Below are 144,179 nucleotides of genomic sequence, written 5' to 3'. Positions count from 1 at the left end.
TTTCTTAGTTCGGTAAGTATTTATGTTTTGGAAACTCTTGCGTTAGTATTCGGTTATGTTCAGTTATAAACGCTGAGGTTCTGGTAACACAGGGTCGTGTTCTGAGCTGCTGCACCGTTATTGCTGCCGTTCTGGTCATCGAGTATAGCACGGGTGTTGCCGAAGCCATCGCTGGGGCTGTCGCTACTTGATTCTGTAACACCCTAACTTTTAGCACGTCATGACCGTACCAAAAGTAAGGAGTTACTAACCCTTTTTTCTTATTTATTATTTAATATTGAGCCTTTGAATCGACACCGTATTATTGATTTCTTTTAAAACCGGAAGTAAATACTTTATCTTAAAAAAAACAAACAAGCATAGATTCATATACAAGACTTCTTACTTAAATGGCTTATAATGTAATATACATATAAAACATACAACTCCTATCCCTCTTATAAAAATTATAATAACAAAGACGAGGGAAGAAAAATCATCTAACTAAAATAATATCGTATAAACAAAACGTAGTAAAACTCTTCATAATGCTCCTTCATCCGATTCCTAAAAAGATAAAGTTGTAGGGGGGTGAAAACTTCGTCTTCGCAGGTTCTCAGTAGGGTCAAAGAATGCTGTGAGAGTAAAGAATTAAGTTGCAAATAATCGCTTTTAAACTTTAAATAATTACTTTTAAAACTCACTTTAAAGACTTTGATTAGTTCTCAACAAGTTAAATCATTCAAGAAAATCCCAGTCACCAGTAGCAACCAAAACCCGCAAAAAACATACTAACTAAAGCACATAAAGAGAGACAAACACAACACATGCACAATCACAAAAAAATACAATAAGTAAACAAAATAAAAATAAACAAATGTGCAAACAATATGATGCATGTCTAACCCTAGCGTAGGTAATGAGCTCATTTGTCGGTTTCGACCCGCACCCGACGCAATCCGACTCGCAGGCGCTGATTCTCCAGCTGAAGTATGCCGAACATGACCTCTGCAAGTACTTGCAGGCGCTGATTCTCCAGCTGAAGCATGTGCCCCTTTCTCCTGGAAGCCATTCCATACACACGGGCGTCTCCGCTCAATCATTCACATGTAAAGCCCATGGTTTAACATTTTCACATCAGCACCATAACCATTTATTTTCTATCACCCTCTCGTGACCTTTTAATCATTTCATAATCACACGTGCCGTGTTCTCTTTTCCCTTTCTTTCTTTTTCTTAACAAACCAAATTCATATCATAACTTAAAACAAAATCTCTTCTCAAAAGATTGAATTTAAAAGATTATACTTTTCTTAATAAATCGGATTAAAAATAAGACCCTTTCCGTAATAATTCAAAATAAAAAATATTAAAAATCAGATTGGCTTTTAAATAATGCCTTAAACAAAGTCTTGGAGTTTTATAAAAATTTCGGTAATATTTCTTCTAAAATTCGGACTATGCCACCCTTTGAAGGTCCCAACCAAATAATCTTTTAACCATTTCGAATATCAAATCCTTTTCAATAATCAAACCATTTTCAAATATTAAATAATTCTTAATAATCAAATCGTTTCCTTTGAAGCAAAGCCACGTTCTATTTCAATAAAACTCTGCTTCCTTTCAAATTCTTTGCTCTTGAACTAAACCAATAATTTCCCAAACTCTTTCCAGTTGTTTCAAATCCAAGTCACTCCTTAGTATAAATTTTATAAGTCAGACTTTGAATACAAAACTCTTTTCTCAATATAAGTAAATATGAAACCATATCTTTTTCAACATAGGATCATTTTCTTAAAATAGGTTTATAAATCGTACTTCCAATAAAAGAATACGGGTGGAACCCTCCTCAAAACTCGACTTCACTAGTCTTACGGGCTCCCTCACTTTTATTTTCTCGACAGTTTACCAGCTCTCTATCGGCACTTTTCAAACACAAAGTTCTCAGTAATTGACATATGATTCGAATCCTAGTAAAATCAATTATATAGTAACACCAAAATAATTACCATTCACTTTCTCAACCAAAAACTCAATCATAATCACAGCCAATCATCCACAGCAAGGAAATCCAAACTCAATAACATTATAATTACTAACATATTTGCAATTACTTACTATACTTTTGGGCATTCTTAAATTGAAAACGGTTAATTTTAATATAAAATTCCCTATCTTCGTACGGAACCAAAATAATAGAAGCTCCGAAGAAGCTTTCTGACTGAACTGTTGAAGAAGAAAACGTTAGAAATTGTTTGTGCGTTCAAGAACTCCAATTGGCCAAATTTAAAGGAAAGAGGAACTATGTCACTATCAACTTCTATCAAACAAAAATGATGTCAACATATAGAAGAGAAAAATACAAACACTTTTACCGAATTAGATTTTTTATTAAAGTTACAAATTATAAGAAATTGGAGTTGGAGGCTTGGAGGATTTTACGGTTTCTCTCTTCCTCATCCACGGTCTTTCTTTCTTTTTCCTTTCAGTCACTTCCTTCCCTGCTTCCCTGTTTCTTTAATTTCCTTTTGGTTCGGTGAAGAAAAGTAATAAAATGAAAGAAGGGTGATGATTAATGGATATAAGGAACATGTGTCAGATTATCTATATACATATATGTATACAAGCCACCTTGGCTTGCTTTCTCTGTTTCGTTAATATATATATATATATATATATATATATATATATATATATATATATATATATATATATAAAAGTATAATAATGGCCTTCGGCCACTTTCTTTTCCTTTTATTTTTTTTGAATAATAATAATAATAATAATAATAATAATAATAATAATCAATTTAATTTTTATTTTGTCTATCAAGATAATTTTTAATAAATAATTTAAATTAATAGAATAAGTTATAATTAAATTAAATTTCAATAATTATAAAATTTTATTTAATTATTTTTGTTAAAAAATAATTTTTTTAAAAACAAAATCTCAATATAATATAATAACTCATAAATAATTAATTATTTAATTTTAAAAATACGAGGTGTTATAGATTCAGTCGTTCCTTCTTAGTTTCGGTAAGCTTTTTTGTTTTGAAAGCCCTTTAGTTACTGTTCTGTTATCGTACGCTGAGGTTTGAGGCGCAAATTGTTATAAGATTGAGTTTTGGTTGTTGTATATCGTGATTAGAGTTGCTGTGGTTACTGAGAAAGTGGCTTGGAGCTGAGTCAGTGATTTCGGGTTGAGAGAGAAGGTTCCTATGACGTGTTTGGGTTATAGTTTTGCGCATTGAGGTAGGGGCTTTTCTAAAAGCTATTTTATATCTGGAATTGTTATAAATGGATACTATTGTGAGAATTATATATTTTTAGTGATTGTACCAGTCTTATGTATTGTTTGGCTACTTTTGATGAATATGATTATATGTTTTGATTGGATTATTGTTTGATTTTTATAAACGAATTGTTGCTGAACCGTTTCTTTAAAGTTTTGGAAATGAGTTTAATCAGTTGATAATGATTTGATCTTGAAACAGTTTCTTTGAGATATGAAAATGAGATGACTGTTGGATTTAGCTTGCTTTTGAACTGATTTTGGACTCTGGACCGTTGAAAGGGATTGTGGAATGGTTTAGTTGGGACCCGAATCGGGTGGCAAAGTCCAAATTTTAGGGGAGGTGCTGCCGAAATTTCTATAAAAATCCTAGACTTTGTTTGAAAAGTTATTTAGAAAGGTTTGGATTTAAGAAATTGTACTATTTGATTTATTAAGAAAATATTTATGTTTTCGAGCTTAATTTATTTAAGCAAACTATATGTCTTGAGTTCGATTTATTTAGAAATGAATTATTTTACCATTTGAACTTTGACTGAATAATTGCGTTTGTGGCATTTTGGAAGAAGTCAGAGAATTGATTTTAAGGAGGAACCTGAAAGTGGTTTTAATTTAAATGAATCGGTTCCGTTTCAAGTGAATTGACTTTGGATTGGGTTGGGACTTGTGACTTCATATGATCCGGTTTAATGATAAACTCTATTTTTATTTGCTTAAATCAAGGATTTATGATTCTAAGAATTTCAATGAATTTTTAAGAAATCGAGATAGGTTGTCCTTCCTTAAAGTCTTGAGACTCGGCTGAGAAATTTTATTATCGAATCCTATATTGGGATGAATGATTTTTGAATCCTTCAAAGGAGATTTTAATTTGACCTGGTTTTGGAAATTTGGGAAATATGATGCTGAAAGTGACTTTGCTTTGGAAAAGAGAAAGTTACATTTGAGGAAAAGTGGCTATGAGCCTGAAAAGATTTGTGAAATGGGGATTTTAAAGCCAAGGCTGGAAAGAATCGATTTTTGATTTTAAAGTAAATTGAATTGAGAAAAAGTGATTTATGGCTTGAATGATGATTTTATGAGTTTGATGATGTTGGATGGTGGAAGTGCTTTTATGTTATGAGCCGGAATGGCCGCATGTGATAATGAATTATGGCTGATTGTGAAATATGTTATGAGCCAGAATGGCTGTATATGATGATGAATTATGGTTGATTGTGGAATATGTTATGAGCTGGATGGCTGAGTATGAATATAAATGATTTTGAGTTGATAAAGTGATTGTTGCACTTTCAACTATCTGAGATACGAGTTTTCCTCGGTGAAAGCAGTGGCTAGCCACCACGTGCTCCAGGTTGAGACTCAATACTCTACTAACTCTATGTCGTAAGTGTGACCGGACACTGTGAAAGTTCCAGATGAGCTCGCCCCCGTGAATATACACCAGTGAGGGTGTTGGATGTGAATTATGATTATGATTGTGAATAACTCGAGTTGGGGATGCACGACAGAGGGACAGTCCAATGGTTAGCTACCAGGACTTGTCGGGTTGGCTTTATAACTGACAGATGATATCATCAGCCACTAGGACAGGCATTCATCATATGCATCTATGTGACATTGTTTGGGTGTGCATATTGTACTTGGTTTGCCTTTGTGATTAATTATGATTAACTGCTAGTTGTTCTACTTGCAATAACTGTTTGTTGGTGCTTGAACTTCCTATTTGTGTTTGCGACTGAGACTCTGTTGGAGTGTGGTGATTGGTTGTTGTTTGGGTTGTTTGGGCCTAGGGCCGTGGTTGATCATGAGGTGGGCCGAAGGCCATGTCTGGTTGATGTTACTGGTTTGAAAAAGTATAAAAAAACTAATTGGGCTCAGCTTAGATAAACCATTTGAAAGGCTTTTGAATTTTAAGAAATGAACAATTCCTCTTTCAGAAAAGATTTCAGATTTTCCTCTTATAATAAACCTTTGCTTTTGAAAAGATGCATAAGGCGGTTATTAATCATTGTAACGATTTTATCTCGCGTATCCTATTATCGTAATTCTGCAACCCTATAGTGAGAACCCTTTCGAGGATGATGTTCTCACTCCCCTACAGATCTTCTCTTTTCAGGTTACAGACGACAAAGTTCAGAAGATATTATTTATTTTCTGTCATACGATATCTTTGTATTGTTTTAGTATTTATGTTTCCCTCTCCTTACATCTTGCAAGTCTTGTAAGAGGGATAGAATTTTGATATGAGATGTTTGCAAATCAATATATATATATATATATATATATATATATATATATATATATATATATATATATATATATATATATATATATGAAGTTCCTGTGAGTATTGTACCTTATATTGTAAGTATGAATGTATGTTTATTAAAGATTCAGTTAAAGTTTTAAACAGACTCATATTTTAGTATTAAATAGTACAAGAGTCGTCATAATACCCGAGCTATCAGAGTGGCGCAGCCGAAAGCGTGACATTTTGATAGTTAGGGTGTTACATTATGGTATCAGAGCGGTCTTTCCTGTAGAGCCTGAGGAATGGACCGACTATGCTTCAATTGCATACTCTGAGTGCTTGTCATGTAATAGGTCTTGTTCGGATAACAAGAATTAGAGCTTTATGCACATGACGGTCTATTGATTAATGCCATTAGCCTTGCATTGCATAATTCCTGATATTAAGTTTGACCGGCTTAATACTAGTGAATTATGTATATAAAAGCACTAATGGGTTATCATAGATGATATACGAGTTTTGGGTAAAGCGAATTGCGGGTTTTGGGAACGTTGGAAACTAGTTCTCGAGGCTATTCAGTTATATGTCTTGAATTCTGTTCGAGTCGACTTGTTCTTTCATATCCTAACTTGAAGCTCTTGTTTGCCAATCTTCTTGAAAAGTAATTTGATTTTTGAAATCTATTCCTCTATTCTTATGAATTCCTGGTTGATATTAATTGCATATGCTTGTTTGAAATCCTTGTTGTATCTATCTTTCTCTGTTTGAATTCTTCTTCTTGATTCACGTATTCTTTGATATAGCTTTGAACTTGTCTTAATGCACTATGCCTTTTAACTCCTGATTCCGAGTCCATTCTTAGAAAAATTGTTAATTCAGTTGTTCTCTTATTTGACAGTGATTATAACCAATTTTGAAATTTCTATAAAATTGCTGTTGAATTGATATACACTTATCTATATATGAAACTTTGAAAATTCCTTATACAATTTAACAATTATTTATTTCTAATACCTCGCTTGTACTTTTTACTGGTTTACGGGGTTGCACTTTCTTTAAATACAATTTGACTTTCTAATAATTTTGCTACAGTTCCAATGCATATCTTTATGTGATTAAGTATTTAGGTATCTTTCAAAATTCTGGAGAGAAAAGATTTTTCGCTTTTATTCCGGTTGATTTTCGTTTGATAAACTTCACTTAATTTATTTTTATTTGAGTTTGGTTTAGCATGCTACATTGTTTATGCCCTTGTTATTTTTCGAAAATGTTGGACTCATAGCTTTCTTCTTATGAACGGACTCATTCTCTCTTAATCTTTTCATCTCCATGAATGTCATACTTGATTCTGTTTTAATTATTCTTCTACCTCTTGTGAGCACTACAATCAATCTCAGCTTCCCTTCTCTTGTGAATCTCATTCTTATGTGAGTCAGTTTGATTCGTTTCAAATTAGTGCATCGTTTATCCTCTCATTGTCTCTACCAAAGTTCTTAATCAAAGATTTATCCTTGAGAAATTACTAATGATTGAGTTGTCTTTTCTTATGACTTTTGTATTCTTTTGGATCAATTGAAAGCTTGTTTGATGTCTCATGCCTAGTGGATCTTGTTTGAATTACCTTGATTTAAGATCCTTTCTTGTATGGCTTGATTCCTTTTTAAGTACATCCTAAACTTCTTGAATGTCCTTCTGAGATGGTGATTTCAAGTATACTTTTGGAGTCTTGTTTTAACTTTTTAAAGAAGTTTTGAATTCTCTTTGAAGAAAATTCCAAACTAAAATTTTTCTGTTGCCTGATTGTAATTGAAATCATTGTTCAATTTTGACAAAGTTGATTTAAAGTTGGCATGCGCTATTTTAAATGAAGTTTTGAAGAGCTTCCTTGTTTAGTGGAAACATGTCTGTTTGTAACGCACCACTTAATTCCTTTACCAATTTATAAGCAAACTTTTACCTCGGATTTTATTTTCTAAATAGAGTTTAACTTTTTCTTTCGTCCTTGCTAAAATCCTTATACACGCTTGTTTGAATATGGACCTTGGGAATTTTTGAACATGCATTTGATTTCTCTTCCGAGTTTTATGAATTACTTTTGGTCAAGTTGTGCACCTAACTATCTTTCTCAAATATTTGAGGAAATATGTTAGCTCTTAGCCAAACCTATGTCCATTTTGTTTTAAATTTCTATATAATCTACTTCAACATGAAATTATATTAAAGTAAAGGCACGTTTATGCTTTTGTTACTCTCTTGAAGAATGTTTGTTGCTTAACTTTCTTTGAAACTGCTAAGTGATTCTTTCGCAAGCTTCCTATTCTTTTATGAACATTGTATTCGAAAGTATTCTTAATCGTGCTCTTGAGTTCTGTGAGCTTTGTCTTGGGTTTGAGACATTCTTTCTGTAACTCTCATACTTCTTCGACAGCTTGAATTTGTTTCAAACTAATGCGTTGACTTTCTTCTTATTGATTCTATTGAATTTCTTTGATCTAAGGGTTATCTTTGAAGTTATCAGTTGATTTATTTCTAGCAAATTTTATTGCTTGAGCATCCTTGTTTACCTAGAAATGGATGCATTCCCTCAAATCTACGAGTATTATCCTTGACAGTGTCTCTCCTTTCTAGAATCTTGTATCCTTCTGAGTAGACTCGAGAATTGTTTGATATCACGTGCAACCTGTAGACATAATAATGCAATATGTTAGTTCTTTAAGACGTGATATGTGTATATGGAAGGTGAAGTGGTAAGTGTGTAACGTTATGAGGAGTTGTGGTAGTTTCGCTCCTTGTGGAAGAGTTTGCGGGTGTTAGACTTGTGGCCGGTTGTGGAGTTGTTACGTGAATAAGGGAGTTGGAAAGTTGAAGCTTTGAGGTTGATACGAGATTAGTGTGCGGATGTTAAGCACGTTGATAAACCACTATTTTATGGTTTATCTCGTACTCAATCAAGTGGTTTTATCAAGTCCTTGCACACTTATACATACATATTGCATGGTTTTACAATTCCTTCCTAGTTTTGTTCTATGATTGAAAACTTGCTTCTTGAGCCTTTAAATTGTATATTCTTAACTTCCCTTTATACCATTCGATGCCATGATCTGTGCGTTAAGTGTTTTCAAGCTTTATAAGGCAGGAATGGCTTAGAGGATGGAGAGGAAGCTTGCAAAAATGGAAGGAGTACAAGAAATAAAGGAGATAACCAGCGAGAAGTGACGCGCACGCATGGCTCACGCATGCGCGTGAATTAAAGTTTGCATGGCGATGCGTGCACGTGACTAACGCGTACGCGTGACAAGGAAATTTTCCAGACGACGCGTACACGTGATGTGCGCTATCTGCATAAATCAAAGAAAACGCTGGAGGCGATTTTGGGCCAAATTTGGACCCAGTTTACGGCCCAAAAACACATACTAGAGCCAGGGGACAAGCAGAGACTCAACACACATTCTCATTCGGATAGTTTTTAGTTTTAGATTGGAATCTTAGAAAGAAATCACTCTTCCTCTAGATTTTTCTTCACATTCATAGTTCTAGTTTTGATGCTTTTGATGCTTTTGTTTTGGATATTGAGAAGAGTTATTACCTCTATTGAAGTTTTCATTATTCTAGTTGGTTTTCTTATTCCTTTACTCTTTTGATTACCTATTCACCCTGTTCAGATAGGTATGTTATGATTTTGGGATTTATTAATGCAAAGAACTATTTTTACCTTTAATTAATTTTCAGTTATTATTTTATTTAATTTATCATGTCTTCTTCTTATTCCTTTTTATCATTTATGAAAGTTACATTCATGTCAATGGAGTAGACTTCCAACTTGACTTGGGTGGTTGATTAACAGGAGACCCTTGAGTTGGAATACTCAAGTGATTAGTTCAATTGGAAGTTGTTGGGTAACTCTCTATTTACTAACGCTAATCCTTCCATAAGAAGAGGATTAGGACTTGCGAATAAGAGCTAGCTCAATCACTTGACTTTCCTTTATTTAGTTAGGATTAACTAAGTGAAAACAACAGCCTCTTGCTATTACACTTGAGAAAGTCTAACAAGGATAGAACTTCCGAATAATCTTTCCCCGGTCAAGGCTTTTTATTCTGATTATATAAAACCTCTTTTAATTTATATTGCTTTAATTTACGATTACTTAAATTCCTGTTCTTCAACTCTTAAAATTTCTCGAAAAACTCCTGATTAATAAAATAGCACTCTTTTGTCAACTCGTTGGGAGACGACCTGGGATTCCTACTCCAGTATTTTTATTCTAAATTTGTGACAACCCTTCTAAATTGATAAGTGGATTTTTGTTGGTTAGGAATTGTCCTTGCAACGCTGTTCTTATCATAAATTCTTAATTGGCTAATTTTCGCCCCATCAATTTTTGGCGCCGTTGCCGGGGAGTTGCAATAGCGTGCTAAATTATTAGTTGGTGTAAATATTTTTAATTTTTCAATTTTTGCATATTTTATTTTATTTTATTACCATGAGTTGTATGTTTTTTTCATTGAATAACGCGTTCGCTGCCTGATCCGAGCTTAGCCGCGTTTGATTCTGAAATTAAAAGAACTATTTCACGTATTAGGCGAGCTCGGTGTCGGTTAGCCTCTGAGGGTGGTGAAGTGGTTACTACCAATTCACCACTCTCTTCTGAAGGCGAATCTGAAATGCAATCTGAGGAAGAAACAATCTCCTTTTCTACTAATTCTGTTGATTTTACGTGCAAGTAATATGGCGGAGCCCAGAAGGATTACTCTCCAGGAAGCAGGCACTCCAGACTTTACACTACAACCGTATCAAGCGCGTCACCCAAATCTGGTTCCAGATTTTAAGCTGAAGACTGCGCTAATCAACCTAATACCCAAGTTTCATGGCTTACTTGCTCAGGAGTCTATCAAGCACCTTAGGGATCTTCAGACAGCCTGCTCAACTGTTAGGCGTCATGGTGCAAATGAGACTACTATTTTGCTGTCTGTCTTCCCGTTTTCTCTTGAGGGAAAGGTAAGGGAGTGGTTCTATACTCAACCTGAAGCAGTTGTTACCAATTGGGATCTACTCAGAAGGGAGTTCCTGGACAAATACTTCCCAGCTGAAGTTACAGATAGAATGAGGAAAGAGATTTCCTGTATTATCCAAGGCGAGTCAGAGACCCTTTACGAATACTGGAAACGCTTCAGGAATCTCCTAGACTCATGCCCCCACCACAAGATTGACCAGATAGTGTTGATCAGCTACTTCACCCAAGGCATGAAGCCTCAGGATAAGACTATATTAGATGCTGTAAGTAATGGCTCTATGAAGAAGTACAAGACGGCGACAGAAGCGTGGCAACTGATCACCGATCTAGCTGAATCTACCTGAAATGTCAGGCACAGGAACAACCATCCTAAGGCTGTTGTGGAAGTTTCCTCTAGCTGTGAGACTGCTGCTCTCACTCAGACTCTGAGGGAGATGACCAACATACTGAAGCAGCTACAGCTGAATCAACAACAACCTCAGCCTCCCCCACCACAACAGAGTCAACAGTTGGTTCCTCAAAGAGTATGCAGAATATGTGCCGATTATACTCATTACACTGATGAGTGTCCGCAGCTCCAACAAGAAGATAACACCTTGGCAGCAACTCACAATTTCTATGACCGCCCGATTCAAGGATACAATCAACAAGGCGGCAATTACAACCAAGGTGAAAACTACAATCAAGGTTGGCAAGACAACTCCAACCAGGGGTGGAGAGATAATTCTAACCAAGGATGGAGAGACAACTTCAACAAAGGAGGGATGGACAACAATGGAAATCAGAGGTGGAATAACAACAACAACAACAGACAGCAGAACCAAAACCAGCCTTACAGAGCACCTCACCAAAGGTAGTCCCAAGCAGCTCAGAACAACCAACAGCAAGCCCCTCAAATCACTTACCCCCCTTCTTCTTCTAATGATGAGATGCTTTGCACTATGACGAAGGACACCAAGACATTCAGAATTCAATTAACTCTTCCATAAATGGTCTTAACTCTACCATACAAGCTCTCATCTCCTGGATGGATTCACTAATTGCCTCCAACAATCAACCTTCAAGCTCCAGTGCAATTCCTTCTCAACCCTTACCCAACCCTAAAGGTGGCATCAATGCCATTACTTTGAGGTCCGGGACCACACTGCAAGAGAGGAACCATGAGGAGCCAAGCTCAAAGTAGAACATTCAAGTTGAAGATGTTGTTGAGGTAAAAGATGCTGAAGAGGAGGAAGAAGTACAAGACATGGTTGAAGAAGAAGCAGCTCAACCAGAGAATAGCGCACCAAAGGAAGCTGAAGCTACAAGAGACGCCATCCCTATCCCCTTTCCACACCTTGCTAGGAAGTCCAGAAAGCAGATGGAGCTCGACCCAAAAATGGTGGAGATCTCAAAAAAGGTTAAGGTAACCATTCCACTTTTTGATGCCATTATCCAGGTACCTAAATATGCGAAATTTCTAAAAGATTTATGCATGCATAAGGATAGAATATAGGATCTAGAGACTATTCCCTTAGGTAGCTCTATATTTGCTTTAATGGGTGCCATACCAGAAAAATGTGGGGATCCAGGGCCATGTATGGTTACGTATACCATTGGGGTGTAACATTTTCTGACTGCATGTGTGACTTAGGTGTATGTGTTAGCATTATGCCATTGTCTGTATATGATGCTTTGAGGCTCCCTCCCTTAAAAAGGTCGGTAGCTTGCTTTGTTTTGACAGATAAAAGCATAATCACAGTGGTTGGAATTGCTGAGGACGTGCTAGTGAGTATTAAGGGGCTCACATTTCCTATTAACTTGTATATTTTGGAGATGCCCCCTAATGACTCAGGAAGACCATCATCCATCCTGTTTGGAAGACCATTTCTGAAGACTTCAAAGTTCACGTTGGATGCATTCTCAGGAACTTACTCCTTTGAGATAGATGGCAGAACAGTGAGCTTCAACCTGGATAAAGTTATGAAGCACCCTCTGGAAGATCAATCCATCTTTCAGTGCGACATCATAGATGAAACTGTAGCTGCAGTTCACCAGAAGGAAGTAGAAGAGAGGCACATGGAGCAGGGTGCAAGTGTGGGGAAGCCCCCTAAACAAGATGAAGACACACTGCCACCTTCACTAACTCCAAAAGATCAAGTGCCTAGCCATGAGCATAAAATAGAGTTAAAGCCCCTTCCATCCCACCTCAAGTACGCTTACCTTGAGGATCATCAGAAGCTCCCAGTTATCATTGCAAGGGAACTCACTTCCCAGCAGGAGGAGCAGCTGCTTAGTGTGCTGAGAAGACATAAGAAAGCAATTGGGTGGAGCTTGGTGGATATAGTAGGCATCAGCCCTCAAGTTTGTAAGCACATGATAATTTTAGAAGAGGGAGCAAGGCTTGTCCGTCAACCTCAAAGGCAGTTGAATCCTACCATCTTAGAAGTTGTCAAGAAGGAAGTGACCAGATTGCTTGAAGCTGATATTATTTATCCCATCTTAGATAGCGAATGGGTCAGCCCAGTACAAGTGGTGCCCAAGAAATCAGGAGTCACAACAGTGAAGAATAAGCATGGAGAGCTCATAGCAACTAGAGTGCAGAATTCATGGAGAGTTTGTATTGATTACAGGCGCCTCAACCAGGCTACCCGCAAGGATCATTACCCCCTGCCATTCATTGATCATATGCTTGATCGCCTGTCAGGTAAATCACATTACTGCTTTTTAGATGGTTATACAGGCTATTTTCAAATTCATATAGCTCCTGAAGATAAGGAGAAGACTACTTTTACATGTCCCTTTAGAACGTATGCATACAAAAGGATTCCTTTTGGCTTGTGTAATGCACCGGCTACTTTTCAAAGGTGCATGATGAGTATTTTTTCTGATCTTATTGAGACCTGTATGGAAGTTTTCATGAATGATTTTAGCATATATGGTGATTCATTTAATCTTTGCTTGGATAGTTTAGCTAGAGTATTAGACAGGTGTGTTAGTTTAAACCTTGTATTGAATTTTGAAAAGTGTCATTTTATGGTTAAACAGGGTATTGTTCTAGGACATGTTGTTTCTAATACTGGTATTTCTGTAGATCCAGCAAAGGTAGATGTGATTTCTAATTTACCTTACCCCTCCTCCGTGAGGGAAGTCCGTTCGTTCCTTGGTCATGCAGGTTTCTACCGGAGATTTATCAAGGACTTCAGTAAGGTAGCATTGCCTTTATCCAGACTACTACAGAAGGATGTTGAGTTTGAGGTGAGTGAGGACTGCATGATTGTGTTTGATAAGCTGAAGATCACCTTGACTCAAGCTCCTATTGTGAGAGGACCAGACTGAAGCCAGCCTTTTGAGATTATGTGTGACGCCTCCAACCATGCAGTAGGAGCAGCGCTGGCTCAGCGCGAAGGTAAGGATCCTTTCGTAATTGCTTATGCTTCTAAGACTTTAGACGCTGCTCAGTCTAATTATACTACCACTGAAAAAGAACTTCTGGCTATTGTTTTTGCTCTGGATAAATTCTGAGCCTATTTACTTGGTACTAAGGTGGTAGTGTACTCAGACCATGCAGCTCTAAAGTATTTATTAGCTAAAAAAGAGTCCAAACCAAGGCTAATACGTTAAATATTGATGCTGTAAGAATTTGATTTAGAAATTAAGGATAGGAGTGGTTCCCAGAATTTAGTGGCAGACCACTTGAGTCGCCTTGAGCACATCAAGGATGACTCCACTCCTATTAATGATGCTTTTCCATTTGACAGCTTGCACGCAATATCTGAAGTAGTCCCTTGGTATGCTCCTATAGCTAATTATCTAGTTAGTCACACTTTCCCTCCTAATTTTACTAAGCATCAAAGGGAAAAGCTGAAAAGCGAGTCCAAATATTATATATGGGATGACCCATATTTATGGAGGTATGATGCTGACCAGATAATTAGAAGGTGTGTACCTCAATCAGAATTCCAGTCCATTTTAGAGGCCTGCCACTCTTCTGAGAGTGGAGGACATTTTGGCCCTCAAAGAACAGCTAGAAAAATTCTAGACTGTGGATTCTGGTGGCCCACTCTTTTTAAAGATGCTACTACCTTCTGTAAATCTTGTTCCCCATGCCAAAAGTTTGGAAATATATCCAAGAGGGATGAGATGCCCCAACAGCTTATGCTATTCTGTGAAATTTTTTATGTTTGGGGCCTTGACTTCATGGGTCCATTCCCAAACTCTAGTGGTTTCTTATATATACTGTTAGCTGTAGATTATGTTTCTAAATGGGTGGAAGCAATTTCTACCCGTACTGATGATGCTAACACTGTTGTCTCTTTTGTTAGAAACCATATTATTTGACACTTTGGGTCACCATGAGCAATCGTGAGTGATCAAGGCACTCACTTTTGTAACAGGAGATTAGTAGGTCTACTGAAGAAGCATGGGATTGTTCACAAAGTAGCAACAGCCTACCATCCCCAGACCAATGGGCAAGCCGAGGTGTCTAACAGAGAGATAAAGCGCATACTGGAGAAGATAGTCAAGCCTCATAGGAAGGACTAGAGCACCAGACTTGTAGATGCGCTTTGGGCATATAGGACAGCATACAAGACACCCATAGGAATGAGCCCCTTCCGCTTAGTGTACGGAAATGCTTGTCACCTCCCAGTGGAGGTGGAGCACAAGGCTTTTTGGGCTATAAGGGAATGCAACATGGGATTTGAGAAGGCTGGTGCTGAAAGGAAGCTGCAACTGGCAGAACTGGAGACCCTTCGACTCGAGGCATATGACAACTCCAGACTATATAAGGAGAAGGTGAAGGCTGTGCATGACAAGCATATCAAAAGAAGACATTTCAGACCTGGGGAGCTAGTTCTCCTTTACAACTCAAGGCTGAGACTCATGCTAGGAAAGCTGAGATCCAGATGGGAAGGCCCCTACAGAGTAGAGAAGGCAGAGCCATACGGAGTCTTCCATCTAAGTCATCCTTCAAGTTCCAAATTCATCAAGGTCAATGGACATCGCTTAAAGCTTTATCATGGTGAGAAGATGAAGGAAAATAAAGAGCTAGAGGTATTCCTCTTGGAGGACCCACCAACAAAAGCAGACTAAGCTTATGGACCGTCCAACATAAGGACGTAAAAGCAAAGTGCTAGATGGGAGACAACGCACCATGGTATAATCGTTTGTTCTCATTTTAAGTCTATTTTATTTTAATTTTCGCAGTAGTCATTCATAATTTCTGCATATTCATCTGCATACTACCTTTTGCATTCTGCATAAAAAAAAGCACACCACGCGCAAGCGTTGCTGACGCGTACGCATCATATGTGTGTGCGTAAAAAATAAAAATTGAACAGAAAGTTAGGTAGGAGTGGTGCTGGCGGCGTGCCTTCGGCACAAGCAAGTCCACGCGTACGCGTCACTTGCGTTTTAACCAGTCCACGCGTACGTGTCCCCTACGTGTACGCGTGACCCTGCAAATCGGCGTAAATGGGTGTATGGCCAGAGAATTATGATGGTGTGGGGCTGGAACTGTGCTGGGAGCACAAGCCCCGCCATGCGTACACGTCCCTCACACGTGCGCGTCGTTTTCCCACAATGGCCATCCACGCGTGCGCGTCCTTGACGCGCACGCGTCATATGCATTTTTTGCTCTCGTGCGTATCAAACAGAGAGTTGTGCATGCGCGGGGTTGCCTTCGTGCCAATTGCACAACCCATATCACGCGTACGCATCCCTGACGCTTACGCGTCGCTTGGAAATTGCGCGACCCACGCGTACGCGTGATGCACGCGTACGCGTCGCATGCGACGCACACTTAAACCACCTCAGCTCCTGATTCTAATTCTCCCTCTCCCCCAATCTTAACTCTTTTCAATCCTAATTATTTCTTCTTCTTTCTTTCTTTCTTACTTTCTACTACTTTCTTCTTTCCTTCTTCTTCATCTTCATTACCAGGTTTCTTTTCTTCTTCCCTTCTACTCTTCCATTCTTGCATTTATTTTTCTTTTTTCTTTATTTTTCTTTTAATTTCATTATGTATGGTTTCTTTTTCTTTCTTTTTTCATGCATTCTTATGTTGGTATTGGAGTTTTATTTGGGTATTACCTTACTATAATGAAGCTTGTGGATATTATTAGGAGTGATTTGACAATTGATATTTTAATTTGGCTCTCACACACATTTGGATTATATTATTTTCATTCCTACTTTAACTTGCTCACCAAGTGTTTGTGAAAGGCCTATGGTATCTTGAACTCTATTTTGTTTTACCCTTTACTTGAATGCTTCTTTTTCACAACATTTGTACTCCTCATGTATTTGGAATTATTATTCACAATTGTCATAATTACACATGCTCTTTAATTTGGCACATTTACTACTTGATGCTTGAGCTCTGCTTCTCATGCCTGTTTTTGCATGCCATGAACACTCCTGCATCTATTTATTATGAATTGTCCTCTTGATCTTCATTGATGTCTTACCTACATATTGTAACTACCATGTATTTAAGCTAACATCTTTCCTTTGGCATTCATTATCACTTGGACTTTTCTCCCTTCCGGTTCTTTAGTTATCTATCTTTAATATTCTTCCTTTTCTTTCTTCTTTAGACAGGGGTACTAAGAAAGGAAAAGAGAAAGCCACTGACAAGACACCAGCAAGGAGAGGAACCAAGAGAACTCTAGCAAAAGTACTTCCTTCTACCAGTGTAAAGCCACCAACAAAGCGGGTGAAGAGAATCATTAAGGTTGATGAATCAGAGAAAGCTTTTCCCACCCGAGACTCCACACAGTTTGCTAACCGTTATTGCGAACAGATGTTCCCCATCCTAGCCGAGAGGAACTACAACAATGAGCATCTGCTCATTGTCCATTGTCCCAACACATTTCGTTGATTTTGTGAAGCCCCGAATTAAGAGGAGACAGTGGGGATTTTTGAGGAGGCAGCCGCGAGAGGCCAACTTATCATGGGTAGTTGAATTCTACTCAAACTTTCACTCGCCTACTCTGCAGACTGTCTACGTTCGTCAGCATCAGGTTCCTGTCTCCGAAAATTCCATACAGAGAGCACTGGACCTTCCACCTAGTCTAGAGGGATGGGATGCATATCAAGCAGCATTTTGTAAGTGCCAGATGTATCAGTTCGACTGGGATATCATCCTTGGAGTTATAGCCCAACCTGGCAGCAAGTGGATCTACGGGCAGCATCGTTCAAAATCCAAGAGCATCTCAGCCCAGTCACTCACCCTGGAGGCTCGCGTGTGGGCACAAATTATGTCCCACCATGTCTTTCCGAGCACTCACGAGTCGACCTTCATAGCAGACATGGCTGTCCTCATCTAGTGCATCCTGACAGAGCAATCCCTCAACCTGCCCTGACACATCCGACAAGCAATGAGACATGTACAGATTGTGGGTAACCTGCCCTTCCCCGCTTTGGTCTCAGATTTGGTCTCTGCAGTAAGTGTGTCCTATCGGGCAGGAAACACGAAGGTCATGATCCCTAGAGTCGACCAGTATGTCCCGAATGGGAAGTACATCAAGCCACCAGTTTCCTCTGCTAGCCGGCCTGCAGGCCCATCTTTGGATACTCCTCCTTCTTTTACTCCTCCATCATCCACACTACAGGCACCGTCCATCCATCAGATGTTCCTTCAGATCCTTGAGAGGTTCGACCGGCAAGACCGGTGAATGAAGTAAATGCAGTGCCATAACAAGCGCAGATACAACTATCTGAAGGACCTCATAGTTGGTACACACCCACCTCTAGAACTAAAGGACACCCCAGACTCCCCTTCATCCAGTAGTACAGAGAGCCAAGGCGAACCAGACATTGGAGGCGATGCTTCCAGCCCTTCCTTGCTCCTTACTGATGGCACGGAGGACCGTGCCAAGCCTTAAGTGTGGGTAGGTCAGTCCTTGACTTCCGGAGGTAACTTCTCTCTCTTAACACCAACAGTTAATTTTTTTTCTTTTGTTAGATAGGATAGTTTGCATGATAATAATTGTTCGCATGCATGTTTTTCTTGGTTGAAGTAATGAATTTCTTTTTAAGACTCTATTTTATAATATTTCACTAATTTAAATTAAAACTTTTTTGTTAAACTTGTTGAAGATTGTAATTTGGAACATGAATTATAGCTAAGAACACACAACCTGTGAGATTTGAACTTAATTACATGGTTACACTACTTAACCATAATATTTTATTCTTATGTGTTTTCTTATCTATGATTGCAATCTTTATTTTGTTCCATTTTATATGTCCATTGTTTAGTATATTTACATGCTTGCATATGATTGAGGCCATTATTTGTTATTAGCTCACTTATCCCAAATAGCCTACCCTTTCAATCACCTTTGTTAGCCACCTTGAGCCTTTTAATCCCCATTTGTTCTATATTTTACAACATCACTAGCCTTAAGCGGAAAAACAATTAATTAACCCAAATGAATCTTTGGTTGGCTTAAGATAGAGATTGTGTATTAATTAAGTGTGGGGAACTATGAGAACTTGGGTTGATGAAAGTGTACAGTGTTCTATTGACAAAATATTGGGAATTTGGGTACCTACTCATGTGAGACCAGAAAAATCAAAAATCCATGTGCATTGATATGTTATGTTTACTTTTATAAAAAAAAAAAACAAAAATATTCAAATAAATAAGTAATTAAATAAGGGGATAAAATTACCCCAATGTTAGGTTTAATAAAAGATCAATGCATATGTGATAAAATTAAGAAATATTTGATACATGAGTATGTGATGCAAAAGTGGGAATTTCGGGTAGCTAGGCATGATCTTAGAATTACATAGAGTGTGTGTGTGTGTTAGGTGAAAGCTTAGGTTAATCAAAGATTCATATTATAGCTCACTTGGCCATACATATATCCTCACTCTTACCTTAGCCCCATTACAACCTTGAAAAGACCTCATGATGTTTGCAGTGGTATACTAAATATTTGTTGATTGGTTAGATGAAGAACAAAGTTTAGAAAGCATGATTAGAGAATAGTAGATTGAATTAACCCTAGACACTTGAGAGATTAGAGTGCATATACACTACCAGTGAGGGTTCAATGCTTGATTCTATGTTCCCTGCTTTCATGAGCTATCTTCTTACAAGTTTACTTGTCTTTTATTGTATGATTTGAATTAGTGGAATCTGGTTTATTTTTGTTCTGAAGAGCTTATTTACTTTTGACCAAGTAGACAGAATCATCTTATCATATAGTTGCATTCATAGGTTGCATCTCATGAGTCTTACTTTCCTCCATTCATTATGTATATAAATGGAAGGAGCATAAGAAATAAAGAAAATAACCAGCGAGAAGTGACGCGCACGCATGGCTCACGCGTCCGCGTGAATTGGAGTTTGCATGGCGACGCGTGCGCGTGACTGATGTGTACGCGTGACAAGGAAATTTGCAAGACGACACGTACGCGTCACTGACGCGTACGCGTGATGTGCGCTATCTGCAGAAATCACAGAAAATGCTGGGGGCGATTTTGGGCCAAGTTTGGACCTAGTTTTCGGCCCAGAGACACAGACTAGAGCCAGGGGACAAGCAGAGAGTCAACACACATTCTCATTCAGATAGTTTTTAGTTTTAGATTGGAATCTTAGAGAGAAATCACTCTTCCTCTAGGTTTTTCTTCACATTCGTAGTTCTAGTTTTTATGCTTTTGATGCTTTTGCTTTGGATATTGAGAAGAGTCATTACCTCCGTTGAAGTTTTCATTATTCTAGTTGTTTTTTTATTCCTTTACTCTTTTGATTACCTATTCACCCTGTTCAGATATGTATGTTATGATTTTGGGATTTATTAATGCAAAAAACTATTTTTACCTTTAATTAATTTTCAGTTATTATTTTATTTAATTTATCATGTCTTCTTCTTATTCCTTTTTATCATTTATGAAAGTTACATTCATGTCAATGGAGTAGACTCCCAACTTGACTTGGGGGGTTGATTAACAGGAGACCCTTGAGTTGGAATACTCAAGTGATTAGTTCAATTGGAAGTTGTTGGCTAACTCTCTATTTACTAACGCTAATCCTTCCATAAGGAGAGGATTAGGACTTGCGAATAAGAGTTAGCTCAATCACTTGACTTTTCTTTATTTAGTAAGGGTTAACTAAGTGAAAACAACAACTTCTTGTTATTACACTTGAGAAAGTCCAAGAAGGATAGAAATTTCGAATAATCTTCCCCCGGTCAAGACTTTTTATTCTGATTATATAAAACCTCTTTTAATTTATACTGCTTTAATTTACGATTACTTAAATTCCTTTTCTTCAACTCTTAAAATTTCTCGAAAAACTCCTGATTAATAAAATATCACTCTTTTGTCAACTCGTTGGGAGATGACCTGAGATTCCTACTCCCAGTATTTTTATTCTAAATTTGTGACAACCCTTCTAAATTGATAAGTGAATTTTTGTTGGTTAAGAACTGTACTTGCAACGCTGTTCTTATCATAAATTCTTAATTGGCTAATTTTTGCCCCATCAGTTTTTGGCGCCGTTGCCGGGGAGTTGCAATAGCGTGCTAAATTATTAGTTGGTGTAAATATTTTTAATTTTTCAATTTTTGCATATTTTATTTTATTTTATTACCATGAGCTGTATGTTTCTTTCATTGAATGACGCGTTCGCTACCTGATCCGAGCTTAACCGTGTTTGATCCTGAAATTGAAAGAACTATTTCACGTATTAGGCGAGCTTGGCATCGGTTAGCCTCTGAGGGTGGTGAAGTGGTTACTACCAATTCACCAGTCTCTTTTGAAGGCAAATCTGAAGCGCCATCTGAGGAAGAAACAAGCTCCTTTTCTACTGATTCTATTGATTTACGTGCAGGTAATATGGCGGAGCCCAGAAGGATTACTTTCCAAAAAGCAGGCACTCCATACTTTACACTGCAACCGTATCAAACGCGTCACCCAAATTTGGCCCCAGATTTTGAACTGAAGACTGCGCTAATCAACTTAATACCCAAGTTTCATGGCTTACCTGCTTAGGAGCCTATCAAGCACCTCAGGCATTTTCAGACAGCCTGCTCAACTGTTAGGCATCATGGTGCAGATGAGACTACTATTTTGCTGTCTGCCTTCCTATTTTCTCTTGAGCGTCTAAGGTCTTAGAAGCATAAGCAATTACGAAAGGATCCTTACCTTTGCGCTGAGCCAGCACCGCTCCTACTGCATGGTTGGAGAAGTCACACATAATCTCAAAAGGCTGGCTCCAGTCTGGTTCTCTCACAATCGGAGCTTGAGTCAAGGCAATCTTCAGCTTATCAAATGCAATCATGCAGTCCTCACTCAACTCAAATTCCAACCACTCCCTTGCCTTTCCCTCAAGAAAAAACAGAAAGGCAGACAGCAAAATAGTAGTCTCATCTACACCATGATGCCTAACAGTTGAGCAGGATGTCTGAAAATCCCTGAGGTGCTTGATAGGCTCCTGAGCAGGTAAGCCATGAAACTTGGGTATTAGGTTGATTAGCGCAGTCTTCAGTTCAAAATCTGGAGCTAGATTTGGGTGACGTGCTTGATACGGTTGCAGTGTAAAGTCTGGAGTGCCTGCTTCCAGGAGAGTAATCCTTTTGGGCTCTACCATATTACCTGCACGTAAATCAACAGAATCAGTAGAAAAGAAGCTTGTTTCTTCCTCAGATGGCACTTCAGATTCGCCTTCAGAAGAGACTGGTGAATTGGTAGTAACCACTTCACCACCCTCAGAGGCTAACCGACGTCGAGCTCGCCTAATACGTGAAATAGTTCTTTCAATTTCAGGATCAAACGCGGCTAAGCTCAGATCAGGTAGCGAACACGTCATTCAATGAAAGAAACATACAGCTCATGGTAATAAAATAAAATAAAATATGAAAAAATTGAAAAATTAAAAATATTTACACCAACTAATAATTTAGCATGCTATTGCAACTCCCCGACAACGGCACCAAAAATTGATGGGGCAGAAATTAGCCAATTAAGAATTTATGATAAGAACAGCGTTGCAAGTACGGTTTTTAACCAACAAAAATCAGCTTATCAATTTAGAAGAGTTGTCACAAATTTAGAATAAAAATACCAGGAGTAGAAATCCTAGGTCGTCTCCCAACGAGTTGACAAAAGAGTACTATTTTATTAATCAGGAGTTTTCCGAGAAATTTTAAGAGTTGAAGAACAGGAATTTAAGTAATCGTAAATTAAAGCAGTATAAATTAAAAGATGTTTTATATAATCAGAATAAAAAGCCTTGACCGGGGGAAGATTATTCGGAAGTTCTATCCTTGTTGGACTTTCTCAAGTGTAATAGCAAGAGGCTGTTGTTTTCACTTAGTTAACCCTTACTAAATAAAGGAAAATCAAGTGATTGAGATAACTCTTATTCGCAAGTTTTAATCCTCTCCTTATGGAAGGATTAGCGTTAGTAAATAGAGAGTTATCCAACAACTTCTAATTGAACTAATCACTTGAGTATTCCAACTCAAGGGTCTCCTGTTAATTAACCCCCAAGTCAAGTTGGGAGTCTACTCCATTGACATGAATGTAACTTTCATAAATGATAAAAAGGAATAAGAAGAAGACATGATAAATTAAATAAAATAATAACTGAAAATTAATTAAAGGTAAAAATAGTTCTTTGCATTAATAAATCCCAAAATCATAACATACCTATCTGAACAGGGTTAATAGGTAATCAAAAGAGTAAATGAATAAGAAAACAAACTAGAATAATGAAAACTTCAACGAAGGTAATGACTCTTATCAATATCCAAAGCAAAAGCATCAAAAGCATAAAAACTAGAACTATGAATGTGAAGAAAAACCTAGAGGAAGAGTGATTTCTCTTTAAGATTCTAATCTAAAACTAAAAACTATCTGAATGAGAATGTGTGTTGAGTCTCTGTTTGTCCCCTGTCTCTAGTCTGTGTTTCTAGGCCGAAAACTGGGTCCAAACTTGGCCCAAAATCGCCCCCAGCGTTTTCTGTGATTTTTGTAGACAGCGCACATCACGCGTACGTGTCAGTCACGCGTACGCGTCATCTGGCAAATTTTCTTGTCACGCGTACGTGTCAGTCACGCGCACGCGTCGCCATGCAAACTCCAATTCACGCGGACGCGTGAGCCATGCGTGCGCGTCACTTCTCGCTGGTTATCTCCTTATTTCTTGTGCTCCTTCCATTTTTGCAAGCTTCCTCTCCATCCTCTAAGCCATTCCTGCCCTATAAAGCCTGAAAACACTTAACACACAGATCACTGCATCGAATGGTATAAAGAGGAGTTAAAAATATACAATTTAAAGGCTCAGGAAGCAAGTTTTCAATCATAGAACAAAAATAGAAAGGAATTGTAAAACCATGCAATTTGTATGTATAAGTGTGCAAGGACTTGATAAAACCACTCAATTGAGTACAAGATAAACCATAAAGTAGTGGTTTATCACAGGTCGTTTTAACCCCATCCTGTTTTACAGCCTTCGAAGCCTTGCTTTACTATCACATGTTTGAACCATGTCATCTTTTGCATTGAGCCTATCTTGTAACGTTTGCTTTGCAATCACACTCCTACCTTTGTATCTTTATGCATACGACAATTCAAGTTTTTGAAAACCGTATATATGTTTATATGTTAAGATATTTTTGCTTCTTCCTTAAATGTGTTCAAGAGTGAACTGTTATGAAATTTCTTTCGTTCTGTATCAATTTTCGAGGATGAAAATTTTTATAAGATGGGCAGAATGTAAAACCAGAACTTTTGGAAAATCTCATTACGAGTCAATTTCAAATTATTTATTCATAAAGGATTTTAATTTCCGAAATTATTTTATTAAGGCTAATTAAATCAAGTGTTGATAATTAAATTCGGATTTTTATCTAATTTCATAGTTATTGGATAACTTCCATATTTTAATTATAAAGTTTAGTAATGGTAAATAATAGATATTTTATGATTTACTTTAAATAATTGAGATTTTAGAATTTAATACTTTAATTCTTATGAATAATAAAATTAATTATATTATCTCTAATTACTAAATTAGAGAATTTTTTTGAAATTAATTTGTAATTTATGATCAAATAATATTTTCTTTAAAGGTAATTTTGTTGAATTAAAATTTGTTTCCAACTACGCTATTACCCCCTAATTTTATTAAAAATTACCTAAACTACCCCTAGCTTAACCCTAACCCTAATTTTCAAAAAATGAAACCCTAATCCCTAACCCTCAGCCGCCACACCCCAACCCCTCTTCCTTACTCCCAGCAGCAACATACAACACACTCAGAAACAGCAGCGACGCTGCAATGAGGAAGAAAAACGAAGCAGAAAGGGAAAGGAGGAAGGGGACGCGCAGTTGTGCCACGCCCAGCCGCATCCCTGGTCACCGGCTGAGCTTGCTGCTCGCGTCATGCCGCTGCCCAACCACCGAACTGCTGCACGGAAGAAACCGTGCCATCGCCGCCAGTGTCATCCGGTCCATGGAGCCCGCGCCTCATGTTGCCGTTAAGAAAGAAAGGAGCGCGAGCCGTAGCCACAGACAGAGAAGAGAGCACGCGTGTCACAGTCGCATGTGGATGCACCGCCGCGCTCAGCAGCCATCACATCCTACCACACCGTCACCACAGAGCCGCTGATCTGCCGTCGGAAAGAGAGCCGCAAAGGGTGAGAGAGAGACTGACGGGAGATTGATGCGCATGGAGGGAGGCGAAGCCGATGCTGTCACTGCCACGTGTGGAGTCGCCGCTACCGTGCTGTCGAGAAGGTTGTCCAGCCACACAGAGAGAGAGGGGAGACCTACACTAACCACCGCTGCTCCTGCCGCCGCAGGTGTCGCTACTGGAGAAGGAAGCTGCGTCTCTGTGTTTCTATTCGCCGAAAGTGGTTCTGTGACTTCCGGGACCACCGCCGGAGCTCTGGGTTGAGCCTCTGTGGCCAGGAATGCCTCTGCTGCCACTAAGAACCACTGCGAGTAAGGGTTTTTAAGTTGGCTTTCATTCCTTTTGAGTTTCCGGAAGCTTTTCATAGCTGCATGTTTGTTACAGTCGCCGTCGCCGCAATTCCGGTCACCGCTGTCGCTTGAGGTGGCTGCCGAGGCTGCCAGCAAACCAGTTCAGCTACCGCCGTTATTTCGTTTTCTTAGTTTGGTAAGTATTTATGTTTCGGAAACTCTTGCGTTAGTATTCGGTTTTGTTCGGTTATAAACGCTGAGGTTCTGGTAACACAGGGTCGTGTTCTGAGCTGCTGCACCGTTATTGCTGCCGTTCTGGTCATCTAGTATGGCATGGGTGTTGCCGAAGCCACCGCCGGGGCTGTCGCTGCTTGATTCAGTCGTTCCTTCTTAGTTTCGGTAAGCGTTTTTTTTTTTGAAAGCCCTTTAGTTGCTGTTCTGTTATCGTACGCTGAGGTTTGTGGCGTAAACTACTATAAGATTGAATTTCGGTTGTTGTATATCGCGATTAGAGTTGCTGTGGTTACTGCAAAAGTGGCTTGGAGTTGAGGTTACGGTTGTCAGTGATTTCGGGTTGAGAGAGAAGGTTCCTATGACGCGTTTGGGTTATGGTTTTGCGCAGTGAGGTAGGGGCTTTTCTAAAAGCTATTTAATATCTGGATTTGTTATAAATGGATACTGGTGTGAGAATTATATATTTTTAGTGATTGTACCAGTCTTATATATTGTTTGGCTACTTTTGATGAATATGATTATATGTTTTGATTGGATTATTGTTTGGTTTTGATAAACGAATTGTTACTGAACCGTTTCTTTAAAGTTTTGGAAATGAGTTTAATCGGTTGATAATGATTTGATTTTGAAACGGTTTCCTTGAGATATGAAAATGAGATGACTGTTGGATTTAGCTTGCTTTTGAACTGATTTTGGACTCTGGACCGTTGAAAGGGATTGTGGAATGGTTTAGTTGGGACCCGAACCGGGTGGTAAAGTCCAAGTTTTAGGGGAGGTGCTACCGAAATTTCTATAAAAATCCTAGACTTTGTTTGAAAAGTTATTTAGAAAGGTTTGGATTCGAGAAATTGTACTATTTGATTTATTAAGAAAATATTTATGTTTTCGAGCTTAATTTATTTAAGCAAACTATATGTCTTGAGTTCGATTTATTTAGAAATGAATTATTTTACCATTTGAATCCCTGAAGGAAAGTATTATGTTCTAATATTGGTTTTAATATTAAAAGGACTTTTGCTTTTGGTTAGACTTAAAGGTTTCGTACAGAGGAGCTTTTAGTGATTTTAAAAGAAATTGAGCTTTGACTGAATAATTACGTTTGTGGCATTTTGGAAGAAGTCAGAGAATTGATTTTGAGGAGGAACCTAAAAGTGGTTTTAATTTAAATGAATCGGTTCCGTTTCAAGTGAATTGACTTTGGATTGGGTTGGGACTTGTGACTTCATATGATCCGGTTTAATGATAAACTCTGTTTTTATTTACTTAAATCAAGGATCTATGATTCTAAGAATTTCAATGAATTTTTAAGAAATTGAGATAGGTTGTCCTTCCCTAAAGTCTTGAGACTCGGCTGAGAAATTTTATTATCGAATCCTATATTGGGATGAATGATTTTTGAATCCTTCAAAGGAGATTTTAATTTGACCTGATTTTGGAATTTTGGGAAATATAATGCTGAGAGTGACTTTGGTTTGGAAAAGAGAAAGTTACATTTGAGGAAAAGTGGCTATGAGCCGAAAAATATTTGTGAAATGGGGATTTTAAAGCCAAGGATGGAAAGAATTAATTTTTGATTTTAAAGTAAATTGAATTGAGAAAAAGTGATTTATGGCTTGAATGATGATTTTATGAGTTTGATGATGTTGGATGGTGGAAGTGCTTTTATATTATGAGCCGGAATGGCCGCATGTGATAATGAATTATGGCTGATTGTGAACTAAGTTATGAGCCGGAATGGCTGTATATGATGATGAATTATGGCTGATTGTGGAATATGTTATGAGCCGGATGGCTGAGTATGAATATAAATGATTTTGAGCTGATAAAGTGATTGTTGCACTTCCAACTATCTGAGATACGAGTTTTTTTGGGTGAAAGCAGTGGCTAGCCACTACGTGCTCCAGGTTGAGACTCGATACTCTGCTGACTCTATGTCGTAAGTGTGGCCGAACACTGTGAAAGTTCCGGATGAGCTCGCTCCCGTGAATATACACCAGTGAGGGTGTTGGATGTGAATTATGATTATGATTGTGAATAACTCGAGTTGGGGATGCACGACAGAGGGACAGTCCAATGGTTAGCTACTAGGACTTGTCGGGTTGGCTTTATAACCGACAGATGATATCATCAACCACTAGGACAGGCATTCATCATATGCATCTATGTGACATTGTTTAGGTGTGCATATTGTACTTGGTTTGCCTTTGTGATTACTTGTAATTAACTGCTAATTGTTCTACTTGCAGTAACTGTTTGTTGGTGCTTGAACTTCCTATTTGTGTTTGCGACTGAGACTCTGTTGGAGTGTGGTGATTAGTTGTTGTTTGGCTTGTTTGGGTCTAGGGCCATGGTTGATCATGAGGTGGGCCGAAGGCCATGTCTGGTTGATGTTCCTGGTTTGGAAAAGTATAAAAAACTAATTAGGCTCAGCTTAGATAAACCTTTTGAAAGACTTTTGAATTTTAAGAAATGAACCATTCCTCTTTCAGAAAAGATTTCAGATTTTTCTCTTATAATAAACCCTTACTTTTGAAAAGATGCATAAGGCGGTTATTAATCACTGTAACGATTTTATCTCGCGTATCCTATTATCGCAATTCTGCAACCCTATAGTGAGAACCTTTTAGAGGATGATGTTTTCACTCTCCTACAGATCTTCTCTTTTCAGGTTACAGACGACGAAGTTTAGAAGATATTATTTATTTTCTGTCATACGATAACTTTGTATTGTTTTAGTATTTATGTTTCCCTCCCCTTACATCTTATAAGTCTTGTAAGAGGGATAGAATTTTGATATATATATATATATATATATATAGTGAGTATTGTACCTTATATTGTAAGTATGAATGTATGTTTATTAAAGATTCAGTTAAAGTTTTAAACATGCTCATATTTTAGTATTAAATAGTACAAGAGTCGTCGTAATATCCGAGCTATCAGAGTAGCGCAGCCGGAAGTGTGACATTTTGATAGTTAGGGTGTTATAAAAGTTGTCAAATCAAATTTTCAGTATTTAGTTTTAATATAATAATAGTTATTTTAGATATTTTTAATTTAACGAGTATAAATATTTTGTATTTTTGTTAATATATTAATATATAATTGAATGTTTAAAATGACAAGATATCGAGAAAATAAAAATTTAACTAGTATTGATTCAAAAACACGTATATTGTTGTTTTATGATGGATAAGTTAAAAGAGGGCTTTATAGTGCACAGTTTATGTAATATATACTCAGGTTTTACGTTAAAATTTATTTTTATTATTAAAGAAAAAGAAAGAGTTTTCCTGAGTTGGATTAATTATGGAGTAACTATTATAATGTTTTTCAATTGTCTTAAATACTCTTTTCTCCCCGAACTTTTTATTCTATCATTTACTGGTTTGTTACTTAGGTAAAACATAAAAGAACTACAGTAGTTTTTGCTTTTTTTTTTTTTATTAGGAAAAATTTCCACCTCAGTGGAGTATGATTGAATGAAATGGACATAATTTGAGCTCATATGTCAACAACTTTCCCGGTACTCTTTCGCTTTATTACCAATGATTCAATCCATATTTATGGTTTAAAGTTTAGACAAGGAGAAATTAACAAAGGAAAAGGCAGATTTGATTTAAAGCAAACAGCAGTTCATGCTTCATGTCACATGCTCTGTTTTTGATTGCTCATCCCTCGTTCTCTCCCCTCTCTCATTGAGTCATTGTATTGTATTCTATTCCCCCTTCGCTAATTCGTAATGCTTAATTTATTAGATTTAATTTTATAATACATTGCTGACTTTTTTTCTCTTTTGGTTTTCATTGCTGACTTTATTTATCCTCAAACCTCAACTATCCTTTTCTCTTTTTTGGTAGTTCTAATTTTTTTTTCGGTGTCAATAGACTCAAGAGTCTCAAGAGTCTAGACTTTTATAATTTCATCGATATTCTCCTAAATTTTGATCTAAGATTTGACTCATATGGATCCAAATACCCAAACCCAACTGTTGTTCGGGAACAGTTTATAAGCCCAATTATGTGCTAAATTCAACATTTAAAATTTTTTATGAAATAAAATCTATATCTTTTTTGTTATTGTGTATTATTTCTGTTAGAGATATAATTATTTATATATATTCTTTTATCAACTTAAATTTTTGAGATAAATGATTTTAAACATGATTTCTGAATTTTTATAACTAGAAAGTATAAAGTTTGATTACAATTATTGCGTGAAGACGTATTAAAGATATAAATATTTATATATCTCCTCTTATCTGTTTAAATTTTTGAGATAAATAATTCTATGATATTTTTTATACAAATATATAATTAATCACATCAATTATAAATCCCAAAGCCATAGAAATTTTTCACAAAATATCTCATTCGTTGCTTTTTTTATTTTTGTTTTTTGTTTTTTTATTTTTCAATTCAACTCATTTTTTACAATTTTATTTTATTTTATTTTATTTTATTTTATTTAAATTTTTTTAGTTTGAAACTTAGGTAATACAACTACACATGCGAAAAACATTGATATTTGACAATAGGCTAGTTTTTTTTCCCTGGAACTTTTGACATCAAAAGAATTTTCCAAACCACTTTCTCTAAGCATTAATTGCTAAATTGAAATACTTGGTAATGGTTAGCTTGTATATGTTGTTACTTTCATAGATTCCAATTTGAGATTAGATCATTCTCAATTAGGTATAAATAATCAATAGTGCTTGCAGTTATTTGTTCTTTATAGATGTATAAGGTAATATACGTAGAAAATTTAAATTAAGAAAAACAACCATGAATTTTGATGACATTGATAAAAATATCCATCAAACAAAAAAATTAACATTATATTCAGGGACGGACCTAGAGCGAGAGAGTAGTGGTCTCGTCGCCTCCCTCTCCTCAAATTTTAAAAAACTATACTTATATATGAGATATGTGCTTAAAGAAATAAAAAAAATATTATGTAATTTAATAGTTTTATATGTATTATTTTTCATTATATAATAGATTTATATCTTAATTATTTAACGCACTAATATTTTTTATTTAACCAATTTAATATCATACTCTCAAGTCTTTGTACCTTTCAAATTAATTTTTATATAATAATCTCTACATCTATTTTTTAGAAAAATTAATTTATTTTTTTATATAACACATTTAATATTTATATTATTATATTAATAATGACTTACGTAGTTATATTTTTGTAATCATATTATGTACTTTAGATATTCTTTTCTTGTAAAATACTCATTTTTTTTCTAAATTTATGTTGTTAAAAAAAAAAATTTATAAAGATATCTTATATCTTATATTTTATAAAAGTATTGTGTCTTTTAAATAATTAATAATTTATAATTTATTTTCAAAAATTTTAAAAGAATTAATTTTAATTAATAAGATATATGATAGTTTTTAACAAAATACGCTATAAATTATTGGTATTTTATAATTTTATAATGTACTATTGATACTGTTATCTTTCTTTTATGTTGCTGTCATATTAAAAATAAAATTATGAATATATATATATATATATATATTGATAAATCTTTTAAAAAACCAACTCAAATAACTATATGTTAATTATTTTTATAGAATGAAAAAAATAATAAAAAAGTTTATCTAAAATTCGGCTCCTCCAAATTAAAATTTCTGGATCCATCCCTGTTGTACCTATAAAAGATAAGTTCCGTATGACAAAAGTACTCAAATCCTAATTTTTTGTTGACTTTTTAATAAAATTTTTAAATTACCCACCATTTATCTTCAACCTTCATTCTCTCTCTCTTTCTCTTTGAATTCAGATCCCATTCACAATGTCACATAATTAACACTCCAACAAACTAAGATATAAACTCTCTAGATATGCAATTAGATAAAGATAGTTGCACGCGACACACGACTAACAACGGCGCCAAAAATGGTGCCGTCGCGAAGGAGAAAGTGGAGGACACAGGTCTTTTTTTTATAGATCCATTATTGAAAGGGAGGAACAACATCAATACAAAAATAAAAATATTCAGAAAACCAGAATAAGCCAAACTAAAGACAACAGAAAAGAACTACAAGACAACCAACTAACCAAACCCCAGCTGCAGAACAATGAGTGCTTCCCGTTCAATAGTGACAACATTATCATCACCGCCTGGAACCCCTTGTGGCAGCTCTGGCATTACAAGGTGCACTCCTCATAAACCCTAAGGTACTCATACAGAATGTAACAGTAAGGACACGTGGTCCATAAACTCGACTCCATTGCTACCATGTCGTTTGAGTCCAATTATGCACATTTGGATCGGTCACACTGCTTGTAGCGTCCTTAGAAGTGAGCAATCGAAGATCTGCATCGTATGTGGCCTTCTTGACAGGGTTGAAGAAGATGGACCAGGCATCGTGGATGAGGGAGAAAGCATGTGCGGCAAAGGTGAAGGGGTTGTGATGAGGGTCGAGGAGGAAGGTGAGGCAATGGTTGTAACGACCTAGTTTTTGACAAAACGGGACCTTTTTTAAAAATAAAATTTTTCTAAAAGTTCAGTGAAGCAGGGACCTCTACTGCATAGATACTGCATCATCAAACACCTCTACTACATCATCAAGGACCTCGCCATATCATCAATTACTAAACTTGTAGAAAATTGTGTTTTCAAGCCACTTCAGTTGGAAATTTTGAAATCCAATTGACACGGTTAGACTCCATTTAACGAGCCGATTTTGAATATGCAAAAAAAATATTTTATTATAATAATATTTTAAGATAATCATATTTTATTATAAAGATATGTTATGATAATAATAATATAATAACCGGGTCCAAAATCTATCGGCACAGACTAATGCTGGCACTCTCAATGAACTTAGTTATGCTAAGGCATCCCCATAGATCTTTTATAGTTAAGATAATGATGTTACTAGTATCATTTATACAGTAGCTCATATATTTACTCTAGGAGTATAATTACTTGTGATCAAATACATCGAACTTTAGTAGTTCTCTCCCTAATGATATTTTATTATTAAACTTGATGAATCACCCTTATATCTCTACATGTCCCTCACTTGGCAGCCACCGACAGCTTTCATTTTCTTCTTGTTTCTTCATGAACAATAAAGAAAAACCAAAAAAGCTTTCGTGCCTTCCATGCTTCCAAGCTTAACCGTTTCATTTCTAAAACTCCAATCAAAATTCCACATCGATTAAAGTATTCCTCTATTCTTCCTCTTCACATCCAAATCAGATTTTACAAGGTAAAGTGAGGTATGATTGCTGTTCTTATTCATTGAAGTTTTGGCCATTGTTAAACATGGAAGTAACTTGATATTTTTTATGTTCTTGCTTAAGAATTCATATCTAAAAGCCTTAAGGAGAAAGAAACTATCAATTTTAGCTTGAAAAAGGTGAGAAAATCCTTCATAAATTCTTGACGAAGGTTTGGTCTTCATGGTATTTTTGAATTAAAATTGTTTTTGATTGAAAACAAGAAAGAAAGTGAGTTAGATTATGAATTAATTGTGTTCTTGATGTTTGATTGTTAAATGATTTTTTAGTGCTTGAAATTGAGTGATTGTATGGTAAAATAATCATGTTTCCATGAAAAAATCAAGTTTGGAATTCAAGGAACCTTGAAGTGCACCAAATCTGCTGGCTGTTCAGTACTTCAAGGGCTTGAATTCAAGCTTGTTTGATGTATTTTGATGTATGTTTGATGGCTAAAAGTTGTGTTAAAAACTTGATAAAAATCGATTATTGAAAAGTTTGTAAAACATGTTAAAATCAAGCTAAAAACTATGAACAAGATCATGCAAGTTTTAGTCATAATTATGCAAGGATAATATGATAATTTCACACTAATGATACAATAGGAATTCGGTAAAGGTTTGAGGATAAAATGGTAACTTAAAAGCCTAGGGATATTTTGGAAATTAACTAAAAAGTTTAGGGGCAAAATGGTCAAATTGATTTTTAGGGGTATTTCGAGTATTTTGAAAAATATGTAGGGGTATTTTGAGAATTTCAAAAATATGTAGAGGTAAAAATATAATTAAGTAAAAATATAAGGGTAAAAGTTTAAATAGTTAAAAATTGAGGGGTTAAAATATAATTAACTAAAATTCAGGGGTTGAACTATATATATTTAAAAGTTTAAGGTCAATATAATTTTTAAAAGGTAAAGGACATAAAAGAAATTAATGTAAAAGAACAAGACATAATGATAATTACAGTAAAAGACGTAGAAAGACAATTTAAAGCTCCAAATTTGGAGGTTCTCTCTATAAAAGACCTAAGATAAGATAAGAGGAGAAGATAAGATTAATTAAGATATTAAAAAGAACAAAGAAAGGGAAAAGCTATCTGATAAACAGTAATAGGAATTGAGAACTAGTAACTGAAAGGAGTGAACGAGGATGAAAAATAGAGAAAGAAACCGGAAAAGATTTACAAAAAAAGAAAATTTGAAAGGTGAATGTTTGGTTGGGCCTTTGTGCCAAATGTATAGTGGGACGCCCACAAACTGAGAATTACTTTCTAGAAGTACGCATATCTATAAAAAATGGGGTTAAAGTCAACCGACGTGGCTTCGACCATACGACTTAAAGTCAACTAATGTGACTTTGGCCATACAACTTTTAACAACTTAAGTCAACTAATGTGGCTTCGACCATATGACTTGTATGCAACTGATGCAACTGAAAAGTCATATCTAGGACTTGTCCTAAGTAATGTCAGGTTGCAGGTAGTCAACCGACACATGAGCTCGTGGCCTGCATAGAGCTAGACATGCATCATCCTTATTTGCGTATATTCTTCTGTTATGTGCGTGGTTGCTTATAACTATTTTATCTGTTATTATCTGCGACTTCATTTATGAATGTTTCTTCTTGTCAACCCAAATGCTTTAAAAAAAGTTACCCCAAAAAAGTAATAATGTTTTAACAACGAATCAGGCTCATATAATAAACAACAGTTAATAATTAGGGAGGAGAATTAGTAACGATTAGCTTCTAGTATGATCATGACATAATAGAAGTTGGGTCATTATAGTGGTACTAAGCAGCGATATGGTCGAGGAGACGATGGTGAAAGTTTGGAAAATTTGTGAATTTCAGAAAGAAAAGATGGTGGTCTTTGGAGACATAGAGAGAGAGAGAGAGAGTTGAGGTTGAAGATAAAAGAGAAAATTTTGAGAATTTTATTAAAAGGTAACAAAAAATTATGGTTTGGATATTTTTGTCAAACGGAATCTATCTTTCATGGGTACAATATTAGTTTTCTTATTTGATGGGTACTTTTGTTAGCATTCAGAAAGTTCATGGGTACAAATAATTATTTTTTTTAAATTATTATCAAATAAAAAAAAGACACATAGTATTGGTGCAGAATTTCAAATCACAGCTTACCGATAAGTGCACCGAATCGTACCAAATAATAAACTTCGGTGAGTGAGTGTCGATCTCACGAGGATTAATGGACTAAGCAAGCAATGGTTGATTAATTATTCAAGTTAGACAAGTTAAAATAAGAGTTTTGAACGTCAAATAGCATAAAAGACAGTGAGTTAAGAAAAGAAAACAGCAAATGGTTAAGAAAAATAGTATGAGAAAAGAGTTAAGGCTTTGGAGATGTTTAAATTTTCGGATTAACATTCAAGGTCAACTACCTTGATAATGCAAATATTGAGTTTCTGGTAAATCCTAGGTGATTGAATTCCTATTCCTAGGTAATTCAATCTCCTCTAATCCAACTAATCGTCAATTCTTTGATCAATCAATTGCATTAGAGGGTTAAGTTCAAATTCTGATTTATAAGTCACACAAACCCTAAGAACCCAAAAATGATGCGATTATATGTCTCATCACAATAAATCTAGAAAATTAAGGAGTTTTGGAAAAGGGTTTCAAGCTTTAATTCTAGTGATGTAATTTTTCCAAGATTCAAAAGAATTCAATTTAGATTAGTTATTTTCTAATACACACTAATCCGTAGGATAAAGAACAAAACCAATTCTTAAACATCAATCAATGCATTAATCAAGAGTATAAGAACAAATAATTATTAATTCATCAAAGTAAACAGAGCTCCTAACCTTAACAACGAGGTTTAGTGACTCATGGTTCAGAGAAAAACCTAGGAGTAAAAAACTGTAAATTGCGGAATGAGGAATAGGAGAAGAGAAGATCCTGCGAGAGCGAATCTCTATCCTATTTATAGTCCTAATTATAATTAATTTAAAAACATAAATAAAAACCAAATAAATATTTTTTATTGATTTATTTGATTTGAAAATTATATAGAAGGCCTTCCGTGATACTTGTTTCACGTGCAAGGACCACCAAAAAATTCGCTCCCAGCGCTAAATGCCGGTGACTAGGTGTTTAGCACCACCCTTCCAGAATGGTTGTACACAAATCAATGGCCCTGACGCTAAATGCTGGTGATGTGGTGTTTAGCGCCACCTGTCCTGAATTGAAATTGGGGATTAAAGGTGCCGGGGTTTAGGTGTTTAGCGCCAAGGTGGCAGCATCAACTTCTCTTGTTTTTCTTCTTTCTGAACTCTGCCAGACATAGTTATCAGAATCGAACTGGCAATCCACCTGGTCATATGACCAGGTCACCGGGTCACCGGTTCAACTAGTGGGTCACTGATTCACCCGGTCATAATTTAAAAAATATAAAATTATATAAATGAAATTAAAATTACATATTAAAACTTAAAATGTAAGTCTTTACAAACATAATAATAATAATCAAATGTTAATTTTTAGACAACTAATGATGCAAAAAGAGATAATAAACTAGTTTCTAGTACAAAATACTTTCTCTATTTAAATAAACAAGAGCAAGCAAAATATAACATAATCGATAATCAAGTCCAAGTGATCTTAAAATCGAAATCTATATCTTCATAGGACAAATTTAGAGCTTGATCAACATTTTCCTCATTTTGATTTGCATCTATATCTTTCATAAGAAACACTGCATTATGATGTTATGCAAAACATCAGAAACAGAGAAAGAAGAGTTTGAAGAGAGGTACAAGAAACTAGTGAACTGAATTAACTTCATCTTATTCTTCCATCAATGAATCAATTCTACACACCTCTTAGAGGGATGCAAGAGCTTTATTTATAACAGAGTTGGAAAAGAGAGAAAGATCAGAGATCAGAATAACAAACACTAACTAAATGTACCAAACTGATTTTGTTATTGACTAACTCTCTTATCTCTTATCCCTTAACATATAGCAACAAAAGATTTAGCATTTTTTAAGCAACACAACAAGAAGGTTCAGTAACAAATTCAACTCAAGTCAGTTATCCAGTAACAAATTCTACTTCCAGCAATAACCACATTTATGATAGGTTCAGCATCAAATTCAACTTACAGCTGACAACAAATTCTACTTCTAGAGTTCTAGCAACAAATTAAGCTATGATAACTATGATAACTTTCATGCAGCAACAAAAAAACAAGAAAATTAAAACAGAAAGAACAGGGGGAACTCACTAACAAAATCAAGGTTCATGATAATCAGTAACAAATTTTAGCAACACATTCAATTTTTAGCAACAAATTATTTTGGCAACAAAATCAAAGTGCAGTGATGCAGCAACAAAATTGAAACAGAAAGAATAGGGAGAACTCACCAAATTGGGTTGCACGAAGGAATCTGACGCGAAGGAAAAGCTGATGGCAAGGGAGAAGCTGACGTCAAGGCTCGAAGCAAGAAGACGACAACGAAGACCAGCCCACCGGGATCTGTTGCCTCTGTTACCAGCGATGAAGAGCGCATGGAAGGGAGAGATCGAGACCAGGTGCGAGACAGAGACCGTGAGAAGCAAGAAGATGACCACCACCACCACCTGAGGGACCAGATGCGGTTCCGTCTGCTTCTGCCGCCAGCAAAGCAAGCGCAGTGGGACGAGACCGCGATGACGACCAAAGAGAGTGGACGAGGTGAGAGACTGACAGAGCGACGAGGTGAGGCGGTGAGATTGTGAGAGTGACAACTGTCGAGGTGAGGCGAAAGACGAGAGAGGAACTACTGAGTACTGAGTTCCGACTGCAGAGCTAGAGACGGAGAGAGCACAGAGACTGGCAGGGTTAGGGGGGTTCTACTTAGACTCTCAGATTTGGCGTTTGGGCATATGGTTTCATCGAAAGGGAAAGGGGAGGAGGGGGGTTATGAAATGACGCCGTTTCAGGTATTAGGAAGAAAAAAAATAAAAATGACCCGGACCGGGTTAAATTAACCGACCGGGTTACCGGATTTTACAAAAACCCGTCAGGTCAAACCGGGTTCGGCCGGGTCTGTTGCATAACCGGTTCAACGAGTAACTCGACCCGACCAGGTGACCGGGTGACCGGGTTTTTGGTCGAAATGGACGGGTCGAGCCGGGTTTGATAACTATGGTCAAAAGTGGTTGAGGTTGGGGTTTAACCATGGGTACAAAGCCTTCCTTCCATGCTCGCTGCCCCCCTCTGGGCGTTAAACGCTGGTCTGGCATTTAACGCCAGCAGGGGGTAAATATATATATATATATATTCAGCGTTTAATGCTAGTAATAGGTGTTAAACGCCCTAGGGGGAGCAAAAATTTTGTTGTGGGTGCTCCCTTTTGGACGTTAAAGGTCCAACCCAACTCCTCCTCCCTTGGCGCTAAACGCCCTCCCTGGCATTTAGCGCCAGCAGTATGTCATCTCCAGTGTGTGCTGTTTTCTCGCCAAAATGTTCCTGTTTCAGTTCTAAGCGCTACACATGATCACAAACATTAGAAAAACTAGGAAAACTATAAGAAACAATGAAGAATAAAATGAAATGAAATAAAACTAAAATTAAAATTGAAAAAGCAAATGTAAGGATACTAATGATTGGGTTACCTCCTAACGAGCACTTATTTACTGTCATTAGCTTGACGGGCCGCTCCTCTAAGGAGGAGGACCATATGGGCTCAAATCTTCACCCCTCATAGTGAACTTCTTCTCTGTGCTCTTATGAATTAGTTCAACATGCTCCAGAGATAGGATTCTATTCACAGTGTGTGGTTTGACTGGACTCTGAGTGAAGACTACTCTCATGCCAGGTGAGAAGTCCTCAGTAGGAATATTCTTATTCCTCCAGCCTTTGGGTACTTTATTTTTGGGGCCTCCTCCATCAACGGTGGGTGGTGAATGTCCAACACCAAACTTAGGTTTGATGTCAGGGGGTACTGTATGGCTTTTCACCAAGTGGGAGGGCTGAAGCTCTAAACTCTGCACGGAAGTACCTCCTTTAGAGAGTGGAAGAGGTTTAAAAATCTTGAATAGCATATAGTCCTCATGCATCCTCAGGACTAACTCTCCTCTCTCCACATCAATCAAGGCTCTCCCAGTTGGTAGGAATGGCCTTCTTAGGATGATGGAGTCATCTTTCTCCTTTCCCGTATCAAGTATCACAAAGTCTGTAGGGAGGTAAAAGTCTTCAACCTTTACTAAGACATTCTCCACCAATTCATATGCCCGCTTCAGGGATTTGTCCGCCATCTCTAGTGAGATCTTTGTGGGTTGCGCCTCTTGGATCCCCAGCTTTTTTATCACAGAGAGAGGTATTAGATTTATGCTTGACCCAAGGTCGCACAGTGCCTTCTCGAATGTAATGGTCCCTTTGGTGCAGGGTGTTAGAAAGTTTCCAGGATCCAGCATCTTCAGAGGTAGCTTCTTCTGTACCAGTGCACTGCACTCTTTGGTCAATACAACAGTCTCATCTTCCCTTAAGGCATTCTTCTCAAAGAATACGCTTTTCAAATAGGCCATATAGGGAGACTTCTTCTCTAACACCTCAGGAAAAAGAATTTGATTCGTAACTTCTTAAATATTTCCGAGAATTGAGTGAGTTGCTCATCCTTAGTCTCCTCTTGCAATTTCTGAGGTTGTTGTCCTTCAGGCTCTTTCACCACCACTAGGGCATGCATCAATGTACTTCTAGTCTCTTCTTGAGCTTCTTTCTCTTTCAGTTCCTCAACAACATGCTTCTCTTCAGGCACGGCCTCCTTGTCCATGGTCAGGGCCTTGCATTCTTCCCTTGGATTTACCTCTGTGTTGCTTGAAATAGTATTGGGAGGTCTCTCAGGTATCCTCTTGCTCAACTAACCCACTTGCACTTCCAAGTTCCAAATTGAAGACTGTGTCTCTTGCATAAAGCTGTGAGTGGTCTTGGAAAGGTCAGAGACAACTGTAGCCAAGTCAGAGAGGTTGTGTTTTGAGGTCTCCTGCTACTACTGAGATGGCTAGAACTGCCTGTTATTGAACCTGTTCTGATTAGATCTGCCCTAGTTATTTTTGAAGCTTTGTTGGGGCCTCAATAGTTGCTCTTTCCACCCAAAATTAGGGTGATTCCTCCATCCCTAATTGAAAGTGTTCAAATAGGGATCATTGTTAGGATTTCTGGAGGAGTTTCCCATGTAACTAACTTGCTCTGTGGTGGCTTGAGCATTGCCACAGGCGTCCTCTTGAGTATAGCTTCTATGTCATATGATGCCTCTTGAGGGTTGACAGCAGAAACTTGCATCCGATCAAGTGTTGAGAGATCATGCTAATTTGCTGAGACATGAGCTTGTTTTGAGCCAAAATGGCATCCAGCGTATCCACCTCCATGACTCCTTTTTTTTTAGTCGTCCCAGTGTTCACATGGTTCCTCTCAGAAGTGGTCATCTCAGAGATGTCATCATAAAAGATCTGTAGCCTGGTCCACTCAGAAAACATGTCAAGAGGATACTTCCTGATCATCTGCTTGTATCTCTCCCAGGCTTCATAAAGGGACTCTCCATCTTTCTGTCTGAAGGCCTGGACATCTACCTTAAGCTTGGTCAGCTTCTGAAGTGGAAAAAATTTGGTCAGAAATCCAGTGACTACCTTGTCCCACTTGTCCAGACTCTCCTTGGGTTGAGAGTCAAGCCATTGCTTTGCTCTGTCCCTCACAGTAAAAGGGAAGAGCATGAGCCTGTAGACCATCGGGTTCACTCCATTTGTCTTAACAGTGTCACAGATCTGCAGAAAGTCCAGAGATGAATTTATTGGGATCCTCCTGCGGGAGTCCATGGTACTGACAATTCTATTGCACCAGAGTGACTAGTTGAAAATTGAGCTCAAAATTATTTGCACCAATAGCAGGTATAGCTATACTGCATCCATAGAAGTCAGGCGTTGGTGCAGTGTATGAGCCAAGCACCTTCCGTGCTTGCTCCCCAACATTCTCGTTTTCACCATTAGTCGCCATGGTGGGCTCTTCAACTTCCTTTTCAAAGGTTTCCTTGAGATTCTCTCCGGATTTGTATGCTTTATTTTGTTGCAAGAGCCGCCTCAAGGTTCTCTCAGGCTCAAGATCAAAATCAAGCTTTCCTGCTCATACACAAATAAGAAACAAGAAAAAAGGTGGGAGTCTCTATGTCAGAGTATAGAGAACTCCCAGTGAGATATCCTATATAAAAGAAATAAAGTAAAACTAAGTAAGCAATTAACCTAAAAAAAAATTCGAAACAAAAAGCGAGAAAATAACTCAAAAATTATCGAAAACTAGAAAAAAGAAAATAACCCTAAAATTTTTCAAAAATAAAAAGAACAGAAAAAACCCTAACAGGACACCAAACTTAAAATTCAAAATTATATGAAAATAAATAAGCAGAATGCGAAAATAAGGAAAAAGGAATAAAATTAAAAACCGGAAATTAAAAAGCAAAAAGTAATTAAATAAAACTTAAAAAATACCTAATCTAAGCGATAAGACAACTGGTAGTTGTCAATCACAAACAATCTCCGGCAACGGCACCAAAATTTTGGTGCGCAAATTGAGAGGGTCGATCCAAGTACACCGGATCATCCAAGTAATACCTCAGGTGAGTGAGGGTCGATCTCACGAGGATTGTCGGATTGATCAAGAAATGGTTGTCTTGTTGACTTAGTCAGGTGAATCAGAAAAAGGGGTTTGGTGTGTGCAATTCGAATAGAACAATAAGCAATAAAATAAAGAAAGTAATAAACAAGTTAGTGTGAAAACAATATGAGAAAATAGTTAAGGTCTCGGAGATGTTTAGGGGTGTCCGCGGATCGGATCGGATCGGATATAGCCGAAAATTCGATCCGATCCGCACAATTTCCATCAGATCGGATCGGATATGATATCCGCACTTTTTAGTGCCGGATCCGATCTGATCCGATTCGCACATTTGCGGATCGAATCGGATCGGATATCAGATATATCCGCATAATTAAACCTTCTCTTTTTAATCATATTTCTATGTAAAAGAATTCGATAAAGATATTTCTTTCATACTTTTAAACTTATTTATTTCTAAAATATTTTTAATCAAACTCTCTCTAAATAACAAAAATAAAATAATACAATATATGAATAATAATTACTAACTAAAACATACAAACAAGTAAATATAATACCAAACATATATATTTATTTATTTTTTAATTATTATAGTGCGGATCTGCGGATCCGCGGATCGGATACACGGATGTAGAGCATATATCCGCGATCCGATCCACAAAGGGTGCGGATCGGATCGGATCCGATCCGATCAATTTGCGGATCGGATCGTATCCGCAATTTTTGGATCGGATGCGGATATTTACCGCGGATCTGCGGATACGATCCGATACATGGACACCCCTAGAGATGTTTATCTTTTTGGATTAAAAGTTCTTACCAAGTATTTTAACAATGACTAATTCATTCTATGGAAAACCATAAGTGACTAATTCACTCTCGTGGTCACTTAATTCCGATTAGATGGTGAAGTTCAGAAAATTAGCTTATACCACAAAGACCCTAATCACCCCAAAACCGGATGAATAGATGTTGTTTATCCCCATCGGTTCTTGTAATTAGCCGTCTAGGAGGAGTGTTTTCAAGCTGTAGTTCAAGCGAGATAACTCTCTCGAGAATCACAAGAACTCATGTAAAAAATGGTCACACTCTCGTTCCACCCAGTTCATAAGATTAAGAACAAAAACAATCCTTAGAATTGAATAAGACATAAATTAAAATAGAAGAATAATAGTTCTAATCCATAGAAATAAACAGAGCTCCCAACCTTAACCAAGAGAGGTTTAGTTGCTCATACTTACAGAGAAAACACAATTTTGTCTAATGATGCATGATGCCCGATGCCCAGAAAGGGTGCATCTTATTCCTTATATACTAACCTAGTAATAAATGCTAGATAAAAAAAAGATATCGTTTGTAAACAAAGATTACAAAAGAAAAATAAGACTAAGAGGTGCTAAATCCACGTGGAGGCCTAATGAGAGGATGTCTTCGGCCTGCTCTTGGCATTTCACGCCAGAGATGGGCGTATAACGCCCCATGGGGAGTAAAGCTCATGTATGCCTTGATCCTTTGCTGGCGCTAAACGCCAGTTGGGCGTTTAGCACCCAGGGGGGTTGCTGCAGGCTTTTCTTCTTTTTGCTCCAAACTCTGTCAAATTTCTTCGAAATTCACCTAAAATTATAAAAATATCAAAACAACTCAAAGTAGCATCGAAAGAGGGTTTTCGCACTAAAATCAAGTGAAACTAAATAAAATCTAACTAATAATGACTAGAAAATGCTGGGAAAAGGGTATAAGATGCTTACGCATCACATACCAAAGATTTGAATCTGTTGGAAAATAATTCTCTTCTTACTTGAATTCTTTTAAAACCTTGGAAAAGTGATTAATTGAATTAAGCTTGAAATTTTCTTCTCATGGTTCTCAAATTTTGAATTTAGATTTGATAAGTGACATCGAATCAACAAAAAGTTTTTATTTTTGAGAACTGTGTGATTTTTAAATCAGTGAACGTTCTTAACCTTTTCTCACAATTAATTAATCAAGGAATTGATAATTGATTAAGATTCAAAAAATTAAATTTCCAAGGGATTGGAGTTTAATTACTTATGATTTTCCATAGAAACATCATTGTTTAATCAAGGTGGAAAGTGAAAGACGTTTTTCTAGAAGTTTCACATCTTTGAAACCTTAACTCCTTTGAATAATATTTTTCCCTCAGTTACTCACAACTTGCTTTTGTTCAATTCATTGTCATTTTATGCAATTGTCTTTAAAAACTCTTATTCTTGATTGTCTGACTAGATTATTTAATTGACCATTATTTGCTTGATCCATTAATCCTCGTGGGATCGACCTTCAGTCACCTGAGATATTACTTGATACGACCTGATGCACTTGCCGGTGTTTTGTGGTTTGTAAAATCCACATCAGGTATTCTGAGAAACTGGGGGTAGATTGTGTGATTAAGCAGGCTGATGTTGGTGGTTGAAATTATTCTGGGGGAAGTTGTTGTTGTTGAAATTGGATTATCTTTGATTCTAATTTCTCAATAAAAAATTAGAGTGATTTCTCCATCTCAGATTGTATACCCTAGAAAAGGGATCATTGTGAGATGATCTGAAGGAGTTACCCATATAGTTAACCTGCTCAGTAGGGGGTTGCTCATAGTCATATTTTCCAAATTGAGATACTCCACCACTCATGTCCTAAGAAATATCTTGGGTAGCAACAGATGAGACTTGCATTCCTCCCAAGTATTGAGCGATGGCATTAATCTACTTAGACATGGCCTTATTTTGAGCAAGAATAGCATCTAAGGCATCCAATTCCATGACACCCTTCCTCATGGTTCTTTCTGAAGAATACAAGTACTGATTATTGGTCACCATCTCTATAAAATCCAAGGCCTCATCGATGGTCTTCATATGCAAAGAACCTCTTACATAATTATTCAGAGAAAGTCTCGAAGCCAGAGTGATACCATCATAGAAAATCTGCAATTGTACCCAATCGGCGAACATGTCGGGAGGGCACTTTCTCACCATAGCCTTATGTCTATCCCAAGCTTCTTAGAGAGACTTTCCTTCAAGATGTCTAAATGTCTGGATGTCATCCCTCAACTTATTCAACCTCTAAGAGGGAAAGAATTTGGTTAATTTTGTCACACAGAATCTATCTTTCATAAGTACAATATTAGTTTTCTTGTTTGATGGGTACTTTTGTTAGCATTCACAAAGTTCATAGGTATAAATGGTTGTTTTTATTTTAAATTATTATCAAATAAAAGAAAGACACATAGTATTGGTGCAGAATTTCAAACCACAGCTTACCGACAAGTACACCAGGTCGTACCAAGTAATAAACTCAAGTGAGCGAGTGTCGATCCCACGAGGATTAATAGACTATGAAAGCAATGGTTGATTAATTATTCGATTTGGATAAGTTGAAATAAGAGTTTTGAACATTAAATAGCATAAAAGATAGTGAATTAAGAAAAGCAAACAGTGAATGGTTGAGAAAAATAGTATGAGAAAAGAGTTAAGGCTTTGGAGATGTTTAAATTTCTGGATTAACATTCAAAGTCAACTACTTTGATCATTCAAATATTGAGTTTATGGAAAATCCTAGGTGATTGAATTCCTATTCCTAGTTAATTCAATCTCCTCTAACCCAATCAACCGTCAATTCCTTGATCAATCAATTATATTAGATAGTTAAGTTCAAATTCTGATTTATAAGCCACACAAATGTTAAGAACCCAAAAATGATGTAATTATATGTCACGTATCATATTAAATCCAGAAAATTAAGGAGTTGTAAGAAAGGGTTTCAAGCTTTAATTATAGTGATGTAACTTTTTCAAGATTCAAAAGAATTCAATTTAGATAAGAGTTATTTTTCAATACACACTAATTCGTAGGATGAAGAATGAAATCAATTTTTAAACATAAATCAATGCATTAATCAAGAGTAGAAGAACAAATAATTATTAATGCATCAAAGTAAACAGAGCTCATAACCTTAAAAATGGAGGTTTAGTTACTCATGGTGCAAAGAAAAACACCTGAGAGTAAAAATCTGTAAATTGCAAAATGAGGAATAGGAGAAGAGAAGATTTCACGGGGGCGAATCTCTATCCTATTTATAGTCCTAATTCTAATTTATTTAAAACTTAAATAAAAACCTAACAAATATTTTCTATTGATTTATTTGATTTGAAAATCAAATAGAGGCCTTCCCTGATACTTGTTGCATGCGCAAGGAGCACCAAAAAATTCACTCCCGGTGTTAAACGCTGGTGACTAGACGTTTAGTGTCACCCTTCCAGAATAATTGCACGCAAATCAATGACCCTGACGCTAAACAACGGTGATGTGGCGTTTAGCGCCACCTATCCCGAATTGAAATTGGGATTTTAAGGTGGCGTTTAGCCCTAAGGTGGCAGCAACAACTTCTCTTGTTTTTCTTCTTTCTGAACTCTGCCAGATCTCACCCGAATGCTACCTGTAATCAATAGAATGCAACAACAACTCAAAGTAGCATCCATTAGGACATAATTCACTAAAATCTTCTAACAAATTAACAAAATATCATATATATCATATAGAAAAGACACTAATAATACTCATGTATCAAGAATTATAAAACTTCAATTACTATTTTAGGAACTCATTTGCATCTTGGCAAGTTAAAAATTATTGATACTTTTTTTTAGACAAGTGATTAAAATAATTAAGATGTTTTAACCATCAATACATCCATACTAAATGATTCAATCATTCAATACTTTTATTTAAATATGAATTTTTTAATTCCAGAACAAGATAGTTCTGCACAAAGCATCCATAACTTAATCTTAAGGAGATAGATATTTTTCACTTAGAAATGGACTTTGCAATTCAACTAATAATTTGAAAGTTTTCTAAACGAAATAAAATTCTTTAGATTTGTCTTAAAATTGGGCCAAATCAACAAATTCTTTATTCTTATTTATTTTTTCACAATGAAAAATAATTGATTTTGAAAGTTTTGGTTTGACTTGTAGCATTCTTCGTTGGAGTAGTATTCTAAAAAAATAGGGTAAAGCATACTTTTTGTCCTTGAAATTTGATAAAAATTTCAAAAATACCCCTAAATTTTATTTTGTTTCAATTTTGTCTAAGTAGTTTTCGATTTACATTAAATATACCTTTGATGGTTAAATTTTCAAAAAATTTAAGACCAATCTAACAATAATACATGAAAATTATGCTTGATTTGCTTGATTTGAGGGTTGTTCTTATGAAATTGTTGTTGAATTGATCTTAAATTTTTTGAAAAATTAGCCATCAGAGATATATGTAACACCCTACCATACAGGGTCTTATGCTTAAGTCATAATTCAGAGATGGCAAGGTATTACGACCTCTAAAACAAAAATTTAGTACGTATAGTAGTATGAATAATTGATTATAGCTAGGAGCCTTTGTAGAAAAAGGGGTAAACAAAAACCATAACTCGAATGCGCAACACTCCGATCAATAGCGTAACGAACAAGGATAAGCCAACGCGAGATCATATATATAAAGAGTGTCAAAAACGGGAGTATCAAGACTCAAAATCCTGCTGCAAAGATAACCGGTCCGAGCATAGCAATATATACATATAATAAAATAAGGAAAACCCCAAGGAAAACCCAAAGGGACACAAATACAGAAACCTATTCTCCAAAACCTCCTATAAGAGGAGTCATCACAGTTTGTATTATTTAATGGAGATAAAAGTATCTAAACAAGATATATAACCCAAAACAGAGTCCCGAGAACAAAGGATCTTCGCTAATCCAGAAGTCTCCAGCATGCCTCAACGAGAAGTCTCGCGTCCTGCATCTGAAAACCACAAAATCCGCATGGGTGAGAACCAGAGGTCCCCACCATGGTAACAGCTTCCACATATATAATACATAATAATAGAGGAAAGCCGAAGGCAATCCTAGAACTTCCTCCAGATAATATCAAAGCTTATAAACAAGCAAAACCGTAAGTGGCAACTGACTAAAGATTCTTCAGTCTAACTAATACTTCCCTTTCTAATTCCTTCAGACCTCCCAACCACCAGCAGGAGTATAATATAGCAAACACAGTTATATCAGACAAGAGATATACAAATAAGAACAATTAAGGCATTTAGACAAATAGCAAGTAATATGCAGTCAAATAGGCAATCTCAAACAATTCACATAGTATGCATATGATGAATGCCTGTTCCTAGTGGCTGATGATATCATCTGTCGGTTATAGAGCCAACCGGACAAGTCCTGGTAGCTAACCATTGGACTATCCCTCTGTCGCGCATCCCCAACTCGAGTTATACTCGTCATAAACTTGATCATAATCATGATCCATATCCATCACCCTCACTGGTGAATATTTACGGGGGCGAGCTCATCCGGGACTTTCACAGTTCCCGGCCACACTTACGACATAGGGTCAACAGAGCTTCGAGTCTCAACCTGGAGCACGTGGAGGCTAGCCACTGCTACTACCCAGGGAAACCCTCATCTCCGATGGTGGAAGTGCAAACATTCACAATTCATTCAACAGCATATATGCATTTATACTTGGCCATAATCATGGCTCCGCCGTAACACGGCCATAATCTAGCCATCCAGCTCACGTTTAAATCCATAACCAGCCAATTCATTAACAATTACGGCCCTTCAGCCCATGGCACAACAAGCACTTCTACCGCCATCCTCCACACCTCACATAATCATCTTTGATCCTCATTGATCATTCATTTTTCCCTTGCTTCACTCGCAAGTTACCACATTCACTAGCTCCTTATCTCATAGCTAGGCATATCATAATGATTTAAGACATAAGTGGTGAGATCGGAGGCTTAGAAGTATGAAATTTGGCTTTTAAAACTCAAAAATCAACTTTGGGATGAAAACAGGGCCACGCGTCCGCGCACTCCACGCGCACGCGTGGATGGCCTTTAAACTCATCGACGCGCAAGCGTCATACGCGCGAACGCGTGGATTGAAAATTAGCCAAACGACGCGCAAGCGTCAGCCACGCGTACGCGTGGGTGCTCTTGCGCCCTAGGCACAAAACTAGCACAACTCTGGCACAACTCTCTGGAAATTGGCTGGGCATTTGGTGCAGCGTATCGACGCGCTCGCGCACACCACGCGCACGCGTGGATGGTGCTTTCTCGAAGAACGGCGCGTACGCGCCAAGTGCGACTACGCGCGGAGGGTCATTCTGCTAAAAAATTTTCTAAGTTAAAAGCTGCAGAATTTACAGATTCAACCCCCAATCTTCCGACGGACATAACTTTCTCATTTTAAATCGTTTTTCACGTGTTCTTCGAGCGGCATGGACATCCCGGATCCAATTTCATTTCTAAACAGATTTGGCAGAAAACAGAGATCCGTAGTCCAGGTTATGTCCCGTCAAAGTATGCCCAAAAACCATGTTTTCATACAAAACCATAAAGTGCCATTTTCAAAACAAGCCACTTTCAACTCTTTTCGAAATCTATCAAAAGATGCCAATTTCATCCCTTTTCTTTGAAATCAATCAAAATGTACCAAAATCAACATCAAGCCATCCTCAACTCACACATTGATATTTTACCAAAATTCCCAAAACCACATCCAACCATTTTAACACTTCTCAATCAAATGGCTAAAGGACAAACACAATATCATGTCATACATCCTTCTCATCCCAATTTCCAATAATATCAATTTCTAATCAACCATCATTATACATGATCAACCTCATACTCACCATCAACATGGTACCACCCATCAATTCAACCTCAATCATTCATCAAGCATATATCACAACATGCATTTCTCATATATCACACAATCAAGGCATCAATATTCATAATCACATATATGAACACATCATATATCTCAACCATTCAACAACACCAACAATTCAATGCCTATCTTAGGGCCTCTAGCCTAAGTATTTCCTACCACATTACATATTAGATACGGGAAACCGAAACCATACCTTAGCCGATTTCCCAAACTCAACCGGAGCACTTCCAAACCACTTGTCCACAAGCTCTCAAGGTATCAACACCTCCAAGAACAGATTTTATCACACAAAACCCTCTTCCAAGCTTTCCAAAATCACCAATCAAGCTCCAATATTCACATATACATATCCTAAGCCACAATCATCATACCCATACACAACATCTCAATACCCAAACCACATAGAACAACAAATTACACTAGGGTTGAGAATCTTACCACACCCAAGGTCCAAGGAGACAAGATTAACCTTCTCCTTCAAGAGAGTTGGGTCCTATAACATTAAAGAACCCAAAATCTCAACATTTTTGCTCATGAAACTCGAAATCAAGGGCTGGAATTTGGAACAGTAAAACGTGGCTTACCTCAAGATTGATTGTATGGGTTTTGTAGAGCTCTCCATGGTGAACGCATGGCCGTAAACAGAGCGGCAATCGGAGCTCTAGATCAAAAGTTATGGTGGTTTGAAGATCAACCAAGGGAGAGAACTTGAGAGAGTGTTCTTCCCCCCTCCATACCAATTTCAGCGTGTTTGAGTGCTAAGTGAGGAGAGAGAGTGCTGAAAACTAGGGTTTTGGTTTAGTTTAGTTGGGTCAAGGGCCCACTTTGGGTCCGGTTGGCCTGGTTTGGCCCGTTCGGTCCAATCTTGGTCCGTTTTCTATAAAATTAGTACCGAAATTCTCGTCTCAATCTCCTCTATCACATTTAGCCATAAAAATAACATTTTTGGCTTTCTAGAATAAATTCTCATTTTATGGGTTAATTAGCCGTTAATTAACCGGGTCTTACATTCTACCCACCTAATTGGGAATTTTGCCCACAAAATTCAAATTCAATTACCTGAGAATAAGTGCAGATAATCCGTTCGCATCTCCGACTCAAGTTCCCAAGTGTGTTCCTTAACATCGCCTCGACTCCAAGCCACTTTGACTAATGAAACCTCTTTTCCATGCAATCGTTTGATACTAGTATCATCAATTCTAACTGGAGCCACTGGAAGCATCAAATCTTCTCTCAACTGAACCGATTCAGGTTCTAACACATGGCTAGCATCAGGAGTATACTTACGAAGCTGCGACACGTGAAACACGTTGTGCAGGTTCGAAAGATGAGGAGGTAGAGCCATCCGATACACCACCGGTCCAACCCTCTCCAGGATCTGAAATGGACCAATGTATCGAGGATTCAACTTCTTTGCTTTAATCGCCCTACCTACCCTTGTGGTCGGAGTAACTTTAAGGAAAACATGATCTCCTTTCTCAAACTCCAAGGGCTTCTACCTCTGATTAGCGTAACTCTTTTGGCGACTCTGTGCCGTAAGCATCCTATCTCGGATTTTTTTGACTTGTTCAGTGGTCTCAACTATCATTTCCGGCCCCAACAAGCCTTTCTCTCCAGCTTCATACCAACATAGCGGAGATTGACATTTCCTCCCATACAATGCCTCATACGGAGCCATTCCGATGCTCGCATGGTAACTATTATTGTATGCAAACTCCACTAATGGCATATACCGATCCTAACTCGTCGGTTGGTCCAAAACACAAGCTCTCAACATATCCTCTAGTGTTTGGATCGTCCTCTCGGATTGACCATCTGTTTGAGGATGGTAAGCTGTACTCAAGCTTAATCGGGTTCCAAAAGCTTTCTGAAATGCACCCCAGAACCTCGAAGTGAAACGAGGATCTCTATTAGAGATTATAGTAGTAGGTACACCATGAAGTCTCACAATCTCCTTTATGTATAACCGTGCTAGCTCCTCAAGGGTGTAAGTCATCCGAATGGGCAAAAAGTGAGCTGACTTCGTCAGTTGGTCCACAATCACCCAGATAGCATCAAAACCAGTCCTAGTCCTTGGCAATCCCGACACAAAGTCCATTGCAATACTTTCCCACTTCCATTGCGGAACCTCTAAAGGTTGCAACATCCCGGAAGGTCTCTGATGTTCAATCTTTACCTTTTGGCAAGTTAAGCACTTTGAAACATATTCCGCCACATCATTCTTCATACCTGGCCACCAAAACATCGCCTTTAAATCATGGTACATCTTAGTACTTCCCGGGTGAATGGAGAATCCGCTTTTGTGCGCCTCCTTTAAGATATCTTGCCTCAAAGTGCCAACATCTGGCACAATGATCCTACCCATGAATCTCCATAACCCATCTTTTTCTTCCGACACTCTCCACTGTTTTCCTTGTTCGATAGCCGGTAACACCTTCCATAACGCTTCATCATTTTCATGAGCCTTTAGGAGTTCGGACTTAAAGTCACTCGAGATTTCTAATCGGCTCAAACACAAGGTTCTAGATACTTCTCGAACACCAATTTTTAGACTCTCGAATCCCTTGAGCAACTTCTCCTCTTGAAGCATCATCCAAGACGCATATAACGACTTCCGACTTAACGCATCCGCCACTACATTTGCCTTTCCCGGATGGTAATTCAGTCTTTCAATAATTCCATCCACCTCCTTTGCCTCATATTAAGCTCTTTCTGATCGAAGAGATATCTCAAGCTCTTGTGATCAGAGAAGACTTGGAACTTAACCCCATAGAGATAATGTCTCCACACCTTCAAGGCAAACACAACCGCAGCGAGTTCCAAATCGTGCGTAGGGTAACTAACTTCGTGAGGTCTCAACTGTCGTGAGGCATATGCCACCACATTATGATGCTGCATTATCACGCATCCTAGACCCTTTAATGAGGCATCACAGTATACCTCAAAAGGCTCGTTCGGCTCAGGTAACACTAACACAGGTGCAGTGGTCAACTTTTTCTTCAATGCCTGAAAGCTCTCCTCGCACTCAGGAGTCCAAACAAACGGAGTGTCTTTGCGGGTTAACTTTGTCAACGGCAAGGCTAATTGCGAAAAGCCTTTGATGAACCTTCGGTAATAGCCAACTAAACCCAGAAAACTCCTTATCTCAGTTACTGTGGTTCGTTACCTCCAATCCATCACAGCTTCCACCTTAGTTGGATCTACGGCTATTCCCTTCTTACTCACCACGTGACCCAAAAACTTCACCTCACTCTTCCAGAACTCACACTTAGACAGTTTCGCATAGAGTTTCTTCTCCTTTAAAATCTGCAACACGGTTCGCAAGTGTTCTGCATGCTCCTCTTCAGTCTTGGAGTAAATTAGTATGTCGTCAATGAAGACAACAATGAATTTATCCAGAAACGGACGGAACACTCTATTCATGTAATCCATAAACACTGCAGGAGCGTTCGTCAACCCAAAAGACATTACAGTATACTCGTAATGACCATAACGAGTCCTGAAAGCGGTCTTAGGGATATCCTCACCCCTCACCCTTATCTGGTGATAACCAGATCGCAAATCGATCTTAGAGAAAACCCCAGCTCCTTGTAACTGATCCATGAGATCATCAATCCTCGGCAATGGGTACTTATTCTTTATGGTGACCTTGTTCAGCTACCTGTAATCCATACAGAGTCGTATACTTCCATCTTTCTTCTTTACCAGTAATACTGGAACACCCCACGAGGAAACACTTGGTCGGATAAAGTTCTTACCCAACAATTCCTCTAACTGAGACTTTAGCTCGGCCATCTCTAACGGTGACATTCTATAAGGAGCACTTGAGATTGGTCCCGCCCCAGGCACCAATTCAATAGCAAACTCGACCTCTCGGTTAGGTGGAAATTCCTCAATATCATCAGGAAACACTTCCGGAAAATCACACACTACCGGAATCTAATCCAACCTTTGGTCATCACCCGAAACACCCGCGGGTAACAACAGGATACCCTGACATTCGATTCCAGAACAGTTCACCATCATCGAATTCAAGTAATAATTATTCACCACGACCAGTCCTTCTGTATCTTCCGGCATAAAGTACACCGACTTTGTAGAACAATCAAGCAGGACATGGTTCTCAGATAACCAGTCCAATCCCAAGATAAGATCAAGACCGATCATTGGTAAGCAGATTAAATTATGGACAAAATCATGCTGCTTGAACCTAAACAAAACTTTCGGGCATCCTAGCCTAGTTACCATGGCTTCATGGGTAGCATTATACACTTTTAAGTCATAACCTAAGGTTACGATCTTCAATCCTAACTCATGGGCTTTCTCAAATGCAATGAATGAATGCGATGCTCCCAAATCAAATAAAGCATTTAAAGTTTGACCAGCCATTTCACAGTTATCTCGAATGAGTGTCTCGGATCCCTCTGCACCCACAGCTGAGGTGGTGAACACCCGACCAGTCTGTTGTGCTTTCCCAGCACCTTGCTTTTGCTTCTTCGGACAACTTGCGGCTTTATTCCCCGCCTTTCCACAATTATAGCACAAACCCCATCCGGCCTTGCATGGTACTCCCGGATGGTGACTTCCACACCTAGTACAAGCTTGATTATTCTGGGGCTGCTTCCCAAACCTTTTCCCTTAGGAGTTGTTGTTGTTGGGCCTCCTAAAAGAACCTCTCCTCTTAAAAGGCAGACCTCTAGGTGCAAAGCTCTTCCCTCGGTTCTGTGGTAATGATCCTTTGTGACTTCCTTTCTCAGCGGCTGCCCTCTTCACACACTCTTCAGCAACCCTACACTTGTTCACCAACTCGGAGAAAGTCCTGATCTCCATTGGTCCCACCGAACTGAAAATATCGCTCCGGAGTCCTCCTTTGTACTTAACACACTTCCATTCCTCATATTCCACCGGAGTTCCTTGACACATACGAGAGAATCTGAACAGCTCCTCAAACTTGTCAGTGTACTCAGATACGGACATAGTACCCTGCTTCAGCTGCAACAATTCAAGCTCCTTGGCTATCCTGGCCGAAGTCGGAAAGTACTTCTTATAGAACTCCTCTTGGAAGACGTCCCAGGTGATATAATCATCACCCTGCTGCAGGAGGCGTCGGATTCCTTGCCACCAATGCGACGCTTCCCCAGTGAGCAAATAGGTAGCAAACTCTACACGCTGCCCTTCAGGTACCACCTGCGCTTGCAGTGCTCGTTCCATGGCTTGAAACCATGTATTGGCCTCAGTCGGACTAGTAGTTCCCTTGAACTTCAAGGGATTAACCTTCAAAAAGTTCGCCAGTGTCATCGGGCCCTGAACTCCACCTCCGTCGTTGCCATTGTTGTTCATCTGTTGACCAAGAGCCTCAGCAGTGGCTTGCATAGCAGCAGCCATGTTCTCCAATGCAGTCATAAAGTTCACCGGGTCATTAGGGTTATTCTCCGGCGTACGAGCATTATTACGACTCCTCCCACGACCTCTACCGCGTACACGAGGCGCCAACTGGTCCCTATATACACCAAACAATCGATATTAAGTTGATCAGTCTCAATATCGGAAGTCTAGTGCTTCAAAGTCCCAAATGCATGCTCATGAACGTTTATGCCAATTATATCAAACAGATATACTAGTAGCACATAACACACACACAGAGAATGCACAGAAGCATAGTCAGTCCATTCCTCAGGCTCTACAGGAACAAATTGCTCTGATACCATAATGTAACACCCTACCATACAGGGTCTTATGCTTAGGTCATAATTCAGAGATGGCAAGGTATTACGACCTCTAAAACAAAAATTTAGTACGTATAGTAGTATGAATAATTGATTATAGCTAGGAGCCTTTGTAGAAAAAGGGGTAAACAAAAACCATAACTCGAACGCGCAACACTCCGATCGATAACGTAACGAACAAGGATAAGCCAACGCGAGATCATATATATAAAGAGTGTCAAAAACGGGAATATCAAGACTCAAAATCCGGCTGCGAAGATAACCGGTCCGAGCATAGCAATATATACATATAATAAAATAAGGAAAACCCCAAGGAAAACCCAAAGGGACACAAATACAGAAACCTATTCTCCAAAACCTTCTATAAGAGGAGTCATCACAGTTTGTATTATTTAATGGAGATAAAAGTATCTAAACAAGATATATAACCCAAAACAGAGTCCCAAGAACAAAGGATCTTCGCTAATCCAGAAGTCTCCAGCATGCCTCAACGAGAAGCCTCGCGTCCTGCATCTGAAAACCACAAAATCCGCATGGGTGAGAACCAGAGGTCCCCAGCATGGTAACAGCTTCCACATATATAATACATAATAATAGAGGAAAGCCGAAGGAAATCCTAGAACTTCCTCCAGATAATATCAAAGCTTATAAACAAGCTAAACCGTAAGTGGCAACTGACTAAAGATTCTTCAGTCTAACTAATACTTCCCTTTCTAATTCCTTCAGACCTCCCAACCACCAGCAGGAGTATAATATAGCAAACACAGTTATATCAGACAAGAGATATACAAATAAGAACAATTAAGGAATTTAGACAAATAGCAAGTAATATGCAGTCAAATAGGCAATCTCAAACAATTCACATAGTATGCATATGATGAATGCCTGTCCCTAGTGGCTGATGATATCATCTGTCAGTTATAGAGCCAACCCGACAAGTCCTGGTAGCTAACCATTGGACTGTCCCTCTGTCGCGCATCCCCAACTCGAGTTATACTCGTCATAAACTTGATCATAATCATGATCCATATCCATCACCCTCACTGGTGAATATTTACGGGGGCGAGCTCATCCGGGACTTTCACAGTGCCCGGCCACACTTACGACATAAGGTCAACAAAGCTTCGAGTCTCAACCTGGAGCACGTGGTGGCTAGCCACTGCTACTACCCAGGGAAACCCTCATCTCCAATGGTGGAAGTGCAAACATTCACAATTCATTCAACAGCATATATGCATTTATACTTGGCCACAATCATGGCTCCGCCGTAACACGGCAATAATCTAGCCATCCGGCTCACGTTTAAATCCATAACCAGCCAATTCATTAACAATTACGGCCCTTCGGCCCATGGCACAACAAGCACTTCCACCGCCATCCTCCACACCTCACATAATCATCTTTGATCCTCATTGATCATTCATTTTTCCCTTGCTTCACTCGCAAGTTACCACATTCACTAGCTCCTTATCTCATAGCTAGGAATATCATAACGATTTAAGACATAAGTGGTGAGATCGGAGGCTTAGAAGTATGAAATTTGGCTTTTAAAACTCAAAAATCAACTTTGGATGAAAACAGGGCCACGCGTACGCGCACTCCATGCGCACGCGTGGATGGCCTTAAAACTCATCGACGCGCAAGCGTCATACGCGCGAACGCGCGGATTGAAAATTAGCCAAACGACGCGCAAGCGTCAGCCATGCGTACGCGTGGGTGCTCTTGCGCCCTAGGCACAAAACTGGCACAACTCTGGCACAACTCTCTGGAAATTGGCTGGGCATTTGGTGCAGCGCATCGACGCGCTCGCGCACACCACGCGCACACGTGGATGGTGCTTTCTCGAAGAACGGCGCGTACGCGCCAAGTGCGCCTACGCGCGCGGAGGGTCATTCTGCTAAAAAATTTTCTAAGTTAAAAGCTGCAGAATTTACAGATTCAACCCCCAATCTTCCGACGGACATAACTTTCTCATTTTAAATCATTTTTCACCTGTTCTTTGAGCGGCATGGACATCCCGGATCCAATTTCATTTCTAAACAGATTTGGCAGAAAACAGAGATCCGTAGTCCAGGTTATGTCCCGTCAAAGTATGCCCAAAAACCATGTTTTCATACAAAACCATAAAGTGCCATTTTCAAAACAAGCCACTTTCAACTCTTTTCGAAATCAATCAAAAGATGCCAATTTCATCCCTTTTCTTTGAAATCAATCAAAATGTACCAAAATCAACATCAAGCCATCCTCAACTCACACATTGATATTTTACCAAAATTCCCAAAACCACATCCAACCATTTTAACACTTCTCAATCAAATGGCTAAAGGACAAACACAATATCATGTCATACATCCTTCTCATCCCAATTTCCAATAATATCAATTTCCAATCAACCATCATTATACATGATCAACCTCATACTCACCATCAACATGGTACCACCCATCAATTCAACCTCAATCATTCATCAAGCATATATCACAACATGCATTTCTCATATATCACACAATCAAGGCATCAATATTCATAATCACATATATGAACACATCATATATCTCAACCATTCAACAACACCAACAATTCAATGCCTATCTTAGGGCCTCTAGCCTAAGTATTTCCTACCACATTACATATTAGATACGAAAAATTGAAACCATACCTTAGCCGATTTCCCAAACTCAACCGGAGCACTTCCAAACCACTTGTCCACAAGCTCTCAAGGTATCAACACCTCCAAGAACAGATTTTATCACACAAAACTCTCTTCCAAGATTTCCAAAATCACCAATCAAGCTCTAATATTCAGATATACACAACCTAAGCCACAATCATCATACCCATACACAACATCTCAAGGGCCCACTTTGGGTCCGGTTGGCCCGGTTTGGCCCGTTCGGTCCAATCTTAGTCCGTTTTCTATAAAATTAGTACCGAAATTCTCGTCTCAATCTCCTCTATCACATTTAGCCATAAAAATAACATTTTTGGCTTTCTAGAATAAATTCTCATTTTATGGGTTAATTAGCCGTTAATTAACGGGGTCTTACATTCTACCCACCTAATTGGGAATTTTGCCCACAAAATTCAAATTCAATTACCTGAGAATAAGTGCAGATAATCCGTTCGCATCTCCGACTCAAGTTCCCAAGTGTGTTCCTCAACACCGCCTCGACTCCAAGCCACTTTGACTAATGAAACCTCTTTTCCACGTAATCGTTTGATACTAGTATCATCAATTCTAACTGGAGCCACTGGAAGCGTCAAATCTTCTTTCAACTGAACCGATTCAGGTTCTAACACATGGCTAGCATCAGGAGTATACTTACGAAGCTGCGACACGTGAAACACGTCATGCAGGTTCGAAAGATGAGGAGGTAGAGCCATCCGATATGCCACCGGTCCAACCCTCTCCAGGATCTGAAATGGACCAATGTATTGAGGATTCAACTTCTTCGCTTTAATCGCCCTACCTACCCCTGTGGTCGGAGTAACTTTAAGGAAAACATGATCTCCTTCCTCAAACTCCAAGGGCTTTTACCTGTGATCGGCGTAACTCTTTTGGCGACTCTGCGCCGTAAGCATCCTATCTCGAATTTTCTTGACTTGTTCAGTGGTCTCAACTATCATTTCCGGCCCCAACAAGCCTTTCTCTCCAGCTTCATACCAACATAGCGGAGATTGACATTTCATCCCATACAATGCCTCATACGGAGCCATTCCGATGCTCGCATGGTAACTATTATTGTATGCAAACTCCACTAACGGCATATACGGATCCCAACTCGTCGGTTGGTCCAAAATACAAGCTCTCAATATATCCTCTAGTGTTTGGATCGTCCTTTCGGATTGACCATCTGTTTGAGGATGGTAAGCTGTACTCAAGCTTAATCGGGTTCCAAAAGCTTTCTGAAATGCACCCCAAAACCTCGAAGTGGAACGAGGATCTCTATCAGAGATTATAGTAGCAGGTACACCATGAAGTCTCACAATCTCCTTTATGTATAACCGTGCTAGCTCCTCAAGGGTGTAAGTCATCCGAATGGGCAAAAAGTGAGCTGACTTCGTCAGTCGGTCCACAATCATCCAGATAGCATCAAAACCAGTCCTAGTCCTTGGCAATCTCGACACAAAGCCCATTGCAATACTTTCCCACTTCCATTGCGGAACCTCTAAAGGTTGCAACATCCCGGAAGGTCTCTGATGTTCAATCTTTACCTTTTGGCAAGTTAAGCACTTTGAAACATATTCCGCCACATCATTCTTCATACCTGGCCACCAAAATATCGCCTTTAAATCATGGTACATCTTAGTACTTCCCGGGTGAATGAAAAATCCGCTTTTGTGCGCCTCCTTTAAGATATCTTGCCTCAAAGTGCCAACATCTGGCACAATGATCCTACCCTTGAATCTCCATAACCCATCTTTTTCTTCCGACACTCTCCACTATTTTCCTTGTTCGATAGCCGATAACACTTTCCATAACGCTTCATCATTTTCATGAGCCTTTAGGAGTTCGGACTTAAAGTCACTCGAGATATAGCTAAGTCAATTCAAAACCTTCCTTTGATCACAAACTATAAAAGATATTAATGTGAAGTTATTCTAATAAGTTAACTAATAATAATGTAAAAAATTTGTTAGAGTCTAGTTAATTAAATTAATTCAACTATTCTAATTATCGTTAAACATGAACTACAATCGAAATTAGGACTCACTTAGGTCCCACCCTCAAGCCAAAACAAGAATTTTACTTCATAATGATTAAAAATGTTTCATCAAACACTTAGAGAGTAGATAAATAAAATTTAACATCATCATAATATATGTCAAAACAAAATTCTAAATTCACCTAAAATTGCAAGAAATTTAAAATTTGCTCAATAAAATATAAATTCTAAGATACCCGTGGTGCAAAAATTTATAAAATTTAATTCAAAATTTCAATTAATATAAAGTCATGAAAAAAATAAACAGTAGAAAGAAAAAAAGATATGCAAACAAATAAGAAAATGTGGCACTGGATTTGATGATCTCAGAATGTTTGGACCATTAAATGGTCCCAGAACAAAATATGTTTTTTAAGTTATTTTTATAACTGCTAAATAGTCCTTATCTAATTTTAATTACAAATTAACCCCATATATTTTATTTAATCATAAAAATTATTTTTTATTTTATAAATTATTATTTTATCATTAATCTATTATGTTTATTAACAATAAAAAATAATTGGCTATTCCAATCGATTAAAAGATTATATTTGATCCATGACGTTCGTCCAGGACTGTGAAATCGTGTTTCTTTGAAAATCAATCGATTGGATTATCAAAACAATCGATTGAATTTCAGGTTTCCATAACTCAATCGATTGGACTACAGGTTGTCACCACAAAATAATCGATTAAAAATTGAAAGTCAGCATGGTTTTCGCAAAAATCAATCGATTGGTCATATTACCCAATCGATTGAACGATGACTAAAATGTGAGTTTTTTATAATTCAATCTATTGTTTATACTACCCAATCGATTGAATGCTTTAAAACGAATATGGATTTGCCAAATTCAATCGATTGATTGTGCTACCCAATCGATTGAAGTGTGTACTACGCCTATTTTAATTTTGTTATCGTTTTTGTAAATTATTATCTTATTATTCATCTATCTTATCTTTAAAATTCTATCTTCAATCACATTCACATGCTCAAGTAAATAAGCTCAAGAAGACAATGTTATACGAATGCAAAATTGACATAACAGTTCTAAGATCTGAATATAGCTAAAACCAATCGATTGAATTCGGCAAATCTATAGTTTTGATGAATTCAATCGATTGGGTAACACAACCAATCGATTGAATTGTGAGACCTCAGGTTGTTTTGAAGCATTCAATCGATTGGGTAGTATAAACAATCGATTGAATTATAAAAAATCCACATTTTAGTCATCGTTCAATCGATTGGTAATATGACCAATCGATTAATTTTTGCAAAAACCATGCTGCCTTGCAATTTTCAATCGATTGTTTTGTGATGACAACCTTTAGTCCAATCGATCGAGTTATGGGAAACCTGAAATTCAATCGATTGTTTTGATTATCTAATCGATTGATTTTCAAAGAAACACGATTTCACAGTCCTGGACGAACGTCACGGATCAAATATAATCTTTTAATCGATTGGAATAGCCAAAAAGTTTATTATGATCAATGGAAGATCTAATTCATTATTGTTTTTATTTTTGATTGTTAATAATCATAATAGATTAATGATAAAATAATAATTTATAAAATAAAAAATAGTTTTTATTATTAAATAAAATACATGGGGTTAATTTGTAATTAAAATTAGATAAGGACTATTTAGCAGTTATAAAAAAACTTAAAAACATGTTTTGTTCTGGGACCATTTAATGGTCCAAACATTTTGGGACCATCGAATCCGGTGCCAAGAAATGTTCTTACTTGTGAAAAATTCAAGAATTTATAAGAGAATATTGAAACTCACTACTTGAATTTGATTAAAAAAAACACTTGAAAGTAGCAAATGTTGCCAAAAAAATAATGGAAAGTTGTAGAAAATTAATAAGAAAAATAAGAAAATTTAGAGTTGTTGAAACTTTTCTTACTATAAAACCTAAAAACTAACCTAAAAAATGCTAATTCACATGTAGTTTGCATAGTTCAGAGAGGATACCTTTTTGAATATTATATGAGTAAAATTTATGAATAGTTTAATGAACAATTTAGAGTAAGAATATGGAAGTGAGAAAAGATAAAGGTTTTTCCAATAATGAAATAAAAAAGTATACGAGTGATAATAATAGAAGATAAAGGAAGTATGTCACTTGAAATTTTTGTATAGAAAAAGCGAATAGAATGAAAAAGGAAGAACTCAAATAGCTCTTAAATATGTGCAAATTGTGTTAGCGAAATCTAACTCACGTTTAGTTAAAATCTTCAATATGAATCGTCACTTTGAGAGCCCTGTAACATTTTCTACGTTTGGAATTTAGAAATAGCTATTAGAGACAAATTTATAGATAATTTAGTTAATTTTAAAATAAGCTTTGAACAAAATCAATTAGATAACTATAAATTGAGATATTTATAAAATACTGTTAGTATATCAGGCTGATTAGTTAGAGCATGATTTTCTACTATGAATTTGTAACAAATTTAACTACCTAATTGAATTTGAATTTGATTTTGCACTTAACTTAAAGAATAAATATAGTTTTCTTATATTTTTATGTAGCTAAAGATTATTCAAATCTAATAATTATGAAATTAGTTATGACTATATTTTAAAAGGTTGTTTATTATCAGTTAGAAATTCACTAAAACTAGTATTTTTATATTTTTAAATTCTAAATTAGATATGTTTATTTTTTAAAAGTATTATCTTCTAATATTTTACTATAAAATTAAAATTTGTAATCATTATAATTGTAATTAATTAATTATTAAATAATGAACCTGATTAAAAAATTTAGTTGCTGCAGATATCAAAATAATTATACTCAAATGTTAGAACACTTTTTGAGTTATGTCACTGATAAACTATTATTTTATGGTTTATTTTGTATTGAAAAGTCCAGTGAAAAGTCCAGCGATGTGTACGCGTACGCGTGACGAGCGTCACATGTTGCATTAAACAGAAAACGCTGGGGCAATTTCTGGGCTGCTTTTGACCCAGTTTCAGGCCCGAAATTACAAATTAGAGGCTGCAGAGTGGAGCTGGAAGGGGGTATCATTCACTTCTCATTCATTCGCATTTTAGGTTTTAGATGTAGAATTCTAGAGAGGGAGGCTCTCTCCTCTCTCTATGTTTAGGGTTTCTTCTTTCAATTTTCCCTTAGGTTCAGATTTCAATCTTCCTTTAATTTAGTTTTCTCTTTTTTTTGTTCTAGCACTTTAGTTACCTACTTCCCTTATCGATTCCTTTATTTTGCTAATTTAGTTTATGAGTTCATGTGTTACTCTCAATTTTCATTAATGCAATTTATGTTTCATGTTTCTTATTGTTCAATTGCTTTGTTATGGTTAGTTCTTTACTTTAGTTAGTCTTAGAATTTCCTATGTCTTGTAATTTTACCATGCTTTTATTTTGTGCCCACCAAGTGTTTGATAAAATGCTTGGTTGAATTTTAAATTAGATTTTTGTATTCTTAGCTTGGATTGAGTAATTTGGAGACTCTTGAATTGTCAAAGTCTCTTGTTGGTTGGTGATTGAAAGTTGCTAGTTGGCTTGAGCTTCACTAACTCTAGTCTTTGATTAGGACTTGTGAACTCAAGTTGATTTGCTCACTTGACTTTCCTTCAATTGTTAGAGGTTAACTAAGTGAGAGCGATTTCTAATTACCATCACAATTGACAATGATAATGAGGATAGGAATTCCGATTCTCAACCCTTGCTAGGACTTTTCTTAGTTATTAGTTTATTTTCTCGCCATTTTACTTTCTTGTTCTTATTACAAAACCAAAAATATACTTTTTCATAACCAATAATAAATACGCTTCCCTGCAATTTCTTGAGAGACGACCCGAGATTTAAATAATTTGGTTAATTTTATTGGGTTTGCTTGAGTGACAAATAATTTAAACATTGATTGAGGTTAATTGTCGGTTTAGAACTATACTTGCAACGTGATATTTTTGTGAAAATCTTTATCGACAATTTTCTTCTGTCAAGTTTTTGGCGCCGTTTCCAGAAAATTGCAAATGTGTGCCTTATTATTGGTTATTGTGAATATTGTGAATATGTTTGCTTTTTGTTTCTTTGTTAGTTGTTTCTAGTTTTAGGAGTTTATTTTCATTATTTCTTATTAGTTTTTGTTTTTATTTTCTCTTGTTACTATGTATTCTCACCCTTTGGCTATGAGTTTGATTCAAATTATGTTGTAGAGAATGGAAGCTATAATGAAAACATGCATCAAGGATGGGACAATCAAAGATGGGAGGAGTCATAAGGATTTGATCAACCCTCTTGGCAACAACCTCCTCCAATGTACTATGAGCAACAACCATTCCATGATGCATACCAAGACAATGGTTATGGTGGACCTCTTTGTGACAATCAACAACCACCACCATATACCTATGAACCCCCTCCTCAATATAGCCCTTAACCATACTCACAAGTCTCATCCTACCAAACACTTCTATTTGACCCTAGTTCTTATCCCCCATACCAACCACCTTATGAGCCATATAAACCATACATAGAACCACCCCAATTCCAACCCAGTTACTCCCAAGAACCACCACCTCAATATACACCACCTCCAATGTATGCGAATTTTTAACCACAAGATGAATTTTTCTTTCCACCACAACCCTCCATAGGGGAATGTCTATATCCATCAATCCAAAAGCAATATGATCCTAATTATGTTAGCCACGTAGAAAAAGAGCCACGGGATCATTTTAAGGAAGCAATGGATCGATTTCAAGCAACCATTCATCAAATAGAGCGAGAGGAAAGCCGAAAAGCACATGAAGCTCTCATGGTTAACAAATCTTAACTTGAGAACAAGGGATTGGAGTGTGTTGTGCAACAAGTGGAAAAGATGGGGAGTGCTGAACTGCCATATCCTTATTATGACGAACCACCCTCCTATTATGAACCCCTTCTCCTAACCGATGAACCCTCATATCCACTCCAGTCTCCAATGGATGACACCCTTGGTGTTCTTCTTCAAGGGCAAAGAGAGATGCAGCGGACGACACTAGAATTCATAGCTACCTTGACCGAGGTAGTAGATAATTTAGCTTCACTGTGCTTCAACACTCAAAGTACCCCCATGGCTGCATGTGAAGAATCTAATGAGGAACACATCATAAAGGAGAGACTAGGAACTCCGGTTAAAAGTGAGGAATGTGACTTTGTATTGGAACAATTGGAGGAAACCGTAATTGATGAAGAGAAAGAAGTGGTTGAAGACTTAGGAGATGCTGAACCTTCATGGGAATCTAGAGTTGTAGAGTATTCCCCTAAGAAGCTTGAAATCGATGTTGAGGAGGCTATGCACAACCTCCAAGGCATATTCCCTATAAAGAATTGGATGGAATAGATCAAGAGGCAAGTTCCCTTAGTGATGATGATCATGAATCAAGTCTTCCTAGTGATGAATCTACATCCGCAAATGAACTCCTTGAGTATGAAGAACTGATAAACCCCATTTTTAGGGTTTATCTTGTGCTTAATTTAGTAGATTTTATCCATTATTCTCATACTTATGTATAAAATTCGCATGTTTTATATTTTCCTTCCTAATTTTATGTTATGATTAAAAACATGCTTCTTTGGCCTTAAACTTGCTAATTTTAATTCCCTCTTATTACCATTCGATGCTGTGATATATTTGCTAAGTGTTTTCAGGGTTCATAGGGTAGGAATGGCATAGAGGATGGGAAGGAAGCATGCAAAAGTGGAAGGAACGCAAGAAAATGGTGTTTTGAGAAGCTGGCAGCGACGCGTACGCGTGGGCGACGCGTACGTGTGACTGGCGTAGAAGACGAGCGACGCGTACGCGTGACTAACGCGTATGTGTGACCAGGATTTTTGCCAAATGACGCATATGCGTGGACGACGCGTACGCGTGACAGAGCGTCACGTGCTACATTACACAGAAGACGCTGTGGGGCAATTTCTGGGCTCCTTTTGGCCCAATTTCAAGCTTGAAAACACATAGTAGAGGCTGTAGAGTGGAGGAATCAGGAGACAACATTCATTCACATAATTTTAGATTTTAAATGTAGTTTTCTAGAGAGAGAAGCTCTCTCCTCTCTCTAGGTTTTAGGATTCTTAGTTTATTCCTTTTCAATTTCAGATTTCTATCTTAGTTTAATTTAGTTTTCTCTTCTACTTTTATTTGTTCTAGCATTCTAGTTTATTTATTTCCCCTGTTGATTACTTTATGTTGTCAATTTAGTTTATGAATTCTTCATGTTAGATTTGATTTCCCTTTTTATGCAATTTGAGGTATTTTATGTTTATTGCTTCTTCTATAATTTGTTATCATTGATTTTGTTATTGTTGGTTTTAGATTTTACATTCTCTATTATTTTTCTACGCTTTTACTTTGTACCCATCAAGTGTTTGATGAAATGTTTGGTTGGATTTTAAACTAGCTTTTTATGTTCTTAGCTAAGATTGAGTAATTAGAGACTCTTGAATTGTCAAAGTCTCTTGTTGATTGACAATTGAAAGTTGCTAGTTGACTTGAATTCCACTAACTCTAGTCTTTCCTTAGGAGTTGACTAGGACTTGAGGGTTCATGTTGATTTTCTCACTTGACTTACCTACAATTGTTAGAGGTTAACTAAGTGATAGCAAAAGGCAATTACCATCACAAGTGACTATGATAATGAGAATAGGAATTCCAATTATCAATCCTTGCTAAGGCTTTTCTTAATTATTATTTTATTTCCTTATTATTTACATTCCTTGTTCCTTATTTCAAAACCCAAAAAGATAAAATCCCATAACCAATTATAAGTACACTTCCCTGCAATTTCTTGAGAGATGACCCGAGATTTGAATACTTCGGTTATTATTTTTATTGGGATTTGTTACTTGTGACAAACAATTTTTTGCATGAAAGGATTATTTGTTAGTTTAGAAACTATACTCGCAATGAGAATTCATTGAGGAATTCTAAACCGTCAAAAATCCCTTCAGAAAATGGAAAATGTGTGGAAGTGGAAGTCCTTCGGAAAGGTTGGACGGGAGTTGAATATGCTTTGTCAAGATCGTTGGAGACTTCTCTACCTAGGTTGCCGTTTACTCCTTCATTTGAGTAGGTAAAACTTATCTCTATTAGCTTTATTGTCCCACTTGAGTATGGCATTCTTGAAACAGATGGCCAACTTAGGAGGCTTTGTGGAATGAAGCGTAAGAGAAGGATGTTTAGTCGTTGGAGTTGCAAATCAAGACTCATCAAGGTTGAGATTTCAAGAGCTAGATGCAAGGGTTGGACTAATGATCAATTGGCTGGATCTAAGAGAAGAGTTTGGTACTTCATAGAGAATTCAGATTGCTTGCCACTCGGTTGGAAAAATGATGATCAACTTAAAGACAGGTGTAGAAATAAGATTTGGAATCCCGGCATACAAGAGGATCAACTTTGGGAGCTCACAGCTTGTGAAGAACTTCATTAAGGCTTGGTGAATTCACTTGGAAATGTTGGAGCTTATTGGAAGTCCAAGCGTTGGTGGAAGCTTCAAGATGAGTTCAAGCACAAGCCACCATGACAAGGAGCTCACCAAATGTCCAACTTAAGGACAATAACTAAAAGTGCTAGGTGGGAGACACCCCACCACGGTATGATCTTCCTAGTTACATTTTTTTACTTTATTTTTCGAGTGTTTTTAGAGTATTTTGCTTCTATAAATCCCTGAATCATTCTTGATTTTTTTCCCTATTTCATAAAAAAAAGGGGGGGGGGCTGTCACGCGTGCGCGTGCCTGACGCATACGCGTCAACGCCCGAATTTGGTTCGTGCCCAAATCGTGCTGGAACGGTGCGACGGCGCGGCCTGGACAGTAAGTTATGCCAGGACCACGGTGGTGGGGTGCCAAGTGCACAACCCTACCCACGCGTGTGCGTCAGTGACGCGCACGCGTCATTTGCAATTTTGGCTTCCCACGCATAAGCGTGGACGACGCGCACGCGTTGTATGATATTGATGTCACCTCCAGTATAAAAACCCGAGAGTTGTGCAGAAACTATGCGAATGTTGTTCGAGGAGCACAATTCATTTCCACGCATACGCGTCACCTTCTAATTTCTGCTTCTCACGCGTACGCGTCACCTCCCCATTCTGCAACCCACGCGTGCGCGTGGACGACGCTTACGCGTCGCTTCTCTACCCCATTTCTTTCTCCTTTCTTCTCTCCTTTCTCTTTCTTTTTTCCTCCTTTCTTACTTTTTTCTTCTTCATTTCTTTAACTTCTCATCCTTATTCTCTTTTATTCTCTTTTGTTTATTACATTTGCATACTTCCATTCATTTCATTTTAACTTTGCTTTTGTAACTTATTTTTATTTTCCTTCTTACGTTTCCTATTTTACCAATGGTGTTAAATTTTCTACTCAACTTTTGAAGATTTCTTGAATCATTTTGGTGCTTCGTAACTTGTTTAGCATTAATGGAAATTTTTGCCCCACACTCAAGATTAGTGCTTTGATCCCTTCTAACTCATTATTCTTTGTTTTTGCGCTTCATTATCATTAAGTTAGGGTAGGACCAAATGCTTTCATGCTTATCACTAATCTTGTCTGTGTCAAGTCTTGTTTTAACTTGATGTTTTCGAGTATTCTTGCCATTTACTTATGCTTTGACTTTACTCTTGCATCAAATATTAGTTGATATGCCATTTGCCTATACTGTTTTCTCACTTGCATGTTGTAGCTACCATGTAGTTGAGAACCTCATTATTATTTGGCATTAGCCCACCCATCTTTATTTGCTTGCATATCTTTGTTCGTGGGTTATTCTTCTTCCTTTTTATCTTCTTTCAAGATGGCCACCAAGAAGGGGAACGGAACACTTCTAATGGGGCGAACAAACAAGTTCCTGTGCATAATCTTTTAGAGAAATCGCATCAGTTGTAGCAACCCGTCCACTTGCACATATTTGCATGCACTGAGGACGGTGCAATCTTTAAGTGTGGGGAGGTCGATGACCGACTTCCGTGGGTAACTACTTTCTTTTCAACACCAATGTTTAATTTTCTTGTTAGTTAATTGTTGCATTGCATGATAGATTGCATGTATAGTTAGTTGCTTGCATGTATGTACTACTTAGTTGAAGTGATGAATTCTTTTTCAAGAAACTATTTTATATCATTTCACTAAATTGAATTAAAACTTTTTTGAACTTGCTTGAAGAAATTTATTTTGGAACATGGTTTAGAGCTCAAACACACAAACCCAGTAAGTTTTTGAACTTATTTGATTGGTTGCATCTTATCAACCAATGTTTTATTTTGGTGTGTGTTGTTCTCTCTAAAATTGTGATCTTTGTCTTGCTTAATTCTATATTTCCATCTTTTGATATATGCATCATTTGATGCATGCATGCACCTACGTGATTGAGACCTTTGTTTCACTATAGCTCACATACCCATATGGCCTTACCCTTTCATTATCCTTTGCAAACCAATATTGAGCCTATTTTACCCTATCTGTTCTTTACTTTAGCACATCATTAACTCTAAGTGAAAAATAATAAATGACCTTAATTTGAATCCTTGGTTAGCTTAGACTACTGAGAGTGCTCATGATTTAAGTGTGGGAAAATTGGGTTTGGAAATATCTAGTTTGAAAATTGAGTATGTTAGACTTTTTTGTGAAAATGTGAAAAGAATGTTGAGGACATATTCTTGCATTTAATACCTTAATCATATGCATTGAGAAAAACAAAAGAAAAGAAAAGAAAAGAAAAGAGAAAAAGCAAAAAAAAAGAGCAAATAATAAAAGGAGACAAAATGCCCCAAAGTAAATGGTGATAGCAATTCATATGTACTGTACTAAAAATTGGGATGCATGAATATATGGTAAACATAGTTAATGGGTAGTTAGATTTTATATTCTGATTACATGGATTGTCTTAAGTTAGGAGGGAAGTTTAGGTTAATCAAGGATTCAGATTTTAGTCCACTTAACCAAATACAATCCTACCTTGACCTTAACCCCATTACAACCCTTAAAAGACCTCTTGATATGTGTATTCGTGCATTAAATTTTTGTTGATTGGTAGAAGAAGAGCAAGCCTTAGAAAGCAAGGTTAGTAGAGAATTGAGAGAATCGAACCTTAGACACTTGAATGATGAGAGTGTATACACTTCCGGTGAGGGTTCGATGCTCGATTCTTTGTTCTCGGCTTTCACGAGCTTTCTTCTTGCAAGTTTATGTGTACTTCATTTTATGATTTGAATTAGTGGAATCCAGTTCATATTTGTTTTTAGAGAATTTGATTTACTTTTAACCAAGTAGGTAAAAGCATTTTGTATTTAGTTGCATTCATATAGATAGGTTGTACTTCATAAATTCTACTATTCCTCTTCACCTCCTTTATAGCTTCTATTGAGCAAAGCATGAGGACATGCTAATGTTTAAGTATGGGGAGATTGATAAACCACTATTTTATAGTTTATTTTGTATAATTGAGTGGATTTTATCTATTATTCTCACCCTTATGCATATAATTCGCATGTTTTACATTAACCTTCCTAATTTTGTGCTGTGATTAAAAACATACTTCTTTGGCCTTAAATTTGCTAATTTTAATCCTCTCTTCTTACCATTCGATGCCGTGATACGTCTGTTAAGTATTTTCAGGATTTATAGGTAGGAATGGCTTAGAGGATGGAAAAGAAGCATGCAAAAGTGGAAGGAACACAAGAAATTGAAGTTTTGAGAATCTGGTAGCGACGCGCACGCATGGACGACGCGTACGCATGACTGGTGTATTCGACAAATGACGCACACGCATGGCTGAAGCCTACGCGTGGCCAGTGAAAAGTCCAGCGACGCGTATGAGTGGATGACGCGTATGCGTGACGAACGTCACGTGCTGCATTAAACAGAAAATGTTGGGGGGCGATTTCTAGGCTGCTTTTGACCCAGTTTCAGGCCCGAAATTACAGATTAGAGGTTGCAGAGTAGAGCTGGAAGGGAAAATCATTCACTTCTCATTCATTCACATTTTAGATTTTAGATGTAGAATTCTAGAGAGGGAGGCTCTCTCCTCTCTCTATGTTTAGGGTTTCTTCTTTCAATTTCTCCTTAGGTTCAGATTTCAATCTTCCTTTAATTTAGTTTTCTCTTTTATTTGTTCTAGCACTTTAGTTACCTACTTCCCTTATTGATTCCTTTATTTTGCTAATTTAGTTTATGAGTTCATGTGTTACTCTCAATTTTCATTAATGCAATTTATGTTTCATGTTTCTTATTGTTCAATTACTTTGTTATGGTTATTTCTTTGCTTTGGTTAGTCTTAGAATTTTTTATGTCTTGCAATTTTACCATGCTTTTATTTTATGCCCACCAAGTGTTTGATAAAATGCTTGGTTGGATTTTAAATTAGATTTTTGTATTCTTAGTTTGGATTGAGTAATTTGGAGACTCTTGAATTGTCAAAGTCTCTTGTTGGTTGGTGATTGAAAGTTGCTAGTTGGCTTGAGCTTCACTAACTCTAGTCTTTGATTAGGACTTGTGAACTCAAGTTGATTTTCTCACTTGACTTTCCTTCAATTGTTAGAGGTTAACTACGTGAGAGCAATTTGCAATTACCATCACAATTGACAATGATAATGAGGATAGGAATTCCGATTCTCAACACTTGCTAGGACTTTTCTTAGTTATTAGTTTATTTTCTCGCCATTTTACTTTCTTGTTCTTATTACAAAACCCAAAAATATACTTTTTCTTAACCAATAATAAATACGCTTCCCTGCAATTCCTTGAGAGACGACCCGAGGTTTAAATTCTTCGGTTAATTTTATTGGGTTTGCTTAAGTGACAAACAATTTAAACATTAATTGAGGTTAATTGTTGGTTTAGAACTATACTTGCAACGGAATATTTTTGAAAAAATCTTTACCGACAATTTTTTTTCCTTCAGTCACATAATAAAAGAAACAAGAAAAATATACATAATTTAGTTATTTATATTGAAAAAGAGATTGTTATTATTTTTAGTACATGTTTTATAATATGTTAGAGAATAAATTAGAATCAATTTAGATCAATTAGTATCATTTATATTTATATAGAATATCTATATATTAATTGTAGGATTATATGCTTTTATTATTTGATTCTTCTAGCACCTATATATACCCAATACCCTTATGTATCGTACCTTTTAACTCACTCAATAATACACTCTTCAGATTATTCTTTTGTTTCTAACATAGTATCTAGAGCATACGTTCTTTTTTTTTCCATGAAAATTCGTTCATAGCCCCTTTTTTTCTCCCGAAAGTGTTCTTTGGCCTCATTTTTCGAACATTTTCCAACGCTTTGGTTTGTCACTGCCATTACCACCATCTTCGTCTCGCTTTCGTGAGTTCAACGAGCCCAGCCCCATAGCCAGAAACAATCGGACGCGCCGCCATGTAGGGGTGTGCATGGCCCGGCCCGGCCCCGAACATTTTAGGGGCAATTTTGGTATGATTTCACCGGGTCTAGGGTCGGGTAAGGGTCTCAAAAATAGACCTGGTCATTATTTCAGGTCGGGTCCGGGCCATGGCTCGGGTCACCCGAAGTCGGCCCGGTGGCCCGGTCATTATACACAATTAATATTTTGTATTATTAGTGATGGATGATGGCTATTCTTATGTGAAATTTAAGTATTGTAAACCTTAATATTTTGTGTTATTAGTTATTATAAGACTACAAATTAATGTTTTATGTTTAAAATGCATAAGATTTTAGACTAATGTATAATATTGTGTTATTTATATTGATTTAAATATTTGGTGTTATTAGACAATATTAGTATTGATTATGGTTATGCTTTAATTTTAGAGAAAAGTTGGTTCTTGTTATATTTTTCTAAGTGAATTTTACCATGTCAAATAATGGTTAGAGTCTTGGAAATTTGGATATTTTCACATGCTAGCTTATAAGAAGGTATCAAGATAATGTAGTGTTAACGGCCCGAGTTTCACCCGATTTTTACTCGGTATAATCGTGGCCCGAAAGTGTATAGGTTTCATCGGGTCTAGGGCCGGGTTCGGGTCTAATAAATAGGCCCGGTATATATTTTCGGGCCGGGTCTGGGTCACATCAAACCTGGTTTCACCCGGCCCATGCACACCCCTACCGCCACGTGCCGCCGCAAGATCGCTATCTGCTTCCATCGTTTTCCTTCTCCAGACGTCTTCAGCAACGATCAAACGGTCCAGAGCATGCCACGTGTCACAGAAGTAGTGCCTCTAGCAACCTGCTCCCATACCAACCCGACCCGGACCGCTTCGTGACCCGTGCGCCGATCTTGCTGATTCAACATTGACGTGGCTTCCCTTCTCCACTCAGCCGTCGCCACGTGTCACCTTTCCTACTGGCGTCGCTGCTGACGTAGAATTTGACGTGGCAGCTGACGTGTCAGACAATGAGGCCCTCCTTAAGGGTTTTTGGCGAGCTATTTCTGATTCTGCCGTCTGTTTTCCAGTTTTCGGCCCCAAATTTGCAGTTTTCTCTCTTCCCTTTGATCTTTGTATCTACTATTATGGAAAATTCAGATGTTTTTGCTGCCACAGATAGATAGAGTAAATTTTATCATAAATGTAACCGTTCTGGGCACCTCTTCTCAGACTGTCCTTCTGTTGAATGTCACACATGCCAACAGTGAAGTCACATTAGCTACAATTGTCCACAACTATTCTGCGATTACTGCAAGCTCTCGGGACATTTGATTACTACCTGACCTACTCGCCCACCACGTCCTGATCACCTTAAGTATCATTCTCATCCCAACTTCTCCAAGAATGTGTCTGCTTCTCCGGTTGATGCTACTACTGAATCTACCACTTCTGCTCCTCTCAACCTGTCTACTGTCTCTCTATCTGATATTGCGTCTCTTCTTAAGCATCTTCTCTCCCTTTCTGGTAACATTCATGCTGCTTTTTCAACTCCTCCAGGTAATTCTAAATGGTATTTTGACTCCAGTTGCTTTAATGACATGTCTCCTTTGCGTCATCTTTTATCGTCTTTGTCTACAACTACCAATGCACCTTCTATCAATATTGCTAATAGTTCTCTCCTGCACACAACACACAAGGGTTTTATTTCCCAATCCATTCTTAATCTCCCTGATACTTATTATATTACCAAATTGAACTTTAATTTTATTTCTATTAGTCAACTTGTTGAACTCGATTTTGATGTCAATTTTTCTATTTTTGGTTGTCGTGTAAACTATCATCGAACGGGACAAATCATTGGGACTGGACGTAAGGTCAGAAGGTTGTTTGAACTTGAGAATCTTCATATTCCCCCTGTGCCAAATCTCTCTACTGCTTCTTCTCCATCTACCCTTCACTTATGGCATCAACGTCTTGCCCACAGCTCCTTGGAAAAATTGTGTCCTCTTGTGTCTCAACGTATTTTGGGTCAGGTTAATAATGAGTTTTTTGATTGCGTTTCTTGTTAAACTACCAAACAATCTGCTTTATCTTTTCACAATAATTTCTCTCTTGCTTGCTCTCCTTTTGATCTTATCCACTCTAATGTTTGAGGCCCCGCTCCCACCGCTTCTATGGGAGGAGCTCAATTTTTTTGTCGTTTTTATTGATGATTATTCATGCGTTACTTGGGTTTATTTGATGACTAATCTCCTTGAGTTACCTCAGATTTATATTAACTTTTCCACTATGATTAAAACTTAGTTTTCCAAGGTCATTAAGGTTTTTCGACGCGATAATGCTATGAAATACCATGATTCCAAACTTTTAATCTTTCTTGTAGAACAGGGTACTTTGTCTGAGTTTTCTTGCCCTGGTACGTCTCAACAAAATGGATGAGCTGAACGCAAACACTGTCACATTCTTGACTCTGTTCATGCAATGCTTCTTTCTTCTTCATGTCTTAAGCGTACTTGGGGTGAAACTTTTCTTACTGTTGTTTAGGTTATCAGTAGACTTTCTTCTTCTGTCCTTGGTAATATTACTCCCTTTGAGCATATTTATCATACTTCTCCAGATTACAGTTCTCTTTGAGTTTTCGGTTGTGTCTGTTTTGTTCTTCTTCAATCTCATGAACATAGTAAACTTGAACCTCGGGCTCGCATGTGTTGTTTCCTTGGTTATGACACTAAACACAAGGGTTTATTGATGTTGGGATCCACTCTCTAGACGTATTCGTATATCTCGTCATGTTGTCTTCTAGGAGCATCACATGTTTTCTTAGTTCTCCTCCTTTGAGTCCATTCCTCCTATTCAGTCACCTTTTTTCACTAACCCCAATATTGGTCTTCTTCCTAGTGATGATTCTACAGGTTCTATCTCGAGTCACCCTCTACAGTCTCCTGCTCTTCCACCTTCTCCATCTCCCGATGATTTCAGATCGGATGACGATCCTGCTCCTACTGTCATGCCTCCTCCTTCCACTCGTTCTTCTAGGGTAAGAAATCCACCTCCTTATCTTCTTGATTATCATTATTTTTCTACTATTCTTTATCAACATGAATCTAAGTCATTCAGAGAAGCCTCCACAAATCTAAATTGGCAACAAGCAATGCAGGAAGAAATACAGGTACTTGAAAAAGTACACACTTGGAATTTGGTTGATCCTCCTTCTAATAAAAAAGTTATGGGTAGTAGATGGATATACAAGATCAAGACTCACTCTGATGGTTCTATTGACCATTATAAGGCATAATTAGTTTTTCAAGGTTGTACGCAAGAGTATGGTATTGACTATGAAGAGACTTTTGCTCCTGTTGCTCGTCTCACATCTGTTCGAGCTCTTCTTGCCATTGCTGCAGCCAAAAAATGGTCTCTCAGTCAGATGGACGTGAAGAATGCATTTTTTAATGGAGATTTAAAAAATAAGGTCTATATGATACCACCTCCGGGTTATTCTTATCCTTCTAGCAAAGTCTGTCTCCTTCGCAAGGCACTTTATGGTCTTAAGCAAGCTCCTCGTGAATGGTTTGACAAGTTCAGTACCACTATATGCAATCTCAATTTCACTTGCAACCCTTATGAGAATGCTCTCTTTATTCGTAAAAGTGAACGTGGAGTTGTTCTTCTGCTTTTGTATGTTGATGACATAATCATTACTGGAGATGATGTTGATGGTATCTCTGATTTCAAAGCCTCTCTTCACCGTATTTTTTAGATGAAAGATCTTAGTTCTCTCACTTATTTTCTTAGTCTCGAGGTCATATCCACAAATGATGGCATCTATCTCCCTCAAGCTAAGTATGCTTCAGATCTTCTTGCTCGCACCGGGATTACAGATAGTCGCACTGAGTCTACTCCCCTTGAGCTTAATATTCGATTTACCCCTATAGATGACATTGCTTTGGATAATCCTACTCTTTATCGACAGTTAGTTGGAGGTCTCGTTTACTTTACTGTCACCCGACCAGACATCGCCTATCCAGTTCATGTACTTAGCCAGTTCTTGTTAGCTCCTCGTACTACTCACTATGCGGCAGTTCTTTGCATTCTTCGCTACATCAAAGGCACCCTATTTCATGGCCTCTATTTTTTTGTCCATTCATCTTTGTCCCTTCATGCGTACTCAGATGCTGATTGGGCTGGTGATCCCACTGATCATCGTTTTACTACTGGTTATTATTTGTTTCTTGAGGACGCTCTCATTTCTTGGCGAGCTTAGAAGCAAGCGTTCACTGCTCGATCAAGCACAGAGACGAATACCGTGCTCTTGTGACACCATTGCTAAGGTTGTCTCGATTCGTTGGATTTTTTCAGATTTAGGTGCTCCTCAATCATCCCCAACCGATGTCTTTTGTGACAATGGCAATGCTTTTCAGATTGCACATAATGATGTGTTTCATGAACGCACCAAACACATTAAGATTGATTATCACTTTGTCCGGCAACGTCTCCTTATTAATGTTGTTTGCCTTGCCGCTGTTGGAACTCTGGATCAAACTGCTGATATCTTCACGAAGGCTCATCATCCTACTCGTTTCCAGACTCTAGTATCCAAACTCAAGATGGCATCTTTAACTCCCACTTGAGTTTGAGGGGAGATGTTAGAGAATAAATTAGAATCAATTTAGATCAATTAGTATCATTTATATTTATATAGAATATCTGTATATTAATTGTAAGATTGTATGCTTTTATTACTTTGATTCTTCTAACACCTATATATGCTCCTATGTATCATACCTTTCAACTCACTCAATAATCTACACTTCTGACTATTCACAATTTTTTAAAAAACAATTATAAGTTACACTCTTCAAAAATTATTTAAATTTTGCTTTAATTCTTGTTATTTTTACTCGTATGAGTTATGATATGTCTAAATATAAATTATTTATCTTGAAGGAAAAAACAAACTATGGTACATTAAGGTAGCGTTTGGTGGAGAGATAGAGACAGAAAGACTGAGACTGAGAGACAGAGACTATGAGACAGGGATTGAAATAAATTTCAGTATTCTGTTTGGTGCAAAATGGGAGACAGGAATTGAAACATGAATAAAACTCTAATTTAATTTGCATAAAGGGTAAAATTGGAATTAATTAATTGAAATGAAAGTATTTTAGGTATAAAATGTTATTAAAGTTTCAGTTTCCATCTTTAAAAATTTCAGTCCCATGTGTCCCTACTTTTTGGAAGTACTGAAATACTGAAATTTTAGAGACAGAGACAGAAATTTTAGTACCAGTCTCTGAACTAACAAACACAATACTGAGTCTCAGTCTCTTAGTCTCTGTCTCAGTATCTCAAAACAAACGCTACCTACAAGTTCAATTCTAATATTTGAAGTTAGCTAATTAGCTTTTATAATTTTTTTCAAAACTAAATGCATTTATTGTTTGACTAGATATTTTAACAATTAAATATTTACTTTATTTTTGTATGTTGTGAATTCTATTTTAGTAAATATATATTCATGTTTATATTATATTATATTAATAGTAATTATTGGCCGCGTTACAAAAGTAGCTAGCTCCAGCCCTGAATGGTGCCAAGAAGAAGGCTCTATATGGGACTACGGGTAATGACGGTGACATATAGAATGGTTTAAAAAACTCTCAAAATTCATATCTCCGAAATAGACACACATAGAAACAAATGGAATCACACCTAATCAAATAATTATAAATTATATTAGATGTCTACAAATAGAACACCTATTTAAATATACAAATAACATTAGTCCTGTGCATGTAGGATTGTACAGAAATAATAATTCCCAATGTAAGGTTGTACAAATAACATTAGCACCCTTCATACAGAGCCAAGACCCCAATATTGATTACCAGAGTTTAATTTGATGGCTGCCTAAGTTTTTTTTTATTAATTTAATATTACTTTATTCAATTGTACAATTTCATGCCCTCGGTTTTATTTGATTTGAGTGTTTTGTGAGCAGATCATCATCTAGACGGATTTTTTATTTTAATAAATAAATTAATTATAATAATTACTGAAATAAATATTCTCTTCTTATCTCGTTTATACTATAAATGAGACAATTTTGCATAGCTGTAAACGAAATAAGAAAGGTAGATGCGACACGTGTATAGGTAAACGAGATAGAACTATCTCGTTTACACTATTGTAAACGAAATACGTATATTTGTAAAAAAAAAAATTTCTAAAAACAATAAAAATTATTAATAATATTAATAATCCAAACTTTTAGTATACAATTAGTATATAAAAAAATTGGTAAAAAAGATTAAAATGGATATGTTTGATCAATTAGTACATTGTAAACGAGATATTGTTGCGTCCACCTCTTTTATCTCGTTTACACGGTAAACGAAATACATGTAAAATTATCTCGTTTACAGTGTAAACAAGATAAGAGAAGAATATTTATTTCGATAATTATTTTTTAAAATATTTATTTCAATAATTATTATAATTAATTTATTTATTAAAATAAAAAATCCTCATGTAGACCTAAGGTTTATTTCAACTGATGAAGATTCACAGTGGCTAATAAACAATAGGGAAATTAACAAAAGAGAAGATAACTAGAAATAAAAACTGGCTGGTTGCTAGAATTTGAAACCATAGTTGGATTCTTGTTAATATTTGGTTACTCCTATAGTCCTATTAACTCATTGTTACTTCGATTGCTGAATGGGTTGTGGGGTTGAGGCTATGAGAAGCATTTGCCACTAAAGGTTTAGGACTCATTTTTATCTTTTTCTTTGTTTTATTCACTGCAAAGTATTTTCTTTTTTACATATCTAGTCATTTTCAATTGTCCATCTCACCATCTCTCCTTAAACACAAGATGCCAATAATAACAGAATTAGCCTTATTTAAGAGTTTAGACATCTACATTCCCTTTTATTTAGATATTTAGCTTCCCTAAGGAAAAAAAATTTATAAAGTTAAATATGAATACTTAATCACTCTATACTATTTTCTAACATGAGATTCATATCTAATAAAAGTTAGTTATTTAAAACGGATTAATTTCTCTTCTTTTATTTTTAATTTCGAGAAATGAAATCACTAACCAGCTTAGATTAGTCTAGTAATTAGTTTAGTAGCCTATTTAAGTACGTATCGAAAGTTCGAATATCACTTTATTGATTTTTTCACTAAAATAAAATAAAAAAATTATTATTTCCTCAAACATGATTTTTGAACTCTATAAATTTAACATAGAAAATTAACAATGATTCGAATCTTTATGAAAAGTTAAAAAATGGGATTTGAAAAAATAATAATTTTTTTATTTTATTTTAGAAAAGAATCTGTATGCATACAATAACTTATTGGACAATTCCAAACCCTTAAATGGAGTTTAAATTCACAACGAATTAATTTTCGATCTGTTGGACTACAAGATATTGTAAAAAAAAAAAATATAACGAAATCACTTATTTACATATCTACTTTTAGGAAATAACAATTTCAATTTTATAATATGAAAAAAAGACCACGAAAATTGCACAAATAATTAAGTTGGCTTTATATCTTGAATTAATTAGATAAATTAACTTATCACCTCAAATTGTACAAAATAATTTATAAGAGAAATAACTTGTTATCCACTTTAGTCAACAAAAACTAACACTACAAAAAAAAAGGGTTAAAATGGCATGAAGATTAAGGCGGTTTTAAAGAACCGCCATATTATCGAGTCATTATGGCAATTTTTTCTGCTGCCGTAATTGGCTTTATATATTTTGGCGGTTCTGGTGATTATGGCGGTTTTGAACCGCCGTTTTCACACGCATATAAAAAGAAAAAAATTACAATTCCTGGCTCATTCAACGCCGTTCTTCCTTTTAGCTAGGGCTTCTATCCTCTCTGAACATACAACACTCTCATTTCCTCAGTGTAAAGAAGCTCTCCGACAACGCCTTCTTCCTTCTAGGGCTTCTCCTCTCTCCGCCGGTTACGATCTCTCCAGGTACCTCTCCCTCTCAAGTTAAACTGAAATCGAAACCGAAATGCTGTTTTCGTACATAGAGAAGCCAAAATCGAAACTGATGCTGTTTTATTTTTGCACAAAATTCCGGCGAGAGGCAAGGCTCTGGTGGCTACTGACATTAGCATTTCGATTCCAGAAGGCACCAATTTCTTTGTTTTTGTTTGGGTTAGGATTTGAAAATTACTTTTGGTGCTGATTTTTGGGGGTTTTTGTTTCTCTGCAGCTCTGTTAGGGATTTTTGGGTCTTCCGTTGAAGCATTGGATTGACGTTGGTGCGGGGGTGATTGACGACGATCTCAGGTCTTCTTTCGCTTACTTCTATTAACGTGTGTCTCTCTCTCTGAACTCAGATCTTCTATTCCTCTCAATTTCTCTATTTGCCTCTTTGGTTCTTTTTTGGTTCTTTTAAGCAAAGCTATAAATGAGTAATCTCTTTAGTTGTTTAGCTCTGTTGCTGTTGCTCTGTTCAATGTTTTTGCATTAGCTCTGTTCAATATTTAATTAAAGCCCTAAAATAGCAGTGAAAAGAAGCACTTAGACACATTAGTGTATGCTGTAGTCCTTGTTTCATTTCAGTCTCAGGTCATCAACATCAAACATGTAGTGCAGCTCATTATTTGATTAACATGTCCTTGCACCTAGATTTGATTAACATGTTGTAGTCCTTGTTTCATTTTATTCCTTCTGCTTCTTTTAGGCTGGCTGTCTTGGACTTTCTTTTGTTTATATTTATTTTTGAACAATTTTAGTAGAATGGCTGTTGACTCTTGTTATTGGAATGGCTGTTAACTCTTGTTATTACTCTAGTTAATATTTTTTAAATATTTGTAATAGTTGTTGGTTGAGTTTTGAAAGCAAAAAAGAGGGAGAGTGCTCTTTTCGCTATTTAGCCACCTTCACCACTCTCTACAAAAGATTTGTGATTGTTAATCATTACTCATTCTTTTTAATCTTCTCTCTTTCCTTCTTTTTCATCCTTTAATTTCCAAATAACAGTTTATTTCTTTATTTTTTCCCCTCGCTTATTACTTTCTGTTTTTATCATTCTTCTCAACAGTACAATGTTTTAGTTTCATCATTTCACCACCAAAAAAAGAAAGAAAGAAAGATAATATGTAATTTTGGAGAACATTTTTCAGAAAAAATAAAAAAAATAATAATAATAGAAGAAGTGAGAGTTACTTAGAAGAAAAAGAAAAACAATGGGTTCGATTCGGACGATGGTGATGATAATGTTATACTTTTCATCGGTTTTCATGTAAAATTAGATTAGTTAGAACAAAATTGATTATGGATGGTCGTGGTTTATATGTAAAAGAAGATTTTTTCTTTGAGAAAAAATTCACCACTTTTTTGTTATTTTGATGTGTGTATTAGACCCTGGTTGAACTGTTTCTTTGATTTTGGACTTGCTTCTTAGGCACTTAGAACCATTTTGTTTTGCAGTTTGGGAACTAGTTTATGAGGTAATAACTGAACTATGTTTGCTTTGTTTTGCTTACTTCTATTTAGTTCTCTTTATTTCTCAAGCAAAAGGAAGCAACTCAAGTAGTGTAAAGGTGTTATTCAAATTGTGTGTGTTTTTTCTTCTGAAGTTGATATGTTTTGCTACTCAATTTTGTCATGAGTTGTTGAAATATGAGTGATTATGTTGCAGTTTGTGTAGTATGTTGCAGTTTGTGTTATCCAACTATATTTAACTCAATTTTGTAGAATTCTGCACTCAAGGTTCATATCTTCTTCATTATTAGGTAACTTTCTTTTTCCTCTGCTGAATTATTTTGAGTATGCTTCTCTGTCTTGACTCTTGACCTTAAAGGGTAATCAAATATCTTTTCTTTTTGTGCTGTGTTTTACTTCCTGGTGTTGGTGATGGTGAAAATTTAAGAAATTGAGCTCTGATATGAGTCTAGTAATGAAACTTGCAACTAGCTTCCAAACTTTGCTTATTCTATTTTGAGTGTAAACCTGGTATGATATTATTCTAAGACTATTTTTTATTCTGTTTGTTCTATTTTTCATTTTTCTGCAGGAGGACTTTGATGAATTCAGCGATGTTGATGAACTATACAGCTCATTGCCTTTAGATAAGATCTTGTTACAATCCCCCCTGGGCTATCTAAGGTATTTGTTTGCTCACGATTGTTTTGTTGCAAGTATACAAGGGATCATTCAGTAATACATATTGAAGCATATGTAGATTCAATTTACCACATTGGGTCATTGATTAATTTTTCACGTTGGCAAATTTTGCTGGATTCCTTGCTGGGCTATGCAGTTTATGATGGTAATGTATTATAGAAGTCTAACATTTAATTGATGGGTGATGCGGATTTTAATTTCAAAAATGGTTAACTCTTTACAAGATACCCTCTATGAACCTCTTAATTGTGGGTAGCAACTGTGGCTATCACATGTATGTAACACTCTTGTCTTCCTAAACTGCACACTTTTATTCAATCTAATGCGCTCTCAGCTGCAAATCATTCATCTTTGCCAACCAAGTGAGGATGACTCGGAGGCAGTTTTTAAATCCCTTCTTAAAATTGGCATTTTCCATTTGATAGCAATTGATCTAACTGAAAGATGCCTAGTAGATGTAATTTACTCCATATGACAATGTAATCATCATTAACTCCATATATGATCATTAACCTCCTGCAATTTGAGATGCACAAAATTATAATTTGCAAAGAAACTTAGAAAACAACTATTGTTACTTCAGAAGTTTTTAACTCCGTTAAGAAAGTGTTTTTTCCATGGCTGTACTAAGTATTTCTATTTCTAGTGTTTACTCGGGCACTGTAGCAGGAGCTCGCGAGGCTTTTTTCAATGATATACCTGCTATCTCTGTTTCATATGACTGGTATGTACGCTTCTGTGGCTAAATTACTTTATTTATCCTGGATATTTATTTCTGGGTGAAGTTTGCAACCATTTTTTTAGCTTATAATTGTAACGAGCTGCAGAATCAATGTCTAAATGTAATATCATTAAGGGTCAAGCATATTATGAGCTATTCCAATAATCTATGTTCTAACTTCTATGTCCTACTAAAATGAGCAACAACTTTTCATTTGATCATTTGGAATCTGTGGTACGGGCAGGGTTAAGGGAAAGAGTAATGTACATGACTTCATTCTTGCTGCACAAGCATGCATACCTATCATAAGTGCTGTACTGGTTGAGATAAGGAACCAAAATAATGTTATGACGATTTTTGCAATGTGTGTTTCATATGTGACAAATGGATAACATGTTATACTCTGCTAGTCTTATTTTTCTAGAAAGTTATATTTTTCTACCCAGTTAATATAATAACAAATTCTTTTATTTAATTTTTTTATATATAATTAATTAATTTATATATAAAATATTTATTTATTTATTTAATGCATTTTATTAAAACATTCCAAAAAACTTTTTTGAAAATCAATGGAATATTTTTTTCCTAGTAAGAAGATTACTTAAACTCTAAAGCTTATTTCTTTGCCATTATTTAGTTATATTTGCTGGTTAATATATATTCTTTGTTATAATTTTGAAGGCTCGATTTTGCTTCAAAGTGAGTGATAACTTGGCCAAACGATTTTTGCTCCAATCACTTGGCAAAAAATGGAGGGACATAGGATAAAGCTTTGGAATGATTTTTATGATCCGAGGTTGAGTAAAACCGAGATCATAAATAATGCACCAGAAGATATTGCTCCTGATCAATGGGCTTTATTTGTAGAATATCGTTTGAAGCCTGAAACTCAGGTAAGCCTTATATGAAGCAGATATTGCTGCTGCCTGCTCTTGTATTTTATTTTATATAGAGTTGGTAATGAACTAGTGATAGCTTCTCATGCAGTAGTGCTGCACTCTTTTGCCCTCTTGAAACCATTATTATTGTTATATGTTGAATGCATGTTTGGTTCTATTTAATTATGTCCAAATTTAACTTGCAGAAACTTTGTAAGAGGAATCAAGAAATTCGGCAAAAACAAATAATTCCTCATACTTCAGGTGCTAAATCAATTGCAAGAAGAAGGGCTGAATTGGTAATCAATTAATGCATACATATCTAATCTATCTCAAATATAATGCATGCATCATCTCTTAATTTTTCTGCATATCTAATCTATCTCAGATAATAATTAGATGAATGATATATACATGATTGAAGTTAGTAGGCTTCTATTTTTTGATCGAGTCTTTCTACTTTTCTTAAATTTTAGACGGAAGAGACGGGAAAAGAAGTTAGTAGGGTTCAAATGTGGGACATCACTCACAAGAAAACAGATGGAAGTTATGTTAATGAAAAAGCTAAAGAAATAGCGGTAAGACTAAAGTGTAATAAGTAACTTGATTGTATTTCTTTTTCTTTCTTTTTTATAATATAATACTATTTTTTATTCTTTCTTTCTTTTTTATACATGTAGGAGAAGATTGAAGCACATAGCAGCCAACAACCGATGGAATTAACTCTTAATTCTCCTCTTGATGCTCTTGGAGTAGTTTTTGGGAAAGAGCACCCTGGTCGTGTTCGAGGTTTAGGTATGGGAGCTGTTCCAACAATTGCTTTCAAGAACAACACTACAAGGATTAGTCAAATGAATTTAGGTTCTTCAAATGATGTTGGAACATCATCTACTTGTGGTCCAAATGTGCAAGAAGAGTTGGATACCGTTAAAGCGCAATTGCAAGCGCTAGTCTCCTATATTGCTTCTAAGGAAGGAGGTAAAATTCCAATACAATTGGCTGGAATGTTCCCTACTCAACAAGTTTCACAGGTACAAATACAATTATCCTCTTTTTTTTTCCTTTTGATGTGAAATAATTATAAACAGTGGAGAGGATGCTACTAATGCATGGAACAGTGGATTAATCTCTGCTTGATTAGTAGTGTTGCTGAGTTTGTTATAGCATTCAAGCTCTCGTGTATTTATTGACAATCCATGTTGAAAGAAGTCATTACTGTAGTCTGATTGAGATAATAATAGACCAGTAGGGTTTGATTGTGATCCATATTCTTCACTTTTCAAGCCAAAAGGTTCTACAATTTGAAGGATGTTTGACCCGTTAAGATAAGAATTATTGAAGCTGGGGTTTAATTTCCTAAGGGGAAATTAGGGTTATTCCCATGTTAAGAAATGTGTTGCCGTTCATGATTTGCAACAGATTTTGCAACAGTTGTAGTTGGGCTAATTGAGAAGTAGCATCTCCTTGTAGAGCAATATTAGGGTTTCTCCCCCAAGTAGTAGTGTTCATATTCATCATAGAATTCCCTCTTTTTTTTCCTTTTGATGTGAAATAATTGTAAACTGTTCATGAATACTTTTGATCTCCAAAACAAGTTAAGATTCGGTCATGGTCACTGTTGGCTATTTGAATGTACTTTTGAGTGAAATAATTGTAAACTGTTCATGAATACAGATTTTGACTTCCCGTTCTGATTTTGTTGTAAATTATAATTGATTAACAAAAAGTGAAAAAAAAAAGATTTATCAATGTTTGTGGTATATAGGCATAAGTAGGAAGCAGCTAATGGTAATAGGTGAGCATGAGCATGTGTTATTGCTGGTTGTTGACTAAGGGTTGTTATTGCTGTTATTGCTTTGTTTGAAAATGATTCTATACATCAGTGAATAGAAAGATCTTAAGGCTTCATTCTTTGTCGCTGCTATGGTTAACAAGCACATGGGAAAGCTAATTAACAACTAGCACTAGTAGTATTATTAGTAACATTTTATATGTATTTTTTAGATGAATTCAAATTCATAATTATCCACTTATTATTAATATATGCCTTTTTCTTGTATTTCTTGTGCTCATAATAATTATATTTTTATTGTAGGGATTGGATCAGGAGAGTGAGATTCCATCACCAAAAGAGTTAGGAAGTAGGTCTTCTGGAGCAAGCAACAAGGAAGCATGACCTTGCTTGATATGTTAAGACGTATATTAAGGATTATATGTTAAGACAATTATAAGTCAGAATTAGTCAATGCTTGTTAAGGATTATTTTGATACTTTGTTTTTTGGATTATGACATTTCAATTATGACTTGGATTATGACTTTTGGATCATGTATGAATTAAAAATCATCTTATGATGTTTGATTTATGGCTATACCTTTTGGTTATTATGAGATTTTTAAGTGAGTTTCGAAAATATCACTTTAAATTAGTGGTTTCAATCTTATTTTAAAAAGCATAAAATTGTTATCATAATTAGGTACAAACAAAGGTTAGAAACCCCCGTTTTAAATGAAAACGATGCCATTATACGCTGGTAAAAACGGCGGTTAGAAACTGTCATTTTAAACACACAAGATGCCATTATAACATGGTAAAAATGGCGGTTATCATGGGAAAAACGGCGGTTTCTAACCGCCATTTTAAACGGAAGAGATGCCACAACATCCTGGTAAAAACGGCGGCTGTTCAAAAACCGCCATTTTATGCGGAAATAATGGCGGTTACAAACCGCCATTTTAACCTTCAAAAACCGCCGTATTATCCACAGGTTATTATGGCGGTTTTCTGAAAACCGCCGTAATAACCAGAATGGCGCCCAGAATAACGGCGTTTCTTGGAGGCGCCAGTTTTGGTCATAATGGCGGTTATAACCGCCGTAATTACCCAAAATAACCGCCGTTTTAACCTTTTTTTTTTTGTAGTGTAAATTATATAAAAAAATGATGTTAACTTTATAATACAGGAATTTTAAGTAAAAAGAAAATTGACTCTCATTTTCTTTTTTTGGTGTCATATTGACTCTAAATATGTTAAAGTCAATTCCGAATTAATCCAGTAGGAAGAAAAAGAAAAAATTTCAATACGCATGCATAACTGCATAAGCCGCCCTGGTGGTCCCGTTCCTGGCTTCTTTATCAATGAGTTACATACAAAAATCTAATTTAAATAAAACTAGAATTGTATCTTCATCAAAACTAGGGAAAAGCCCTAGACCTGAGTTTGCGTGTATCTTCAACTAAAGAATTGTGTCTTTCATTTATGAATTTTAAGATTGTAAGCAAGAATCATTTCTATTTTAACAATCCATGTTATTTTTCTACTAAAAGAAAATTAAAATAAACGATTTATATATAAATACCTCTATCTGTATGCTCAATATGTAACAAAACTTTTAATGGATTGACCGTGTTAAATGCACCTAAACTTTTATTTATTTTATATATCAAAAAGAAAAAAAAAAAAAAAACTTATATATCCTAATCTTAGCTTTGTCAACCAATAACCAGCAAATAAATTAGTAATTTTCAAGAACTAGAACTGATGAAAAGGATGAGATCACGTTTAATGTATATGTCTAAGCTACTTTTGATATGAATCTATATATGGTGATGAACATAGCAATTGAGCTTGCAGAGTAATGTGGCAGGGTCCATGCATGACCTACCATGACAATGATCTCCCAAAGTGAGTGGCATTCATTTTCAATATCCACCACATTATTCTGCGGACGAAAAGTAAGTTGTGTTATTCATATTAATCTAATACTTCTGTATATTGAATAATGATTATTACATATTTATTAATATTAGATTAATTATAAGAGTCATTGTATTGAAGAAATTAAATATTTGTGTGTCTTTAAGAGTAGATTTAATACACATATTTTTAGCAATATTTACATCTTTTAATATGATTTTTTTTAAATTTTTTATAAAAATATTAAATAGTTTTAATTTGCAAATGTTTTTAGAAATATATTAAATATATTCTAAAACATATAAATATATTTCCACTTCACAAGTCTCTTACACTCTTATACGTACATAATAATTAAGAAATAAGTATTTAGTCAATACTAGTATTTTTACCCGTAATAACATTATGGGAATATAATTTTTTTAAAATTACGGTTCACTTTATATTGATAGTATAAATTATGCATGGTACAAAATATTTATAAAATCAAACTATTTTTATAAAAAAAAATCGTAGGTTAACAAAAGTCTTTGTAGATAAAAAATTAAATAATAAGGATTTTAGTTATTATTTTTATATGAAAAAGTTTAATTTTTATTAATAATTAATTTTAACATTCGTTATCTAAAATTTGAAATAATTTAACGTGTATACTTTTACATTTAATTAGGTATTAAGTCTGTTGCACAAATAGAAATATTTAATTTTTATACTTGCTATTTAAAAATAATATTTTTTCTCTCTATATATAAAAATATAATTAGATGTTAGCATAAAAAAATTTTATCGATAGTTATAAAATTAACTCAAAATTAATATTTTTTTTAAACAATTGAATCTTGATTCTAACTTTTAATTATAACATTAGTATTCTCTCCAAATTATATATAATAAATATTTGAAAGAAGAGAAATAAAAATATAGATTTGAAAGATAAGCGGTAAAAATTTAAAACTAAAAAAATATGTATATAATAAAAATAATAATATTTTTTATTTGAATTATATTATTTTGTTAATTTTGTTTTTCATAGACCAGAAAGGTAAAAAAAATAGAGAATGAGAGAAAAATAAAGATGAAGAATAAGAGTGAGAGTTTGTTAATTTTGAAAGAAAAAATTTATTTTAATTGTAATAAAAAATATCGGATGACATATTTTGATTTGTCAAATTACTAATATAAAATAAATTATATATAGAGTGAAAATGGTAGAGAGAAATAGAAAAATAGAGAGAGGTAGATGAGAGAATTTAGGAAGAGAGTATTAATTTTGGAAGAAAATATTTTCACTCAATTTTAATAAGAGAATGTCATGTAATATATTTGGTTATTAAATTAGATAGTAATATATGATATATAATATAGGTATATTTTAATTTTAATTTCAATTTTAATATTTTAATTTTAATGCAATTAAAGAATGTTATATTGCACATTTTGATTGTCAAATTCGTAATTAGTCAATGATAATGATATATAAAAGAGATAGAGTGGTTGAAGGAATGAGAGAGATAGAGAAAGGAAGAAGGAATAGGAGAGAACTTTTTAATTTTAGAGAGAAAGATTTGATTTCAATTGTAATGAGATAGTGATATATGACATATTTTGGTTGTAAAATTAGTAGGGAGGAAAGTAGAATTTTTTAATTTTAGAAAGAAAATTTTGATTTTAATTACAATAAATGAGTGATATGTGACATGTAACATCCTAACTACCAAAGCTCACACTTCCGGCTGCGCGACTCTGATAGTTCGGACATTACGACGACTTTTATATTATTTAATACTAAAATATGAGCCTGTTTAAAACTTTAAACCGCAATACCGCTCCCAAAAATACTTTCATCCGATAACATACATCCATAGATACCATACAACTTACAAAAACTCATAAAGAGTACATCCATATATATATACATAAATATATATAAATAACTTTACAAGCATTAACCAATACAATTCCTATCCCTCTTACAGATTATATCAAGATAAAGGCGAGGGTAGAATAAACCATAACTAAAACAATACAGAGCATCACAACAACAATTAAATAAGCTCTTCGTAACTTCTGCGCCCATATCCTGAAAGGGGAAAAAATGTAGGAGGTGAGAACATCATCTTCGAAAGGGTTCTCAGTAGAGGGTTTTTGGGAATTACTGTAATAGGATACATGAAGATAACCGCACCAGTGATTAATAACCGTCTCATGCCTCTTTTCAAAAACAACGGTTTACAATGAAAGTAAAGTCGGAAATCTTTTCTAAAAGAGGAACCATTCAATTCTCAAAGACTCAAAAGCCTTTCAAAAAGGTTTAACCATGCTGAACCAAATTAGCATTTCATACCTTTCCAAACCAAAAACACAAAACCGAAACCAATCATTGGTCCATCTCATTTCAACCACGGCCCTAGGCCCAAACAATCCAACCATCAACCAATCACCACAAACCAACGGAGTCCCAGTTGCAAACACAGATAGGAAGTTCAAGCACAAACAAACAATTATAGCAAGTAGAACAATTAGCAGTTAATTCACATAGGCAAACCAAGTACAATATGCACACCCAAACAATGTCACATAGATGCATATGATGCATGCTTGTCCCTAGTGGCTGATGATATCATCTGTCGGTTATATAGCCAACCCGACACGTCCTGGTAGCTAACCATGGACAGAAACACCCATCGCGGAGCAAGTAGGTTTGAGCTACAACCCTATTGCTACTACCCGCTCAACCCAGAGCCAGTGGAATAACCACTACTGCGGCTACTACCCAGGCAGGTGTTTAAAAGCTCAACCTGGAGCGAGTGGAATCACCACTACTACCGCTACTACCCAGGCGTCACAGTCTCTAACCTGGAGCAAGTGGGACGAACCACAACCCTTGCTACTACTCAGGTATCTCAAGTATATATTCATTCAGTCCCAGCCATGGATCAACATCCATCTCATCCATCCGGCTTAAATTAATAATTCATAGTCAGCCATACGGCCCATAACTCATTCGACAATCAGCCATAAATCAATATCATACACAGCCATTCCGGCTCACGGTTCAATCCAGAACCAGCCAATATTCATAATCATACATGTAACACCCTAACTACCAAAGCTCACGCTTCCGGCTGCGCGACTCTGATAGCTCGGACATTACGACGACACTTATACTATTTAATACTAAAATATGAGCCTGTTTAAAACTTTAAACTGCAATACCGCTCCCAAAGATACTTTCGTTCGATAACGTACATCCATAAATACCATTCAACTTACAACAACTCATAAAGAGTACATCCATATATATACATAAATATATATATAAATAATATTACAAACATTAACCAATACAATTCCTATCCCTCTTACAGAATATATCAAGATAATTGCGAGGGTTGTAAGACCCAGAACTTTTGAAAAGTCTTATTATGATCAAGTATCAAATCATATAGTTATTTATAGCCTTAATTTTAGAAATTATTTTATCAGAGATAATTAAGGCAACTTTTTGATTTATTGGATTTGAGACGAGTTATGATTTTTATCCAATTTTATAATTATTGGGTTATTTTCTATATTTAAATTATAAAGTTGATAGTTATGAAATAATAAGGATTTTATATGATTTGGATTAGATAAATAATATTTTAAATATTATTACTGCTATTTTGGAAAATGAAGAAATTAAGTATATTATTTCTAATTTTTAGATTTGGGCATTTTATTGAAAATAATTTGTGAAATTGATGAGCAAATAGTATTTTCTATGTACAAATAGTGTTGGGTTTAATTTGGGTTTCAATTACTATATTATTCCCAATTTTATGTGAAATTACCAATATGCCCCTAACCCTAATTATTTTGAAAAAGAAATGAAACCCTAAAAACCCTACTCGGTTCCCCTGACCCGGTTTCCCCAAACTGCTACAGCCCCTCCTTTCTAACAAGCAGCGGCAATACACAGTTTCCTTTGATTTCTATGAAAGAAAGAAGCTAAAGCAGAGAGAGAGAGAGAGATAGAGAGAGAGGCTGAGTGCATCAGAGGAGAGTGAGGAAGCCACCGCTCAAATGGTCACCGTCGAACCCGCCATCGCGCCGCCGTCCCTCTCAACGCTGCCGTCCCATCTTGCCGCGTCGTCGTGCCACGCCTTGAGGGCTGTCACGCAAGGGAAGAGAGAAGAGAACGTGCCGCCGCTCCCTGCCGTCGACCCACGTCTCGCCGTCGCATCACCGTCCCCGTACCGCCGTCATTCGGTCCATCCGCGAGTCACCGAGCCAGGCTGAGAGCAAGGGAGACGCGCGAAGGAGAGAACGGATCTGAGACCGAGCTGAGGTCCAACCACCGCGTCGGAGTCCATCCGTGTCGCCGTCGTACGCGCCGTGATCTCCAGCCGCGCCGTTGCCAGTCGTGCCTACTCTGCCACCGTGAAGCCCAGCTGCTGTTGGGAACCTTGTCGTTGCTCATGGGGTGCGCCGGTAAGCCTCTGCCGCCGAAAAACGTCACTGCTACACCGGCCACCGCCGCAAGTGACGCTGGTGGAAAAGGGAGCTGCGCCTCTGTGTTTATGGCTGCCGGAGAAGTGGTTGTGGCTGCCGGAACCACACCGGAGCTTCTGGCCATCTCTGCCACTTAAGACCCCCGCTGCCGTCGCCGGAAAATGCCTCTGCCGCCGTCGAGGTCCAATGCCGGTAAGGGTTTCGAATTTGGTTTTCGTTTCTTGTGAGATTCTCGAGTTTTATTGTTGCGGCATGTTGGTTTCAGTCACCGTTGCCGGAGTCGGGTCGCCGCAGCCGCTGAAGGTGGCTGCCGGGGCCACCGTCCAACCGGTTCAGAGGGCACTGCGGTCTGATTCAGCCGTTCTTAGTTTCAGTAAGTATTCCTATTTTGGAAAACCTCGCATTAGTATTCTGTTGTGTTCGGTCTATGAATATGAGTTTTGAAAACGTGGGGCCGAGTCCTGATTGTTGTATGTTGCGATTAGAGTCGTTGAGATTGTTGCAAAAGTGGCTAGGAGCTGAGGTCTTGGCTGCCGGGATTTTGATTGTTGATCTCGGGTTGAGGCGGAAAGGATTATGTGACGCGTGTGGCTTATGTAATTGCGTTTTGAGGTAGGGGCGCTTTCCGAAAACTATAGTTTATTATTGGAATTATTACATATGGATACTGATATGAGATATGGTTTATTTAGTGATAGTATCTGCCATATGTATTATTTTATTGAGTCGAATGATTATGGATGTTTGTTTGGCTGAATTGTTGTGCGGCTTTGTGAAATGTAATGTTTTGAAGTGATTCTTTAAAGATTTGAAATCTCAGTTTAATCCGTTGAGGATTGATTTGATTTGAGTCAATTATTTGATGTGAAAAGTCGAATGCACTTTTGAATTCAGCCTGGTTTATTTTTAATTGACTTGATCTTGGATAAATGATTTGTTACTGAACCGTTTCTTTAAAGCTTTATAAATGAGTTAAACCGGTTGATATTGAGTTGATTTTTGAAATGGTTTCCTTGAGGTATGACATTGAGGCGACTGTTGGATTTAGCTTGCTTTTGAATTAATTTCTGGTTTGAGCTGTTGAAAAGGAATGAGAAACGGTTTAGTTGGGACCCGAACCGGGTGGCAAAGTCCAAGTTTTAGGGGAGGTGCTGCCGAAATTTCTATAAAATCCGAGTTCTTATTGAAATGTTGTCGGGCAAATGATGAGTTAAAGCCTTCTACAATTTTATTTGAATTATCGAGAAAAGGATGATTCATGCTTTCGAAATGAATTATTAAAGAGGAAATTGTGATTTAGTCTTCCTTCTTAAGAAAGGCATTGTACCTCTTTCAGGAGAAAGTTATTTGGATGAAACTTATGTTTTAAAGCTATTTTAAATGTGACAAGGGCAATGCCTTTGAATTTGACTTGGGGGGTTTCAATTAAAGAAGTTTCAATGACTTTGAAAGAACTTGAATGTCTATTGACAAGTATCATTTTGAAATGTTTTGAGAAAGGTTTTAAGTACTCTTTGAATTCTGAATTCTTGCAAGACTAAAACAATTTTTGAACAGTTGAAACGCTTTAGAATTTATCATGGGGTTGAAGTTGGTTTTGCCTAAGTAAAGGAAACGGCTTTGAAAGAAGTAAATGATTACATGACTCGGTTTGGCTTAGATCCTATTTTCCTACTCAAATCGGAAAGCCAATGCTTTAATGATTTTAAATGAATTTGGTGAAATGAGTTATGTTATTCTCCCTTTAAGACTTGGGACTCTGCCAAGGAAATTTTGTTATAAAATCCCATTGTTAAATGGGTGATTTGAATGTTTCAAAATAAATCTTTAACTTGCCATGGTTATGGAAGTTTGGAAAGAGGATGCCGAGAGTGGCATTGTTTTCAAAGGGGAATTTACCTTGAGTAAAAGTGGCTTATGAGCCTGAGATGATTTGAGAAATGAGATCTTTAAAGCCAAGGCTGAAAAGAGTCGAAACTCGATTTCAAAGTGAAATGAATTGAGAAAATGATTTATGGCTTAAATGCCGGTTTTATGAATTTGATGATGTTGAATGGTGGAGGTGCCATTTTGTTATGAGCCGGAATGGCTGTGTATAATATTGATTTATGGCGGATTGCCGAATGAGTTATGGGCCGTATGGCTGATTATGAATTATGAATTTAAGCCGGATGGCTGAGATGGATGTTGATCCATGGTTGGGACTGAATGAATATATGCTTGAGATACCTGGGTAGTAGCAAGAGTTGTGGTTCGTCCCACTTGCTCCAGGTCAGAGATTGTGACGCCTGGGTAGTAGCAGTAGTAGTGGTGATTCCACTCGCTCCAGGTTGAGCTTTTAAACACCCGCCTGGGTAGTAGCCACAGTAGTGGTTATTCCACTGGCTCTGGGTTGAGCGGGCAGTAGCAAGGGGGTTGTAGCTCAAACCTACTTGCTCTGCGATGGGTGTTTCTGTCCATGGTTAGCTACCAGGACGTGTCGGGCTGGCTATATAACCGACAGATGATATCATTAGCCACTAGGGACAGGCATGCATCATATGCATTTGTGTGACATTAGTTGGGTGTGCATATTATACTTGGTTTGCCTATGTGATTAATTGCTAACTGTTCTACTTGTAATAATTGTTTGTTTGTGCTTGAACTTCCTATCTGTGTTTGCATCTGGGACTCTGTTGGATTGTGGTGATTGGTTGATGGTTGGATTGTTTGGGCCTAGGGCCGTGGCTGGAATGAGATGAACCGATGGTTGATTTCGGTTTTGTGTTTTTGGTTTGGAATAAAATATGAAAGGCTATTTTGGTTCAGCATAGATAAACCGTTTTGAAAGGCTTTTGAGTTTTGAGAATTGAATGGTTTTCTCTTTCAGAAAAGATTTCCGACTTTACTTTTATTGTAAACCATTGTTTTTGAAAAGAGGCATAAGACGGTTATTAATCACTGGTACGGTTATCTTCACGTATCCTATTACAGTAATTCCCAAAAACCCTCTACTGAGAACCCTTTCGAGGATGATGTTCTCACCCGCCTACATTTTTCCCCTTTCAGGATATGGGCGCAGAAGTTACGAAGAGTTCATTTAGTCGTTGTTGAGATGCTTTGTATTGTGTTAGTTATGGTTTATTGTACCCTCGCCTTTATCTTGATATGATCTGTAAGAGGGATAGAGATTGTATTGGATTATGTTTGTAATATTATTTATATATATATTTGTATATATATATATATGGATGTACTCTTTATGAGTTTTGTAAGTTGTATGGTATTTATGGATGTATGTTATCGGATGAAAGTTTTTTTGGGAGCGGTATTGCGGTTTAAAGTTTCAAACAGGCTTATATTTTAGTATTAAATAGTATAAGTGTCGTCGTAATATCCGTGCTATCAGAGTTGCGCAGCCGGAAGCGTGAGCTTTGGTAGTTAGGGTGTTACATTATGGTATCAAAGCAGTTCTTCCTGTAGAGCCTGAGGAATGGACTGCCTATGCTTCAGTTGCATGCTATGAGCATTTGTCATGTATTAGGTCTTGTCGAATGACGAGAATTAGAGCTTTATGCACATGACGATCTATTGACTAACGCCGTTAGTCTTGCATTGCATAATTCTTGGTATTAAGTTTGGCCGGCTTAATACTAGTGAATTATGTATATGAAAGCACTGATGGGTTATCATAGATGAAGTCCGAGTTTTGAGTAAAGCGAATCGCGGGTTTTGGAAAAGTTGGAAACTATTTCTCGAGGCTATTCAGTTGTGTGTCTTGAATTTTGTTCAAGTCGACCCGTTCTTTTATATCCTAACTTGAAGTTCTTGTTTGCTAGTCTTTTTGAAAAGTAGTTTGATTTTTCAACTCTATTCCTCTATCCATATGCGTTCTTGTTTGACCTTAAGTGCATATGCTGGTTTAAGATCCTTGTTGCATCTATCTTCCTCTGTTTGAGTTCTTCTTGATTCAAGTATTCTTTGATATAGCCTTGAACTTGTCTTAATGTGCTGTGACTTTTAACTCCGGGTTTTGATTCCATTCTTTGAGAAATTGTTGATTCAGTTTTTCTCTTACTGGACAGTGATCACAGCCAATTTTGGGATTTTATAAATTACTGTTGATTAGATATATACTTTTCTATATATGAGACTTTGAAATTATTTATGCAGTTTAACAACTATTTCTTTCTAATACCTTGCTTGTACTTTTATTGGTTTACGCAATTGCACTTACTTTAAAAGTAAATTTGACTTTCTAGTAATTTTACTATAGCTCCAATGGACATCTTTATTTGATTGTGTATTTGGATATTTTTCAAAATTTTGGAAAGAAAGAATTTTTCATTTTTATCCTGGTTGAGTTTCGTTTGATAAGCTCTACTTAACTTATTTTGGATTGAGTTGGGTTTAGCGTACTACATGGTTTATGCCATTGTTGTTCTTTTGAAAATGTTGGACTCATAGCTTTCCTCTTATGAACGGACTCGTTCCTTCTTAAGCTTTTCACCTCTATGAATGTCATACATGATACTGTTTTTAACTAATCTTTTACATCTTCTGAACATTACCATTGATCTTGGTTTGTCCTCTCTTGTGAATCTCATTCTTATGTGAGTTAGTTTGATTGATTTCAAATTAGTGCATCGTTATCTTCTCATTGGCTTACAAGAGTTTTAGTAAAAAATTTATCATTGAGAAATTACAAATGATTGAGTTGTCTTTTTCTATGATTTTTGTATTCTTTTGGATCAATTGAAAGCTTATTTGATGCCCTATGCCTAGTGGATCTTGTTTGAACTATTTAAGATCCTTTCTTGCAAGGCTTGACTCATTTTTAGTACATCTTAAACTTCTTGAATGTTCTTCTGAGATGGTGATTTCAAGAAACACTTTTGGAGTCTTGTTTTGAACTTTCAAAGGAATTTTGAATTCTCTTTGGAAGAATACTAGACGGAATTTATTTTCTGTTGTTTGATTGAGATTGAAACCATTGTCCAATTTTGACGAAAGTAATTTAAAGTTGGCATGCGCCATTTTAAATGAGGTTTTGGAAAGCTTCCTTGTTTAGTGGAAACTGGTTTGTTCTAATGCACCACTTATTTCCTTTACCAAATTGTAAGCAAATTTTTATCTCAGAATTTCTTTTCTAAAAAGAGTTTGACTTCCTCTTTCACCCTTGCTATGAATGTTATACATGCTTGTTTGAATATGAACTTTGGAAATTTTTGAATAAGCATTTGATTTCTCTTCCGAGTTTTATGATTGCTTTTGGTTAGGTTGTGCACCTAACTATTTTTCTAAAATGTTTGAGGAAATATTTTAGCTATTAGTCAAACTTGTGTGCATTTTGTTTTAGAACTCTACAATGTCTGCTTCAACGTGAATTTGCATTAAAGCAAAGACACGATTATGCTTTTGTTACTCTCTTGAAGGATATTGTTACTTAACCTTCTATTTCAGACTGCGAAGTGGTTTTTTTTTTTTCCGCAAGTTTTCAATTCTTTTATGAACAATGTATTTGGAAGTATTTTTTTATCATGCTCTTAGTTCTGTGAGTTTTGTCTTGGGTTTGAAATATTCTCTTCTGTAAACCTCATGCTTTCTCGACTCAGCTTGAGTTTGTTTCAAACTGATGCGCTGGTTTTCTTCTTATTGATCCTATTGAGCTTCTTTGATCTAAGGGTTATCTTTGAAGTTGTCAATTGAATTGTGTCTAGCAAACTTCATTGCTTGAGTATCCTTGGTTATCTGGGATTGGATATATTCTCTCAAATCTATTATTGCTATCCTTGACATTTGACTCCCCTTTCTAAATCTTGTATCCTTCTGAGTAGACTCGAGAATTGTTTTGATATCATATGCGACTTGTAGACGTAGTAACGCGATGCGTTAGTTCTCTAAGACGTGATACGTGTATACGGAAGTTGAAGCGGTAGGTGTGCAACGTTATGAGTTGTGGGTGTTTTGTTCCTTGCGAACGGGTTTGTAATTGTCAGGCTTGTGATCAAATTTGGGGTTTGTAAAGTTCTTGATGGAATTGGAAAGTTGAAACCTTGAGGTTGATATGAGATTAGTGTGCGGATATTGAGCACATCGTTTTAACCCCATCCTGTTTTATAGCCTTGATGCTTTGCCCTACTATCGCATGATTGACCCATGTTATCTTTTGCATTGAGCCTACCTTGTAACGTTTGCTTTGCAATCACACTCCTACCTTTGTATCGTTATGCATACGACCACCCAAGTATTTGAAAACCGTATATATGTTTATGTTTTGGGGATATTTTTGCTTCTTCTTTAAATGTGTTCAAGGGTGAACTGTTATGAAATTCCTTTCATTTTGTATCAATTTTCGAGGGCGAAAATTTTTATAAGGTGGGTAGGATGTAAGACCCAGAACTTTTGAAAAGTCTTATTATGATCAAGTCTCAAATCATATAGTTATTTATAGCCTTAATTTTAGAAATTATTTTATCAGAGATAATTAAGGAAATTTTTGATTTATTGGATTTGAGACGAGTTATGATTTTTATCTAATTTTATAATTATTGGGTTATTTTCTATATTTAAATTATAAAGTTGATAGTTATGAAATAATAAGGATTTTATATGATTTGGATTAGATAAATAATATTTTAAATATTATTACTGCTATTTTGGAAAATGAAGAAATTAAGTATATTATTTCTAATTTTTAGATTTGGGCATTTTATTGAAAATAATTTGTGAAATTGATGAGCAAATAGTATTTTCTATGTACAAATAGTGTTGGGTTTAATTTGGGTTTCAATTACTATATTATTCCCAATTTTATGTGAAATTACCAATATGCCCCTAACCCTAATTATTTTGAAAAAGAAATGAAACCCTAAAAACCCTACCCGGTTCCCCTGACCCGGTTTCCCCAAACTGCTACAGCCCCTCCTTTCTAACAAGCAGCGGCAATACACAGTTTCCTTTGATTTCCATGAAAGAAAGAAGCTAAAGCAGAGAGAGAGAGAGAGAGAGAGAGAGAGAGAGAGAGAGAGGCTGAGTGCGGCAGAGGAGAGTGAGGAAGCCACCACTCAAATGGTCACCGTCGAACCCGCCATCGCTCTGCCGTCCCGCTCAACGCTGCCGTCCCATCTTGCCGCATCGTCGTGCCATGCCTTGAGGGCTGTCACGCAAGGGAAGAGAGAAGAGAACGTGCCGCTGCTCCCTGCCGTCGACCCACGTCTCGCCGTCGTATCACCGTCCCCGTACCGCCATCATTCGGTCCATCCGCGAGTCGCCGAGCCAGGCTGAGAGCAAGGGAGACGCGCGAAGGAGAGAACGGATCTGAGACCGAGCTGAGGTCCAACCACCACGTCGGAGTCCATCCGCGTCGCCGTCGTACGCGCCGTGATCTCCAACCGCGCCATTGCCAGTCGTGCCTACTCTGCCACCATGAAGCCCAGCTGCTGTTGGGAACCTTGTCGCTGCTCATGGGGTGCGCCGGTAAGCCTCTGCCGCCGGAAAACGTCACTGCTGCACCGGCCACCGCCGCAGGTGATGCTGTTGGAAAAGGGAGCTGCCCCTCTGTGTTTATGGCTGCCGGAGAAGTGGTTGTGGCTGCCGGAACCACACCGGAGCTTCTGGCCGTCTCTGCCACTTAAGACCCCCGCTGTCGTCGCCGGAAAATGCTTCTGCCGCCGTCGAGGTCCAATGCCGGTAAGGGTTTCGAATTTGGTTTTCGTTTCTTGTGAGATTCTGGAGTTTTATTGTTGCGGCATGTTGGTTTCAGTCACCGTTGCCGGAGTCGGGTCGCCGCAGCCGCTGAAGGTGGCTGCCGGGGCCACCGTCCAACCGGTTCAGAGGGCACTGCGGTCTGGTTCAGCCGTTCTTAGTTTCAGTAAGTATTCCTATTTCAGAAAACCTCGCGTTAGTATTCTGTTGTGTTCGGTCTATGAATATGAGTTTTGATAACATGGGGCCGAGTCCTGATTGTTGTATGTTGCGATTAGAGTCGTTGAGATTGTTGCAAAAGTGGCTAGGAGCTGAGGTCTTGGCTGCCGGGATTTTGATTGTTGATCTCGGGTTGAGGCGGAAAGGATTCTGTGACGCGTGTGGGTTATGGAATTGCGTTTTGAGGTAGGGGCACTTTCCGAAAACTATAGTTTATTATTGGAATTATTATATATGGATACTGATATGAGATGTGGTTTATTTAGTGATAGTATCTGCCTTATGTATTATTTTATTGAGTCGAATGATTATGGATGTTTGTTTGGCTGAATTGTTGTGCGGCTTTGTGAAATGTAATGTTTTGAAGTGATTCTTTAAAGATTTGAAATCTCAGTTTAATCCGTTGAGGATTGATTTGATTTGAGTCAATTATTTGATGTGAAAAGTCGAATGCACCTTTGAATTCAGCCTGGTTTATTTTTAATTGACTTGATCTTGGATAAATGATTTGTTACTGAACCGTTTCTTTAAAGCTTTATAAATGAGTTAAACCGGTTGATATTGAGTTGATTTTTGAAATGGTTTCCTTGAGGTATATGAGGCGACTGTTGGATTTAGCTTGCTTTTGAATTAATTTCTGGTTTGAGCTGTTGAAAAGGAATGAGAAACGGTTTAGTTGGGACCCGAACCGGGTGGCAAAGTCCAAGTTTTAGGGGAGGTGCTGCCGAAATTTCTATAAAATCCGAGTTCTTATTGAAATGTTGTCGGGCAAATGATGAGTTAAAGCCTTCTACAATTTTATTTGAATTATCGAGAAAAGGATTATTCATGCTTTCGAAATGAATTATTAAAGAGGAAATTGTGATTTAGTCTTGCTTCTTAAGAAAGGCATTGTACCTCTTTCAGAAGAAAGTTATTTGGATGAAACTTATGTTTTAAAGCTATTTTAAATGTGACAAGGGCAATGCCTTTGAATTTGACTTGGGGGGTTTCAATTAAAGAAGTTTCAATGACTTTGAAAGAACTTGAATGTCTATTGACAAGTATCATTTTGAAATGTTTTGAGAAAGGTTTTAAGTACTCTTTGAATTCTGAATTCTTGCAAGACTAAAACAATTTTTGAACAGTTGAAACGCTTTAGAATTTATCATGGGGTTGAAGTTGGTTTTGCCTAAGTAAAGGAAACGTCTTTGAAAGAAGTAAATGATTACATGACTCGGTTTGGCTTAGATCCTATTTTCCTACTCAAATCGGAAAGCCAATGTTTTAATGATTTTAAATAAATTTGGCGAAATGAGTTATGTTATTCTCCCCTAAAGACTTGGGACTCTGCCAAGGAAATTTTGTTATAAAATCCCATTGTTAAATGGGTGATTTGAATGTTTCAAAATAAATCTTTAACTTGCCATGGTTATGGAAGTTTGGAAAGAGGATGCCGAGAGTGGCATTGTTTTCAAAGGGGAATTTACCTTGAGTAAAAGTGGCTTATGAGCCTGAGATGATTTGAGAAATGAGATCTTTGAAGCCAAGGCTGAAAAGAGTCGAAACTCGATTTCAAAGTGAAATGAATTGAGAAAATGATTTATGGATTAAATGCCGGTTTTATGAATTTGATGGTGTTGAATGGTGGAGGTGCCATTTTGTTATGAGCCGGAATGGCTGTGTATAATATTGATTTATGGCGGATTGCCGAATGAGTTATGGGCCGTATGGCTGATTATGAATTATGAATTTAAGCCGGATGGCTGAGATGGATGTTGATCCATGGTTGGGACTGAATGAATATATGCTTGAGATACCTGGGTAGTAGCAAGGGTTGTGATTCGTCCCACTTGCTCCAGGTCAGAGATTGTGACGCCTGGGTAGTAGCGGTAGTAGTGGTGATTCCACTCGCTCCAGGTTGAGCTTTTAAACACTCGCCTGGGTAGTAGCCGCAGTAGTGGTTATTCCACTGGCTCTGGGTTGAGCGGGCAGTCGCAAGGGGGTTGTAGCTCAAACCTACTTGCTCCGCGATGGGTGTTTCTGTCCATGGTTAGCTACCAGGACGTGTCGGGCTGGCTATATAACCGACAGATGATATCATCAGCCACTAGGGACAGGCATGCATCATATGCATTTGTGTGACATTGGTTGGGTGTGAATATATTGGTTTGCCTATGTGATTAATTGCTAACTGTTCTACTTGTAATAACTGTTTGTTTGTGCTTGAACTTCCTATCTGTGTTTGCATCTGGGACTCTGTTGGATTGTGGTGATTGGTTGATGGTTGGATTGTTTGGGCCTAGGGCCGTGGCTGGAATGAGATGAACCGATGGTTGATTCCGGTTTTGTGTTTTTGGTTTGGAATAAAATATGAAAGGCTATTTTGGTTCAGCATAGATAAACCATTTTGAAAGGCTTTTGAGTTTTGAGAATTGAATGGTTTTCTCTTTTAGAAAAGATTTCCGACTTTACTTTTATTGTAAACCGTTATTTTTGAAAAGAGGCATAAGACGGTTATTAATCACTGGTACGGTTATCTTCACGTATCTTATTACCGTTGTTTTTAGGGGGGGTGAGAACATCATCCTCGAAAGGGTTCTCAGTAGAGGGTTTTTGGGAATTACTGTAATAGGATACGTGAAGATAAACCATACCAGTGATTAATAACTGTCTTATACCTCTTTTCAAAAACAACGGTTTACAATAAATAGAAGTCTGAAATCTTTTCTGAAAGAGGAACAATTAAATTCTCAAAAACTCAAAAGCCTTTCAAAATGGTTGATCTATGCTGAACCAAAACAGCCTTTCATATTTTATTCCAAACCAGAAACACAAAACCGAAATCAACCATCGGTTCATCTCATTTCAACCACGGCCCTAGGCCCCAAACAGTCCTACCATCAACCAATCACCACAGTCCAACAGAGTCCCAGTAGCAAACACAAATAGGAATATGCAAGCACAAACAAACAGTTATTGCAAGTAGAACAATTAGCAATTATTCACATAGGCAAACCAAGTATAATATGCACACCCAAACAATGTCACATAGATGCATATGATGCATGCCTGTCCCTAGTGGCTGATGATATCATCTGTCGGTTATATAGCCAACTCGGCACGTCCTGGTAGCTAACCATGGATAGAAACACCCATCGCGAAGCAAGTAGGTTTGAGCTACAACCCCATTGCTACTACCCGCTCGACCCGGAGCCAGTGGAATAACCACTACTGCGGCTACTATCCAGGCGGGTGTTTAAAAGCTCAACCTGGAGCGAGTGGAATCACCACCACTACCGCTACTACCCAGGCGTCACAGTCTCTGACCTGGAGCAAGTGGGACGAACCACAACCCTTGCTACTACCCAGGTATCTCAAGCATATATTCATTCAGTCTCAGCCATGGATCAACATCCATCTCAGCCATCCGGCTTAAATTCATAATTCATAATCAGCCATACGGCCCATAACTCATTCGGTAATCAACCATAAATCAATATCATACACAGCCATTCCGGCTCACGGTTCAATCCAGAACCAGCCAATATTCATAATCATACACAGCCATTCCAGCCTATAACGAAACAACACTTCCACCATCCAACATCATCAAATTCATAAAGTTGGCATTTAAGCTATAAATCACTTTTTCTCAAATCGCTTCACTTTGAAATTAAGTTTCAACTCTTTTCAGCCTTGGCTTTAGAAATCTCGTTTCTCAAATCATCTCAGGCTCATAAGCCAAATTTACTCAAAGTGAGTTCCCTTTTTAAAACAAAGCCACTCTCGGCATTCTCTTTCCAAAACTTCCAAAACCATGGCAAGTTAAGGATTTATTTCAAAGTATTCAAAATCACCCATACAACAATGGGATTTTATAACAAAAGTTTCTCGGCAGAGTCCCAAGTCTTTAGGGAAGGTCAACCTATATCAATTCCTTAAAATTCATTGAAACTCTTAAAATCATGGATTCTCGGTTCAAGTAAATAAAACTGAATTTATTATGAAACCGACCATACAAAATCACAAGTTCCAACCCGGTCCAAAAATCAACTCATTTGAAAAGGAACCGGTTCATTTGAATCAAACCACTTTCAGGTTTCTTTTTGGAATCCATTTTTCTAACTCTTCCAAAATGCCTCAAACTTAATTACTCAATCAAAAGTCTAGATTCCTTTGAAATCACTAAAAGCTCCTTTTTATATTGAAATCAATATTAGAGCATCATTCTTTCCTTCAGTGATTCGAACGGTAAAAATAGTTCATTTCTAAATAAGTCAAACTCAAGGCATAAAGTTCACTAAATAAATTAAGCTTGAAAATATAAATATTCTCTTAATAAATCAAATAATACAACTTCTCAAATCCAATCCTTTTTAAATAACTTTTTAAACAAGACTAGGATTTTGTAGAAATTTCGGCAGCACCTCCCCTAAAACTTGGATTTTTGCCACCCGGTTCGGGTCCCAACTAAACCGTTTCTCATTCCTTTCCAACAGCTCAAAACCAGAAATCAATTCAAAGCAAGCTAAATCCAACAGTCACCTCAGTGGCATATCTCAAGAAAACCATTTCAAAATCAACTCAATATCAACCGATTTAACTCATTTCCAAAGCTTTAAAGAATCGGTTCAGCAATAAATCATTTATCAAAACCAAATCAATTAAAGCAACCCAGGCTAAATTTCAGGAGTATTCTATCTTTCACATCATCAAAATAATTGACTCAATTCAAACCAATCCTCAACGGATTAAACTCATATTTCAAATCTTTAGAGAATCAACTTCAGACATTACATTTCACAAAGCCGCACAACAATTCAGCCAAACCAACATCCATAGTCATTCAAGTCAATCAAATAATACGTAAGGCAGATAAAATCACCAATTACACAATATCTCGCACCAGTATCCATATGTAATAATTCCAATACACAAAACATAGTTTTTTGGAAAGCGCACCTACCTCAAAACGCAAGGTTCCATAATCCAAACGCCTCACAGAGTCCTTTCCGCCTCAACCCGAACTGACGGCAATCAAAACATCAGCTCCCAGCCACTTTCGCAATAACCACAGCAACACTAATCGCAACATATAGTAATCAGGACTCGACCTCACGTTACCAAAACTCATATTCATTAACCAAACACAACCGAATACTAACGCGAGGCTTTTTCGAAACATAAGATACTTACTGTAATACGAAAACGAAACAGTAACGGCCTCTGAACCGGTTTGGCGGTAGCCACCTCTAGTGGCTGCGGCGACCCAACTCCGGCAACGGTGACTGAAACCAACATGCCGCGACAATAAGACTCCCATAATCTCACAAGAAACGAAAACCAAGTTTGAAACCCTTACCGGCATACTTTTCCGGCGACGGCAGCGGGGTTTTGGTTTCTCTGATCGTTGGCAGCGGCGACAGTCGGCGTCCTCAGAGACGATGGAGGCACGACGGCAGCGCTCCTTTTCCGACGCGGCTTGACGGTGACCCCTTGGCAGCTGACCGCGACGGATCCGGCAGCACAGGCAGAGATTGGATGGAGCGGTTCCCTCCATCGCAGCCTTCTCTTTCTCACCTCTATTCGCAGTTCATGGTGGTGGCAGAAGCTTCATCCATGGCGACGCTGCAGCACCGGCGATAGATCGGCAGCAAGGTGCAGCTCTACGGGGCGGCGACGCATGCAACAACGGCGGCGGTGAGGCAGCAGACGCGACCGGCTGGGTGACGGCGCGGTGAAGCTCCCTTCCTCCTCCTCTCTTCAATCGCGTTGCACCCTCTCTCTATGGTGATAACGTGTGTGGCAGATCCAAGGCAGTCTGGTGGCAAGGCGCGGCTTATGGCGCTGTGGACGGGACGACCATGGCGGCGCGGATTGGTAGCAGCATCAACGCGGCCTCCTTCCTCTCTTCCTTCTCTGATTCTTTTCTTCCTCAAGCTCCTTCCTCCATGATTTTTTGTTTCTTTTTTCTGAAGTTTTTCATTGAAGAGGGTGAAGGGGTGACGGCTGCTTCTGTTAGGGTTAGGGGTTGGGAAAATTAGGGTTTTATTTTTGAAAATAAGGGTTAGGTTTACTTTTGTAATTTCAAATAGAAGTGGGGGTAATATAGTTATTGAAACCCAATTAAATCCAACACTAATTGCATATAGAAAATACCATTTGCTCATCCATTTTACAAATTATTTTTAATAAAATATTCAAATCCAATAATTGGGAATAATATAATTAAATCCTTTATTTTCCCAAAATAGCAATATTAATATTTAAAATATTACTTATCTAACCCAAGTCATATAAAATCCTTATTATTTCACAACTACCAACTTTATAACTTGAATATAGAAAATAATCCAATAATTGTAAAATTGGGTAATAATCTCAATTTATTTCAAATTCAATAAATCAAAACTTGCTTTAATTTTCTTTAATAGAGAAGTTTCTGAAATTAAAGCTACAGAAACACTGAATTTGAAATCAGCTAATGATGGCCCTTTTTCAAAGGTTTTGGGTCTTACATTCTACCCACCTTATAAAAATTTTCGCCCTCGAAAATTGATACAAAATGAAAGGAATTTCATAACAGTTCACCCTTGAACACATTTAAAGAAGAAGCAGAAATATCCCCAAAACATAAACATATATACAGTTTTCAAATACTTGAATTGTCGTATGCATAAGGGTACAGAGGTAGGAGTGTGATTGCAAAGCAAACATTACAAGATAGGCTCAATGCAAAAGATGACATGATTCAAACATGTGATAGTAAGGCAATGCATAGAAGGCTATAAGACATGATGGGGTTAAAATGACATGCTTAACATCCGCACACTAATCTCATATCAACCTCAAAGCTTCAACTTTCCAACTCCATCGAGCACTTTACAATCCTCATATCCGATCATAGGCCTAACAACCGCAAACCCTTTCGCAAAGAACAAAACACCCACAACTCATAACGTTGTACACCTACCGCTTAAGCCTTCGTATACACATATCACGTCTTTAAAAAAACTAATGCATCGCGTTACTACGTCTAGAAGTCGCACGTGATATCAAACAATTCTCGAGTCTACTCAGAAGGATACAAGATTCTAGAAAGGAGAGTCAAGGATAGTACTCATAGATTTGAGAGAATGTATCCAATTATAGGTAAACAAAGATGCTCAAGCAATGAAGTTTGCTAGAATAAGTCAATTGACAACTTCAAAGATAACCCTTAGATCAAAGAAATTCAATAGGATCAACAAGAAGAAAACCAGCGTATCAGTTTGAAACAAACTCAAGCTGAGTCGAGGAAGCATGAGGTTTACAGAAGAGAATATTTCAAACCCAAGACAAAGCTCACAGAACTAAAGAGCATGATTAAAAATACTTTCGAATACATTGTTCATGAAAGAGTCAAAAACTTACGAAAAAACCACTTTGCAGCTTAGAAGAAAAGCTGAGCAACAAACATTCTTCAAGAGAGTAGCAAAAGCATAAACGTGGCTTTACTTCAATACAATTTCATGTTGAAGTAGATCATGTAGAGTTTTAAAAACAAAATGCACACAAGTTTGGCTAAGAGCTAAAATATTTCCTCAAATATTTTAGAAAGATAGTTAGGTGCATAACTTAACCAAAAGTAATTCATAAAGCTCGGAAGAAATCAAATGCTTGTTCAAAAATTCTCAAAATTTCATATTCAAACAAGCGTGTATAACATTTATAGTAAGTACGAAAGAGGAAGTTAAACTCTTTTTAGAAAAGAAACCCTAAAGTAAAAATTTGCTTACAATTTGGTAAAGGAAATAAGTGGTGCGTTACAAATGAACCGGTTTCCACTAAACAAGGAAGCTTTCCAAAACCTCATTTAAAATAGCGCATGCCAACTTTAAATTAACTTCGTCAAAATTGAACAATGGTTTTAATATCAATCAAGCAATAGAAGGTAAATTCCATTTAATATTTCTTCAAAGAGAATTCAAAACTTCTTTAAAATTTCAAAACAAGACTCCAAAAGTGCTCTTGAAATTACCATCTCAGAAGAACATTCAAGAAGTTTAAGATGTACTAAAAAGGAGTCAAGCCTTGCAAGAAATGATCTTAAATTAAAGTAGTTCAAACAAGATCCACTAGACATGAAACATCAAACAAGTTTTAAATTGATCCAAAAGAATACAAAAGTCATAGAAAAAGACAACTCAATCATTCGTAATTCCTCAAGGATAAATCTTTTTGACTAAAAACTCTTGTAGAGATAATGAGAGAATAAACAATGCACTAACTTGAAACGAATCAAACTGACCCACATAAGGATGAGATTCACAAGAGAGGACAAACCAAGATCAATGGTAATGTTCACAAGATGTAAAAGATTAGTTAAAAACAAAATCACGTATGACATTCATAGAGGTGAAAAGCTTAAGAAAGAACGAGTCCGTTCATAAGAAGAAAGCTATGAGTCCATCATTTTCAAAAAAACAACAATGACATAAACCATTTAGTATGCTAAATCAGACTCAAATCAAAATGAATTAAGTAAAGTTTATCAAGCAAAACTCAACCGGGATAAAAGCGAGAAATCCCCTTTCTTTCCAGAATTTTGAAAAATACCCCAAATACATAATCAATTGAAGATGTGCATTGGAACTATAGTAAAATTACTAGAAAGTCAATTTACTTTTAAAGTAAGTGCAATTTCGTGAACCAGTAAAAGCACAGGCGAGGTATTAGAGATAAAAAGTTGTTAAACTGTATAAAAAATCTCAAAGTTTCATATATAGATAAGTATATATCTAATCAACAGCAATTTTTTTATAAAACCTCAAAATTGGCTGTAATCACTGTCAAACAAGAGAAAAACTTAATCAATAATATCTCAAGAATGGACTCGAAATCCGGAGTTAAAAAGCACAGTGCATTAAGACAAGTTCAAAGCTATATCAAGGAATATTTGAATCAGAAAGAACTCAAACAGAGAAAGACAGATGCAACAAGGATTCCAAACAAGCATATGCAATTGAGATCAAACAATAATGCATATGAATAGAGAAATAGAGTGGAAACATCCAATTACTTTTCAAGAGAAGTAGCAAACAAGAACTTCAAGTTAGGATATGAAAGAACAGGTCGACTCGAATAGAATTTCAAGACACACAACTGAATAGCCTCGAGAAATAGTTTCCAGCTTTTCCAAAACCCACGATTCGCTTTACTCAAAACCCGCATATCATCTATGATAACCCATTAGTACTCTCATATACATAATTCACTAGTATTAAGCCGGCCAAACTTAATATCAGGAATCATGCAACTCGAGACTAACGGCGTTAATCAACAGACCATCATGTGCATAAAGCTCTAATTCTCGTCATTCGACAAGATCTAGTACATGACAAACGCTCAGAGCATGCAACTGAAGCATAATCAGTCCATTCCTCAGGCTCTACAGGAAAGACCGCTCTGATACCATAATGTAACACCCTAACTACCAAAGCTCACGCTTCCGACTGCGCGACTCTGATAGCTCGGACATTACGACGACACTTATACTATTTAATACTAAAATATGAGCCTGTTTAAAACTTTAAACCGCAATACCGCTCCCAAAGATACTTTCGTTCGATAACGTACATCAATAAATACCATTCAACTTACAACAACTCATAAAGAGTACATCCATATATATACATAAATATATATATAAATAATATTACAAACATTAACCAATACAATTCCTATCCCTCTTACAGAATATATCAAGATAATAGCGAGGGTTCAATAAACCATAACTAAAACAATACAGAGCATTTCAACAACAACTAAATAAACCCTTCGTGACTTCAGCGTCCATATCCTGAAAGGGGAAAAATGTAGGGGGTGAGAACATCATCCTCGAAAGGGTTCTCAGTAGAGGGTTTTTGGGAATTACTGTAATAGGATACGTGAAGATAAACCGTACCAGTGATTAATAACCGTCTTATACCTCTTTTCAAAAACAACGGTTTACAATAAATAGAAGTCTGAAATCTTTTCTGAAAGAGGAACAATTAAATTCTCAAAAACTCAAAAGCCTTTCAAAATGGTTGATCTATGCTGAACCAAAACAGCCTTTCATATTTTATTCCAAACCAGAAACACAAAACCGAAATCAACCATAGGTTCATCTCATTTCAACCACGGCCCTAGGCCCCAAACAGTCCTACCATCAACCAATCACCACAGTCCAACAGAGTTCCAGTAGCAAACACAAATAGGAAGATGCAAGCACAAACAAACAGTTATTGCAAGTAGAACAATTAGCAATTATTCACATAGCCAAACCAAGTATAATATGCACAGCCAAACAATGTCACATAGATGCATATGATGCATGCCTGTCCCTAGTGGCTGATGATATCATCTGTCGGATATATAGCCAACCCGACACGTCCTGGTAGCTAACCATGGACAGAAACACCCATCGCGAAGCAAGTAGGTTTGAGCTACAACCCCATTGCTACTACTCGCTCGACCCGGAGCTAGTGGAATAACCACTACTGCGGCTACTACCCAGGCGGGTGTTTAAAAGCTCAACCTGGAGCGAGTGGAATCACCACCACTACCGCTACTACCCAGGCATCACAGTCTCTAACCTGGAGCAAGTGGGACGAACCACAACCCTTGCTACTACCCAGGTATCTCAAGCATATATTCATTCAGTCTCAGCCATGGATCAACATCCATCTCAGCCATCCGGCTTAAATTCATAATTCATAATCAGCCATACGGCCCATAACTCATTCGGCAATCAGCCATAAATCAATATCATACACAGCCATTCCGGCTCACGGTTCAATCCAGAACCAGCCAATATTCATAATCATACACAGCCATTCCGGCCCATAACGAAACAGCACTTCCACCATCCAACATCATCAAATTCATAAAACCAGCATTTAAGCCATAAATCACTTTTTCTCAAATCGCTTCACTTTGAAATTAAGTTTCAACTCTTTTCAGCCTTGGCTTTAGAAATCTCGTTCTCAAATCATCTCAGGCTCATAAGCCAAATTTACTCAAAGTGAGTTCCCTTTTTAAAACAAAGCCACTCTCGGCATTCTCTTTCCAAAACTTCCAAAACCATGGCAAGTTAAGGATTTATTTCAAAGTATTCAAAATCACCCATACAACAATGGGATTTTATAACAAAAGTTTCTCGGCAGAGTCCCAAGTCTTTAGGGAAGGTCAACCTATATCAATTCCTTAAAATTCATTGAAACTCTTAAAATCATGGATTCTCGGTTCAAGTAAATAAAACTGAATTTATTATGAAATCGACCATACAAAATCACAAGTTCCAACCTGGTCCAAAAATCAACTCATTTGAAAAAGAACCGGTTCATTTGAATCAAACCACTTTCAGGTTTCTTTTTGGAATCCATTTTTCTAACTCTTCCAAAATGCCTCAAACTTAATTACTCAATCAAAAGTCTAGATTCCTTTGAAATCACTAAAAGATCCTTTTTATATTGAAATCAATATTAGAGCATCATTCTTTCCTTCAGTGATTTGAGCGATAAAAATAGTTCATTTCTAAATAAGTCAAACTCAAGGCATAAAGTTCACTAAATAAATTAAGCTTGAAAATATAAATATTCTCTTAATAAATCTAATAATACAACTTCTCAAATCCAATCCTTTTTAAATAACTTTTTAAACAAGACTAGGATTTTGTAGAAATTTCGGCAGCACCTCTCCTAAAACTTGGACTTTTGCCACCCGGTTCGGGTCCCAACTAAACCGTTTCTCATTCCTTTTCAACAGCTCAAAACCAGAAATCAATTCAAAGCAAGCTAAATCCAACAGTCGCCTCAGTGGCATATCTCAAGAAAACCATTTCAAAATCAACTCAATATCAACCGATTTAACTCATTTCCAAAGCTTTAAAGAATCGGTTCAACAATAAATCATTTATCAAAACCAAATCAATTAAAGCAACCCAGGCTGAATTTCAGGAGTATGCTATCTTTCACATCATCAAAATAATTGACTCAATTCAAACCAATCCTCAACGGATTAAACTCATATTTCAAATCTTTAGAGAATCAACTTCAGACATTACATTTCACAAAGCCGCACAACAATTCAGCCAAACCAATATCCATAGTCATTCGAGTCAATCAAATAATACATAAGGCAGATAAAATCACCAATTACACAATATCTCGCACCAGTATCCATATGTAATAATTCCAATACACAAAACATAGTTTTTTGGAAAGCACCCCTACCTCAAAACGCAAGGTTCCATAATCCAAACGCCTCACAGAGTCCTTTCCGCCTCAACCCGAACTACCGGCAATCAAAACCTCAGCTCCCAGCCACTTTCGCAATAACCACAACAACACTAATTGCAACATATAGTAATCAGGACTCGACCTCACGTTACCAAAACTCATATTCATTAACCAAACACAACCGAATACTAACACGAGGCTTTTTCGAAACATAAGATACTTACTGTAATACGAAAACAAAATAGTAACGGCCTCTGAACCGGTTTGGCGGTAGCCCCGGTAGCCACCTCTAGCGGCTGCGGCGACCCAACTCCGGCGACGGTGACTGAAACCAACATGCCGCGACAATAAGACTCCCATAATCTCACAAGAAACGAAAACCAAGTTTGAAACCCTTACCGGCATACTTTTCCGGCGACGGCAGCGGGGTTTTGGTATCTCTGATCAACGGCAGCGGCGACAACCGGTGTCCTCAGAGACGATGGAGGCACGGCGGCGGCGCTCTTCCTCCGATGCGGCTTGATGGCGACCCCGTGGCAGCTGATCGCGATGGATCTGGCAGCACAGGCAGAGATTGGATGGAGCGGTTCCCTCCATCGCAGCCTTCTCTTTCTCACCTCTGTTCGCAGTTCATGGTGGTGGCAGAAGCTTCATCCATGGCGACGCTGCAGCACCGGTGATAGATCGGCAGCAAGGTGCGGCTCTACGGGGCGGCAACGCATGCAACAAAACAGCACTTCCACCATCCAACATCATCAAATTCATAAAACCGGCATTTAAGCCATAAATCACTTTTTCTCAAATCGCTTCACTTTGAAATCAAGTTTCAACTTTTTTCAGCCTTGGCTTTAGAAATCTTGTTTCTCAAATCATCTCAGGCTCATAAGCCAAATTTACTCAAAGTGAGTTCCCTTTTTAAAACAAAGCCACTCTCAACATTCTCTTTCCAAAATTTCCAAAACCATGACAAGTTAAGGATTTATTTCAAAGTATTCAAAATCACCCATACAACAATGGGATTTTATAACAAAAGTTTCTCGGCAGAGTCCCAAGTCTTTAGGGAAGGTTAACCTATATCAATTCCTTAAAATTCATTGAAACTCTTAAAATCATGGATTCTCGGTTCAAGTAAATAAAGCTGAATTTATTATGAAACCGACCATACAAAATCACAAGTTTCAACCCGGTCCAAAAATTAACTCATTTGAAAAGAAACTGGTTCATTTGAATCAAACCACTTTCAGGTTTCTTTTTAGAACCTATTTTTCTAACTCTTCCAAAATGCCTCAAACTTAATTACTCAATCAAAAGTATAGATTCCTTTGAAATCACTAAAAGCTCCTTTTTAAATTGAAATCAATATTAGAGCATCATTCTTTCCTTCAGTGATTCAAACGGTAAAAATAGTTCATTTCTAAATAAGTCAAACTCAAGGCATAAAATTCACTAAATAAATTAAGCTTGAAAATATAAATATTCTCTTAATAAATCAAATAATACAACTTCTCAAATCCAATCCTTTTTAAATAACTTTTTAAACAAGTCTAGGATTTTGTAGGAATTTCGGCAGCACCTCCCCTAAAACTTGGACTTTTGCCACCCGGTTCCGGTCCCAACTAAACCGTTTCTCATTCCTTTTCAATAGCTCAAAACCAGAAATCAATTCAAAGTAAGCTAAATCCAACAGTCTCCTCAGTGGCATATCTCAAGAAAACCATTTCAAAGTCAACTCAATATCAACCGATTTAACTCATTTCCAAAGCTTTAAAGAAACGGTTCAGTAACAAATCATTTGTCCAAGATCAAGTCAATTAAAGTAAACCAGGCTGAATTCAAAAGTGCATTCGACTTTTCACATCATCAAATAATTGACTCAAATCAAATCAATCCTCAACAGATTAAACTCAGATTTCAAATCCTTAATGAATCACTTCAAAACATTACATTTTCCAAAGCCGCACAATAATTCAGCCAAACAAACATCCATAATCATTCGAGTCAATCATATAATACATAAGGCAGATACAATCACTAAATACACCATATCTCACATCAATATCCATATGTAATAATTGCAATAATAAACTATAGTTTTCGGAAAGCGCCCCTACCTCAAAACGCAAATCCATAACCCAAAAGTCTCACTGAGTCCTTTTCGGCTCAACCCGAACTGACGGCAACCAAAACCTCAGCTCCCAGCCACTTTCGCAATAACCAAAGCAACACTATTTGCAACATACAACAATCGAAACTCAATCTTATAGCAATTAATGCCACAAACTTCAGCGTGAGATAACGGAACAGTAACAAAAGGGCTTTCAAATTAAAACGCTTACCGAACCGAAGGAGGAACGGCTGAACCGAAACAGCGGCGATCTCTGAACCGGTTCGGCGGCTGCCCGATAGCCACCTCAAGCGGCAACGGTGACCTGAACAGTACGCAGAGACAATGTGATTCTCAAAAACTCAATGGAAAGGAGAGCCAACTTGAAACCCTTACCGACAGAATTTTTCCGGCGACGGCAAAAGCAGCCAGAAGCTCTGGCGGTGCTCCCGAAAGTCACAGAACCACTCCCGGCGGTCAGAATCACAGAGACGCAGCTCCCTTCTCCGGCAGCGACACCTGCGGCGGCCGAAACCCCTTTCTGACGACGGTAGTTCTGACGGAGACGACGCTGTCGACGCGAGCATGGCTGGGCATGGTGGCTGAACCCCAGCTCATCCTCTGATCTCTCCGTCTCTCATGCTCGGTGTGACTGGACGACCCTCCTCTCAACGGCACGGCGGCAGCAAACCCTAGCAATGGCAGCGGCAGCTCAGCAGGGACGGGTTCCTTCGGCGGCAGCAGCGGCGCGACCTCCTCTCCCCTGCGTCGTTCCCTTCTCCACGGTGGAACCCATCAGGGACGGCAGCAGCACCAGCCGCGACGGGTTGACTGCGACGGAACCCTTGGCGGCGACAATGGCGAGGTGGCTGAGCTTGTGAACGACAGCAGTGCAGAGGCGGTTTCTTCCCCTCCCGTGCGCGCCAGTTCCTCCCGTCAGCCTCTCTCTTCGTGATCGCAAGGATGGCAGTGGCGTAGTGAGAACGATGGCGGCGGCGTGGTGAGAACGATAGCGGCGACGCGGCGAGGGCGACAGCGACGCTGTGAGCTCCCTACCCTCTCCCCGCTAGCGAACCTTCCTCTTTCCTTCTCCTTCAATCCGTTTCCTACTTCTGTCTCTCTCCTTTCATGGAAATGGGAAAGGAAACCGTGTGCTGCTGTGAAGGGGGGTTGGGTGGTGGCTGCTGGGTCACTAGGACTAGGGTTTCATTTTTGAAATTTAGGGTTAGGGACAATTTGGTAAATTTAAATAAAATTGGGAATAATATAGTAATTAGAAATAAATTCTAATTCAACAATAATATTGTATAAAAATACTATTTGCTCATCAATTGTACAAATTATTTTCAATAAAATGTTCAAATCCAAAAATTAGAAATAATATACTTAAATCCTTTATTTTCTCAAAACAGTAGTATCAATATTCTAAAATATTAATTATTTAGTCCAAGATCATATAAAAATCCTTATTATTTCACAACCACCAACTTTGTGATTTAAATATAGAAAATAATCCAATAATTATAAAATTGGATAATAATCATAACTTATCTCAAATTCAATAAATCAAAACTTGCCTTAATTATCTTTAATAAAATAATTTCTGAAATTAAGGTTATAAACAACCATATGATTTGAGACTTGATCATAATAAGACTTTTCAAAGGTTCTGGGTCTTACATCCTACCCACCTTATAAAAATTTTTGCCCTCGAAAATTGATACAAAACGAAAGAAATTTCATAACAGTTCACCATTGAACACATTTAAGGAAGAAGCAAAAATATCTCAACGTATAAACATATATACGGTTTTCAAATACTTGGGTTGTCGTATGCATGAGGTTACAAAGGTAGGAGTGTGCTTGAAAAGTAAACGTTACAGGATAGAATCCATGCAAAAGATGCCATGGTTCAAACATGTGATAGCAAGGCAAGGCGTCAAAGGCTATAAAACAGGATGGGGTTAAAACGACGTGCTCAACATCCGCACACTAATCTCATATCAACCTCAAAGTTTCAACTTTCCAACTCCATTAAGAACTTTACAACCTCATAGCCGATCATAAGCCTGACAACTGCAAACCCGTTCGCAAGGAACGAAACACCCACAACTCATAACGTTGCACACCTACCGCTTCAACTTCTGTATACACCTATCACGTCTTAAAGAACTAACGTATCGCGTTACTACGTCTACAAGTCGCACGTGATATCAAAACAATTCTCGAGTTTACTCAGAAGAATACGAGATCTTAGAAAGGGGAGACAATTGTCAAAGACGATACTCATAGATTTAAGGAAATGTATCCAATTTCCAGACAAACAAAGATGCGCAAGCAATGAAGTCTGCTAGAAATAAATCAATTGACAATTTCAAAGATAACCCTTGGATCAAAGAAGTTCAACAAGATCAATAGGAAGAAAACCAGCGCATCAGTTTGAAACAAATTCAAGCTGAGTCGAAGAAGTAGGAGGTTTACAGGAAAGAATATCTTGAACCTAAGACAAAGCTCACAGAACTCAAGAGCACGATTACAAATACTTTCGGATACATTGTTCATGAAAGAGTCGAAAACTTGCGGAAAAACCACTTTGCAGTCTAAAAGAAAAGTTAAGCAACAAACATTCTTCAAGAGAGTAGCAAAAGAATAAATGTGGCTTTACTTCAATACAATTTCATGTTGAAGTAGATTTTGTAGAATTCCAAAAACAATGCACACAACTTTGGCTAAGAGCTAAAATATTTCCTCAAATATTTTAGAAAGATAATTAGATGCACAACTTAAACAAAAGCAGTTCATAAAAACTCGGAAGTAATCAAATGCTTGTTCAAAATTCTCTAAATTTTATATTCAAACAAGCGTGTATAACATTTATAGAAAGTACGAAAGAGGAAGTTAAACTCTTTTTAGAAAGAAACTCCGAAGTAAAATTTGCTTACAATTTGGTAAAGGAAATAAGTAGTGCATTACAAACGAACCGATTTCCACTAAACAAGGAAGCTTTTCAGAACTTCATTTAAAATAGCGCATGCCAACTTTAAATCAACTTTGTCAAAATTGAACAATGGTTTCAATCTCAATCAAGCAACAGAAAATAAATTCCGTTTAGAATTCCTTCAAAGAAGATTCAAAAATTCAAAAAGTCCGAAACAAGACTCCGAAAGTATACCTGAAATCGCCATCTCAGAAGGATATTCAAGAAAATTAGGATGTACTTAAAAGGAGTCAAGCCATACAAGAAAGGATCTTAAATCAAGGTAGTTCAAACAAGATTCACTAGGCATGAGTCATCAAACAAGCTTTCAATTGATCCAAAAGAATACAAAAGTCATAGGAAAAGACAACTCAATCATTAGTAATTTCTCAAAGGTAAATCTTTAACTAAAAACTCTTGTAGAGAAAATGAGAGAATAAACAATGCACTAATTTGAAACGAATCAAACTGACTCACATACGGATGAGATTCACAAGAGAGGACAAACCAAGATCAATGGTAATTTCACAAGATGTAAAAGATTAGTTAAAAACAGAATCATGTATGACATTCATAGAGGTGAAAAGCTTAAGAAAAAAAAAACTTAGTCCGTTCATAAGAAGAAAGCTATGAATCCAACATTTTCAAAAGAAACAGCAATGGCATAAACAACATGGCATGCTAAATCAAACTCAAATCAAAATGAATTAAGTAAAGTTTATCAAATGAAACTCAACCGGGATAAAAGTGAAAAATTCCCTTTCTTTCTAGAATTTTGAAAAATGCCCCAAATACATAATCAAATAAAGATGTGCATTGGAACTATAGTAAAATTACTAGAAAGTCAAATTGTATTTGAAGTAAATGCGGTTCCGCAAACCAGTAAAAGTACAGGTGAGGTATTAGAAATAAATAGTTGTTAAACTGTATAAGAAATCTTCAAAGTTCCACATATAGATAAGTGTATATCTAGTCAACAGCAATTTTTTATAAAAATCTCAAAATTGGCTATAATCACTCTCAAATAAGAGGAAAACTGAATCAACAAGTTCTCTAAGAATGAACTCGGAACCTGCGGTTAAAAGTCACAGCACATTAAGACAAGTTCAAGGCTATATCAAAGAATACTTGAATCAAGAAGAACTCAAACAGAGGAAGATAGATGCAACAAGGATCTTAAACCAGCATATGCACTTAAGGTCAAACAAGAATGCATATGATAGAGGAATAGAGTTGAAAAATCAAACTACTTTTTCAAAAGGACTAGCAAACGATAACTTCAAGTTAGGATACAAAAGAGCAGGTCGACTCGAACAGAATTCAAGACACACAACTGAATAGCCTCGAGAAATAGTTTCCAACGTTCTCAAAACCCGCGATTCGCTTTACTCAAAACTCCTATAACATCTATGATAACCCATCAGTGCCTTCATATACATAATTCACTAGTATTAAGCCGGCCAAACTTAATACCAAGAATTATGCAATGCAAGACTAACAACGTTAATCAATAGACCGTCATATGCATAAAGCTCTAATTCTCGTCATTCGACAAGACCTAATACTTGACAAACACTTAGAGTATGCAACTGAAGCATAGTCGGTCCATTCCTCAGGCTCTACAGGAAGGACTGCTCTGATACCATAATGTAACATCCTAACTACTAAAGCTCACACTTCCGGCTGCGCGACTCTGATAGTTCGGACATTACGACGACTTTTATATTATTTAATACTAAAATATGAGCCTGTTTAAAACTTTAAACCGCAATACCGCTCCCAAAAATACTTTCATCCGATAACATACATGCATAGATACCATACAACTTACAAAAACTCATAAAGAGTACATCCATATATATACATAAATATATATAAATAACTTTACAAGCATTAACCAATACAATTCCTATCCCTCTTACAGATTATATCAAGATAAAGGCGAGGGAACAATAAACCATAACTAAAACAATACAGAGCATCACAACAACAATTAAATAAGCTCTTCGTAACTTCTGCGCCCATATCCTGAAAGGGGAAAAAATGTAGGGGGGTGAGAACATCATCCTCGAAAGGGTTCTCAGTAGAGGGTTTTTGGGAATTACTGTAATAGGATACATGAAGATAACCGCACCAGTAATTAATAACCGTCTCATGCCTCTTTTCAAAAACAACGGTTTACAATGAAAGTAAAGTCGAAAATCTTTTCTAAAAGAGGAACCATTCAATTCTCAAAGACTCAAAAGCCTTTCAAAAAGCTTTAACCATGCTGAACCAAATTAGCATTTCATACCTTTCCAAACCAAAAACACAAAACCGAAACCAATCATTGGTCCATCTCATTTCAACCACGGCCCTAGGCCCAAACAATCCAACCATCAACCAATCACCACAAACCAACGGAGTTCCAGTTGCAAACACAGATAGGAAGTTCAAGCACAAACAAACAATTACAGCAAGTAGAACAATTAGCAGTTAATTCACATAGGCAAACCAAGTACAATATGCACACCCAAACAATGTCACATAGATGCATATGATGCATGCCTGTCCCTAGTGGCTGATGATATCATCTGTCGGTTATATAGCCAACCCGACACATCCTGGTAGCTAACCATGGACAGAAACACCCATCGCGGAGCAAGTAGGTTTGAGTTACAACCCCATTGTTACTACCCGCTCAACCCAGAGCTAGTGGAATAACCACTACTGCGGCTACTACCCAGGCGGGTGTTTAAAAGCTCAACCTGGAGCGAGTGGAATCACCACTACTATCGCTACTACCCAGGCATCACAGTCTCTAACCTGGAGCAAGTGGGACGAACCACAACCCTTGCTACTACCCAGGTATCTTAAGTATATATTCATTCAGTCCCAGCCATGGATCAACATCCATCTCAGCCATCCGGCTTAAATTAATAATTCATAGTCAGCCATACGGCCCATAACTCATTCGGCAATCAGCCATAAATCAATATCATACACAGCTATTCTGGCTCACAGTTCAATCCAGAACCAGCCAATATTCACAATCATACACAGCCATTCCGGCCCATAACAAAACAGCACTTCCACCATCCAACATCATCAAATTCATAAAACCGGCATTTAAGCCATAAATCACTTTTTCTCAAATCGCTTCACCTTGAAATCAAGTTTCAACTATTTTCAGCCTTGGCTTTAGAAATCTCGTTTCTCAAATCATCTCAGGCTCATAAGCCAAATTTACTCAAAGTGAGTTCCCTTTTTAAAACAAAGCCACTCTCGGCATTCTCTTTCCAAAACTTCCAAAACCATGGCAAGTTAAGGATTTATTTCAAAGTATTCAAAATCACCCATACAACAATGGGATTTTATAACAAAAGTTTCTCGGCAGAGTCCCAAGTCTTTAGGGAAGGTCAACCTATATCAATTACTTAAAATTCATTGAAACTCTTAAAATCATGGATTCTCGGTTCAAGTAAATAAAACTGAATTTATTATGAAACCGACCATACAAAATCACAAGTTTCAACCCGGTCCAAAAATCAACTCATTCGAAAAGAAACCGGTTCATTTGAATCAAACCACTTTCAGGTTTCTTTTTGGAACCCATTTTTCTAACTCTTCCAAAATGCCTCAAACTTAATTACTCAATCAAAAGTCTAGATTCCTTTGAAATCACTAAAAGCTCCTTTTTAAATTGAAATCAATATTATAGCATCATTCTTTCCTTCAGTGATTCAAACGGTAAAAATAGTTCATTTCTAAATAAGTCAAACTCAAGGCATAAAATTCACTAAATAAATTAAGCTTGAAAATATAAATATTCTCTTAATAAATCAAATAATACAACTTCTCAAATCCAATCCTTTTTAAATAACTTTTTAAACAAGACTAGGATTTTGTAGGAATTTCGGCAGCACCTCCCCTAAAACTTGGACTTTTGCCACCCGGTTCGGGTCCCAACTAAACCGTTTCTCATTCCTTTTCAACAGCTCAAAACCAGAAATCAATTCAAAGCAAGCTAAATCCAATAGTCTCCTCAGTGGCATATCTCAAGAAAACCATTTCAAAGTCAACTCAATATCAACCGATTTAACTCATTTCCAAAGCTTTAAAGAAACGGTTCAGTAACAAATCATTTGTCCAAGATCAAGTCAATTAAAGTAAACCAGGCTGAATTCAAAAGTGCATTCGACTTTTCACATCATCAAATAATTGACTCAAATCAAATCAATCCTCAACAGATTAAACTCAGATTTCAAATCCTTAATGAATCACTTCAAAACATTACATTTTCCAAAGCCGCACAATAATTCAGCCAAACAAACATCCATAATCATTCGAGTCAATCAAATAATACATAAGGCAGATACAATGGCGAGGTGGCTGAGCTCGTGAACGACAGCAGTGCAGAGGCAGTTTCTTCCCCTCCCGTGCGCGCCAGTTCCTCCCGTTAGCCTCTCTCTTCGTGATCGCAAGGATAGCGGTGACGTGGTGAGAACGATGGCGGCGGCGTGGTGAGAACGATAGCGGCGACGCGGCGAGGGCGACAGCGGTGCTGTAAGCTCCCTACCCTCTCCCCGCCGGCAAACCTTCCTCTTTCCTTCTCCTTCAATCCGTTTCCTACTTCTGTCTCTCTCCGCTACAAGAAAACACGTCTATTGCCACGCTTTTAAAGCGTGGCGAAAAGCTGAAAAAAGCGTGCCGATAGCTTTTACGCTTTTTGAGCTACCGCCACGCTTTTGAAAGGATGACCTATCAAAGGGTGGCGGTTGCTCTATCACTACGCTTTGGGTGACCTATTGCCACGCTTTTTCTTTTGCCACGCTTTTTACAACTGGCCACCCATTAAAGCGTGGCCATATGCGGGAGATACGGCGACGCTTTAGAAGCGTGGCCATAGGGAGAGATACGGCCACGCTTTAGAAGCGTGGCCATAGGGAGAGATACGGCCACGCTTTAGAAGCGTGACGATAGGGAGAGATACGGCCACGCTTTGGAAGCGTGGCGATAGCAAAGATATATAGCCACGCTTTAAAGCGTGGCGAAAGCCTTGTTAAATTAAAAAAAATAATATTTATTTTCCTTACTTGATCTTTATTACTACACAATATAAATTTTCAATCCTTTTTTATTACCAAACCTACAAATAGAGTATGCAATTTTTATTACAAGATAAATCAAACAATAGTTAGTGATATATATAATTTACTATAATTGTTTTATACATTAAAAAACTAATACTCAAATACAAAATAAATCTCGAGTTTAAATTCCAAAACTAAAAACCGAAGAAAAATACAAAAACAATACAAGTTAGAACTGCTCATAGTATATCAAATTACACTAATAGAGATGATCATCAACCTAAATACTTGGTAAAAGATCAGAATCAACCTAAACCTGCTCCACTTTGTGCACGTTCAAGTAATCCATTCTAATACTAGCCTGCAGCAAAATATCAAGAACAAATTGAACCAACAAAAACGATATATAATGATTTATAATGCTGTATCTCTAACTCATAATGATCAAGTGTCATGATCTTTTTAATATAATCTTCAAACTTCAGAAATAAACATGATTGGTTGAGATATTGATGGTGCAATGTGCTCAGATTAAGTGTATTATGAACCTATGTGCTCCATAAGAGTTGCAATCGCAAAACTGTAGCAGTTCCATCTCTTTCTATTAGAAATTTAGAACTAGCTAGCTCGATTTCTTTGTATCATAATGAATAATGAATATCAATTATCTTTTCTTTTTGTATGTGAAGTAATGAATATGATGCACATCAAAGATAGTTATAAATAACTAAGATATTAATAGAAACACAAAATCGAGACTATGTTATAAATAACTCCTAAATCAAACAAATACGCAGATACAAGATCCTCACAAAGTCAAAATAGTATATCTAATAGTACTATAGTAGAGAAGTAAAGAAGACTTAGATTACCAGCTCAACTTGTTTGGAGGCCCCAAAATCTGCAAGTTTAATGCAACCTTTATTATCTACAAGAATATTGGCCCCCTGAAATTGATTACGATTGAACATTAGTAACTCAAAAAAGGAGATCTGACATGCTAATCAATGATACTACAAGAAAAATCACATTATTATTATTATTATTATTATTATTATTATCAAACTTTGGTGTCAGGATTCAGAACGTTCAAGACACAACTCAAAATAAGAAAGAATCATCAACAGAAGCAATTGTTTATTAAACAGCAGCAGTAAATAGCATGTTTTCGAGGTTCAAGCAAGCAGCAAACAGAATTCATATGACTTAACCAGTTCCACAAACTGAAATCATTGCAGTTCATATAATATGGACCAAGCAACAAGCAAAGCAGCACTCAGCAACAACAAACCAAGAAAAATTAATGAAACAGTAACACCTTCACAGCATCTATTTTGGACAATGAAAAAAAATACAATAAACAGCAATCACAAGTCCAGAATTCAACACCAAAACAGCACAATAAACAAGTTCATCCAGGGCAACATTCAGAGGAAAGACAAATTCATTCCGAACAGCAGCAGTAAACAAAACAAAACCTACATCCACTAACCAGTCCAGATTCTCTAACCACCTAATTCAACTAAACTAAATTAGTTGAACTAAACAAGCTAAACAGAATGAGCTAAACCAGATTGAATGAGATGAAAGGGGAACCTGGGAAGCAGGAAATTGGAACAGGGGAAAGGAAGGGAAAGATTGATGATGATGAGTGAATGGCCGGAGCAACACGGTGGCGGCCTAGTGGTGGCGCTGGGGTAGCGACAGTGGCAGAGGGTGGGTGCACAGTAAAACAGGGTCTAGTAGTGGCTCTGGGCTCGCGGAGAAACACTGGACATCGGCACCGACTACGATCCAAACAGAGAATCATATATATCTTAAATTAAAGGCTTCATGGAAATGATGAACTCTACTATGAACAAAACATCTGCCATACCTTCAAAGAACAGCACAAAATGGCATCCTGATGATGCCACAAATGTTTAAGCACTGACTCACCAATGAGAGAATCAAATCTCAGCAACTCTGCCCCCAAATAATAACTGTTATTAGAAGAAAAAAGAACACAAAAGTGAAGGGCATCATTAGATACTTTTCAAGAATGAATATTCAACAATAAAGCTTGAACACAATACAACAGATGCAGACTTGCCTATAACTGCAGCAGATCCAGTTGGCTAGTGTAAGAGCCTCTGGAGAACCAGGAGAGAGTTTTGAGCCAACTGCCGGGTTTATACCAGATGGAGAAATCGCCATGGCAACCCTCTGCACAGAAGGAAGAAAAAGGAAGGCAATTGAAGAACAGAATGAAAGAATGGTAGCATCTCTTGTTTGTTTCTAGATTATATGGTTCAGTAAAAAATTATAACCAACTCACATCATCCATATAAGAAGGCAGAACCTAAGGTATAAAATATAAGCATTTCATTTCCTAGTACTGTTTTACCATTTTTTCCTAAATCTTTGAATCTATCTATTCTGCCATTCCAGAAGCCATCTTGTAGAAAAAGCAACAAAAGTAAGGGAATCCATACCTGATATTCAAGTAATGGTTTGACACACTTTGGTTTGCAAGAGTCTTCGAGATATCTCTTTTGATCAACGGGTTCGTCGTCAGCCCTAAGTGCAGGTCAATAAATAAGAAAACAACAAATTAACATAGGATCAGATCCATGGGAGAAATCAAGTTCAAAGAGAACAGATCTGACTGAGGAGACTTACATTGCAGTTAGCGTTGGGAGCAGAGAGAGAGACGACACTGACGATGCAGAGGAGATCGGTGAGGAGGGTGACCCTAGTGACGAGGGGGAGACGAGGCAGAGGGGAGGCTAATGGCGCAGCGAGGACGGTGCTGGTGACGGCGGGGATCTGAGCTCTTCCAGGGTTGAGAGATGGGAGTTGAGAGTGACAGCGTAAGATGGAGTTGAGAGTGAGAGAGTAGTCCCGAAGCTTTCTTTGGGCTTATTAGGGTTTGGTGAAGAGATCATACCTTTGGAATCGGAGGACTTGGAGGAGAAGAGAGCGTCGCGGATACCTTGCCGTCGCCCATGTTTGGTGGAGCTTGAAGGTGAACAGAGAGATGAAGAGTATGAAGAAGAAGATGAAGATTAAGAAGATGAAGAGTATGAAGAGTATGAACAGTGACGAGGGCGAAGGGCGAAGGGCGAAGGGCGAAGGAGCTCTTCCAGGCGAGTGTGGTTTCGAAGGGAAAAGAAGATTAGGGTTAGTGTCTAACGGGTTGGGGACCGGGTTGCGGGCCGGGTTGCGGGTCGGGTTGGTGTCAATGGGTTGGGGACCCTCTTGCCACGTTTTTACAACGTAACTGTTTTTCTCTACGGCCACGCTTTCGAAGCATGGCAGAAAAAAATCTTTTGGCCACGCTTTTAAAGCGTGCCAAAAGAGGACCAGGATATGGCCACGTTTTCCAAGCGTGGCCTTAATGAAACCCTTTCACCACGCTTTTAAAACGTCCTTGTTGCTCTCTATGGCCACGCTTTTGAAGCGTGGCAGTTTTAAAACGTGGCCGTTTCTCTAATCAATTGTCACCCTTATAAAAGCGTGGCCGTTGATCCTTTTCGCCACGCTTTTGAAGCGTGGCAAAAAAAAGGTGGCCAAATCTCTAATCTATCGCCACCCTCATAAAAGCGTGGCCATTGACCACTTTTGGCCACGCTTTTAAAGCGTGGCAAGAAAAAAGCGTGGCCATAGGCCTTTTTTCTTGTAGTGGATCCTTTCATGGAAATGGGAAAGGAAACCGTGTGCTGCTGTGAAGGGGGTTGGGTGGTGGCTGCTGGGTCACTAGGACTAGGGTTTCATTTTTGAAATTTAGGGTTAGGGACAATTTGGTAAATTTAAATAAAATTGGGAATAATATAGTAATTAGAAATAAATTCTAATTCAACAATAATAATGTATAAAAATACTATTTGCTCATCAATTGTACAAATTATTTTCAATAAAATGTTCAAAACCAAAAATTAGAAATAATATACTTAAATCCTTTATTTTCTCAAAACAGTAGTATCAATATTCTAAAATATTAATTATTTAGTCCAAGATCATATAAAAATCCTTATTATTTCACAACCACCAACTTTGTGATTTAAATATAGAAAATAATTCAATTATTATAAAATTGGATAATAATCATAACTTATTTCAAATTCAATAAATCAAAACTTGCCTTAATTATCTTTAATAAAATAATTTCTGAAATTAAGGCTATAAACAACTATATGATTTGAGACTTGATCATAATAAGACTTTTCAAAGGTTTTGGGTCTTACATGACATATTTTGGTTATAAAATTAGCAATGAAGAGGGAAGAATTTTTTAATTTAAAAAAAAATTGATTTCAATTATAATAAAAAATAAGATGTAATATATTTTGATTGTAAATTTAGTAATATATAATAGATATAAATATAATTAAAAACAAATACACAAAAATATATCTCCACTTAAATACACTGGAAATAGAGAGAGAATACTCAAAAATATATCTCCAATTAAAATGTGCGGTGAGTTTTCTATCTATTAATGAAATGCCAAATTTATGTTGGAAAATGGTAGAGTTTCTCGGTGAGAGAGAGAATAAAACAAAACTGAAAGTAAAACAAGAAAAAGCTAATAACTTTCGCTCTCCAAAATCTGGAGAAAAGAAGCCCAATGCTACCGATATTTAAAAGAACTACTAGTCGTTTAGCACTTTGCTTGCTTATTAGTTATCACCATTCCTTATTTGTCTTATCGTCTATAAATGATGATAAATGATTTAGAAAACGATATATTTGGTGTGACAGAATTCAATAAAGTAAAAAATGACGGATTGATCATTGTTGAATAGTAAACTATTTCTGTTCTAGTCACGCATGTGAGTGAGTATGCGTGACATAGGTGGCTTCCACAAATAATTGTTGTATATATATATAGTCGAACCGGTTTTAGTCTAGTAAACAAGCCAAGTCTTTTTGATAATGAAGTATAATTAGATTGATTTAATAATTTGTTAGCTTAATAAAAATATTCACGCTAAATCACATATTTCAAACACTTCTTCTTCTACATATTGCTGGTATTATTGCTGTTACGTTTGTTTGTTAATTTGGTTTCTTAGAAAAAAAAAAGGAGAATGTGAAAGAGGAAAACCAGAAAGAGAGAATTTTTGTATTTTTGTTTACAAATTTTGTATTTTTTATAAAATTTTATATATTTATTATAAAAGAGGAGAAACAAAAAATAAAAAAAATCTATAAATTTTTAATGTTTTCATCCATAAATTTTTTGTTTTTTTTTTTTAATTCTAGTGTTTTTCTAAACATCCGTTATAAGAAATTTATTTCTAAAATTAAAATAAAAGAAGTGTTAGTGATAAAAAAAATAGAAATTTATGAAGCTGAATACAAAATAATTATATAAAAAAATAAAAATATAGCTATTCTTAATTATAAAACTTAAAAATTTTCACTACATAAAATTATGTTTTAATAAATACAGAAATTCAATTTTTGTTTTTTTTTTTTGTGTTTTTTCTATTATTTTTTCTCCAAAATTTCTGTAGTAATACAATTATAAGAAACATAACAAACTTGCCAAACAACTGTTTTGATAAAAAAAAAGATATATTTTATTGCTGTCTCATATAATCAGGCAACTGCATTTATAACAATATTATCACCTCAGAATCAAAATTTTCCATCAATAAGTATAATATTTACTGATAGACTAAGTACAAAACAGTAAGATTCTGAAAATCGGACCGGTTATTAAATTGTTTTAGTCACTAATTTATTGGTTTATTAGTTTAACTGGTGGTTCAATTAGAAAAATTATTTTAAAATAGAATAATAAATAAATTATAAATAAACATTCTAAAATATAATTATAGTCTAATATAAATCTTAAAATATTTTTAAAATTTAAAACACTACATAAAATATCATCAACCAAATCCATATGATATTATCAAAATCTAAGCTCAAAAGTTAAATAGTAAAAAAATATATCTAAATATTAAATCCCAACATCATGATTTATCAATCATCAAAATCCGCAAGAACTTGTTACAAATCTGTTTCACTGAGATCATCTTCACCTTCATTTCCACCCTCTTGAGTAGAAGAATCAAGAGATGTAGCATAAAGATCACTGTTACCACCGTCACTTTGATATAAATAATCATCAATTTCACTTAATAAAATACACATGTTATCATTACATTATAAACTAACAACATTCTAATAAATCATTAGAAAATAAACTATAATACTATATTCACGCAATAAGTTATCCACATTACTAGGAAGATTAGACTCTTTCTCTATAACCTCTTCAGTCATCCAAAAGTCAACTAGATTGATGCTTTCATAATCAATTGGATCATATTGTATCTTTTGCTTTCTTTTCTCTTTTTCCTTCCTAACAAGTTAAATACAATATATGAAAAATTAATAATTTACAAATTTGTTATGATAAAAATTACGTATGAAACAATATGATATTTCATGAAACATATATTACTTGGATTTAAGATGCAAATTATAAGTAACATAAACAATGTCATTCAGTCTATCATGCTCTAATCTATTTCTTCTTTTGTTATGAATCTGGTAAAAAAGACTCCAATTTCTCTCACACCCAGAAGAAGCCGCAGATGCTTGGCTAAGAATGCGAACAGCTATCTTTTGTAAACATGGAGTAGAGCTACCGAATAACCTCCACCATTCATCTACCAATTATAAAACCATAACATATTAGAAGTTATCAATTAAGAACATAAGAGCATAAAACAAGTTACTATTAATTAAACAAATATTCAACTATTCTTACCAGGCTTAAGTTTAGATACAGCTCGAATAGGTTCTGGTTTATCAAAGCTTTCCTTCCGATCTCTATATAAATGTATTTCTTTCATTGTCTCAAATGAATCCAAATTGTTACACTTGCAATACAAGGTAACAAGATCAAGCAAACCTCGCATAACATCAGGTGCTTCTTTATAATTTTTATTAAAAAAGAATGAACGATTTAGGAAGTAAGCTGCCGCATGAAGATCTTTCATCAAATGCTTGTCCCATCTTGAGTTGATAATATCTGTGTACGGTTGATATGCAGTCTTGTTTTGCCTAAACATCTCTTTAATTGCATCTTCTGACCTTAGCATTCCTTCATAAACATATCCCAAAGATGGTTTGTCATCAGCATCAACAAGCCTCACAATTTAATCAGAGGGCCCACAAGTTTACATGCAGTAAAGCAATATCCCAAAATTTGCAATCCAAAATAATAGCACTCACACCTTTACCAGTAGCAATCCTTCCTAATTTGTGACAAGTGAAAAATGAATCTACAACCAATGCTTGCAAATCCTTTTTATGGTCAAAGATACTCTTCAATGTGATATACATAGTTGCAAAACGGATTGCACCAGGACGTACAATTTCTCTCCAATCAGGTCATTTTCTTAGCCATGATAACTATATGATTTTACACAAATACTGTGATCTTTGAAGCACGTGTTGCAAGGTTAGAAATATGTGCCATGCTGCTTATATCTTTTAAAATAAGATTAAGACAATGAGCAGCACATAGTGACCAATAGATATTATCATATTTTTTATTGATAAGCCTACCAGTAGCAACATAATTGGCCACATTGTTAGTCACAACATGCATAATATCATTAGGGCCAATCCATTCAATCACCTCAGGAAACAAACTACACAAGTGTGAAGCATTTTTTATGATACTGGAAACATCTATTGATTTCACAAAGCACAAACCTTTAGAACAATACACCAGGAAATCGATTAACGTTTTTTGTCTTTGACTGTCCAACCATCAAACATGAGGGTACATCCGGTTTCTTTCCATGCACTCCTATAACTATCAACTAGCATTTGACATTCTCTTTTAAGATCAGCCAACAAGTGAACCCTTAACTTATCATAAGAAGGACCCTTGTAACCAGGTCTAATACCAGCAACACCATCAAGCATATCTTGAAAAAACGGCGACATCACAACATTAAGTGGAATTTTACAATCTAAAAGCCACCGAGCAAACCGTTTATCAACCTTGTATATCGCCTCTTTGTTTTTCAAAACACTTTTAAGACTTGGTTGAGCTCCTGGAGTTGTTCTTGGTGCAAACATAGGAGGAATGACTTTGGCTTTTTTATTTGGATCGCCTCCAACCACTTGCTGACTCGAAGTACGCTGCTGTTCTTCTTGAGCTATTGCTTCATCAATTGCATCCTCTACCTTATCACCACCCTCTTTACTAAAACTTACTTTTTCTTTTGTTTTTGTTGGCTTGAATTTCTTTCAACAAACTTTCCATCTGTTTTTCCACATCATATGGAACTTTAGGACATTTTTTCACGTCTCTAGTAATCTTTGCTAGATGTTTCTTCATCCTGTAAATTTCACCTCCATTGAAAACTTGTAGACAAAATAAACATTGATACTGTAGTTTTCCATTCACTATTTGTAGAGCAACATATTTTCAAGCTAAATCTGTTTTTTCCCGTAAGTTAGAAGACTCTTGTGACTGACTATCGTTAGTACTAGGGGGATTAGGATTAGCAGCATCATTCGAAATAGGAGGATTGACAGGCAAGTTATTATTCACATAAGCATTGTTATCAGCAATTGCTTCTTCATTAATACTATTATCCATAACTGAAATTAACGAAACAGATATGAAATTAAAAACAGCAACAACACAATGAAAAATAAAAAAATCGTCAACAAGACCATATCTAAATTCTGCCTACAGCATTCAACAATATTGCAACAAACAAATTAGGAGCCATCAGCAACTGGTAAACCAGTAAAACACTATTAGAGCCATCGAGCAATTAGAAAATACTAAAACAGAGTAACAGAGTAAGTATTACTGTATTAAGCATTTTGGTTGATACAAATGATATAGCAGAGTAAGTTTATTTTAATATACATGATTTAACAGAGTAACAGAGCAAACAAAATCATACATACAAATTTGCAAATTTGCAAAATTTCCACCATCAGCAACCAGCAAATACAAGACAGATCCATCAACAACAGGCAATTACAATTTAGTGAATTTACAAAACATTCAGAACCAAACTTCAAACCAAGACCGAAGAAGAAGAATTGAAGAAAAATGGAACAAAAATTGAAGAAGAAGACCGAAAAAGAAGACCGAAGAACAACAATTTCAGAACTACGGCGAAAAAGAAGAAGACCAAACATTCAGTGAAGATGAAGACGAGAAGTCACTAACCTGGGTTTTGTGCCGAGAAGCCAGTGAAGATGAAGAGGACCTGCCGAGTTACTGGGTTCCATACACAGGAAAGAGGAGGAAGCGGCGGTGCTGAGGACCTGCGGACGGCGAGGTGCTGAGGACCTAGGAACGGCGACGGCGATGAAGGGCTAGGGTTCCCTTTGCTTCAGAGTTCTCCAGTGCTGGGAGTGACAAATGAATGAATGATTGGGGGAAGAGGGGGGTTTGGTTCACGAGTGGAATGTGGATCCACTTTTTTTTTTACAAGTAAAAAAACGGCGTCATTTTATTCGAGCTGGCTGGTTATCGGTCCGGTCTAACTGACCGGTTTCAGCCGGTTTGACAATTTTCCAACAGTTTTCCCTCCAGCAGTTATAGATAGCAGATCGGACCGTTTGTATCACCGGTTCATAGTTGAACCAATTCGACCGACTGGTCTGATCCGATTTTCAGAACCATGCAAAACAGAAAGGTACTAAGTGATAATCATGAATCCACCTTGTATAACTATTAACCCATCCAAAAGTAATCAAATAGATATAAATTATTTGTTTTTAGTATCACAAGAAATTACAATACTTTACACAAGGAAATAAGATTTTCTCTTCTTGTAAATTTTTTATAGAATAAACAAAGTCTAAGAAGGCATTAACATCGTTATTAAATTCAATTTTATCTCTCCATAAATTCATTTAATCTTTTTCTAAGTCTTGAAAAAACTGCTAATTTTTCATATATTATTACTATTATTTAACTAAGCATGTAAATAATAATGTTCATACATTTTTAGTATATAAATTCATCAAATAACACATCATTATTATTAAATTAAAATAATTATATTAATTATTCAAAAGTAGACTAGATATCAAAATAATATCACTATGAAAAAAAATACATAAAAGTACATTATATACGTATAAAAACAAACAAGTATACGTAAGATAAAAAAATTTACAGGGCCATGGCTCAATAAATTGCAACCTTCAAGTCCTATAAAATGTCCATCTCTCTCTATAAAAGAGTAAAGAATAAAATTTATATTATTTTCTATGAACTATTTAACTTAATCAAAGTGACCAACAGAATAAACAAAAAAAAAAACTCAAATTAGCACGAAGAACCAGCTTTGAAAAGTGTATCCCAATGGATAAGCTATAGAGAACCTGAAATTCAATAGAAAATCAATCAAGTCAGTCCAAATAAATTGAAATTCCATAGCAACAAATCATAATAGCATACTTAATTACCTATGAACTAAGATAAATGCTGATAAAAAAATTCTAATTTTAATCTAAATTAACCTAATCAGCAAAAACTAGTTTGACTAAATAAAATTACTAAGTAAAAATTAAAATCTAATTAAACTGTATTGAATTAAAACAGAGAATATCAAAATGAGACTTTCAAAATATCTAAAAATTGAATAGAGAAATAAGAAGGTAGGGGAGAGGTTGCAAATTCGCTACAATATTGCTAGAGCAATAGAGCTAGCGGTAGAGGGGTGGTCGCTGGAATGCGTCAAAGCTCACTAGTGGAACAGGGGTTACTATAGCTCGGTTCGGGAAGAGGAGGAGGTGAGAAAAGAGACGAAGAGGAAGAAGGAGCAGAGAAGGGAGAGAGGGATTGCTCGCCGGTGGTGGTTCGGTGATGGTAGAGGAGAAAAGAGGTGGTTCGTGGTGGTGGTTCAGCGCAGAACAAGGAGAGCACTGCATGCAGTGGAGAAGTGTACGTGGAGAAGCGCACCACGTTGTCGAGGAGCACACCATGCAGTGAAGAATAGGTGGGTTAGTGATTCTAATTTTGATTCTCATGACCTAATGATGACTCAAAATCTTTTTTTTTTTCTTTTTCTAAGTTGTTTGGAAGGAAAAAATAGAATTATGAATAATTTTTTATAAATATTTACTTATAAAATGTCTTTTTATTAAATTAAAAAAATGTATTTACTTATAAAATGTATTTTTATTACTCAAAATATTTACTTTTTTTCTTATAATTAAAAAAATTCACTCTAAAATTTTTAATTATGAATAATTTTAAGCAATTTTTTATAAATATTATTTGTCAAATTTTTTTGACAACTCTTATAAAATGTATTTTTATTTAAAAATATTGTCTTAAATTTTTTATATTGTAATATTTTGTAAATATAGTTTTACCTATCAAAGATAACTATTTTTATGGGTTGCAAAAAATTTTGTTATTTTTGTCTTGTTTAACGGCAACTGGACAAAATATTGTCTTTAATTATTTATCTAAAGCAACTTTTATTAAATGTTGCTTTGAATAAAGGTTACCTTAGACCAAAAATATTGTAGTGATTTATTATGAGAAAAAATTATGTATTTATTATAAAAAAATATAATTTGTTTGTATTTTAATTCATAAATTTTTGTTTTCTTTAAAAATTTATGTGATTTTTCTAAAATTTGTTACAAAAAGTTTTGTCCCAAAATAAAAAAATGAAAAATATAGATATTTTTATAATAAAAAATAAAAAAATTTATGAAGTTAAACACAAAAATTTATGACGTTAAACACAGAATAATTATGTAGAGAAAACAAAGAATAAAAAAACAGAAATTCTTAACTTGAAAGACATATATTTGTGCTTCATAAACATAGATATTTGATTTAAAAAAATAAAACAAACTCAACATGGTATGTATCCTAACAAAACTAAACACACAATTATGTTTTAATAAATATAAAAATCTAAAATTGATGTGTTTTTTTTTTTCGAAATTTTTGTGTTTATTATTTAAAGATCAGAATAAAAAATACAAAATTTATGCGTTTTCATCCACAAATTTTTTTTATTTCTCTTAAAAAATTGTGTTTTTTTCTAAAAGTTTTCCATAAAAAATTGTCCCTAAAATAAAAAATATGAAAATATAAAAATTTTAGGAACAAATAACACAAAAATTTGTGAAGTTAAACCTAGAATAATTATACAGACAAAAGATAAAAAAACATAAATTCTTAATTATAAAATATATAAATTTCAGAATTTCTTTTTTTATTGCTACATTTATCTTCTTTCTATTTATTTTTTTGGTTGCTGTTGCTTCTACCTTTTTGTATCGCATTTTTTTTTGTTTTTTTGTTCTTATTTAAAAAAAATAAAAGAATATAAGAAAAGCTAAAAAAAAGAAGAAAAGAAAAAGAATATAAAAAAAAAGGAAGAAGAAGATGATAAAGAAGACGAGAGTGGAAAAGAAAAAAAAGATAGAGAATGCATAGTAAAAAAAAAAAGAAGAAAATAATTAAATATGTTTTGCTAAATTTAGTTGCAAATATTAATTTTTTCACACATTATTTTCATTTTCAAAATATATTTAATGGACATTTTAAAATACATTATAATCTTTTATTTTATTTCTAGTAATTAAAATGTACGTAGAGAAAAAAATTATGAATATTTATGATTTTTTATTGAAGAAAATATTTTAATTCATATAAATAGTCAAACAACACTTATAAATAAATTATATAGAAAGACATTAATTCTATCTCTAAAAAAGAAAATATATATCCTATATGTTGAACTATAAATTTAGAGGGGACATGATATCTAATTACAAAGAGTTTTATTTTTCGATACTTTGAGCTTCACAATATTTTCAAAAGAGGAAAGAATTACTAAGACTTACATCACAAGAAATAAAACACAAAATTAATAAGGGCTCAAAAACAACAGCCATCGTAAGAGAAATAAGACCCAAAAAAAAGTCTACAAACTAAAGAATACAAAAAAAAAAAAAAAGAGTTAAACAAATTAAAGTAGAGTACGACCTACAATCCATGCCAACAGCAAAACACTCCAACAAAAACAACTCCAAAAATTACTAATAATCTCCTAGCTTCACAACAAATATGAGTTTTTTCCATTGCTAAAACTACATAAATATGGTGTAACACAGTAGAATACATCTTCTTTTGCAAATTAAATAGTTCTAACAATTTTTTTTATTTGAAAATACCTTCGTAGATAAAAAAATCTATTTTCCTCTTAGATCTAAAAAGACATGCACCATTGTACCAAAATCAACCATAAAGAGTGAGAGAGAAAAGAATGAAAGAAGAAAGAAAAGTGAGAAGAAAGTGAAGAAGGTGAAAAATGGTCACTATTATCTTGAAGACTCGTATGATATCGACAACAACAACCCTCAAAGGTTGCTTCTTTTCTTTTGATAAGAGGGAGATAGGATGCACATAGCTTATTTATGGTTGTTATTGGTCTAAGAACCATAATTAAAATCAACCATTTATATAATATAAAATAATAATTTAATTTTCTGGAATCGGATAAAAAAAATTAGACATCTCAATTTAAAAATTTAACGGTGAGATTTGAATCCAATGAATTTTTCTGAGTGGAAAAATGTATCTTTTGTGGAACATTTTTGTAAAAAATGCGTACCGGTACTTAAGCTGGCAACACCGACTCTAGTCTGTCCGGTACCGCGTATTGAGAAAAATAAAATTTTGAAAATTGAATTTATTGTTTTGGAAAGACAAAAATAATTTAGAATTGAAAACCGGGTGCTAATCTAAAAGGTTTTGGCCTAAAACGCTAACGGGTTAGATCGGACCCAAGTAAGGCCCAAGACTCAACATATAAATACACATTTAATGAGCTTTTAGCTCATTTTAGCACACACAAAGAGTAAAGAGCGCTGTTTTGAGAGGAGGAAGAAGAGAGGAGAAGTTACTATTCGTCTCCTCCTTCTTTTGGCCATATCTTGAGCTACGGAGCTTTGATTGATGAACCGTTTGTGACCATGCAAAACTCTCGTCGAGTCCGTCATTTCTAAAAAAGCTTTTCTGGTAAGAACTCGCATCTCATACTCCAATTTTCTGCCCTAAATAATTTCGCATTTTTATATTTGGTTTTGAATAGATTTTTGTGATTTTGGTTGTTTTTGGGTAATCTAGCATTGGAATATTGTTGGATTTTGTCCCTAATCTCGTTGGGTAAGGTAAGTCTCTTTAAATATTATGATTTGATATTTTGGTTAGTCATAGTGTTGATTTTTGTATGTTATATGATGTTAGATTGAGGTTTCGTGTTTGTTGGACTGAGTTTGGTGGCCTTTGCTTAGTGTTTTGAGTTGCGTGGGAATTGGCCAAGGTATGGCTTTTGTTTTCTCTATGTAGTATGTACGATTTCTGGACACTTGGCTAGTAGACCTTAGGATAAGATAGTATTGTATTTTTGCCCTTAATTTGGTTGTTGATGTATGATGATTTTGATGATTGTAATGAATTGATGAATTATGATATTGTTGTTGGTGAAGGGTGTTGATTATTGAGATTGAGATTGAATAATGATAATTATGAGGATTTATGGTGAGATATGATGCATGATATTTACGATGAGTAATATTGTACAAACTGTTGATGATTGAGATCTTGAGTTGGGAATTTTAGATTTGGTTGAATGGTGGTGGGAAGAGATGGAAAAAGAAATTGAGTTAAATAGGTGATGAAGTGATTGAAGTGAAATAGAATGGTAAAGTGTAGTATGTGGTAGTGTTTTGTGATGAAATTGAGTAGGTTTTGGTTTGGATTCGTTTTGGAATTCGGAAACTAGAGAACTTTGATGTTTTTGTGTAAAACCTTATTTTTAACGAACTTTAGCGGATCATAACTTGAGTCTCAGATTTTGAAATTCTGTGTTTTGATTTCAAATTAAAGATAATTTCAAGAGCTTTAAAATGATATAAAGTTTGAGGAAAATGGAGTTTTGTAGAGTAAGTTATGAACGTTTAAAGTTCGGTGCAAAAATCTAAAAATTCTACAGCTTAAAATTTTTTCAAATCTGCTAAGGGTCGCATACGCGACACAGTACACGCGACACAAGCATTCCATTTGGGTTGGAACACTCGCGTACGCGAGAAGGGTTCCACATACGCAGACACACTTTTTTTTAACGTGTGTGTACGCACGGTAGGAGTGTGCGTACACACAGACCCTGTTTTGTTGAAAAATGATTTTTTTTTTCGTTTTCAAGGGTTCTCTAGCATTCTAAACTTCTTTAATTACCATTTAAGATTACTATCAAGTAATTAGGTCTTAAGATTAATAGAAGAGAGCTAGTGACTTAATTGGTGAAATTCTGTATGAGTTTAGAAGACGGAGACCTAGGTTTTTGAAATTGTGAGTGGCCCATTGGAGTACTATATTGACGATGATTATGGGAACTTAAGAGTTGATGGTAAACTTGTGAAATTAAAACTGATGATGGTTATGATGAGTTGAGAACTTGGAAAAGAATGATGAGCTTGATGGATATTGGAATGATAGTGTACCAGGCACTATATCCCTGGAATGTTGAGACTTGAGAGTTGAGAATGGATTGAGAGGAGAAATTGGTGGTGATTGATGATGATTTAATGTTGATGGACTTGTTGGATGTTGAAAGTGTGTCAGGTACTATATCCTTGGAATAATAGTGTGTCAGGCACTATATCTAGGAATGATTTATGATGAAACAGATGTTGTTGTTATTGTTTTCCTTCTCTACTACAAGAATGTGCCAGGCACTATATTCTCGGAGCATGCAAGTGTGCCATGCACTATATCCTCGGAATAAAAACGTGTCAGGCGCTATATCCTCGGATGTGGCAGAAAGGCGACATCCGAAAGGATGTGTCGGGTTAGTATTTATGGACTAACAAGTGATATCATGAGCCAAATAGGATAGACATTCATCATATGAATCTTTTACATGCTTGCTTGCTTTGATTGCTTGAATTATGCTTATTTGAATAACATGCCTAAATGCTAGTTGATTTACCTGCTATATATGTATACTACTTGTGTTTCACTTACTTGCATTATCTGTAAATGTCTGGTACTGAGGAGGTTAGGTAGGCGGTGGCGATGGGATTGCGTGGAGGGTAGGTTGGCAAAGGCTGTAGGCTATAGCAGTGTGATTGGTATTAGTTAGAAATCCCCTAAGTTTAGATAATCCTATTTATGGTTTATGGTTTAAATTATTTATTTTGTTAAGCTTGGATATCTGTATCGATGTGAAGTTCTAGGACTGCCTTTAGCCTTTCGGAACCTTATATCTTATATATTGGGCACTCTTACTGTGAAACCCGCAACATTAATAAGTAATAAATTAATAATTAATTAAAAAAATTTGAAAATAGAATTTTATAGTTAAATGAGGTAGAAAAAAAGTTAAAATACGAATTTGACATTAATTTTAAAGAATTTGGCCCAAGATTGGGCCAAACGGACCAAACCGGTTGAAACCGGACCCGTATTGGACCCAAGGCCCAACCCAATTCCCACTTAAATGAAGAATACAGCCACCTTTCTTCTCCATTCAAGCACACAAGCTGGTTTAGCACAAAAGGGAAGGGGAAGAGGGTTTCATGAAAAACCTAACCTTCAAAGTGGGATAACTTTTGCTCCAGTGATTGGAATTGCGTGCTGTTTGCAGCCACGCGTCGGGCTTGTCGAGCTCTTCAATTCCATCTAAACAAAACTATAAGTAACTTGTGTTTATCTAGCTCCATTTCTGATGGTGTGTAAAATTTGGGTTTAGGATTTGAGGAACTCAATTCCTTGATGATTTTCATGTTTTAGGGGTTCACTAGCCTTGATTCCTTGTGAGTATTGCTCAAGGATCAGTGGGTGAAGGTAAGAACCTTAAACCTTTTGTTGATTAGTGAATTAGTAAGCTTGAATGTTGATTATAGTGATATTGTTGATGTGGAGTACATTGATGATGTTGGGAGCTTGATGGTTGGACATTTGGTGGGTGGAATCATTGGGTGTGGATTGGAGTCTTTGAAGCTTGAATTGTGGTGGATTTGAGCTTGGGGAGGAATCAGCCAAAGTATGGTTTCAATTTCTTGTAAATAATATATAATGTCTCGTGAAAACATATGCTAGATGACCATAAGATAGGTTGAAGCATGTATGTATGTTAAAAAGTTAGTAATCCTAATAAAAAGATTGATGATTGATGAGTTTGATTATGAATGTGAATTGTTGAAATGTTTCATGAATTATGGAGGGTGATTATGTTGAGTAATTAGGTTGATGGGAATGTGTGACATGTTGATGAATTATGATTATATTGAATGATGATTGTGTTGGTGTTTGATGATGATAATGTATTACGATGAATATATATTGTTAATGTGTGTTGTGGTGAGAGTTTGGTTATGATGATGAGTTGTTGAAGATTGGTTGAAAATTGATGTTAGAATTGATTAGAATAACGGATGGATCATATGTTAAATTAATTGAATTGGTAGAGTAGCCATGATATGGAAGTGGATATGTGTATGGTGGAGAATTGATGTAGTTTTGGTAAGAGTTTGGAAGGTTTAGAATGGAAAGTTTTGAAAGCTTTGAGGTTTGGAACTTTTATGAAAAACTTGATTTTTAATGAACTTCGATGATCCATAACTTAAGCCTCAAATTTTGAATTGGAATGAACCTATCTCAAATTAAGGATAATTTCAAGAGCTTTAAAATGGTATAAAGTTTGTGAAAATCTAAATTTTGTGTAGGAAGTTATGGACGTCGGAAGTTAGGTGCAAAAATCTGTTTTCTACAAACTTAACATTTTCTGGAAACTAGCTTGGATGCATACGCGACGCACGCACGCGACGCATGTGTTGGCCTCTGTCCAGCACTCCCGCATACACGGCGCATAGCGGCGTATGCGGCATGGTCCATTTTTACCCGCGTGCGTATGCACGAGGACGTGTGCATACGCACTCATTGAGAAGTTTGCAAGCGTGCGTACGCACACTCTCCTGTTTTGCACCAAAACTCTATTTTTCACGGTTTCACCTTCCTGGCAAGCCTGTAAACCTCAAAAACTATTGTTTTGATGGAAATTCACTACTTTTGAACTATTGAACAATCCTTTGATGTTCCAAACCTCTAGAAACTTTGATTAAAAATGTATTAGTAAGGTTTTGAGTCATGGAGTAAGGGTTAGCGAGTTGAAGAAGGAGATACCTGATTTGATGAGACAATGAAGGTAATGAATGGGATGATAATGAAGGAGTTTGATTGAGAGGATGAAGAATGATTATGTTTGAATTATACGTGACCGGGTAAGATGCAGTGGTGTTATCCACTTGCTCTGGGTATGAATTGAGAATGAATGGATGAATGAGAATAAATTGTAATGATAATGAAAATGTGTTTTGACGGGCGAAAAAATACTGGTTAAGAAATGTTAATAAAATTTGCATTGTGAGTACAGTCTTAACCGACGAATTCCCACTGTCAATTTAGAAGATGTCACAATTTAAGAATAAAACTGGGAGTAGAATTCCCAGGTCGTTTCCCAAAGAGTTGACACAGCAGTGTAAATTATTGATTAGGAATTTTATGAGAAATTTTAGAGTTGGTAAATAGAAAAATAAACGACTATCAATTAAAGCAATAAAAATTAACAAGAGGTTTTATATATTTGAAATAGAAAGCCTTGACTAGGAGAAGATTAATTGGAATTTCTATCCTTGTTGATTTTCCCAAATATAATAGCAAAAGGTTGTTGCTTCTACTTAGTTATCCTCTAACTAATAAAAGAAAGTCAAGTAACTAATACCAACTATAATTCACAAGTCCTAATAACCTCCCAAGGAAGGATTAGAGTTAGCAAAAATCCAGTTGGCAGCAATTTCCAATTACATATCAACACTTGAGTATTCCAACTCAAGGGTTTCCAATTAATCAACTCCAAAGTCAAGTTGGGAGTCTACTCCATTGATATGAATGCCATTTTTGCAAACATGTAAAGGGAGTAGAGAGGAGACATGGTAACTAAAATTAATTTAATAAAAGCAAATTTGGAGCTAATAAATTAATTGGAGATGATCAAACAAATAATGAAATTGAATGTAAAAATAGCTCTTTGCATTAATAAATCCCAAAATCAATGATATCCATATATGACACGAGCAAACTAAATGAAAAATAAAAGAGAAAGGTAATAGGAAAGCAAACTATAGTGATGGAGACTTCAATCGAAGGTAGTGACTCTCTCAAAATCCAATCCGAAAGCATAAAAACTAAAAAATCTAAGAATGCAAAGAACCCTAGAAGAATGATTGTTTTTCTCTCTAAGATTCAAAACTAAAAACTAAAACTAAGTGAATGTGAATGTGAATGTGTGTCAAGTCTCTGCTTGCCCCCTGGCTCTAGTCTGTATTTTTGGGCCAAAAACTGGGTCCAAAACAGCCCAAAATCACTCCCTGTGAGTTCTGATTAATGCAGCACGTCGCTTTGTCACGCGTACGCGTAGGTCACGCGTACGCATCGCTGGTCCTCTGTGCTTGTCACGCGTACGCGTCGATCTTCGCTGGTCAGCTCCTTTGCTTCTTGTGTTCCTTCCACTTTTGCATGCTTTCTTTCCATCCTCTAAGTCATTCCTGCCCTATAAAGCCTGAAAACACTTAACGCACAGATCACAGCATCGAATGGTATAAAGAGGAATTAAAAATTAGCAAATTTAAGGCCAAAGAAGCATGTTTTCAATCATAGTACAAAATTAGGAAGGATTTGTAATACCATGCAATTTGTATGAATAAGTGTGCGAAGAACTGATGAAAACCACTCAATTTAACACAAGATAAACCATAAAATAGTGGTTTATCAATCTCCCCACACTTAAACATTAGCATGTCCTCATGCTAAGCTCAAGGAAACCAAAAGAATGAAGGGGGAAAAGTAAGACTCATGCAATGCAACCTATGTATATGAATGCAACTATATGCCAAGATGCTCTACCTACTTGGTTAAAAGTAGACAAGTTCACCAAGACAAACATAAATCAGATTCCACTAATTCAAATCACACACTGAGAGACAAGTAAACTTGTAAGAAGAGAGCTCATGAAAGTCGAGAACACAGAAATAAGCATTAAACCCTCACTAGAAGTGTATATGCACTCTAATCGCTCAAGTGTCTAGGATCAATCCACTCTAATCTCTTTTAGTCATGCTTTCTAAAACTTTGTTCTTCATCTAACCAATCAACAAATATTTAGTATACAAATGCAAATATCATGAGGGCTTTTAATGGTTGTAATGGGGCTAAGGTAGGGGTGAGGGTATATATATATGGACAAGTAAGCTATAAATTGAATCTTTGACTAACCTAAGTTCTCACCTAACACATACACACACTCTATAAAATTCTAAATTCATGCTTAGTCGCCCAAAATCTCACTTTTTCATATTTTTACATACTCATGTATCAATTTTTAATTTCATCACATATGCATTGATCTTTTTATTGAACTTAACATTGGGGTAATTTTATCCCCTTATTCTTTTTATTTTATTATATTTTATTTTTTATTTTTTATTATTTTTTATTTTTTTTATTTTATATATAATTGCAAGCATAATATATCAACGCATATGGTTTCTCTAATTTCACATGATTAGCACCCAAATTCTCAATATTTGTCAATAATAAACAAAACACATTCTCATCAACCCAAGGTTCCCACATTTTCCCACACTTAGTTGACACACACTCACTATCTTAAGCTAACAAAAGATTTAATAGGATAATTAATTATTTTTCTGCTTAAGGTTAGTGATGTGGTAATATAAAGAACAAATGGGGGTTAAAAAGGCTCAAAGTGGCAAACAAAAGCAGATGAAATGGTAGGCTATTTGGGAATAGTGAGCTAATAATAAATGATGATCTCAATCACATATATGCATGAATATACACTAAATAATGGACATATAGAATGAAACAAACCAAAGATTGCAATCATAGAGAAGGCAACACACAAGAATAAAAATCATGGTTAAATAATGTAACCATATAATTAAGCTCAAAGTCTCACAGGTTGTGTGTTCTTTAGCTCTAAACCATGTTCCAAATTACAATCTTCAACAAGTTTAACAAAAATTTTAGTTTGAATTAGTGAAATGCCTTACAATAGTGTCTTGAAAAGAAACTCATTACTTCAACCAAGTAGTACATACATACAAGCAACTATTATCATACAATCTATCCTATCTAACAAAAGAAAAGTATATATTGGTGTTGAGAGAGAAAGAGATTACCTCCGGAAGTCAGGGACTGACCTCCCCAAACTTAAGGCTTGGCACGGTCCTCCGTGCCATCAGGAAGGAGCAAGGTTGGGTTGGGAGCATCGCCTCTACTGTCTGGCTCGTCATGGCTCTCCGTGCTGCTAGGTAAAGGGGAGTCCGGGATATCCTTCTGTTCCGGAGGCAGGTGAGTACTAACAATGAGCTCCTTCAGATAAGTGAAACGGCGCTTGTTGCGGCACTCTATTTTCTCCATCTACCGGTCTTGCGGGTCTAACCACTGAAGGATCTGAAGGAACATCTGCTGGGTGGATGGTGCCTGTGGTGTGGATGATGGTGGAGCAGAAGATGAAGAAGTGTCTGAAGATGGGCCCTGATGCTGGCTCGTAGAAGGTACTGGGGGTCTAATGTACTTCCCATTCGGGACATACTGATCATCCCTAGGGATCATGATCTTTGTATCCCAAGCCTGATAAGAGACTCCTGTTGCA

General features: G+C 36.4%; 2 protein-coding genes and 2 long non-coding RNA genes across 4 annotated transcripts; 3 read left to right on the top strand and 1 right to left on the bottom strand.

Annotated features, from left to right (window-relative positions):
* The first annotated feature begins 32,767 nt into the window (after positions 1 to 32,767).
* Positions 32,768 to 66,058, top strand: LOC140180354 (uncharacterized). The gene is made up of 3 exons (XR_011874386.1): positions 32,768 to 32,957; positions 62,654 to 62,807; positions 63,965 to 66,058. It is a non-coding gene; the product is annotated as an uncharacterized lncRNA (long non-coding RNA).
* Positions 66,059 to 82,574: 16,516 nt separating this feature from the next.
* LOC140179826 (uncharacterized) lies at positions 82,575 to 83,375 on the top strand. The gene is made up of 3 exons (XR_011873655.1): positions 82,575 to 82,598; positions 82,971 to 83,048; positions 83,290 to 83,375. It is a non-coding gene; the product is annotated as an uncharacterized lncRNA (long non-coding RNA).
* Positions 83,376 to 83,589: 214 nt separating this feature from the next.
* Positions 83,590 to 86,229, top strand: LOC112758721 (uncharacterized). The gene is made up of 6 exons (XM_025807452.3): positions 83,590 to 83,636; positions 83,730 to 83,941; positions 84,133 to 84,225; positions 84,403 to 84,504; positions 84,607 to 84,957; positions 86,022 to 86,229. Exons 2-6 carry the CDS (start codon positions 83,798 to 83,800, stop codon positions 86,100 to 86,102), a joined length of 771 nt encoding a protein of 256 aa, XP_025663237.2. The 5' UTR covers positions 83,590 to 83,636; positions 83,730 to 83,797; the 3' UTR covers positions 86,103 to 86,229.
* A 42,192-nt stretch (positions 86,230 to 128,421) lies between these two features.
* LOC140180162 (uncharacterized) lies at positions 128,422 to 143,944 on the bottom strand. Its single transcript, XM_072220585.1, has 7 exons — positions 143,749 to 143,944; positions 130,915 to 131,040; positions 130,215 to 130,403; positions 129,991 to 130,140; positions 129,188 to 129,523; positions 128,879 to 129,086; positions 128,422 to 128,548 (listed from the first exon to the last, which is right to left on the bottom strand). Exons 1-7 carry the CDS (start codon positions 143,942 to 143,944, stop codon positions 128,422 to 128,424), a joined length of 1,332 nt encoding a protein of 443 aa, XP_072076686.1.
* Between the last annotated feature and the right edge of the window lie 235 nt (positions 143,945 to 144,179).

This window comes from Arachis hypogaea, chromosome 16, assembly GCF_003086295.3.
Source record: "Arachis hypogaea cultivar Tifrunner chromosome 16, arahy.Tifrunner.gnm2.J5K5, whole genome shotgun sequence".
Taxonomy (NCBI): domain Eukaryota; kingdom Viridiplantae; phylum Streptophyta; class Magnoliopsida; order Fabales; family Fabaceae; genus Arachis; species Arachis hypogaea.
The sequence above is the reverse complement of the archived record's forward strand: the minus strand, read 5'-3'. Positions and strand labels throughout refer to the sequence as shown.

Coding starts and splice junctions, on each gene's coding strand:
- LOC112758721 (XM_025807452.3), top strand. CDS start 83,798: ATGGAGGGACATAGGATAAAGCTTTGGAATGATTTTTATGATCCGAGG. Junction 83,942..84,132: donor GTTTGAAGCCTGAAACTCAG/GTAAGCCTTATA, acceptor TTTAACTTGCAG/AAACTTTGTAAGAGGAATCA. Junction 84,958..86,021: donor CTACTCAACAAGTTTCACAG/GTACAAATACAA, acceptor TTTTTATTGTAG/GGATTGGATCAGGAGAGTGA.
- LOC140180162 (XM_072220585.1), bottom strand. CDS start 143,944: ATGGAGAAAATAGAGTGCCGCAACAAGCGCCGTTTCACTTATCTGAAG. Junction 130,141..130,214: donor TGCATGGAAAGAAACCGGAT/GTACCCTCATGT, acceptor ATTGTTCTAAAG/GTTTGTGCTTTGTGAAATCA. Junction 128,549..128,878: donor AATTTGCATCTTAAATCCAA/GTAATATATGTT, acceptor TATTTTATTAAG/TGAAATTGATGATTATTTAT.